This window comes from Paroedura picta, chromosome 11 (assembly GCF_049243985.1).
Source record: "Paroedura picta isolate Pp20150507F chromosome 11, Ppicta_v3.0, whole genome shotgun sequence".
Lineage (NCBI taxonomy): Eukaryota > Metazoa > Chordata > Lepidosauria > Squamata > Gekkonidae > Paroedura > Paroedura picta.
Genome location: NC_135379.1, coordinates 26,431,681 through 26,534,846, shown reverse-complemented (window position 1 = coordinate 26,534,846; position 103,166 = coordinate 26,431,681). Strand labels below are relative to the sequence as shown.

General features: G+C 41.1%; 1 protein-coding gene across 4 annotated transcripts; it reads left to right on the top strand.

Moving 5' to 3' along the window:
* The first annotated feature begins 32,662 nt into the window (after positions 1-32,662).
* Positions 32,663-102,316, top strand: SNX13 (sorting nexin 13). 4 transcript variants are annotated; one of them, XM_077304473.1, is made up of 26 exons: positions 32,665-32,982; positions 56,210-56,306; positions 57,234-57,336; positions 58,770-58,859; positions 61,028-61,149; positions 64,481-64,602; positions 66,143-66,238; positions 66,653-66,741; positions 68,711-68,794; positions 70,142-70,280; positions 72,358-72,446; positions 72,965-73,064; positions 74,328-74,521; positions 76,127-76,231; positions 77,858-77,990; positions 80,218-80,255; positions 82,616-82,685; positions 85,797-85,969; positions 86,921-87,028; positions 88,321-88,431; positions 92,767-92,928; positions 94,966-95,037; positions 96,631-96,776; positions 98,298-98,366; positions 100,156-100,268; positions 101,530-102,316. In XM_077304473.1, the coding sequence occupies exons 2-26, from the start codon at positions 56,224-56,226 to the stop codon at positions 101,775-101,777; spliced, it is 2,859 nt and encodes a 952-aa protein (XP_077160588.1). In that variant the 5' UTR covers positions 32,665-32,982; positions 56,210-56,223; the 3' UTR covers positions 101,778-102,316. The 4 variants fall into 4 exon arrangements, with proteins under 4 accessions (XP_077160589.1, XP_077160588.1, XP_077160585.1 ...); XM_077304470.1 differs by having other exon boundaries at positions 56,210-56,310; XM_077304471.1 differs by having other exon boundaries at positions 32,668-32,982; positions 56,210-56,310; positions 85,830-85,969.
* Positions 102,317-103,166: the final 850 nt, after the last annotated feature.

The window sequence follows — 103,166 nt, the reverse complement described above, 5'->3', positions numbered from 1 at the left end:
AGCCTATGTACTATCCCAGCTTTGATTCACAATGTTCTCTCCATCTTTCATTGTTATTTCAAATACATTTGCTTTGTTCTAAGTTAGTCATCCATATATAATTGGGATGGAACATTGCGGAAACAAATTATTGAAATATGAAAAAGAAAAGGAAAAGTGCCCTGTATTTCTGATACTGTCTCACATTTTGGAAGTATGCTTTTACCCCCATCTTCACTTCAGCAGCTGTCACAAATATAGTTGAATGGAAATGTCAAACTCTGAAAATACGTGATGCAATAAATGTAAGATTTGGTTCACAAAAGAAAACACTCTTCTGATAAACAAGCAAAGATCTTTCAGAGAGGGGAATTTCTGCCCTCCCCCCCGCCCTGTGCTTGAAAGTTAGCTGCCAACTGTCTACATCCTACACATAACTGTCATGAAGAACCTCTAAATCTGTCCTTGTTTATGGCAAGTGTTATGACAAGATTTGACGGTTTCTGAAAGAGCTATAATTGCCACCTAAACATTCAGCATTTTGTCAACTGGAGTCATGTTTAAGGAAAGCATTATTTTCCCCCCTTCCTGAAAGACTTGACAGAACTTTTCTTTGCTCGTTAGCATTTGCAACTTTTTTTTTCTTAGTAGCTTTTTTCCTGTCAGGGACATGGTAAGACTGAACTGAATAATTTAGCCAATAATAATTCAGTGCCAATAACACTTGTACATCTATAAATATAGTGACCATTGCAGGCAGTTCTGATTATCGAGGCCAGAAGAAATGATCTTGATCATTACACACACACATACACACAAAATATACCATGGGAGAAAGTGTGAGAATCCAGAAAATAATCCAGGAATTTCTTGTTTCTCTAGAATCATAGAATCAAAGAGTTGGAAGGGATCTCCAGAGTCATCTAGTCCAACCCCCTAAACAATGCAGGAACTCACAACTACCTGCTCACCTACTCACAATCTGCCCAAGTTCATAAAATCAGCATTTCTGTCAGATGACTATCAAGCCTCTGCTTATAAACTACCAAAGAAGGACCACCACCTCCCAAGGAAGCCTGTTCTACTGAGGAACCACTCTATCAGGAACTTCTTCTGGAGTCTTTTTTATTATTCAGTTCTTTTGAAAGCTGTTTATGGAGTCATCCTGGTTTCTTTAGGTTCCTCCCAGTTTTCCTTCTCAAGGAAATTGTCTGCGATTGTGTCTTCAGTATTTCACTTTGGAGAAACTCCCAACCTTCTTGGCCTTCCATCTCCTTAAGTTTGTCTGACCTTGTAATTCTACCCAAGACAACTTTAAGTTTGTTAAAATTTGCTCTCCTGAAGTCCAGCCTGTATGCGTGACTACAAATGGCTTTCCTCTTCCCCAAGATCATAAGGTCCAAAATCACATGGTTTCTATCTACAATTCTACCTATATAAGTTTAGGAAAGAACAACATTTATTGTATTTTAAGTCAACTGGAGTAGTAACTTTGACCAGTTTAGTAGTTTTTTCTTCCCAGCCCTTTCAAATCACACTAAAAATGCAGAAACTGTTAGAAATAACGCTCTGTGTGATGTCTCCTGGCTTTTGACACTGACAAGAAACTCTCTTTACCTTAGAGTTAGTGATACAGATACTGACCACTCCCCTTTCTCATCTCACTGACCTGTACCTAGAGGGCAATTCCCTGCTTCCTGAGTCTTCTCTCTCCTTCTCCTCCATCCTTCAAGCCTGCAACACGGAGGGCACAGAGATGCATCCAGCTATTTGGATTAGAATAGGAATCTTCTCTTTACTTTTTTATGTGTAGTATCAACTCTACTAATAAATAGTTCTCATATTGGTTAAGTACAACCAAGGAGAACGTGTTTTAGTTTGTTGGTTGTTTTCTGATCACATGCATACAGCTGCACACTGCACTTATCAGCTAAACCAGGCACTCTGCTAACTTTCAGGGTATTAAGACTTTACCACAAAGTCAATCCTATTACTGTCCTTCAGAAACAATGTAGTTTCGCAGCTTTTCCTTTTCTTTTATTTTTGCAGTGGGATCCTAAGCAGAGTGGTTACAGGAGTTTGTTTAGGACTGCACCTGTATTACCGTACAAGCTTTTGTAGGTCAGCGCCCGTTTTGTCAGATGCATGAAGGGGCCACTTAGAGAGAAGAGTGAGAACAAACAGGCAAACAAAGCAAGACTGAGATGGTGCTGTCACTTTGCAATGCAGCTAATAATGGATAAGCATAACAAGCAGTGTAAATAGTACCTAAAGAGAGCCAATTATCTTATAGAGTTAAGTATCTATGATACCAAGATCTACAGTGTTCAGTTTCCAATGGAAGGGGCAGGGAAGTACTTGGGGAGGGGTATTGGGTTTTGATCCGCAGTGTTTTAAGAGCTACTCATAAGCTGCCTTGAGCCAAAAGGAAAAGGAAAGCAACTTCATACTATTATCTGTCATTAAAATCTTTGTATGTCTGTGTTGGAGTATGGCATCCTTAGCGTCTGTTGTAGGATAGTCTGAGAGATTGAAAATGATATTTACTGTTTTTTTGTTAAAGACAATACATTCCAGGTGGGGCCTGGGGATCTCCTGGAATTACTGTTCATCTCCAGACTGTACAGAGTTGTTCCTCTAGAGCAGGGGTAATCAACCTGTGGTCTTCCAGATGTCCATGGACTACAAACACTGGCAGGGCTCATGGGAATTGTAGTCCATGGACATCTGGAGGACCACAGGTTGACTACCCCTGCTCTAGAGAAAATGGCTGCTTTGGAGCATGGATTCTATAGCATTGCAGTCTCCTGAGAGCCCTGTCCACTCCAGGCTGACAACCCTATATGGAACATTGCAATTTTGCTTGGTTTGTATCCATTTATTGCTTTGTTCAGCATATAAAAATGAGAGGAGGCCGTTGTCAGTAGCAATGAGCCCTTGATAATGCTTCTGATGTTGCTTGGTCCCAGGAGACTGTTGTTTGAGGAGAGATGCTTGAGGAGTTGATGTATTGGTCCTTGTAGGTAGGGTAGTATAGATACACGTTCTCTACCATCAAAGCTGTTCATAATGGATTCCATTATTATAAAACATATTATAAGCTACAGTGGAGAGTGAAAGACATCTCCTTTTTGGAGCAATAGTCGGTTGCAAATAGCTGGGGTCTTTTTGACTCAGAAAGTGTTCCTACCAATAGATAAAGCATGTGCAAAACAGGAGGGCCCAGTATCTGTTGTGGAATTTTTCCTGGTATCTTCCAGGTGTTGCAACCGGGAGGTTCCTGAACTATATTTGAAGATTTAACAGACACGACATGGAGACCTGGAAGTTAGAAGACTGTGTTCATTTTTATGGGACTCATTAAGTGATATGTTAAAAATAATGTCGGTGACAGATGCATTATTTAATCCCTTATATAAGTGAATAGTGGTTGTATAGGCTATTTTGCGTCATTTGTATTTCGATTCTTGTGTATAGTTGTAGCAGAATGTTTTCCTATAAGTGAAGAATTATTTAATAAAGTGATATGGAGTTTAATAATAATTTGTTGTTTGTAAAATTAACATTTATTTCTATGCCTATTTCTACAGTGGGCTTTTTTTTTGTCTCTCCCTATGGTAGAAGCAGAAACACTGTCAAGCAGTATGCCCAACTCCCACTCATCCCAGGCAGTCCAGAAAAATTTGGAAATCTGTTATAACAGCTGAGACTCAAAGCATCATAGAGTTGGAAGGGGCCATACAGGCCATCTAGTCCAACCTCTTGCTCGGTTCAGGATCAGCCTAACACATCCCGTGTCTGTCCAGCTGTTGCTTGAACTTGGGTTTGCATCAAACTAGATGCAAACCCAACTCTAGTCTCATCAAGTCTATATGAAGTGGTTAGTAGCAATTGAAAGTGTACGATTGATAGGGAAAGCTGAACTCTTCCACACCTGCGATTCGCAACCCCTTAAAATCATTGCATCCTAGTTATTTATCCCCAAAGGAGTTACTTCCAGTTTGGTATTGCCATCCAAAGAAAGAAGATAGAGACTACAGGGCAACAGCATGGTTGGGGAGGTAAATCCCACATTCCTTGTATGAGTTTCACAGCATATATGATTTCAGTATATCAATATGCCACTTTTATGTCTAATTTGGCTGTGAGAGGTCCAGAAGAATCAGCAGACCAGTATTTCCCTTGTCCAACCCTAGATGGAGATTTTCAAAAAGGACAGCGAAGGCAGGTTCCTTCAATCACAAACCCCTCCCTAGATCCTTGCAGGTTTGGGTACAGAAAATGCTATATGGATCATGAAGAAGTTTGTTTAGCTTGACCCCTCTTCCTCAGGCTCAGATTGTTCAGATCTAAGAATAGTTTTTTAGCCATATTTGAAGTGTTAGGTTGCATGCCTCCCCTTGCAAGGGTTTCTTCATCCATGCCTGTGAGAAAGATATTCTAGGCAGGCCAAGGAGAACTGTGGACTCCAAGCTATGAAGGATTCAAGTGATTTTATTCACAGTTTTTTTAATGATACATAGGACAGATTTCATCTGAGACATACAGATCTCAGTGATGTTTCATTACTGTGTTTGGTCTGTCATGCAATAGGTAACTCCTAGAAACCTGTTTGACCCTATTGATTGGTTTCTTCATTTCCTGGGGTAATTTGTTTTTATAGCTCAAATGTTAATGATGATAGATGAATTTGCCATAAATAGAACTTGTGAGCACTGGTGAAGTAGTTTTTTTCCCTCTTTTCTGGCACCAAGTCCAGGAGAGGAAACTCCTGTCCCATTAAAGCTAGAATGTATGACTGTAAGAAGTTCAGCCTTCTATATTTAGATCAATGAGATTTGATTACTCTGAGGATGTGATCCTGAATTCAGATATTTCAACATCCGCTGGGAGAATCTGCTGTTAGGCTTACATAAGCCTTATGGGATTTTTAAAAGGATATTGGATTGCATATTCCTTTCTGGTATGCCAAGAAACAAAATTAACTAGTCACAAAATTAGGACACTTGTCCTTGTGCTGACTTTGTGCATAGCCACTGGTCCTAAAAGGACTGGGAGAGTGTAAACATGAAGAAGTTGTTGTTTGGAAACTTTTCCATTTGGAAGAGGATAAATTTTATTTTATTTACAGTTTCCTTTCTCACTGAGGAACTATAGACTCCTCATATGTGAAAACTCAGGTACAACACATAAGAGCAGATTCAAAAGCTTGATGTGAAAAGGCCATAGCCATCCATACAGGTGATATTTTAGCTGTGGTTGGGATGATCAAGTGAGAGAGATGAAGGCAGGCAAATTCCAGGGTCCCCATCCATCTAGGGACCCATAGAGTGGAGAAGTCATGTAATTTTCTTTCTTATGGTATTAGGCTTAGATCAAGGGTAGTATGTGGAGATTCCAGAGGGAGATTTTTTCAATGAGCCCCCAGCAGCTCTTAGCAGCATGCCTACTGTGGGGTCTATGCGCCCCAGCAACTAAAGCTTCCCCCAGCACCTCTGCTGCAACTTGCGTCTGAGTGTCTCCTTTCAGAGGCTGATAAATGGGAGGGGGTGAGGGGCTGTCATCCCCTGAACTTTTGCTCCCCTCCCCACTCTCTGGTGCCTCGGGCTGGTCCCTCCTTCCAGACCACAGTGCCTCTTCCAGCTTCCCAGCACTCCCTTGAGGTCTCCTTTGTCTACCCTCTCTGGTCTCCTCCATCTCCCCTCCTTCGACCATCTGATCGTTGCCCATTTTCCAGCTCCCTCAGTCTTCCACTCCCTCCTGCCTTCTCACTGCTTTCCACCCCCTTTCTCTTCTTTGCTCTTTTTTTACCCCCCCCCCCTCTCCTTCCAGGCTCCTTCTTGGCTGCTCCCACCCATGAGCCTTCAAGAGTCCCTCCCAAGCATGCTCAGGGGTGTGGTGGCCATGACCAGCGTAGGAGCCCTTGGGCCCAGACCAGCCTCAGCCTCCACCAGGCCTGGGGAGCTGCCCGGTGGCTGCCTGGCTTGATATCCTTTCTAAGCTCCTTCCTTCCTAGGGATTTCAGCCTCCAGGTTGGACGTGGGTATTCCCTGGACTTGCAGCTTGTGTCTGCACTACAGAGATTGGTTGGTTCCCCTGGAGAAAATGGATGCTTTGGAAGATGGACTCTATGACATTATACCCCACTGAGATCCCTGTCCTACTCATCCATCCCTAAATGTCCAGATGTTTCCCAGCCTGTATCTGGCAACCCTATCCTCCCATCCCTCTCTGATAGCCAGGGAGGACCTGGAAATCCTACTCCCCCCCCCACACACACACACAACTTCATCCTCCCTGGGCACTGCCCCCAAATCTCTAGGGATTTGGAGTGGGCATGTAGAAGTATTGTTCCAAACCACCCCTAAAGCCTTTCTCTTGGGCACTTTGCAGTACAATACTTCTCCTTCCCTGTACAATACTTCTCCTTCCCTGTCAAACTTGGCAGGGACCCCTAACTACCAATGGCCCAAAGAGTCATGCCAGGTCAATCTGGCATGATTTATCTACCCCTTGAAGACTACTGGCTTAATGTACACTGCAAATTGTCTAGGAACATATTTTAAAAGCTTGGCCAGCATGTAGAAGATTCAGCTTATTGAGCAAGGATGTTTACTTTGGGATGAAAAACAAAGCAGAGTGCATTAACAAATCCCACTTGGCAAGTCATTTCCTTTTAAACAACTCAAGCTTGCAATTCACACTCTGCTTCTTGTAACAGAGGATAAGTAATTTAACTATCAACTGAATATAATATCCATTTTTTAAAAGAAATTAATTGCTAAACACAAAGTGGCTTTAATATGAATTGTGTTGATGGATAAGAAGAAAAGACGCAAAAGCTCAGGGAAAAACATGAAAACTTGTGGGGACCGGTGCTTCTACCCATAATCCCCCCCCCCCCAGTTTTACAAAAGACAAAATGAAAAATCTGGAGAACATGGAGGGGTGATCTGCTGTAATATTTCCATACTGAAATGCTTTTTAAGACAAGGTTTTATTTATTTAAAATGTGTAGTGGATGTGAAGGTTTTTAAGCAAGGTAATTTACAGAAGTAGATTATAATTCCTGTGTACTTCTGTCATATACAACATATTTTCAAAGGTATGAATACAGCCCAAATGTGACTAATGTTGTGACAATATATTATTGAAGAGTTTGTCGTTTTCAATGTTAAAATTTTAATATTCACATATCCTGCTAGTCTGGCTGACTATGAGGTTGTTCTCATTTGGATACACTAGCTTTTAATTATTACAAAAGTCATATTGTCACCTGTTCTTTCTTTAGATGGAAAGAAAGAAAGAAAGAAAGAAAGAAAGAAAGAAAGAAAGAAAGAAAGAAAGAAAGAAAGAAAGAAAGAAAGAAAGAAAGAAAGAAAGAAAGAAAGAAAGAAAGAAAGAAAACATCAGTAGATGTCACTGACAAAGATGAAAAGCTTTGACAATGGCTACAAATTAAAAATTGCCATGTGGTTGAGCAGTTAAAACAGCCCAATAAGCTGTTCATATACACACAACCTTTTACTTATTTATTTCATTCATCCAACAGGGACCCAAGGTGGCTTGCATCATTATTCTCCTTTTTTATTCTTACAACAACCCTCTGAGGTAGGTTAGGCTGAGAGAGTGTAACTTGCTCAAGGTCGTTGAGCAAGCTTCATGGCACAAGTGGGGATTTGAACCTCGGTCCCCCAGATACTAGTCTAGCACTCTTAACCACTACACCAAACTGGCTTCTTCACACAGGCCTTCACAGACCCTGGGAAAGGACCCAGACTAGATTTTCCACTCAGGCAAGGCACTTTTCTCAGAAGAATAGAAAGTTCCTGTCTTCCCCAATCCTGCTGCAGCCCGCTGCTCCTAGGGGACAGGAGATCCTCAGAATCAACATGAGGCTGTTGAAGACTGTCAGGAAGTTACAATTGGTGCAGGATGCTACAGTCAGAATATTGACAGGTTTGGGTTATAGCGTTGTTTCACACAATCAGACTGGTTTCACCTACAAAGCTTTCTCATTTTCTCCCAGCCAGGAACCAACATAGGACCACCTTCTCCCATATGAATCTACCTGTTCAATCTGGGCATCCTCAGACATTCTGCATTGATTGCCCTGCCATCTGAGGCTAGAAAGTGTCTGTCCTGACACCAAAACTTTGGAACTCCCTCACAAGAGAGATTCACCTGTTGCCCTCTATTGGTGTCTTTCTCTAGCAGGTGAAGTCTTCTTTGTTTCATCTGGCATAACCCCATTAATTGTGGCCCTCTTTCTGTGATTTTAATTGAATATCTTTACACCGCCCGTGGCGCCACGGGCGCCACGGACTAAATAAAGCCATAAGGGCTGTGTAGGAGGAGTTAGGGCGGGCTCGGTCCGGGATGAGGAAGGGTGCCGATTGGCCCCTTCCTCTTGACGGACCATCGGCCGAGCCAATCGGCAGGCGCTTCGCGCCTGCCGATTGGCTCGGTCGATTCCCACCCCATTCACAAGGAAGCAACTGTGAGCCACGCGAAGCGCGGCTCGCAGTTGCTTCCTCGCCGGCAGCCTGACGCGTCGGAGGCGCGAAGCCTCCGACGCGTCAGCCCGCCGCCCAGGGAAGCGCGAAGCGCGGCTGCCGGGGGCTCCCCAATCCTGGGGAAGCAACTGCTACCTTAAGGAAGCAACTGCGAGCTGCGCGAAGCGCGGATCGCAGTTGCTTCCTTGCCGGCGGCTTGACGCGGCGAGAGGCGCGAAGCGCCTCTCCCCGCGTCAAGCCGCCGCTCAAGCCTTCGCTGTAAAGCCGCCTCCGCCCTCAAGCCTCTGCCGCCGCCGATCAAGACCTCGACTCCGCCGTTAAGCCGCCTCCGCTGCCCCCGCTCAAGCCGCCACCCCCGCCATCAAGCCGCCGCAAAAAATGGCCGCCAGCCAGAAAACCCAGCGCCCGGTAAGACATCTTTTACTCTCCCACTGCCTCCTAGCGCCCATTGTATTTCGGATACAATGGGCTTTTTTACTAGTTTTAACTATATTTTAATTGTTAAGTGTTTTATGTTTGCCACCTTGTGGACTCTAACTGGGTGAAAACCAGCATAACATGTTTTAAATAAGTAAACAGATGAAATGAAATGCCTTGTATGCAGGAACAATTGCTGACATCCTCTGTTTTAAGAACCTACAGTAGCAGGTATTGGTAGAAATCTTTTTTCTGCCGGGGACCTTGAAAAGCAACTGACAGTCTGAAGAAACAATATTAAATTAGATGGGACAAGTGATATTTCTTAATATAAGCCAGTTTCATGTAAGCATAAGGACTGACTTGGTGAAATACTTTCAGTGGAATTTAATCAAAATTGATCCTAGCAGGGTTTTTTTTTAGCTCTCTGAATTATTAACAATAACAATTACAGTGACAGAACATCAGTTTCCATAGATTGTAATGTGTTACAATTGGGAATCCAGATCTGCTTGGTGGTAGATAGGGCCATCAAGTCACAGCCTGCTTATGGTGACCCTGTAGGGGTTTCAAGGCAAGAGATGAACAGAGGTGCCTTGCAATCACCCACCTCTGCGTAGCAGCCCTCAGCTGCCTTGGTGGTCTCTAATCCAAGCAGGGCCAGCCCCGTTCAGCTTCTGAGTTTGGACAACACTGGCTACCCCAGGACATCCGGATCAGGACGAGATTTGCTTAGCAAAATGTTTTCTGACCAGAACCTTCGCAATACATTTTTTGGTATCTTTTCTCATTTTCTATGATGGATTTACTCCCCTTCTCCACAAAAGAGATGGTGATTGAATAAAGAAAAAGCTGAGAAGGGTTGGTTTTGTACCCCACTTTTCACTGCCTAAAGGAGTCTCAAAGCAGCTTACAATAGCTTTCCTTTCCTCTCCCCACCACAAACATCCTGTGAGGTATGTGGGGCTGAGAGAGCTCTGGAAGAACTGCTCTCTTAGAACAGCTCTCACAGAACTGTGACTTGCTCAAGGTTGCCCAGCTGGCTGCATGTGGAGGAGTGGGGAAGTAAACCCAGCTCTCCAGATTAGAGGCCACCACTCAGAATGATTGCCCATTATAGTAGCGCCTGTTTCAATTGGCCTTCGGGAAAAGAAGTGAAGGACTCCCACCAAAAAATCACTTAGGCCAGCATGCTGCTACTCTGCACTTTAAATATTTAGCAAGCTTTCATTTGCATGTGTGTGTGTGTGTGTGTGTATAACATTTTTAAAACTTATGAACACATAATTTGGGAGACAAGCTAGTCATGCAATGCAGCACTGACCTTCCCTAATTTATTTTCATCAGCATTATTAATTGCAGGAGGCCAGATGTCTTAAGGACATGCCAAGGTTAAAACAATTTATACAAAATAATGAACTAGTGTATGAGACAATGATCTGGGCATTGTGGGAGAAAGAGGTTGTGCTGAAAGCCTCTTCCTCTTCTTATGCCTTCTCATCATGGTGACCAGCACTTGGCATCATTACTATCTTGATTATGGTTATTTGTTCTGCACTATTAAGAAGGATAAGGAAATTTGTTACCAAGCTTCTATTGTACTCATTTGGTAAAGAATTGAGAATTACAAGGTTCATCCAGAGTACCAGGAGCATTTAGATGCTCCAAATACAGATCCCAAAATATTTTCAGGCTACATTTGAGGGCCAGAAATTGCTTGCTTTTGCCTGTTCCCAATCATCTATTTTTCATGCTACTTCTGCTGCCAGTGCCATTTCCCCCTTCTAATCTCTCTTCTGGAAATGATTCTAGTCAATCAGGTGTCTCATAGGGATGTGCTGATATTTTATTTTTATTTATTTGGATTTTTATACCATCCTTCCCTACAGCTCAGGGCAGTTTACATAGAACGTTGTACAAAATTACATAGAACATTATAACCATCTATCAGGTAACAATCATAACATGAACAACAACACTGGGGAGGCCAACACTGGGGAGATCAAATTGGAAGGGGCATCTGAGGAGGAGGGACCAACAGGTGTTGGCCTCAAGTGAATGCCTGGTGGAGGAGTTCCCTTTTGCAGGTCCTGCGGAATAGTGGATGGTTCAGGCAGGACTCTGATCTCCTCAGGAGCTCATTCCACCAGGTGGGGGCCAGGACCAAGAAGGCTCTGGTCCTTGTTGTGGGGTCCAACATGCTTCTCTGGGGCCAGGGACCCGTAGCCAGTTGGAGGTGGCAGAGCATAAAGTTCTTTTGAGGGTATAGGCAGGGAGGTGGTCTCTCAAATAAACTGGGCCCAGATAGTGAATGGCCTTCAAGGTGATTACCAAAACTTTAAGCTTAATCCAGAATTCAACTGGGAGCCAGCCAAGTTGTTGGAGTACCGGCCAGATGTGGGTTCTCCATGATGTTTTAGTGAGAATCCTGGCCACAGCATTCTGCACCAGTTGTAGTTTCCAAATCAAGCATAAGGGTAGGCCCATGTAGAGCGAGTTGCAGAAGTTCAGTCTGCAGGCTTTCTCAACCAAGGTTTTGTGAAACCCTGGGGTTTCTTGGCAGCCCTGGAAGGGTTTTACAAATTGGCGGGGGTTAATAATTTGTTAAACATTTATCGAATGATATGGCCATATTTGGATATGTTGACCCAACCAGAATTGCCCATGATGGGCCTGGAGGGTGTGGGATGTGTGTCTTCTTATACATTATCCCCTGGGGAAAACAACAAAAAAAAGTGGAGTTTGCTTGCCTCCATACCCCTTGATTTAGCCCTAAAAAAATTACAGAAACCAAGAGATGTTGCCTTGTAACTGAAATCAGAGTTTCCCCAGGCTATGTGATCACTAACCTGGCTGTATTTCACCCTCAGGGACTGATGGTCAAGAGATGAAACAGTAAATGAGTTAGCATTTATTTTTATTTTTTTATGTATTTAGATTTCTATACTGCCATTCCCAAAGAAAACTAGTGTGTTAGTTAAAGGTTTTTGTAGTCAAATAGCTGAGTTTTAGATAACTACTTGTTTAATTAGTTAATTTAATGTGACTTTTATTTTTAAAGAACACAGGTTACTGATTTCGGACATTCTGATTTCACCATTCCTCCAAGGAGCTCAGGGTTGTGAATATCATTTCCCCCTCCTTCCTGTGAAAGAAGTTAGGCCGAAAGAGACTGACAGGCCCAAAGTCACCCAGTACTTTTCATGGGAGAATAAGGGTTTGCCCAGATGACAGCTGAGCCAGCTGACCTAGAAGTAACCTACAGAGATTGTGCTTCTCCTGCAGCTGTACATTCAAAAACAGAGTGTGCTCCTGGGTCCCCCAGCATGATAATGGAATATCGAGATGACATCTATGTCTGGTCTTCCTTTTATCGTCTTTGGCTTATTTCCAAGTTATACCTTTCTCTGGGGAAAGAAACAACCTAGCCACTTCTCTAAAGGCCCAGGATGTCCACTGCTGCCTGTTATAGTTTTACTGTTAATTGGGTAAATTATGTATTTTTAATATTTTATTATGTAAACCGGCACAAGACCTGCTGGGGAGCGGCAGCATATAAGTAAGTAAGTAAGTAAGTAAGTAAGTAAGTAAGTAAGTAAGTAAGTAAATAAATAAATAAATAAATAAATAAATAAATATTTGTGGGATAGGGAAAGCACATTCACCTGTTCCTCTGAGACAAACAGTGAAGTGTGTGGACATGGGCCGTGGCAAGAATGTAAAAAACAACTGGTAAGGAGATGGGGAACTTTGACCCACTGATGTTTTATTGCAATTTGTTTTTATCACTTTCTAGAACGGCCACACTAAAATGCGGATTCTAATGTTCATATTTCTCCAGCCAGAATACAAAACAAATAACACCTTGGTAATTTCATTCCCTCCAAATCTGATCTAGGTACCACATTCCAGAGTTGCCAACAGTTGTCACCTCTTGTAATTAATACTGAGGACTAGTGGGTATATTGATTAATGCATCAGACAAGGACAGGGGGAGCCCTGCTTCAAATCCTAACTAATTTACTGGGTGACCTTGGACTGGTCACTATACCTCACAGATTGTGATGATAAACTAGAGGGGGAATCATCTCTACCTCCCTAGGCCCTTTAAAGATTTGTTAATCTTTGAGCAAGAATAATAGAACATGTGCTATGGCGATGGATCTCAGAAGTCCCTGGATAAATTGACTGAATTTACAAGAGAAATTTAACATAGACATTTAACATCCCTGGATTTGAAAATGCATTGCATCAGATATGTGGTTTTGGGAAAGAACTGCAAGAGTTCTAAATCCCAGCTTCAGAGTGAAGGGGAAACACTAGTTGAATGACACAGGAATTGTGAAATAAAAATGTAGCTTTTTATAGGCAGCCTTACTGTTTAGTACAAATGTGTCATATCCACTTCCTGTTATGCTGACTGGGTTTGCTTTTTCCTTGAGATCCTTATCCTGTTTGTCCACCCTTTCTATGTTTATGTCCAGTTTCAAGTTATAAGTTACAAGGAGCTTGCTTTGAGTTTGAACACTGCTGAAGGGTAAGATAACCTAGAAGTGATACATAGTAACTTTTATTTCTATACTGGAACTATTCCACCATAAAGGGTCATCAGGTTTAGAAGGGGACAGAATTTCTACAAAAAATTGCAAAGGAGTTTTAAAGCTATAGTTCTTGCAGTAGCAGCTGAACGCATATGTACACTTATTAATGGCAAAGGAGGCCCATTCTGTACCCTGGGTTTCCAGCTCGAGACTGGGAAATATCTGGAGATTTGGGGGTGGAGCCTGAGAAGGGCAGAGTTTGAGGAGGAAAGGGACCTCATCAGGGTAAACTGTCATAAAATCTACCTTCTGAAGTGGCCATTTTCTCCAGGTGAACTGATCTCTGTCACCTGGAGATCAGTTCTAATAGCGAGACATGTCCAGCCACCATTTGGAGGTTGGCAACCCTACTAATATCAAATGTGGCAAATTTAATTAGGAACATGGTATTAATTAGATTTGATCCCCGAGAATCTGGACAGATGGGCTTAATGTTGTTCAGATGCAAATCCATGTATTAGCCTCTGCAGAAGGGTACTGCACATTGTTACCATACATGACCAACAAGACTTAGAATCATAGAATCTTTAAACCGCCCACGGCGCCCCGTGGGTGCCGCGGACTAAATAAAGTGGTAAGGGCTTGTGGGGAGGAATTAGGGCGGGCTCTGTCCGGGATAAAAACTCGGAGGAGCGAATCAGGAGCCATGAAGCAGCTCCTGATTCGCTCCTCCGAGTGTCAATCCTGGACCGAGGTGGGCAGACATCCGGAGGCCACTATGGGCAGCTATGTCTATCCCAACTGAAGTGTACCCGGCTTATAGGACGACCCCCCCCCCACTTGGAGGCATGTCTAAATCATATATATTTTGTTAGGCTAATAGCCAAGAATAGTTGGCTGATGAGGTCTGATCCTTCTTAGGCCAATGATACTAAGTTCTAATTCCCCACTAAATTCCTGTTCAGGACTGTAGTCCAACTCGAGGTTCAGCCCATTCTACAAACAGATGAACAAGACTATTCTGTTACTGCTGCTAGTTCCAGGAAAGGTAACCAAGCTTCTCTTACTAGTACAGAATCCTCACAGCCCGCACAAAACATAGAGGGATCAGGAATTGGAATCATAATCCTTTGTTTTCGACATTCCACCTGGTAGCAATGGAGAAAACTTTAAATCATTTTCAGCTTGGTTCCTGGAATTTCAGGGAAACTTATTTATAACAGGGTACTTTCCTCTTCAAATCAACTGGGGCAAATTCCTTGTACAGAAATGGTCTTGCTTAGCTCCCAACAGCTTGTATTCAGAAATACAATACATCTGAACATGGAGGTTCTCCTTGGCCATCTTAGCTTATAATTACCCTACCTGAATTGTCCCAATTTCTTTTAAAGTCACCTACACTTCTAGTCAGAGCCTCTTGTGGCGCAGAGTGGTAAGGCAGCAGAAATGCTGTCTGAAGCTGTCTGCCCATGAGGCTGGGAGTTCAATCCCAGCAGCCGGCTCAAGATCGACTCAGCCTTCCATCCTTCCGAGGTCGGTAAAATGAGTACCCAGCTTGCTGGGGGGTAAACGGTAATGACTGGGGAAGGCACTGGCAAACCACCCCATATTGAGTCTGCCATGAAAACGCTAGAGGGCGTCACCCCAAGGGTCAGACATGACTTGGTGCTTGCACAGGGGATACCTTTACCTTTACACTTCTAGTCATCAGTGTATCCTACAACATTGTGTTTCACAAATTAATTATGCACTGTAACAAGAAATAGTATATTTTTCTGCTCTAGGTCTAATGCAAACCAAGTGCATTGGATTCTGATATCTGGGAGAGAGGGAGAAAAAAATTCTCTCTCTACTTCAGGGATTCCCAACCAGGGTTCTAGGGAACCCTGGTGTTACATGAGAACTCACCAGGGATTATGTGACCTTTCCCAGAAATTCAGATGGTCATTGACATAACTAATCACTGGAGCCCCCTTCCCCTGTTGCTCTACAGGCCTAGTCTCTTTCTCCACTACAGAAGCGGTTAATGTTAGGTTGACTGATTGGCTGGCTCCCGCGTCTTACTTCTGTCACCACTTCTGGGGTTCCTCGAAGCCTGACAAGTATTTCAGTGATTCCTCCATAGTCAAACGGTTTTAAAAGGCTACTCTACTTTCTCCATGCCATATATAACACCAGAAGTTTTTATCATTCATTGCCCTCTCTCATGGGTTCGTTTCCCCCCCCCTAAACTGGAAAGGTTCAAACTTCAAACTCTTTTAAGTTTTTCCCCACAGGGAGGATGCTCCAATGGCAAGATCATTTTGGCTGTCCTTGTTTGCACCTTTTTCCTGCTCTGAAACAACCTTTATGAGATGCCGGGAACTGTACACAGTATTCCAACAAATATTGTTGTACCGTAGATCTTAGTGTTTTTCATCTAGGTCTACGTGAAATGAAATGGACGGGGCTTTTTTATTGCTCAGACGATCTACCCTGAAATTATTCCTTAGCTTTTGAAACATGTATTAAGCACAGACTCACAGTCTGCTGCTGCTTTCATTTTTAGAAATATGGTGGAATAAGCTGCCACCTAGAGTTGAGAATTAGGTTGATGTTGCAGAGTTCCTCTTACGTATTTCACTGACGAAGTAAGATGCCTTGACAGCACTGGTCATATTGCTTGGCATTAACTTGAAGCACTTCTTAAATAGTACAACATTGACATTGATTTCAAACATGACTCCTTTGAGGACCTGCCACAAGATTGATAAATTGTGTCTCAGCTGCTTGGGAACATTTTATAACTTCCTTTTTTGAATCATCATATTATATATGGACAGAATATATACATGTGCATGTATATAGCCTGAGGGGGTTCATTGATCATTTGATCTCAATGCATGTATACACTGTCACTCAACTATTGATTATTACTTTAATTTATTATAATTTGACAAGGTCTAATTTCATATTGAATGTGGCCTCTTTTAGAATTTAGATCCCTTAAGTAGCTTTAGAGACATTCTCCATGTGACAATTCAAACAGGGAACGCCAAGGCATTATAAAATGAGATTTAAATTTGTTTGCCATAGTCAAATGAAATTCAGTGGTTCTGCAGGCAATAGCACCTTCAACAATCAGCATCTTTCAGTCACTGGAAATTGCACAATCAATGTGTTTCCCTTCCCCTTATTTTTCTTATTTGGTTATAGTTTCTGAATACATATACAAGTTAGACATGACCTGATACTTTTATTTTGCTAAATATTTGCATCACTGGAGCTGTAGCACAGTGTCTGCAGCCCTGGGAATTGCAGATCTGTCGCCACTGGAGGTGGGAAAGAGCCTGTTCCACTCCAATTAAAAACATTGTGATCTATAAAAATCTACACTAGTGCAGAAGAGAACACTTAAATGTGTTTATAGGACATTGTGATGGGCAGGTTAGATCTTACCTCTCTAAGAGCAACTAATGGGAGCTGATAGAATGTTAGCGACAGTTGGAAAATGGCAGTTAAGACAGCAGTTAGAGAGTTGAGAGTGTGCGAAGATGTGGAAGAGTATCTTAAAGCTGACTAGAGAGTCAATGTGTAGCAAAAAATTCCCAAATGCAGAAATAGGAAAACAGTTCAAAAGCTCAATGGTATAGCCACCTTATAGCCTCTACCTATCTTTCTTCAATGTTATGCTCAAACCATAAATAAAAGTTATTTTCTTCTTTGTCTAACTGTGGGCTGGCTGTCGCAGGGAAAGAAACCCACACACCCACAATCGAAGATATCAGTCTATATCACGGATTCCCAACCAGGGTCTGTGGAAGCTCTGAAGTGGTGTGGTATGGAGGGTGTCTGTGTCTGAGCTGACTTCTCAGCTCCTACTCTTTGTTTTGGCCTACATGAGGTGGAGTTTCCATAGCAGTAGTAAAGGTGGGATGAGGGAGCAAAAGGAGGGCTAAGGGTGTGGGTAGGCATGTCACTTCCAGGGCATGGCATGGGCCAGCTGACATCACTTCTGGGGCTCCTCAAAAACTGAAAAATTATTTCATTGGCTCCTCCATGGTCAAAAGGTTGAAAAAGCCTGATCTGTATACATATAATTTGTGGTAAGACTCCATGATGGCATTCTGTGAATGGAACTGTGTTTTAGACCCCAACCTCAATAACTGAGTACACTGTTCGAGTGAGAGGAAATTATTTAAAGAGGAGGGGTGGGCTACCCTATCTATTGATGTCTGTCTGTCTTTCTGTGTGAGTTGAGAGGTTAAATGGGCATTTCTACATTTTAAAAGAGATGAAAAGTGTAGCAATATGTGACAGCCTGGCCAGCTTGTAACCTGAACCAATGTAAGAGAGAGATTGTGGTAAGTGGTAGACACTCTTTGTGAGTGAGAAAGGTGTGTCACAACCATCATCTCCCAGTCAATGGAAAGAGAGCAAGGCCTAGAAGACCATGTTTCTAAATCCCCCCCAAAACTCTGTTTATCTTAAATTAGCTTGAACACTGTAATACTATCAGTGCCATTTCTGGGAGCACTATGAAGTCCCATCTCCTCCCACTGCCATAGCCTGCTTTCCATTACTAAACCTACAAACAAACCTACATACAAGGAGACCTTCCTTGCAACTGCTATGACAGAGCGATGGCAACATCCCATATTGGAATAGCCATTGCAGGGTGCCTGATCTCATATATAGATGTCAGGCATCCTACAAACTACATGCCCCAGTATACCTGGCATCTCGATCCCTTGGACAAATAATATCCTGTCGTTCATATAAAAGATGTCAGTAACCCTGGGGAAATCCCAGGCTCCATGGCAGCTGCCACGATTGATACAGCTGGCTGCATGTGGAGAGGTGGTTAGGAGCAGTGGCAGTCTCCTCCACATGCGGCCAATTGGGTTACTTTGGGCTCAATACAGCCCTTATAGTGCTGTTCTGACAGCAGTCCTGTCAGAAGCTCTCTCAGCCCCACCTACTTCACAGGTACCAATTCTGCACCAGTAGCTTATATTGCAGCAAGCAAGCATGTTGCAAGTCCTCATTGCAATGCATTACAATGAAGGGCTAGGCTAGGGATCCTAGCCATTGGTCTACCTCCCTTCTGCCTCCCCTGTGCCATGGGAGCCTGGGTTGTAGATACAACCTATATGAATCTGGAGCTGGGAAAGCTGGGTTGTGGATGCAACTTTGTAGCTACCTGTGGCCTCTTCCTTCTGCAAACACCCTTGGCCTGCCTGAACGAACCTTTGATTTACTGGACTGTCAGACCTTGTATTCTGTCTATTCCCTTGGCATTCTGTTTTGGATACTAATTCTCCCTGCTTTCCTGTCAGCTCATCTGTGCTTCCTTCCAGCAGAGAGCTGAAACTGGCTGAGACCAACACGCTTATGGAGAAATCATTGCATTTGGCCTTTCCCCCCTCCAGCTGCCATTCTGATTCATTTCTGCACACCCCCTTCCTCATTGCTATCCTCCCTCCCCTTCTATTTCTCCCTTTCCCTCCACCCTGAAACATCTTTTTTTTAAAGGGTGATTGCATCATGCTGTCTCTAACCATAAAATGTGGCAATCAGTCTTCCTTGTTATGTTGCAGCAGTGTTGTAATGCAATAAGCTAAGTTTCTTAAAGAAAAAAAATCACATACAGTAAATTTGGGGAGGAAACAATCAATATGTTTAAGAGAGGACACAGAATGGTGGAATTAAAGGGCACAACAAAGAAAGGTGCAAGCAGGTGCCATTTTGCAAAAAAAAAAAAAACGTTTTGGCAAAGGGGAAGGGAGCAAAACATGATCAAAAGCTGCCTCCTTCTGAATCAGATACAGAAAACGTGTGTCGAATTTCAGCCTGGGAAACAAGGGGAGGAAGGCCCAAATGCAGAAAGCCTTGTGTCGAATCACAGCATCCAATAGAAATCCAAAACAAGGTTAGAGCAAAGTATGTCTCAAATACAGAAACGGTTCCACCTGTGACTTTTTGTAGGCTATCAACTAAAGATGCCCCCAAAATCTGGTGTTTGTAATGAAGAGTTGTTAATGCTGTTATCAACATTAGGAGGTAGCTGAATGCTGTTCACATGTATGGGTTCTAATATCCTGTTTTAGCCTCCAAAATAGTTTTATTAGAAGAAACACAAGATCATAACATGTTAGCCTTGCTGAACATTACCATTTCTAGATAAATTTCAATGATCACACTCAGTCTACAATTTGCAGAGTATTTCTTCATATAACTTTAACAGCCTCATAATAGTCACTGTCTTTTCTCTAAAACCCTGTATTATCAAACTGCATTGCCTTTAAATCCTATCCGGCACTGTGAATTTGAAATAGTCATATGTTTGTGCTCCTTGTTATCTATTTCAAACCCTGCGGACTCTGTGCTACAGTGTGGATTTGACTGATGGCCTATAATATATAAACTAGCAGCTTAGACAATTTGAGTCAAGACCATGTTAGACTAGAGCTCAGCTATCTATGGAAAATGGACTTTAATTAGTCAAAAAAAGTATTTCCCCTACGTAATAAAACCATTCTAATAGTTGTCTTGCTAGCTGATAGTACACTTGTCCTACCATTTCTTTGCTGTGCTTAAGACTCATTCAGGCATTATTCAGGTTCTTCAGCTTAAACGTATGCCGTGTTTAAAAAAAAAAACAGCAGTATAAAAATATTACATTCCCATTCTGGATAAGGCTGTGCTCCATTTCAGTAATATTCTGTCTTTGATAGTGACCCTTTCAATTATCTGCCAAATAGCAGAGGTTGATTTTAATGCCTATGATTATTATAATATTGTATGGATTATGTATGATGTGAATAAAAGTGTTGTCCACTGATTTCTTAAAATCTGCTGCCTGCCCACATTGTATGTTAGCAAATGCAATACAATATTATGACCAGCAGGGGGATTAAAGCTATTGTAATAATTTTCTAGGTTTTAATACTACTCTTCTATGTTAGCCAAAGTAAGTCTGTCTTACTCTTATTGATGCCATTTTTTCAACTTGACCTTTTTGAGGTGGTAGACCACCGTTGTTAGGGCTAATCAACCCACAGCTGGTTTAACAAAAAACATACACTGTACTCATTCTGAAGTTGATTTTTCCCTCTCAATGAAATACAAGGTACAGTAAAAATATTAATTTATTCTGTATAGATTGTATACAATGTGACTGAAAATAAATACAAGCATCACAGGCATTGAACTAGATCAGCCTAAAGCTTCTTGTAAGAGATCAGTTACTCGGCTAGTCAACTGATACCCAGTCCTGAAAGCAGAGAAGGTAGACAAAGTCCACTAAAACAAGCTCATACATTAGCAATACAAACTGCATTTATTGAAAGTGTTTTATACTGTATTCCTTGAGCCTTTTACTTGCAAGACCCAGCCACTACAATGGAAATCACCTTTAAAGATTTAAATAAAGTGCTTAGGACATGATCAGGACTGCAATTCCACCAACATTTATTTGGGAATAGGACCCCAGGAAATCAATACAACATACTCTTTAGTAAATGTGCTGAGACAGCCTGTAAATCTACTCAGCAATACAATTGTAATATGCTCTAGTGGTCCCCAACCTTTTTATCACCAGGGTCAACGCTTAAAAATTTTACTGAGGCCCAGGGGCGGGGTAGACTTTTGCCGAGGGACGTCACCGCCACCTGAGCCCCTGCTCCACTTGCTTTCCCGCTGCCACCCACTAGGGGGTGCTGCCAGCAGCAGCTGCGCAGTGCCACACAGAGGGGGAGCCCCAGCCATGGCGGCCGCGGGAGAGCACCAAAGGTGAGCTGGCGGCAGAGGGAAAGGGCAGCCCCAGAGGCAGCAGTCGGGGAGGAGGACGAGGAGGAGCCGCAGCCCGGTACTGACTGATCCACGGACCGGTACCAGTCCCCGGACTGGAGGTTGTGGACCACTGAGGATTCACTCCCTACTAAGCATGTTTAGGATTGCCAAGGTGAGTTTTACTGGTTTCAGGTTAGGCTAAGATATTTGGATTTGTATTATTCATTCAATGCCTATAAATGAGCTAGGTGCTGTAAATGTCTAGTAAGTACATTCACTCCCTTCCTTCTGCACAAATAGATTTAAAATGAGCTCAGCATCTTCTTAATACCACAACATTAGTAAATCCCCCCTGTAAACTCAAGCATTTTTCTGAAGTATAAATATGCCCTATGAGATCTGCCATCTGTTTCATCCTGGGGGTTCCCATAAACAGCCCTAATGTTCTAGGAAATCCTGCAAATAGCACAGTCTAGCACAGTGGGTGTACTGGGTGACAGATGGAACAGAAGCAAGGACCTGTATCCTTTTCTGAAAGCGTAAGTGGAAAGAAATATTACCATCTCTCTGCCTCTTCTCAGTGAAATAAAGCAGTCTTGGTACTATTCTTAAAGTTACTCTTCATGTTCAAATGTTTATTGGGCTGTTTAACATCTTTCATCCCAAATGTTCCAAGCAGAGGCTATAAACAATGTACATTAAAAACAGCCTGATAGACAGAACATGACAAGCCCCCGGTTGGAAGTGCAACCGATTGATTTCGTATCAGTTCATGGTCAGCCACCCTGCCCCCATTCATCTGACCTGTTTTTCAAGTTTTCCTTTCTGAGATATAATCTCCAGGGCTGATTCTCCATTTGGCTGGGCTGCAACATTTCCAGTAAGGACTAGATGCTGCCCAATTAACTTGCTTAGAGGAGGAGGAGCAGTGGCATAATAATGAAGTCTGATACTACTTTGGCTGGGTAGAATCCAGTCCCCAGGCTGAAGAAGCTGGCCATTCCAGCTTTAACTTATACCATAACCACTCAGTATGGGATAGGGTTTAAGGCACAGGACTAGGGCCAAGTCTGCATCATTGCTCTGGCATGGAAACTTCTAGTTCTTTAAATGGAATAATTATACTAAAAATTAAAAACCAGTGTTGCTGTTGTTGTTTGCAAGATTCTTAGGCAGGGTCTTCTGTTCTCTTCTCTAGGTTATGAGCAGCTTAGTTAACTGCAGCCATGGACTGTCTGCTTGCTTAAGCCCTCTGTGGCTTCAGCGGAGCTCAGCCAGTCACTGCTATTACATCCCTTACTGTGTTCCATTGTCAACAACAAGCATTCAGACATGACTCCTGGATCTTAAGTTAGAAAAAAATATATATTTAGAATATGTTGGATACCACAGGCCAGGAACTTGGGGGTGACCTTGGCCTAGTCTGCATACAATAGATAATGCACTTTCAATGTGCTTTCGCGGCTGGATTTTCCGGTGCAGTACAGGAAAATCTACTTCTAAAGTGCATTGAAAGTGTATTATCTCATGTGTGCAGACTAGGTCCTTGGATGCCTTGCTGACCGTGGAGGCACAGGTCCAAAAGGTAGCCTGCCAGGCATTTTCCCATCTTTGACCGAGAGCGTACTAGTACTCTATCTGTCTTCCGAACACCTGACCATGGTGATCCATGTGACGGTCCACTCCAGGATTTATTTCTGTAACTCACTCTATGCAGGCCTGCCCATACCACTGACCTGAAAATTGCAGCTGGTGCAAAATGTGGCTGCTAGGGTCCTCACACGAACACCTTGGAGGGCCCATATCCATCCGGTGCTGAGGCAGCTGCATTGGTTGCCAGTTGTGGCCCGGATCAGGTTCAAGGTTTGGGTTTTGACCTTTAAGGCCCTACACAATCTGGGACCCACATATCTGAGGGATCACCTGTTGCCCTATGCCCCCCGCAGGGCTTTGTGTTCTGTGGGTACCAACTTACTGGTTGTTCCCGGCCCCAGGCAATTCGGTTTTTCCAGGAAGAAGTTACTGCTCACATCAATTTTATATTAAAATATTCATTGATTTTGAGGATTCTTATGAACTTCTAAAGTATTTGGAGGCTAACCAGTGATCAATGGAAATGGACCCTCCTTGCCCTTACTACTGCTAAATGACTCATAATACAACACTCTGAGAACTCAATCGATCAAGGACCTTAGAACTTTAAACCTATGACAATTGTGCATAGAATTATTTTTAGATATTTGGAAAACATTAATTTAAATGCATATGTAGCTTTGCAACCTCTATTGCAGTTTTGTCTTAGATTTATGTATTTGATTCTTGTTGGATTTTAAGTTATTCCCCTTTGTTCTTTTTTCTGTTTTTTAAGAAATAATAATAATAGAGACATTATTCCTAACAGTAGATAACATATAATTTCGCAAATGAAAGCATCTTACAAGGCTTCATAAAGATTATGATGTCTATCAGATGTTATAAAGGAAGTCTGCAGAAATAATTCTGTGAGTCACTTGATACCTGGGAAGGCTTTGCTCCATAGACACCCACAGGTATAACAACAGATTATGGAAGTTCTTGGTTTAGAACTTGCCTATGGAAAATTAATAGTTCTGCATTCCCTATCAACAACAGCTTCTCATGTCACTCAAAAACTATGAAACAATAGGCTCCTGTTATGTTGTCTTGGTTACAAATTAGGACCCAAAGACAAAATTAAACTGGTCTGGACTACTGGTCTTCTATGCAGGAGAAAAAATCACAGCTTGTTTTTTCATCCATTTTTGAATGGATACACATGGAAAAATATTCAATTCCTGAGTCCCAAACAAACGGAGGAAGGCAGGTGGTGCATGATTTGAAGAAATTTAAGGCTTGTTCCTTTAAAAATGGGCCGGCTCTCCTATTGGTCCAAGCACAGCCCTATCTAGTCACCAGGGAAATCATCATCACTTTCTTGCTTCCAGTATACCATGAAGTCTCAGAGAAGTTAGAGGCACTTTCTTGAAGGGAGATTCTCTTGGGTGATGTATAAGATTCCATGGGTTGGGCTAGTCTGTAGGGACCACTCTGACCTCTCTTCTTTGAGTCTAGCAGGGACTCCCAGCATGGTACTCATGAGTACCATCATGGCACCAACTGACACTTCTGGTACCTGCTAAATATTTTTAGAAATTGCTGGGTTACAACTGTTTCGAAATTAAAGCATGTCAACAAAGTTTGCCTTTCTTTTATGTTTTGGAAATGCATTATGCACTTCTAACATTAGATGTCATTCAAAAATTGTAGCCTGGAACACATGACAACCCCATATGTTCACTGGGTCTGCAACGAGGTACAGTAGACTCAAGTACACTGGGCCTCTTGGGTGAACACTTGGGTTCTGCAAGGAGGAAGTAGCTGAAGGATCTCTTCCCTCCCGTGATTAGCAGCTTTCCAAATGAGTGTTGCAGATCATGGGGATGTATACAAGATCAGGTACTCTGCACCATCACACATTGTAGATACACTCCTAGACTAGACTTCTGCAACTCACTCTACACAGACCTACCCTTAACCTTGATCTGGAAACTTCAACTGATCCAGAATGGCCAGGAACCTCACAGGTATACCATGGATGTCCCACATTTGGCCTGCTCTCCAACACCTTCACTGGCTCTCAGTTGAATTCCGGATCAGACTTAAGGTCTTGGTAATCACCTTCAAGGCCGTACATGGTCTGGGCCCAGTGTACCAGAGAATGCTTCTCTGCCTACATCCTCCAAAGAGCTCTTTGCTCTGCCATTTCCAACTGGCTTGTGATCCCGGACCCCAAAGCAGCACATCGGGTGTCAACTAGACCCAGAGCTTTTTCCATCCTGTCCCCCGCCTGGTGGAATGAGCTCCCTGAAGAAATCAGGGCCTGCCTGAGCTCCCACGATTCTGCAGGGCCTACAAAAAGGAGCTCTTCCACCAGGCATTTGGTTGAGGCTGACCGATTTAACAACATCCACTGGGCCCCCAGACACCCCCTCACAATCAGAACCCAAAATGACTAACCTACAGGACCATAGTTAGAAAGTTATTGTTGTTATAAGGAATGTTACAATACTTGTTGCCATCAGTTATAGAACCCACCATTATTGCTGTTGATGTTATGAATGGAGCCGTATTATCCCTACGTTTTGTGTAACCTCCCTGAGCCTCATGGGAGGGTGGTATAGAAATATAAGAAATAAAAATAAATAATAAAAATAAATAAATGTGCCTTTTCCAGCACAGCTCCAAGTAAGCACTTACAGGATCAGGTTGCATATGTGCTAGCAGGATCAGCACAAACACAGTTATTCTGAACTTCATCATAATAGCTGCATCTTGTATGATGTAGCTACTGGATTTCTGACTACTCCTTAGTAAGGAAACTGATATCACTTCTCATGCACTTGTTCTACTTCTGTTTTTTCCTTCTCACCTTCCTTACCTTTTATATCAGTTAACACTGTACCTCATGCTCACAGAAAGCACCGTGTCTCAGTTACATGAGAACATGAAGCATTCTGAATCTAGTTCTGCCCTAGCTAAGTAGATGGCCATTTCTTTTATCTGTTTGTTTAGAATGGCATGACTACTTTTTGTAATGTATGTGGACAGAACTGATTTTAGGGACATTATGCAAAACAGGGCATGAGAAATCTGCCAATGAACATTGAGAACTGGCTGGTCTTATGGACCAATCTGTGGGCTCCATTAAGGGCCAATCAGGGCTCTTGGTGGGCCAGTTGAGAGTGTATATAAGTTGGGATTTGTGCCCTTGTATCTTGTTGGGTTTGAGTTGGAGTTGATTGCTGTTACTACAATAAAAAGAGTTGTTTCTAAAGAACCTTCTGAGTCTGTACTACCGAACCTGCAGACTTTTTGACATTGTATTGGTTCTGAAATAAAGCTCTTAATATATTAAACAATTGAGGATAATGGTGGAAAACAATTATAGCTGTTATAATACATAATGGATTGTTGGGAATCCAGTATTTTGATTTGCTTATGTGAGGTGAGCACACTTGGTATGAATAAACAATAAGGATTAATTTAAAATCAAAACTTAGCTCAATATGGCAACCTCAAATCTGCTTTTAAGAATAATTATTTTATAATGCCTGCACAGTTCATACACATAGAAATTGTTCTTAAAACAGGGGTGTCTCCATAGCTTTTTATGCAAAACAGGTCCTCCCCCAGCATATACTCAACAGACTAATGACAAATAGTGCATTGTACAGGACTGCCTGTTTGTCAGTTCTCTCTTGAGCGGCTACAATCATAATAGGGATTGTATTCACACTCCTGAAGTCTCCAAGGGCAGTTCTAAGCAGTTACAGCCTTCAAAGTCTGCTGAAGTCAATGTTTGTTTTAACTTGGTGGATGGCACCTTCTGCGAGCTCCAGGCCTTGGGTGGCAGAGAGGAGGCCTTCTGTAGCCTAGTGCCCACTGCAGCCTGATGCATTCCCTGGCAAATTCCAAGCCCTGGATGGCGGAGAGAGGGGCCTTCTGCAACTCCAAAAAAGCCTATCTTTACAGTGAAAATAGTTATCAATAGGTTTCACATGGACTAGCGATCCCTGGTGTGCTATTCTGTTGTGTTTTATCTGTGGCAGCAAACTTGCTAATGAATCAATTAGTTTAGTATCGTTTATTGAATATACCACCAGTCCCCGAGAGTGGCTCTGTGCGGTGTTCAACATATTGCTTATACAGTACATTTTAAATAAATTAGATAGAATTAAAATAATTTAAAATAACTGTAAAACAACTTTAAACAAGTTGTTAATATCCAGTATCAGTGGACATAGCTCCTACCATTTAGGTCAAGCCAGGAAGTGGTCTGGATCTCCCATGACCACTGATGGATAATAGTATGTGGGAAAGTTGGGGTTCATTAGAGTTAAATGTTTCATATTTTATTGGTCCCAACCAAAAGCCTGGCAAGAGAGCTCTTTCTTGTGGGCCCTGCAGAACTATGCCAGCTCCAACAGGACCTGGATATCCTCTGGGAGTTCATTTCACCAGGTAGGGACCAGGACAGAAAATGTTTTGGCCCTGGATGAGGCCAAACATACCTCAATGGTTCCAACTGGGTGATATTACTTCCAGGGAGTGTGGCAGGAAATTGTGGTCAACTGATATCAGTTTTGGTATTTTCAGGTATGCCTCCACAGGCAAAAGGTTGAGAAAGGCTGCTTTAGACCAAGAATGTCCAACAAATTACTTTGAACTCCACTTCTACATTTTATTACCTATCCTTATCCATAGTTCCTCTATATATTTGTGAAACAGCCTGGGGGACGGAACATGTCCGGCTGTCCAAGTTGGAATAGGGCCAATCAGGGTGCAGCCAGCTTTGCTCCTTGTTGGCCCTGCCCCTGCTGCTCCCACCCTCCATCCATGGACTCTAGCCCAAAGCCACCTTAAGCTGCCTGGCCAGAAGGCAGGGGAGGGGGCCCTTTCAAGGCCAGTTCTTAGGAACGGGCTTTGAAGCTAGTAATAATAATAACAACAGGCTCTGGCTCATACAACAGCAACAGAAAAAAAACATTTTTACATTCTTAACTCAGTTCCCATTTTAAAAGTCATTCTTGCTTAACCACCCTTTTGGTCAGGTAGCACAGAGAACTCTTTCTGCAGAACTACCAGTCTCTCTGAATCCCTTTGCTAACCTTTTCCTGTCCTCATAGTACACACTCTCTTCTTATTATTGCAGGCCTGAACTCACATAGCTTCCATGCAAGAACACATATCGGGGGCGGATCAGGTACACCGGGCCAAATGCTCCCCCATGTGGGTGCAGGAAGAGGTCTGGCAACCTGCCATGACTAAAACTCCAGCCTGCAGCCCGGCATGAAACCTCCAGTGCGTAAACGGTCATAATGATGTCTCTTCCTACTTCCCTCCCCCCACATCTGCTCTACATCCATTTGTTCCATCCCCCTGACACTCTCTATTATCATCAGAGAACCCTCAGGAACATTAGCTGCTCCTTTTTATTCCACAACTCTCTTATCACCCAAAGTATCTCAACCCCCACTTTCTCTCTGTGCTCCTGCTTACTTTTTGTTCAGTGCACTACGATTGTTGTCATCTCCATCTGTTATCCCCATGTCTCCTTGTTCATCCTATGTTTTAAGTCTCCCTGTTTATTGTTTTCCCTTTCTTACCTGCCTTCCTGGATTAGTACGTCAGCAGTGGCATGGTGTTGTATGATGCAGCAGTGAGATATTGGTCATGGAAGAGAGATCAAACTTTCTGAGGGACTTTGGACCACTGATTACTATTATCATAAATGCCTTTAATACTTCTTCTCTTGATTACACTGGAATTTTACAGAATTACAGAACTATGACCTGAATTTCACAGCACTTTGACCCTACTGTTTACAACTTATGTCATAATTTTGTGGCTTTGCCTAATGACAACCTATTATGTAACCTACTGGACTGGCTCTAGCCCACAAGAGCTTATTAGAATTAAAGTTTGTTAGTCTTTTAGGTGCCACTAAGTCATATGCTTTTATTTACAAGAAGGCTGCCACCATAAATGAATAAACTATATGTGTGAAATTCTACCATAAGTTATCAGTCACCAAAGGGCATTTCTCTTACCCCCTCCAAGAAATATCCAAAAATACAATCCTGAAGGTGGTAAGAAACACAGATCTACGATGGCTGCATGCCAATCTGAATGTATAAACTCATGCTCAGTTTACTAAGAATGGATACAAATTACAGTGATTGTGCATCCTTAATTGTTTGTAGTGGTCTTACATCTCCCCCCAAACATATAACCACATCAATGTCTTGAAAGAGTTCTTCATATCTTTAGTAACTTTCTCTGGTTTAAAAAGCTATTTTTTAAAACTAATGATGGGAAGCATGTAGCAGAAATAATGCACAGTAGCCATCCTGAAAATTCATTGGGGTGGCCACTGGAAGGCTGAAATGCAAAAATAATAATTTCCTTCAGATCTTCCCCATCCCCCCAAAAGCCAAGAAAGGGAACAAGCAGCAGAATGTAACAGAATAGCAGGATGTAAGGATTTACCAGAAACAGCATATGCTATTTCTGTAACAATGCAGAATACTATACATCCAGAAGGACATTTTGCTAGCCCTTACAGTTTTTTGGGACCCATTTTCCCCATCTGGTGCCCAAGATAGATTAATGGAGTATTCGCTCAGCCATTTTCACATTATAGTGCAATGAGTCATACATTAGTCCTAAGGAGTTATACCCTAAGTCAACTAAAGTAAATGCTTAGGAAGGTGCTACTCTTCTTAGAATTGCACTCTGATTATTACCAAGTACAAAGATAAGAGAATGCTATGAAAAATGGAACCCACATGCCTCCTTTATCCTTTCACTGAACATGCTGCACATATTATTAATCCGACTATGCTGTCTCAATATGTTGTTCAAAGGTTACCACATTGCCACCATTTATTCACACTTCCACAGTCTGACCCAAGTAAGAAACCTATGCAGTCCTATGCAGAGGTCAAAACCATTATGCTAGGGTAAAAGGACTGCATTGTCACTTGGCTGAACAAATCAAGCCTTTAATCAGTTCACCCAGCATTTGTCTCTATCTCTTCTACATACTGACAGTGCCATCCGATGCACAGCTACAGTCTTCTAAGCCCACTGATTTCAGTGGACTTAGATGGAGGTAACTCTGCTTAGGCTGGCACTGTAAAATACTGAAAATAAATTTATAAAAAATCAATACACAATTCTACATTTCAGATTAAAATAGCAGCTCAGCCAGTGTTTCAACGGGTAAGAGTAAAATACAAAACATATTGCATTGTGACCTCTGCTCTGAAAACTGCTGTACCCATTCAGGACCATAATCTATGTTTGACCCCTGAGCATTTTCAAGGAAATCAAGAATGCTGTAAATAAAATACGGTTATATGTATTTGCCATGATTCTCTGCTTGAAGTTTGAACATTGATCCATTTTCAATGGAGAGGAGAAAAAAGATAGAAAATACAACACAATGTGCTATCAAGCTTCTTGAACATTGTGGTTTATTAGCTCAAAAGTGTTTTAATAAATACTTACAAACTTCATAAGGTACTGTTTCAATAGTGCTTTATTTTACAATGAAATCCGTGAAAAGCCACAAATGTACATTAAAGTCAGGCCATCTACACATATTCTTCCTTACTTATATACACAGGTTTATGTCTGCATGCAGAAACGTGCTAAAATGAATGAGATAATACTGAAAGACTATAATGGATACCCAAGCACTACAAAGCCCTTCAACAAGGTTGTAAGGAATCCCCCCCACCCGCTTTAAATAAAAAAAATTACAGATTCTTCCCTTCTATATTGGTTTTCCCCAACCCACATCCTACAGTTCCACTCAAGATATTCAGTTGTCATGCCACCCACACAGGTCCCATCACTCCAACATATTCTGGAGCTGTCATCCCATTCCACATTCCATCACTCCATTTGAAATGCAGTCACTCAACTCTTATTCTTCTATTTAGTGCCAATGTACGATGCCAGTTTCATTCCTATTGTTTTCAGCCTTGATTCCACAAGTAGCAATTGTTATTCCCTATACTTTTTCATTTTTCGCCATGTTTAAGTTCCTTAACTCTTACCTAGAACCCACATTTCAAATAAAGTTCTCTTTTTATCCTTGTCTCCTGTGGTACCTTAAGTTGTTCTGCACAGCTTGCAAGACGGTGATGTTCCACAAGGCCTATGGTTGAGGCAGAAGGGTCCATCATAATTGCTGGCCCCTTAGCCAAGAATCCACTCAGAACACCACTAGAATGATATGTATGTCCCCTCTTCCTATCTTGAAACAGGGATAAAGTATGCATCTAATGTGAATGCTTATGTATTTTAATGTTTTGAATGAACATGTTAATTGTATTTTGACAATTCATTAATTATGATGATATATTTTATGTTGTTTTAACCCTGAGCCTTCAGGGAAGGGTGGTATAAAAACAGAATAAATACAAACCTGGAATGCTCAAATTAGTTTTCCTTGCTTCTCTGAAGCTCTCATCCCATGACTTCTGACCACAATCCCCAGTTCAAGCAGTCTGGGTACTCTGGTCTATAAGATAACTCATCCTATTTCTATCTCTTACCCCCAGGACCTACATCCTGTTTAGAAAAGTCTGTTATGTCATGCTGCCCCATACCACACATACAGTACTATTTCATTTGGTAAATCTTTACTCAGTCACAATCTTTACTCAGTCACTGAATCTGGATTAATATTTGCATTCACACCTATAAACATGTCCTGAAAGGGTGAAAAAGTACACATCCTTTCGCCACTCTGGCTGGATGACACCTATAGTCACTGAACTATCCCATTCACCTCAAGCAATCTTGTTTGTACCCTTAGCCTATTCTGATATCTCTTTCTGCGTTGCTTTTTGATGATTTAACCCTCACATTAAAAGTCTGAAGGCCCAAATAAAATCACCTAATAAAGCCTTTTATGGATTCTAAAACTTCAGCCTGCCAATAGGGGTGAGGCATTTTTAGTAAGGCCCTCCAAGATAAACACTTAAATACTGATTTCTCAGTTTTCTTCCTGAAGGGACATCAAACCAATATGCAATAGAAATAAAATCCAAAGCAAATAATAGAAATAAAATTAATAACAAAGAAATATCTTGGGCCTAGTTGATCAGCTCGTCCAAGGCCACAAAGCATGAGCCGTGGGTTGACAGCCAAGAGGGATATATTGAAAAAGTGACCAGAATGCCCACTGAGAGCAATGGGAACTCTCTGAAGGACCATTAGTTATGAGATCTATGAGTGCCAGCCGCCCATGTGAAACTGTTTTATTTGTATCACTGAAGCTCTTCAGGCCATTGCAATACAGCTCATTCAATTAGCATTTGTGGCCCCCATAAAATGAGCCTTCAAAGAGCTCTTCCTATCGTCTCCAATGGGCACGCTTGTCCTTCCTCTCAAGACATCCAGCATCTGGGTCACGTTGTCTCATGTGCTTTGGCCACACCTCAGCTTTACACCGAGAAACAGGAAGGGAGGACAAGTATTCGGCTCAGACGCTACGACCTGCAGCAAGATTCCTCCCAATCTTTTCTCCCTGCTCCGTTCACCGGCGAGGGCATTTTGGAGAAAAAACCTTGCTAGCCCGGCACCTTCCTCGTGACAGGCCAGCTTTGGGTTTGTTTTCACACGAGGGCGCCTGCAGGCTCCCACCTGTCACTTGCACCGAGCCAGAGAGGGACCTTGCCCGTCCACAGCGGCCCGGCGCTTTGCTGGCCCGCCGCCTCTTCGACCCTCCCCGCCTGCTCTCCCTCTCCCCCTCCCCCTCCGTGACCCCGCGGAGCCCGCACGCCGGGCCCGGGAAAGGAGGGCGTTCCAGCCGTACGAAGGAGGGGCCGAGCGAGCCAGTAAGAGGGGACGGGCGGCCGGAGCGGCCGGCCCCGGCCCGCTTCTCACCGCCCCATTGGGCAGACGCGCCGGGGAGAGCCGCGGCGTCGGCGTCGCACGTAGCCTTCTCAAGATGGCCGCCTCTCCTGAGCGACCTGCGGAGGCGGCTGTTGTGGGATCGGCGCTACGCGGGGAGCGCTGAGGAGTCAGCCAGACAGCCGGCTCCGTGCGCCTGGCGGCGGCGGCGACGACCGATCTTGTGGGCTGCTGCGGCTGTGTACGAGCCCACCATGCGGCGGGGCTAGAGCCGGGGGCTTCCACCGCGAGTAATGATGTTAGCTGAGGTGAGAGGGCGGCGGCAGCGGCGGCGACGGGGAACCGGGGGGGGGGGGGGGCGACCCCTGTCGCCTGGCCGTGCGTGGCCCTAGTGATGACCTGCCTCCCGGCTGGGGACTTCCCTGAGACAGTGGCCAGCGGCACTGGAGGCTCAGCGCCTCTCAGGCCCCGTTGCCAGCTGCCCGGTGGCCTTCCGGTGGGCTCTGTCGGCCTCTGCCTAGCCCCCTTGAGCTGGGCTTTCTCCGTCTGCCCGGTGCTCTCCCTTCTCCGGGCAGGGTTGCCCCCGTCCCTCGGTCGCCAGGCCCTGGGCTTTGGGGGGCGTTTCCCCCGGGGTTCTTGGGCTAACGCCTGTCGGGAGCTTGGGGTGCTGCCCCTGTGAGGCCTTTTAAGCGGAGGCCGCCTTCAGCTTGGCCACTCCTCGGTACCTGAAACTCCTCTTCTGTGGGAGAGAGATGGGTTCGTCCCCGCCCATGCCTTGAACGTCGAGGCAGCGTTGTGGAGCGAGCTGTGAAATGAGCTCCCGGTGCTTCGTTGTGTGCCATTCAGCAGCTTCCTTGTCAGCCTCAGTTTCTCTCATGTGACTCTGGAGCTTGTTTATAAGGGAAGGGCCGGATGATTGGCTGGTGTGTATGTTTTCCCCCGGGTTCTGTGGGGAAAAAAGATGTGGGATACCAGCCTGAATCTTTAGAAGAGGTGTGACTGGGGAAAAAAAAAAGAGCCAGGCATCTGATAGCTTCTCTGCCCGTCTAGAGGAGCTGCATTTCATACTATTTGGGTGCTAACTTTGAGACTGTTACTGCTGTGGCTGTTCCAAGCCAAAGCAGTTCTAAACAACAATGGGCTCAAGCCTGGTGTGGTTCACAGTGAAGGGAGCAGTGGGATTCCAAAAGTGATGATTCTGGGGTCAGCACCGTTTAATTTGTTCATAAATGATTTGGTATTGGGGGGGGGGCAACAATATAGTAGCCAAGTTTGCAGATGATATCAGATTGTTCAGGCTGATGAAGATCAAGGCAGATTGTAAAGAGATACAGGAGAATCTCTAAATTGGGGGAATGGACAGCAGTGTGACAAATGAACTTCAACATGGGTAAAGTAATACCTATTGGAACAAAGGCATTTCCTAATTTTGCATGTAGACTGGTGGGTTCTGAAATGGCTGAGACTGAAAGACAGCTAGAGTTGTTGTGGAAAGCTTGATGAAAATGTCAACCCACTGTGCAGTAGACAGACTCCATACTAGGAGTTACTCAAAACAGGATTGAAAATAAAATGTCCGGTACTTTAATACTCTTGTATAAAGCTGTGGTGTGACCTCATTTGGAATAATGTGTGCAGGTCTGGTCACTGTATCTCAAAAAGGGTATTTATTTACAAGTTTTATAGTCCACCAAGGCAGCTATTAGAGTAAAAACATGTCTTCAAAAAACCATTAAAACCAATCCCCTATTGTTAAATCAGTAACAACCAAACTAAAACATACAAAGAAATAACTCAGTTAAAACACAGGCAGGAAGGAAGGATCACTGAGGGAGTGCCTGCTGGTAGAAAATGGCAACATGACACTCAAGTTCCAGAGTTTTGCTGCCATGACCAAGGAGGCTCTCTCCTGGCTTGCCACTTGCCTAATTTCAGGAAGATGGGGGGGGGGTTCCATAAGTAGGGTCTTGGAAGATTATCATGATGGTTGGGTAGATTTGTAAGGGAGTAGGTGGTCCCTCTGATATGCTGGTCCTAAACGGTATAAGGCTTTAAAGGCCAGCACCAGCACTTTGAATTGTGCCCAGTGACTAACTGATAGCCAATATAGATAAGCCAGTTCCGAAGTTATATGGTCCCCACAACTCCAACCATTTTTCAAGAGCTGCCCAACAGTGTCTACATCTTCTCTGATCAGGGAAGCCTACAGTTGGCTAACCAGCTGAAGTTGATAAAAGGCACTCCTGGGCCACAGCTGCTATCTGCTTATCTAGCAGTAGGCCTGGGTCCATGAGCAACCCAAATTATGGATCTCTTTCTTCAACAGGAGTGTAATCCCATTCAGAAGAGGTGAGACCTTGAATTCTGGTCAGACTTTCTGCTCATCAGTAACCCTCCTGTATTGTAGAGATCAAGCTTTACTAGAGGAGACATGGTAAAGGTTTATGAAATCACTCATGGGGTAGAGAAAATGGATAGAGGCAGGTTTACTCCCTCTCTGATAATACCTGACCTTGCAGGTACCCAGTGAATTGTTGGAAAAGAGGACAGTCAAGGAAATACCTCTTTATCCAATTTAAACTGTGGGATTCACTGCCAGTGGATGTAGTGATCACCACAAGTTTTAAAGGTGTCTAGAAGAAGAAGAGTTGATTCTTATATGCTGCTTTTCTCTACCCAAATGAGTCTTAAAGCAGCTTACAATCACCTTCCCTCTCCTCACAACAGACACCCTGTGAGGTAAGTGAGGCTGAGAGAGTCCTGATATTGGTCAGAACTGTTTTATCACTGCTGTGGCGAGCCCAAGGTCACCCAGCTGCCTGCATATGGAGGAGGAGCGGGGAATCAAACCCAGCTTGCCAGATAAGAAGTCAGCACTCCTAACAGCTGCACAAAGACACTTTCATAGAGAAGAGGTCTGTCACTCACTAGTAGCCATGGTGACTGAAGGGAGCCTCTGTATACATAGTCAGCAGACCTCCAAGTACCAGTGCTGGGAGAGGGGCTTCATCTTTATGCCCTGTTCTTCTGGCAGTTCAGGACAACTGGTTGGCTACTGTGTGAAACAGAATGCTAGGCTAGATCGGTCACTGGTCAGCAGGCTTTCCTTTTAATGTCCTAGGTCATCATTCTTTTTTGTGCAGTGTGCAAATAGGAGGGTCTCAAAAGTCTATGACCAAGACATGGAAAATACAACTTTTCCTCATTGCTATCCTAGCAACTGGCACACTTATGTCAGAGCTCAGCAGTTTAATTTAGCCTTCATGACTAATAGCCAGTGATAAACTCTAAAGGTGCCTGCTCATCTTTTAAATAATCTATGGTCCTTGTGGCATGTCCTCAACTGCACGCTTTAAGTGAAATAGTTAACTGAAATAGTTTGAATATTAAAAATGCAGTTATTTCAAAGTAGCTGTTTCTTTGCTGTTGGTTCTTTGTTGTCTTGAAACCATTTTACTTGTTGGTGCTTAATTTACTACAGGTACTGTTGTACAATATATGGTTACCTTTGTGGTTTGGTGATTGTCTAGTGCCTGAAGCTAATTGACCTGTGATGTGTTGGATGTATGGAATTGCCTTATATTGTGTTTGTTCCAGTTATCCTGTTATTGCCTCTGAGTAGCAGTGGTTTTGGAGGGTCTCAGTTGGAGATCTTTTCCCTGTTCTGCTACTCTAAGGGGGAAAAGACTTTAAACTAGTGATGCTGGGAATTAAACCTGATAGTATGGCAGATTTATGTTTAATTTGAATCAGGAAACTGTGTGGCATGCATAAGATGAGGTCACTTCCTATTAATATGCAACAGAGAACTTTGTGGGGTTTTTTTTGGCAACAACTGGTACGAAAAGTATTCTATGTAGGAAGGGCTATGAGCAATGTATATAATGTTATTGTATTCAGTGTTTTGCTTTCACTTGATAGTGTAAGGGAAGTAAGTATTTATTATTGCAATTTTGGAACTTCATTGATTTATTGATTGGTTGCATTTGTATATAGCCCTCCTGTACGGCTCAGGGAGGTTCACTTAGAACGTAACAGAACAATACATCAAACTCACTGATTGTAATGAATGAAAGGTAACAGTAATAACAAAACTAAACATAGAAATAACACTCAGCGTAATGAACAATCTAACAAGCCCATGGTTGATCCAGTCTGTTGCAAGACTTCAGGGAGGGAGGATTGGGGCCCAGTAGCTGTTATTAGTTTTGGTCGAGCTCAACCAAATGCCTGGTGGAGGAGCTCCCTTTTGCAGGCCCTGCTAAACTGTTTTGGTTCCATTAGGGCTCTGATCTCTTCTGGGACTTTGTTCTACCAGGTGGGGGCCAGGACAGAAAAGGCTCTGCCCTGGTTGAGGTCAGGCGGACTTCCTTGGGGCCAGGGATCGCTAGCTGATTAGAGGTGTCAGACTGTAGAACTCTTTGAGGGGTGTAGGCAAAGAGGCAGTCTTTCAAGTACAGACTGTGGGCCAGACTGTGTATGGCCTTGAAAGTAATTACCAATACCTTGAGCCTGATCCAAAATTTGACTGGATGGGCTCCACGGTATTGCTGTGAGGACCTTGGCCACCACATTCTTGACCCGTTGTAGTTTCCAGATCAAAGTTAAGGGTAGGCCTGCATAGAGTGAGCTGCAGTTGTCTAACCTGGAAGTGACTGTCACGTGGATCACTGTGGCTAGGTGTTCCAGGGCCAAGTAGGGCACTAGTAGTTTGACTTGGTGAAGGTGGTAGAAGGCCAGCTGCACTACTCTTGTGACCTGGGCCTCCATAGTAAGAGAAGCATCCAGGATCATGCCCAGGTTCCTGGCGGAGTGAGCCATTGATAGTTACACTCTGTCCAGGCTGGGCAGATGTGCTTCCTTGCTTGGATCCTTCCTGCCCAGCCACAGGACCTCCGTCTTTGAAGGACTAAGCTTCAGATTACTCTGCTTGAGCCACCTCATTACTGCTTCCAGGCAGCTGGCTAATATTTTGGGGGGAGAATCAGGGAGGCTATCCATCAGGAGGAAGAGCTGGATGTCATCGCATATTGGTGACAACCCAGCCTGAACTTCCATTCCAGTTGTGCAAGAGGGCATGTGAAGATGTTGAATCAGATTGGAGAGAGAACTGATCCTTGTGGGACTCCACATGTGAGTTGGTGGCAGCTTGAAAATCTCTCTCCTTTATCCAGAGAAAGGAGATCAGCCATTGAAGGGCTGTCCCCTGAATTTCAGTGTTGGCAAGGTGATAAGCTAGAAGCTCATGGTCAACTGTGTCGAACACCGCTGAAAGGTCTAGTAGCGCCGCCCCACCCCAGTCCAACTGGTGACAGAGGTCATATGTCAGGGTTACTAGCGCTGTCTCTATCCCTTGGCCAGGTCAGAAACCTGACTGGGATGGGTCTAGGACTGAAGTTTCTTCCAGGAATGCTGGTAATTGGTCTGCAACAGCCCTTTCATGCTGCATGTAGTTATTTATTTATTTATTTACTTGGATTTTCCTCTGAGATGGTTCTTCTTCTGATACTCAAGGCAAACTACAGACTATAAAATGATGCATCCACAGAACATGACAATCAGTGAACAATGCAAGAGGTTGTTTACTTTTTGAGAGAAAGTTGAGGAGAAACAAAATATAATTTTGCAGTATTCAGTAGTTGTAATACTTACCTATGTTTTCAAAATATGTATGCTTCTTCTGAGAGACTAAACCTGGATGTGATAAGGTCAAATATGTACTTTTTGTTCTGATCTGCCAGTTTTGTTTTGTTCAGATAAGTTCATTCCAGAATGAAAGGTGCCAGGCGGTACTTGTGGACAGCTACAGCAAAGGAAATGGAGATGTCTTGTACACTGAGCACAGGGCTGTGTTTATACACAACTAGCAGTTTAAAGAAGCAAATACCTCAAAAGCAACAATGGCATACAGGCTATGCAATAGTCTTTATCAACTTTGCTGTTTTGAATGATTTTTCTGAATAAATGTGATCTAAGTTCCAGAGAACCAATACTAGCTTAATAATTCAAACAGTCTTGTACCACAGTTTTACCATATCATTTATTCATGAATGCATGAATCTGCCTCATATCGAATCAAATTATTGGTCCATCAGGGTCAGCATTGTCTACAATATTGTCCCTATGTGAAGGTAGTGATAAAGTTTTTCACTGTCAACTTGCTCTGTCAGGTTTTTGTACCCAAAAAATCTCAGCAGAATAACTTCTTTATGCTTTTAAAATTAAAGTTCGATTTCTTCCTACTTTTTGTTTTAAAATAAGCTTCCTGCAGCAGGAAGAGAGCTACCGGTTAGTAGCATTGCATCAGTGTGAAAATTTCATCTGAGTAACTTCACCATACACAACTTATAGAATCTCAGCAATGTGGATACTTTCCTAGCAACTTCAGAAAGATTATTCCATAAAATAGGGGAAACCACTGAAAAAGCATTAGATCTAGTACTGATAGACCTAACAAATCTGTAGTTGCTTGCCAGTGCTGCTGCTGTGTGGGTTGATACTGGAAGAGGCAGTCCTATGTGGATCATAGGTCATGAAGGGCTTTAAAGGTGAGAACCATCACATTGAATTGAATTTAGCAATAAACCAGTAGCCAGTGCAGAGTTCTCAAAATTCAGCAAAATGTATGCTGAGTAGCTAGCCACTGTGTGATTTGCACTGGTTGAAGACTCTGAATTGTCTTCAACAGAAGCCCCCTGTATAGTGAGATACAATAGTCTATTCTTGACATTAATGTTGGCATGGATCAGTGTGTCAAGGCTTACTGAGTCCAGGAAGGAAAACAGCCTTCCTTCTAGATGTAATTGACAGACGGCACTTTTTTCTGCCTCAGCCTTTCTCTCTAGTAAAAAAGTTGAGTCTAAAACTGCCTCTAGGCTTTTAACTGTTGTTAACTGCTTTTACTACTGCTGTTCATTTGATATTACTCTGACTTATAATGTACTTACCCTCTTGTTTCCTGTGTTATATGTAAACCACTTTGAGCTGCAAGTGGAGGGTGGTATATAAATATATAATAAATAATTGAAGAAACAACAAACTCACTCCATTGAGGGTTTGCAACAAAAGTCCCAACTTTCCTAAACAGCATTAGCTGCATCTTGTCTGAATTAAGCTTTACCTGTTCTCCCTTAGCTATATCACTCATAAATTGGACAGAATGGACAGAGATGTCTGCTTCTGGAAACTTAGATTGCAAGTATTTGGTAGGGTGTCATGAGCATATTGGTAATGTCCAATTCCAAAGTACAATAAAATGCTAACTTATGAGTTACAGGCAGCATTTACTTTTTAACTTATTAGAAATTGTGCTTTTGTTTTTCTAAAATAATTTGTCAGTGCTGACTTCACAGGTCTCTGCTAATAACAAACATCCTTTTAGCTGTCTGGTTTACAGAAATACCTGTTTTTGTTTTGGATGTTGAAGTAATGGCAAAGATACTTTTATTGTGTTTCCTGTTGTATGATGTTGCTGCTGGTCAAAGAATAAACAACATTATTGATTGTGTGTGTGCTGCTATATTTAGGTGGCTTTTTAAAGAGGGAACTTTTTTATTCTTATGTTCCAGTTATCCATTTTATATATTGTATTAGTAGTTATCTTCTTTGTTACTATTTTATTTTTATTTTGTTTATATATCTCCCTCTAGGGGGTTTACATATTACATAGGAATAATAGAGTATAATTAAATAATTCAAATAAACACAACAGTAACAGTGGCCACAATAATAGTTCAGTAATTTTTCTATAACAATTCTAACACTAACTGTAATAATGTCAACCTGTTGAGTATGGTGTCAATATTGTTGTTGTTAGGTGCGAAGTCATGTCCGACCCATCGCGACCCCATGGATAATGATCCTCCAGGCCTTCCTGTCCTCTACCATTCCCCGGAGTCCATTTAACCTATGGTGCCATAGGTTGGTCAATTCAAGTTCCATTCATTGGGTTTCTGGGGGCCCCAGCAGATGTTGTTGGTTCGGATGACCTCAACCGAAGAGCTCTGTTTTACAGGCCCTGAGGAACTATGATGGCTCAGGCAGGGCCCTGATCTCTTAAGGGAGGTCATTCCACCTGGTGGGGCCCAGGATAGAGAAAGCTCTGGTCCTGGTTGAGGTGTACTGGTTAGGAGAGCCGACTTCTTATCTGGCGAGCTGGGTTTGATTCCCTGCTGTTTCACATGCAGCCAGCTGGGTGAACTTGGGCTCACCATGGCACTAATGAAGCAGTTCTGACTGACCAGTAATATCAGGGCTCTCTCAGCCTCACCTACCTGACAGGGTGTCTGTTATGAAAAGAGAAAGTCAAGGCCATTGTAAACCGCTTCGAGACTCCTTCTGAGAGAGAAAAGTGTCATATAAGAATCACCTCTTTTTCTTCTCCTTTTGGGCCAGGACCACCAGCCAGTTGGAAGTCCTATTGTTATTGTCGTTATTATTATTATATTTATTATCCACCACTCCCGTCAAGCTGGGTTGTGGTGGGTTACAACAATACAATACCATAACAACCCCAATTAAAACCCAATTAATTAAAATCCCCATTATAAAAATTAAAACAAATACACAGCACAACAAGATGATGGTAAATACTAGCCCTCCCAACATGGAAAGGCTTCCGGCCAGGGAGACAGATGGTAGAACAACTATTCACGTCCATGCTGGAACCGGTGTGACACCAGATCTTCCTGGGAGGGGGGGCATCCACTTTTCCTCTAGCTCTGGCCTCAACCATAAACCTGTGGAATACCGAAAGCTCTCCCAGGGCCCACAGCTTCTCTGGGAGTTCATTCTACCAGGTAGGGGCCAGGACCAAAAAGGCCCTAGCCCTTGTTGAGGCCAGGCGTACTTCTCTGGGGCTGGGAATGCCCAACCAGTTGATACCTGCAGAGCTCAAGACAGCAAGGCAGTCCCTCAGGGACACTGGACACAAATCACATATGGTCTTAAAGGTGATAACCAAGACCTTGGGATCTCTGACTTTGAAGGGCTGTGCTTTAGATGACCCTGCTTAAGCCACTTAGTCATTGCTTCTAGACACCTGACTAAGGCTTCTGGGGAAGAATCAGGGTGGCCATCCATCAGGAGGAAGAGCTGTGTGTCATCTGTATATTGATGACATCCCAGCCTTGAACCTATGCACTAGCTGAGAGAGAGGGTGCATGAAGATGTTAAATAAAATTGGAGAACCTCTCTTTGTGGGACTCCCCATGTCAATTGATGGAGGCTTGATTGTTTCTATTGCTACCTTCTATCCGCGACCCTGGAGAAAGGAGATCAGCCACTGGAAGGCCATCCCCTGTATCCTGTTGTTGGCAAGGCGGTGACCTAGAAGCTATTGGTTGACAATGTAAAACACTGCTGTAAGTTCTAATAGCACAAGCAGCGCTGACCCGCCTTGGTCCAGCTGACGATGTAGGTAATCCGACAGGGCGACTATTGCTGTTTCTACCCCATGGCCAGGCTAGAAACCTGACTGGGTTGGGTTTAGGACTGAAGCTTCATCCAGGAATGCCAGTATTTAGTCCGCCCTTTCCACTATTTTCCCCACAAATGCTAGGTGTGAGACAAATCTGAAGTTGGTGGGCTCTCGAAGATCCAGCTATAGCTTTTTCAGCAGCGGGCAAACCACTGCCTCTTTCAGTCCCTCCGGGAATTCTCCCATTGACAGGAGACAGCATTCTGGAAATTATTTTGTGTGTGCGGTATTCTGGGGCGGGAACAAGCAAAATATTTCTGAGGGATTCTGCTTTAAAATGTAGTACAACTGAAGTTAAAACTAAAATTAGCCGTTTAAAAAAAATAATGGGGGGAAAACACTGTCAGTGTGGTATAGTGGTTAAAGTGCTCATGAAATGTACTGGATGATCTTGGGCTAGTCTTTTTCTCTCACCTTGACCTCACAGGGTTTTTGTGAGGATAAGTAGTGGAGATCCTTGAGGAACTATGGATATATTTGTACTAAATAATGTTCTAAAAGCACTCGGAATTCAAATATCTTCAGTCGTGCTTTAAAGATTAAAACAGGAACACCTACAAGAGATTGGAGAGAGCAAGTTCTACGTTGCAGTTCATTCTTTCTAGTCAGTTTTGAAATGAGAGAACCTGCTGATCTAAGATACAGTAGCAACCTGTCAAAATTGCTTGAAAATGTGACCATTATAATTAATATACACTTGTGTTGGTTTTATGAGATGGTGGGATGGTAGATGAAATTGTAGCATGACTCTCGGTGATTCAGTTGCTGCCCTTACCCTCATGCTTTTACTGTTTCAAATCAAGCAAGATGTCACTAATTCAGCAAGTAGGCTGAGTTTGCTGGGTTGACAAAACTAGATCTAACAATTGTATCATGTCAAACATGGAAAATATGATCAAGATAGTTCAAGTAATTGGTATGGATGTGTGTGATAAGTGCCATCAAGTCACTTCCACCTTATGAAGTAGTGACCTCCAAACTTTCCTATCATTAACTGCCTTGCTCAGGTCCTAAAAACTGAGGTCTATGTCTTTCTTGACCGGGTTCATCTCTTGTTGGTTCTTCTTTTCCTGCTGCCTTCAACTTTTCCTAGAATTATTGTGTTTTTCTCTTCTTATAAAGTGATCGAAGTACAGTAGCTTCAGGTTAAGTCATTTTTAGCTACTAGAAAGACTTTAGGTTTGATTTGCTCTACAATTCACTTATTTGTCTTTTTGGTAGTTCATGGTATCTGCAAAGCTCTTCTCTGACGCGCCATTTCAAACGAATCTTTTATCCTGTCAGCTTTCTTCTTTGTCCAACTTTCGCACTCATATTGGTTGACTTTTTATTTATTGGTCGATTTATATACTGACCCTCTCAGATTTATCATCTCAGGATGGTGAACAACATATTATATAACTGAGTAATAAAGACAATAAATTTGTCTTCTTGATTTTCTGTTGTAATCCTGCTTTAGCACTTTCTGCTTTAACCTTCAACAGTAGTAATTTCAGGTCTTTCCTATTTTCTGCCAGTAATGGCATGTGCATATTTCAACTTTGTTAATATTCCTTCCACCAATTTTCACTTCACCTAAACCAGTTTTCCTTATGGTACGTTTGTCATGCAGATTAAACACTTGGAAACTGTTCTGTTTCTTCATATTTTGTCCTTAATGCTAGCCTCTTGTCCAGGGTATAGGTTACATATCAAACCAGTCAGATGTTGTGGTAGTGTTTCATAATAGCACACCTCTTAAAACTTACTTATTAGTCATTAAAACAGCCAATAATGTCAAAACTCATAAGGCATGAATGATCAGTATTGCATAACATTCTATGTTTTGTGTTCTGTGGTCAATTATCCCTTTTGTTGCCTCTTTTAATTACTGTAATGGGATAGGATTCTAGTAACGAGCAACTAGCTGGTGTGTCACTAAGACTAAATGCCAAAATGCTGCCATTCTTTTTTACTTTGTTACCATCTGGAAGTTTGTTTGAACAGAGCTGTAACATTACTTCTTCTGTAATTCCTTGCTTCCACAAAAAGTGTGCTGGAATAGAATTATAACCAAGTGAGGACGGCTTCATACTTCTCCAATTGAATTAAGTATAAAAATGGTTTGTTTACTCTTTCAACCAAAATGAAGGCACAGTACAACACATTGATCATCAGGAAGATCAAGGGCAAACTGCCTCATACAGAATAAATACCCTGAAATGCTGTCTGTTTTCCTCCACAATCAGCAGGCTTCTTAACATAGTCTACTTCCTGATTTTCCTCCTGGCAATCGGATTTGAACTCTTTAGGGTGGAGAGGGTAATTAGAGAAACAGCAGCTTTTAGGAGCTCTGTCTCCAAGCCTAAAGAGGAGTTGTAAATAGCTGAGGTACCTTATTGTGCCAGGTCGAAGGCAGAACTGTTATCTTTTGATGTGGGTTTAATTACACTGGTGAATTTAAATGCAGTCTGCTCACAATACATTATTTTACATTCAGTAGAATTTATGTGTGCAGATTGCATCTTTCTAGTCTAGACAGCTAACTCAGAAGTAGACCAGGTACATGGAGAGTATGAATCTATTACTAGCTCACCACATCTTGTCACATGACAATTAACGTGCTTACAAAGATGATGACAAGAATTATTATTTTTCAAAGCCTGAGCAACTCTTCAATGGTAGCACGTTTCCTTGTATATTGGTCACCTGTACTTTTTTCTCAATTTTTTAAATGTTTGTCCTCTATGGGTTTATATAAACACAAATAATAATAATAATAATAATAATAATAATAATAATAATTGTATTTATACCTCGCCTCCCCCCGAAGGCTCAAAATAATAGAAATGTATCAATAAGTTTTAAGTAGCACTTTCAATAAGTAATGGGTTGTTTGCACAGCATGGTGAAATTATTTTATTGACTGCATTTTATTACATTGATAGAATTAAATTGGTTCAGATCCTATCCAGTAATCACCCTTGTGATTCCATTTAGACTGTTTATGCACTGGAGGTTTCATGCCAGGCTGCAGGCTGGAGTTTTAGTCGTGGCAGGTTGCCCCACCTCTTCCTGTACCCACACAGGGGAGCATTTGGCCCGGTGTGCCTCATCCACCCCCGATTTGTGCTCCTGCATGGGAGACAGGGCAGTGAAGTTCCCAGTGTGTAAATGGTCTTGGTTGAACAATGAAAAATTCTGGACCTGCTTGATTTTTATCCCTTTTATTCTGCTATACCGTTTTTAGAGCTTCCCAAAATTTCCATTGTCTCATAAAAATTGAAATGAAGTCCTCAGGGAAGCATAACAAACTGTGTGTTCATCTGACCCTCCCAGGCCTTCATATGTCTGTCTCTAAATCAGTACAGCAATTGTTCTACAAATTACTGACAGTATCATTGCCTGTAGATAGTTACTATGGAATCCCTGGTTAGATTTTCATTATGCTTTCTCATCATTTGAAACCCCTTAAGCCAGGGGTTTATATGGCTTGGAATTGAACCCAAGGAAGCTCATTTAAAAAGCTGGTCCATGCAGAGCAAACTGCTCCATGTATATTAGCTGTTTAAAGAGGCTGCTTGCTTTAAAAAAGCCCCCTTAAAAAGCTGATTCGAATGGAGCAAAGTTCTCTGCATGAATCAGCTGTTTAAAGGGGCTGGGTGTCTAACACCCCCCCTCCTATAAACTGTTGAGCCCTGTGTTCCATAAGTACTTACACATATATCTTGTCTGTGCAATTTTTGTTAATGAATTCTTCCAGTGTCCATTTAATTGTGTGTGTGAGGCGAGCTTGATTTTGTATGCATTTGTACTTGTTCTCGTACACTGCACGAACTGGAAGCCTACCATACAAATACAGTTCCATAAGATTCTAAACAGAATCTGTGGGATAGCAAAAGCTGACTTGTTAGATTAAGTACAGTTGTTTCCAACCAAGTAGTTTTGTGCAGATGGTTTGCTAGAGATCATATTCCGTTACTTGTACAGTTTCTTTCTGAAGGGTTGTTTACCAAGGCATGCTTGCACATGGTTTCAGGATAGTGAGATAGTGCTGTGTTCAAGGTCAGCAGTCTGTTGCCATTACTGTTTCTAATATTTTTCCTTGACTGATTGTGGCCATTATTAAACTCACAACTATCCTTTTTCCAGGAATAATAAGTGAAAACCTTTCTTCTCCGGAATAGCACATAATTATCTACTCCTGCCCTCTAGTTAAGCCTCTTCTCCTGACTGTCCCTTTCCCCAAAGGCAAACTTTAAACTTGGTTTCTGAATTGGTATTGTGAAGAACAATACTTGGCTTTGAATAATTATATTACTTTTAAACAGAAGGGCATTTCGATGGCACTATCTCTTGCCCTTAGGCCTGATATCTGGTAACTAGAGTGGCTCTATTTGTATGTGTTCTTAGCAAAAGTTCTTTCAATGTTAGTTCTCTACTTTTGTGGTGTTTGCCTGTGATGACATCACTGCTTCTACAACAATGTGCTATTAAGGTAGAGCAAGGTTGCTGTCACACAGTAAACATAATAAATGTACACTGGGACAAGCATTTAGCAGGCACGTGTAATTTGGGGTATTAGAATGCTTGATAAAACTGCTGTTCACTCTATATGAAGTTATGAAACTTCTTAGCTTGTTGCCATCAAATGTCTTTATTTTTAAGTTGAAGAAAAGGAGTTTGAAATTTCAACTGCTTTAATTTAGCATTTGGGGCATAAGCGGAATTAGATCATCACTGGAAAGCAGCCACATGGAAATTGTATAGGGCTTTATAATCTTGAGCTCACCTTTATCTTGGCATCTTGTCAGGTTTTCTTGCAAAGTAAACTTAGCTTAAGTACACTTAAGAATTGCTCTTGTGTTACAGCAGCAGTGCAGTTGCATCTGAAAACTCTTCTGCTAGAATGTCTGGAAAGAGATCACTGTGTGGAAAGACTGTGTTAGTGGCACAGAAACTCAAGGAAATCTGAGGCTGTGAATAAATGGTTCCACATCCGAAGTGGGCAATTGCTCCCGGGCCTTGGCGCAGCGAGCGCCGCACCGCAGGGGGAAGGAAGGCACGGGCACTGGTGCGCTGGCGGGCGCAGGCGAAGCAGCTCCGCCTCCCTCCTGCAGTGCAGTGCTCGCTGTGCTGGGGCCCGGGAGTGCTGTGCCATGGGGGGGAGTTGCGGGCGCTGGCACGGCCTGGTACTGAGGGCTTCACGGCCTGGTACCGGTTCATGGCCCGGGGGTTGGGGAAGACTGTCTTCCTCCTCTCTTTGTACTGCCTTCCCCTGTAGTTGGTTAGCTAGGAGGAAGACTAAACAATCCTGAACCACTGGACCTTCAGAGGGAGACTTCCTGAAGTATCTCTGTCCCTTACTCTTCCTGCCTCTCTGAGGGTTGCCTAACCCTTAGGTTTATTGGCAGGAGCTATTGCCAATTGGGTGTGACTGGGTTAAGCTGAACTCCAACCTTGCCCCCTACTTCCTTTAAATCAGTGGGTCCCAAACTTTTTTGGGCTGCCACCCCCTTGGCTCTTAGGCCACATCCCTAGTGCCCCACACACGCATATGAGCACAATGCCTCTTTTTGGGGGTGTTTGGTCTGCTACAAATTCAGTTTGTATTTTACAAATAAAACATAACCTAGTAAGTAAACCAATTTATTTAGCTGTTTTAGCAATTTACAAGGATAAATCTGTAACCACATTGTCTTCATAGTTTTAATGGGATGGATGGACTTGGTGCAGGGATACCAGCTTCTCAACATCATGCTAGAAGGCACTAAGAAGAAGTCTTAGATTCCCCATGCTCGGTAATTTTCGGTCTATTTCATTGCTTGGAATGAAGCTTGGGAGACTGTACTGAAATCCTGCTCTACTAAATATGATGTTGGGAAGGCAATAAAGTACATCTGGACTTTGTTCCACAGTGCTGGGTAGTGGTCAGAAAAAAAAATTTGTAACCAAAAATCTTGATTTGAGTTTTTGAACTTTGGCCTTATGCTTCTACAAATCTAAACTGCACAAAATAAAATATTACATAACGTATAGTGCAAATTAGAGGATCTCTGCATCCCACGTGGAGGTTGGCATCTCTAATTCTGAACCAGGAACTTGAAAAGCTTTAGAGTTTATAAAGGAATATGCAGTGCAGCACAGGATGGTCTATATAAGCTTTCTTGTTTTAAAAAATAGAAAGGTGTTGTGGGACAGAGTTGTTTTCCTGTCCTCTCTATGCACCTTTACCTGAAGGCAGAAAAGTGCGGGGGGGGGGGAATTGTACCTTATGGATCCCAGAGGGATAACTGACCTTGAATGGCCATTCCTTGGGCCTGATCCATGAGAAATGATTGACTAGCGATTACATTAAAACTATTTAATACAACCCTCAATCCCCCCCAGAGGAAAGAAAAAGGGGGAAAGCTCATTATAGCTACGTTTCTCTCCTACCCTCCCGCCCCCATGACGTATTCATGAGAAACCTTTCCTGGCATCTGGCAGCAAGACATTGGCCTCTCCTCCCAAACCTGCTCAGCCTTGCTAGGAAGTAGCTCAGCCTGCTTAACACTTTCAGAACTGCAGGCAAAAGAGAAAATCTTGTTCCTCTCCACAGGACCCACCAGCCAGACTTCAGCAAGGCTGCCCTCAGTGGCGCCCTCCAATGCAGCTCAACAGGGCTGCTCATGAGTAATTCTGCATGGGGGATCCTAGGCTGTTCAGCCCTCTTAGAAAATAGCAGGGGGTGGGGAGAGAAAGAGATAAAGGGAAACTCCTGCAGGCTCTCTGGCCCTCCTTCCTGCCCTCCTCCAAAGCTATCACCACCACCACAAGAAGTCTACTTACAAGACAATGAAGTCAGGTGTGGCACAGAAGCCTGGGGGTATAGGAAGAAGCTAGCAGCTGAGCTGAACAAAGGAAGACAGCTTGTGATCTCCAAGGCAAGTCTGTGAGGTGCTAAGGAACCAAATCAGGTGGCAGAGTATGGGAAGCAGTGGGTAGGAAGCAGAAACGCAAGCATAGAATGGCCTTTTCCTTACTGCAGCTATTGCTGCTCTCCTTTCATACAAAAATTCTTCACTGCCCCCCTATTGCCCCAAAGTTTCTCACTGCCCCTTCACACCCTAAAATTCCTCAACATACCTCTGGATCCTTCCACCAGCCCTGGGAGGTGGTACTGCCCACTATGGGAAACCTTATTTTAAAGGGCTGCCCCTGCCTTCCAGCTGGTATTGATGCATTAAGGCCGTTTCTGTTTCGCCCATGCCCGGTGGGTTGGACATGCCCTCATTTGATCCTGGTGAGTGGGGTGTGCTGCTGAACTCTGGGGCAGAGCCTGGCTTCAGCAGCTTACCATTTGAAAGATGAATTGACCTACTGTGTTAACAAATGGGTGGGGCCAAATTCTACTGTATGCAGGCCATTGATAGGCCTGCTTCTCTTTACCTCTGATAAATACGGGGAAGCTGAGGCCACCCCTTCATGCAGTGATATGATGCTAATATCTCTGTATTACAAGAAGACTTAGCTCGCTATGTGTTTTAGTGCTGAAAATTGTGTTCTAAATGGTCATTTTACCTTTTAGAATGATATGACGGTCATATATAGGTAGTAATACTCCTTTTAATTTTTTTTGGGGGTGGGTTGTTTTGTTTTTTGCTTGGACTCTTTTTTCCTATTTGGGAAGCTTAACAGATTAGGATTTAAAGAGATTAAAATGATAGTTGCTTCATCACTCGATCTTGCTGTGGGAGTGTTCCTACCGACTCATTTGTGTTCTGCTTTTCTCTTGCATAGGATTCCCTCCTCCAGTTCTAGGCTTTTGCTAAACTAGCTAAACCACTCCTGGATTTCAAACTTACAAACTTGCACTTCAAATCACTGTTTCAAATTGTGACTGGGAGTTGAGACGCATCATAGAAAATTGTGGGGGTAATATAGATCGTGATCTAAGAGAGGTCATGTACCAATATTATCAACTGTAGTAGGGCTTTTAAAAGTCTACTTGATATGGGATAGTATATGCAGTATAGGACAGGTTTTCAACAGAAGTAATTAAGGAGTGGAATTAGAGGCCAAGGGAGGTTGGATCTGTATCTTGTATAGAGTGAATCACAAGAAGATAATTGCCTCTAATAGTTGTGTTCACTCTCTTGAGTGTAGTAGGGGAGAATTGGTTGATCAATTGATCCAATAAATTCCTGCTGTTGTGAGAGGATGCTGAATTTAGATTTTTGCCTTTTTATTTCTCCTGTGGTATGCCCTCATGCTGTTCTCCTCCTCCTCCTCCTCCTCCTCCTCATCATCATCATCTTATAGCCCACCACTCCCACAAGGCTTGAGATCACTTACCACCCCCTCCTAGTAGCATTTCCAAGATTCAATGTCTTTCTCTCAAAAGTGACGTTTCACATGTTTTGCCATATTTCTGAATCAGGGAGATTTTGCCTCAGTGGTTGTGTCCCCAACACCTTCCCTCACATCATCTTGGTCTGCCTGGCTCTGCAGCCAATGCATCCCTATCCAGGACTATATAACCAAATTGGGACTGGCTTGTAGGAGTGAACGACAAATTCTTAAAGCTCTGCTTAACGAGAAGAATCATGCTGTATTGGCTAAAATTGCAAATGTATTTTGTTCAGTGTTAAAATTCAGTCTTTTGCATTTGCAAAAATGCTAGCCTGCACATTGGGTTTCTGTATATGTATATGTATATGTGTGTATGTATGTATATATATATATATATGTGTGTGTGTGTGTGTGTGTGTGTGTGTGTGTGTGTGTATAATCACATCTGAGTTGTGGCTATCATTATCTGTATGAATTTTATGCCATTAAAGGCAATCCATATCTGTATCTATCCAGTAGCGTTTCAAGGGGCAATTTGGAGCTGAAGTAGGAGGAGGGAGGGAGGAGAGTTCCTCTCCACTAAGAAAAATCTCTTCTGTCTACAGAGATTTTGTGTGTGATTCAACCAATAGACTCAGTTTTCTCTCGTTCTTACAATACATGAACTCATGGGTTCTCAATAAAATTAATGAGGAATTGGCTTAGAACAAAGGAAGCACTTGTTCACCCAAAGAGTAATTAACACATGGAATTCCCTACTGTGGGAAGTGGGGGCAGCAGCAAGAGGGAATTGGATAAACATGTGGAGCAGCATCAAGAAAGGATTGGATAAACATATGGAGTAGAGATCCATATGTGGCTATTAACCACAAGGTATAGGTGGAACACTATGTTTAGGCAGTGATACTCTGTATTTCTGGTATTTAGAGGTCTTCTGGAATTCAAACCCCACAGATGAACCTTCTGATAGCACCTGGGTTTGAGCCACTCTTTGGCACAGAGTGTTGGACTGGATGGGCCATTGGCCTGATCCAACATGACTTTCTTGTGTTCATATGTGGATAAGCTTCTCTAAAGGATAATTTGTCCCCACTACTACTGCTAACTGCCTGTAACTCCCAGCTGAAATGGAGCACTGTTGTTGGCGGAATTTGCAATTTATGCATCAGGATCTCCAAACCCTGACTCTAGAGACCGCTAGACAGCTGAGCACAGGCTCACCCAGACCAGACAGCCAATAATCAGGGTGAGTCTTTAACATGATGGCAGGCACAGGGGAGGAAGAAAAGAGAAAAGACCTCTCACCCAGCCAGGAAGCACCAAAACCCCAAGGGTTTTTATGTGGTACTGTGATGATGATAGTTCTTGACCCCTATGACTTTCATAACAAGAGGAGCATAATTTTAATACGGGAGTAGAAGGAGGCCATCCTTGTTAGCCTGTAGTCATCAGAGTTTTTAAAAATCATAACGGTTAAAGATTGATGGTGACTGTGAATGAAAAATTATTTTTTTAAAAAATGAAGATTGGTTTAAGTTTTTTTTAAGGAGATATTACAGAAATGCCAGTCCATCAGTGTGTAGTCAATTCAGCAGTTAGGGAACAGAGCCCAGCCAATTTAGGCTCATTTAAGTCCCAGTGTTTGCATTGGTAGATTATAAATGGGTTTAAATCAAATGTATTGATTGCATTGGGATTTAGAAGTATTTGTCAAGATTATGTCCTTAGTTTTTAATGTGATGTTGTAGCTGATGAGGAATGAAAGAATGTTGAAGTAGATGTATTTATCTTGACCCTCTCTTCATTGTTCACCTGTCACTATTGTTATTGAGACATTATTCTGGGAAGAGAATTCTGGTCTGCAGAAACTGAATCTCAGGGTGGGGGTGAGGGTGGAGGCTTAAATCTTCCATTTATAATCCTAGTGATAAGTATGAGCAACCAGTCTAAAAAAGTGGAATTTCCCAGTGAAACCAACTTCTAGTATCTTTCCTGGATGAAAGCTGTTCCAGATTCAGACCAGTCTATTCCATTCTTCCTATCACTTTCCCCTAATTACTTTCCACATCAAACACAGCACATTCCACCTAAACAGTGTGGCTTCCCCACAGTATGCCCTGCATACTTCAGTATGTCTCCAGTTTGGTTCATTTGTACTTCGACTCTACCACTATCCTTCCATTTCAAGAATTAAAGGTTGAAATCTTCTTCCATTTTAAATTGTAAGTTGGAGGAAAGCTTCATGTAAGACTTCATTGGATCTCAGTACCTCTATTGAAATCAGTGGGATTTACTATTGGTGTAACTGTGGCTGAATCAAGCTGAGTTCAAGATGCTTTCAGTATAATGCTACTTCTAGAGACCCAGCCTGGTGTAGTGGTTAGGGGTGCGGACTTCTAATCTGGTGAGCTGGGTTTGATTCTGCACTCCCCCACATGCAACCAGCTCGGGGCCCTTGGGCTCACCACTGATAAAGCTGCTCTGACCAAGCAGTAATATCAGGGCTCTCTTAGCCTCACCCACCTCACAGGGTGTCTGTTGTGGAGAGAGGAAAGGGAAGGCGACTGTAAGCCGTTTTGAGCCTCCTTCGGGTAGAGAAAAGCGGCATATAAGAACCAACTCTTCTTCGTCTTCTTCATCTTATACTCCAAATAGAAATAATCTGAATATCTAAACGCATAGCAAGCTACACATGATCAGTCCTTATCTCTTGACTTAAATTTAGACTGGAATTGGAAGGATAACAATATAGATTCCTAGTCTTATGTTCTCTGGGATGATCCAACACTAGGCCTGTGTGTGGATGTGCATATAATCTTTGACTTTCTTATTGATTATACAAATTAAAATGTGCTTTTAGACTACATTTAGATAAAATATATATCTCTTGAAGTCTCAAATTCAGTTCATTTCAGTTCATATACCCCCCACCATTTTATCTTTCTAACCAGCTGAGTTCATGCTTGGTTGTAGTATGGAAGAGATTCTTCAAGTCTAGTACTGGGTATCTTTTGGTTTCCTTTTCACTTGTATATCTTCTTTCGTTCTTTGCTTCATAGAAGAAGATATTCGGGACACCAAACAAAAAACTTTCATTTTTGTTCCTTGTGCTATTGGATAAGACCTGGGATAGCAGGGCTAAAGGATGTTTTATGCTGTGCTCGTACCCCATCATTCATGCAAGATTTGAACTGCCATAAATGTCCTGGCACATAAGACTGTAGGCATGCTTTGATAGCACTGTACTAGTTCTGACACTGCTTGGATATCCCTACTCAATAACACACAATAACACCCCCCCCCCCCCAAAAAAAAAGAAAAGCCTGCACATTGAATACTAGCTTGCCAGGAGAACTTTTTGTTTTCCTTACCCCTAAATTTACTGAGTTATACAAAGAAACCTTGGGGGAGCAGGGGGAGAGGCTGACAGTTTAATTTTTTTCAGAACAAAGGCATCTGAAGAACACTACTCACTTCCCCGGGAGTAAGCCCTATTGAACAACATAAGGCATCTGAATAGCCCTGTTTAGAATTGCTTTTCTTATTCAGCAGCAATAGCTGCACTGGCTGTTGCTTCTCTTCAGTTTCCCAGGTACACTGTTCAGTAGTGGAATCTTTAATTTCCCTTCCTGGTGACTTGGTGTGAAAGACGTAGGAATCCTATATAATTTCATGGGGTGCTTTTGAAATTTACTTGAAAATAATTTCCTCTTAACAGTCCTCGTGTGTATTCTGGCAGCCACTTTTACTTCCTTGCTAGCATAATTAAGCTTCTTTGACTTTTCCATCTGCTTGACATGAAATTGTAGTTATAACACTTGCTCTGGTGTTCTCTACAATAGTCTCCTCACTTAGCTGTGAGTGATCTGTCTCACTCGAGCACCAACTGCTCTAGGACCAGACACTGAGGCACTGGGAACAATGCTTGATAGTGTTTCTCTTTCTGTTCCGGAACCAGAGATTTGCTATCTTTGATCACTAAATAGGCAACGGTTTTGCTGAATGTTGGATGAGAATGGATATTGTCTACATAGGTTTGTGCAGGGGCTTCACCTGTGGTGTTTCCTGAAGGAGGAATTGGATCTTATTAGAGGTAGCATTTTTATTGGAACCTGGCAAAGTGGTGCTACAATCAGACAAGGTCACTCAGGGTAGAAATAAGCAGAGTTTCTGACTAACTTAAAACTTTGTAGACTCAAAAGCATGGATCAGCATGGCCAGGTCGGCTAAGAAGGCTGAGAGTTGGCAAGCCATTTTTGATAGTAAACCAAACAAGTTGTCAAACAGCAAGGTTGGATCCATGAGCACTCTGACGTGTTCCTGAAAAGACCAAAGGGATGATGCCATGAGGGTCGTAATGTTTAAAGGGCATACAACTGCAGTTGTTTGATCAATTAGGAAGAGTTAGATCCAGATTATCCTGGAGTGTTTGAAGATGGTATTTTTTAAATATAGCTTAGAAACGCTGGCCAAACAATTTTATGGGGTGATTTCAGCAAGTAACAAACTGTTGTCTAGGTGATAAAAGCTTTTCTGTCCCTTCCAGTTACTTTATTGTAAAATTTACTTTTTGTACCATATAGTCAGGGACAAAGAAATTTTGGACTTACTGTGGTTCCTTCTATTTCAGCAGTGCTAGCTGCCTCGGGCTTTTTGTACCATATAGTCAGGGACAAAGAAATTTTGGACTTACTGTGGTTCCTTCTATTTCAGCAGTGCTAGCTGCCTCGGGCTAAGGCGGCCAAATCGCCCTGAAGTGCTCACCCCTAATTAGAACCTAACTCTGTGCTCACCCCTAATTAGAACCTAAGTCTTTTTGACATTGCAAGTGGGAAGTGCCTAACTTTGATTGGCTCTTGGATGTGGATTTTCATTTTCATTTGCTCTTTTTTCCCTTCGGTAATTTATTTATTAACCTGGTGAATGCTTTTGTAGAACGCTGATACATGGAAGTAATTTCTATTTCCATTAGTGAGACTTCAAAACCATTTTTAAAAACTTTATTTATACTATATGCCCTTTTACCTGGTGGGAACCCCGAGGAAGCCTACATCATTCTCCTGTCCATTATATCATCACAAAATCCTGTGAGATAGGTTAGACTGAAAGTATATGACTGGCCTAAGGTCATCCAACAAGTTTCCATGGCAGAGTGAGGACTCCTAGTCCACCACTCCAATCACAATGCAATGTTGGTTCTCATAAGCTTGATTAGGGGTTGTATTTCAGAAGAAGTATAGAAACTGGGGCTATCAACCTCCTAGTGGGACCAGAATGACATTTCATCTCTAAACTATAGATATCAGTTCCCCTAGAAGAATCGATGTTTTGTGGGGTGAGACCCCTGTCCTCTTCACATTCAGTCTACAAATCTCCAGGAGTTTCCCAACTTGGATCTGGCAACTCTACCTCCCCCATGCTCAGCCAGCGACCAGGGGCCCTGGCAACCCTAATGGAAACCAACATTTGCCTATTCCGTTGTCGCCTATTCAAGTCACTCAAAACAGGAACCAAGACTGGAAGCTCTTTCAAACTTTCCTATCCCGCACCTGTTTTTTTTAAATTATTTTCTTTTAAGGGGCTTTACAGTATGACCAGATGGCTAAAATAAGCCAGAATAGTCTTTTACATGGCCAAGATTTAATTTCTAATGGTACCTGTGCATTTCATAGTTCTTTATGTAATAATCCCTTTTTATTAGACATGAAATCTATAGATTACTAAATTTATTTATTTTGTTTCAGACCAGTCTTTCCATATGGGGATGGGGAAGCCTTGTCATCGTGCTTTTTTTAATAAAGTTTGGGCCGTTCATTATATTTTACATCTTCTGCTTTTTTGGTGGGTAAGTATATCATGTTTTAGTCATTATTATTTTGAATTATGTGAAGAGGCTATCCAAATTAAAACTAACACTGATATGCTATAGTTATATCTGGTAGGGTAAATTTACCAGAATGTCATAAATCTATTTGTCTCAAAGACTGAAGATGTACTGAACAATACATATTATTTAAATAAATTCCCAAAATTCTGGTGTATGTAAGGACATAACACTATTTAAGGAACTTTACCAAAACTGCTAGATGATACTCATCTGTACTACTTGTTCTCTTCTTGAAATTATCAAGCATATTTGAGAAATTGCTTCAGTGTACCTGGATCTTGCTGATAAAACCTTAGACATTGTACACAACTACTTAGCTGAACCATATATGTGCTTAGATCTAATTTTGGAATTCAATTTGAAGACAAGTTGTTTCTAAATACTAAGATAGTTTGGAACCTGAAACTTGATCTGAGACCATGGTTGAAATCCTATGCACATTTATGTAGAAATAATCCTTACTGAATGTAATGGGCCTTAGTTTTGAATAGATATATCTAGGATTGCCCTGAAAATCATTTTTAAGAACATTAATATTTTGGCCTTGTAATTGTTTCTGTCTCATAAGCAAGTATCACATTATGAATGCTGCAATTCCATGTCCTCACCCACATATTATTTTAATTTCCTATGGATAATATGGTGGATTAACTGTTGATGTTTATTCTGTTCACAATGATAAAGTGAAGCTAATTTAAAGACATTAAGAAGTTGCTTTCACAGAAATATGCTTGTTCAGTTTTTGTATGTATGTATGTATGTATGGACTGGGCCCTGGGAAAGGGTCAAAAATGACAAAAAAACCCTGAGTAAATTATTTTGACTAGAATGCTGATAAATGATGAAATCTAAAACTTGAAATTTACTTTAATTCTTCTTAGGGGATTTGTAGTAACATTTTTTTTTGGAAAAACCAGTTCAGAGAAGTACCTTGACCAGTGTGAACACTCCTTCCTTCCCCCAACATCATTTGGCATTACTAAAGTAAGCAACAAGAGCAAAATGTACTGGAATTATTTTCATTCTTTCATAGTTCCTAAGGTGAAATTTGTGGTGTTTCTGCTCTTTCACGATGCCTCTTCCAGGTCTGAATAGGTTTATTTCTCTGATAATGAAAATTAGATGATAAAATAAAAATTTGACATTGTGTATTGTCAGAAAATGATTTATGGAATTAGTTAAAATACATACAATGAGGGTAGTAACTTTTTTCCGTACATATTTTTTTTCATTTGTATTACCTATGTCTATATTCTCCAAGTTAGTTACTGATCCTTTTTACTTCAAATTCTGTTATAACTGTTGTAGAAAATACCTGCTTTTCCTGTCGCCTCATCTTTTTCTATACAGTGACTTTGAGGTACTTCAACTGCTAGGAAAGGTTATGCTCCAAAAAGGGTACTGGCACAAGAAGTGACCAGGATGCTGGGGCAAGGCGTGACTGTGAAGTCATAACCGGGTAGAATCCCAAATATAGCATCACCTAGTGTCCTGGAAACTCTATGATATTAATGGGGAGGGCTGCCCATCCAATGTAGAGCAAATGGCATGCTTAGGCTACAAGTACTTAAAAAATGGTTAAATCATTTTTAGTTAAAACTAAAGCTACTAATAAAGATAGGAGGTTGGGAAAACCTCCCTTTAGTACTTGGATAATACACACACCAAACAGTAGAATATTTTGCCTAGCATGCAGGACCATTTCTCTGTCCGAGTAATCAATGCCTGTCCCTGATGCTTTGGTAGAGCCAGGGAATGTGACAGATATGGCTGTATCCATCATTGACTGCTGGACTAGCTGTGTCCAGAGTGAAGAAGAACTGCTTTTGTACCCCACTTTTTACTACTTGAAGGAGTCTCAATGCGGCTTATGATTGCCTACCCCCTTTTCTCTGAGGCTTTGGGAAAGGTTCAGTTTTTCCCCAGTAAATAAGGCCAAATACACACCAGTATAAATTAACTGCAGATGGTTGTTACATTTTCTAGAAGCATGTTGTGTAAGGGCCGAACCAACCATGATGTTTGGGAATTTCTTGAATGGAGTTCCTAGCAGTTTTCCCCCTTTAAATAAGAGTAGTTAATTTTTAATGCTCATTCTTTATATATACTAACATATTTTTTGTTAAATATTGCCATGTTCCAAGGAAGTGCATGGGTAGTGCCGTGAGCTCAGTGAAAACAATATTTTCCTCCTCCTAAGAGCAGCCCTCATGTGCCACATTTGTAAGGGGCTTTTTTTTTAAGGGTGGGGTTAAACCTGAGGAGGATGTGGCCTAAGGGGCTGCTGTTAAGAGAGGAAGAAAGTTGGCACACTGGAGACTGTTAGGGGAATTGCTTTCTTATTGTAAAAATAGACATTTATCATGATTTTATTTCTCTGTGGAAAGTATACTAAAACTGTCCAATCTTTCTCAAAGTGCATAGATGAAATGAAACAAGAAAGCAAGTCTATTAAAATTGATAGAAGGCTGACTGGTGCCTATATAATTGATGAACCTCTGCAGCAAGTAAGCCTTTAAAATATTTTTGTAATAATGATATACACAATATTTTGTTACCTCCATGTTAAAGCATTGTTAAATCTGTTGTGTGGGAGAGCAATATAGCTATTATAAAGGTATTATAAAGTAGAACAAACTTATAGCATACAGATTCATTCTTATGAAGCTTTATTTCTCTTGACACTTAAGTGCTGAATGGTCCTGAGCTTTGCCTGTGTAGTCTCTTTCTGGGAATAACTGTTAAGCTGGTGTAGCTGAGTACACCCCTGCCCTGCTGTTTCCCTTCTCCATGTAAGGATTGCATTTATTTACATTTTGTTTTCTTCCTAGCCACTTATATGAAATTAATGATGCAAAAAGCCCTCTTGTCTTTGTTAGGAATGGTTTGGGTCTTTCCAAACCTTTCAGAAAAATCTTTTGGAAAACTTTGGTCTATCCCCCCAAGCTAGGAGAGCTCTTCTACCTTTGCCAGTCTGCAACTCTGACTTCTACCTTTTACTCACACCTTCTGGAAGAAAGGGCAAGGAACCAGATCAGCAGCTGAGAGGGCAATTAATGAGAATTTTTCATAGCTCCATACCCTGTTCCCAAATCACTACCTAGTCTTGACCTATCTGCATTTTCAGCACATAGACTGTTTATGCACTGGGAACTTCACTGCACCACCCCCCTGTCTGGAGCACTGAACAGGGGTAGATGAGGTGCACCAGGCCAAATGCTCCTCCATGTGGGTGCAGAAAGAGGTGGGGCAACCTGCCACAACTAAAACTTCAGCCTGCAGCCCAGCATGAAACCTCCAGTGCATAAATGGTCATAATGAACCACGGTTTGGGGAAATGACATCAGTGAATACACTATGTTTATAAATTCATTAGATTCTGCATAACCATCATAGGTTGCTAGCTAGGCATTCTTCCATCTTTGCCAGGCTCGGCTACTAGCGCCCTATCTGTCCTATGAACACCTGCCCACAGTGATCCATGCAATGGTCACCTCCAGAATAGGTTTCTGTAACTCAGTCTACACTGACCTGCCTCTGGGCTTACTCCTGAAACTGCAACTGGTGCAAAATGCAGCTGCTAGGGTCTTCACAGGTACACAATGGAAGGCCCATATCCAGCCAGTGCTGAGACAGCTGCATTGGCTGCCAGTTGTTCTCCGGATTAGGTTTTGACCTTTAAGGCCGTACGCGATCTGGGCCCAGTGTATCTGAGGGACTGTCTCTCGCCTTATGCCCCCCCGCAGGGCTTTATGCTCTGCGGGTTCCAATTTATTGGTCAATCCCAGCCCCAGAGAGGTCCACCTGGCCTCAACGAGGGCCAGGGCCTTTTCGGTCCTGGCCCCGACCTTGTGGAATGAGCTCCTGGAAGAGCTGCGGGCCCTGCGGGTGCTTTTGGAATTCTGCAGGGTCTGTAAAATGGAGCTCTTCTGCCAGGTCTATGGTTGAGGCTGGGCAGCAAGGAAGATCAGGGCCTCCCCCTCCTAGTATGGCGGTAGCAAGGTCCATCAGCACCCTCTACATCTCCCCCTCTAGATGTGGAAAATTTGGGTTTTAGGTTCAGGAGGAGTGTTTTTGCCGCGGTTTCTGGTCTTGGGTTTTTCTATTATTGTGTAGTTTTAATGGGATATGGGGGATTTTAGCCAAATTTTGTAACCCGCCTCGAGCCTCTGGGGGGAGGCGGGTAATAAATAAAATAATAATAATAGTAATAATAATAATAGCTTTCAGGGTGAGCAATACAGTTCCCTAGCTGAAGCACTCATCTAAACACTATGGTGTAGATCAGATATACAATGCAGTAAGTTCCAGGTAAGTTATGGCTCTCCCCAAGAACTTTTAAAACCCTGTCTAAACTAAACATGTACATGTATCCATATGCCTTGTCCACTGTGGAAGATGGAAGGCTGAGCTTATGCATTTCTTTCATCAGCAAGAAGACTGCTAGAAGTACACTTATGAAAATCACTTTTAGAATAGTTATCAGTATCTCTCCTGAAGTTTTCCCAGTTTATGAACATTTGGGGATATTTTCATAGCATTTAATACCTTCCTTAATTGATACTATAATCCTTTTAAATAGTGGCAGAAGGTGCTTTTTTGGACGCGCTTATTAAAAACCTCTAGAATGAGTTGTTTTCATAGGGGATTAATTTTTTATTTGTTGTTATTTTAGGTTATTCAGTTTTCTCTGAGAGACTATGTACAGTATTGGTATTACACACTAAGTGATGATGATTCCTTTCTTGTTGAAATCAGGAAGACTCTTCAAAATGCACTAATTAAATTTTCTACTAGGTAAGATTGAACTATGTCAAACTGATTCATAAGGTTTTCCTTAAACTTTTCCCAGTGGATTATTGTTTTCATAATTGTATGTTGAAAACGACAGATTACGTAACAAAATAATAGACAAGTGCCTGATGACAGAATCCATGTATGCTGAATTATTATCACCTATATCAATGGCAATTGACTTTTTGACAGAGGGGAAATTTGTATCGGTAAGATTCAATCAGTAATATTTCATAAATTCAATCTGTTGAAGCTTCAGTAATAAAAAGATCAAAAGGAAAGAGAAGCTTTCATAATATCTTATTAGGTTGTTTCAGTTCCACCATTAAGAGAAACTGTGTGTTTTTCAATTTGTAGTAGGGTTGCGCAAAAGAAACCCTGGGTGAAACCATCTCTTGTGGAAACATGCTACAAGTGATATGCGCTTCCTGCTGTGAAACGCACCGCTCCATTTTCAGGAAGTTGGGCTTTTCACTTCTGCTTCATTGATTCTAGAGAATGAAGTTAGTGTTCCTTTTCATCAGAAGAAGAAACACACCATCTGTTAAGTTTAGGCAAAAACGTAACAGTATCTTGGATTTGTTATTGGGGAATTGTTACTTCTTTGAACAGTAAAATACGACTGTCTTTGTAACTGAAATTTGTTCTGTTCTTTGCTGATTTGTTTCAAAGGACTATATATACAGCATAGTAAAGTATCCATGTACCTAATGAAAACAAAATCTAAAAACATCAGAAATATCAAATAATAGATTTTCCAGTTTCTTAGAGCTCTTCATCAGGCTGGATGTTAAGTGGAAATGAAAAAAGAAAAAGGGGAAGTAGAAAGAGAGAAAAAGATGCTTCAGGGCTTGTTGGAAGACTCCCAAAGTCTGTACTTTGCAACTTTGTTACAATAGAGATCAGGAGGTGTTGAATGCCTAATAAGATTGCATTGTGCTGCTGAATGCAAATGAAGTATCTTGTAGTTTTCTGGAATCTCTCTCCTTGAAAATATAAAAATCACCAGTTCATCAGAGTTTTTGGCAGCTCTGTCTGGACACACAAATTCCTATGTAAGGCTGAGAGCAGCAGAAAAATCATATTTGCACAGCTGGCAAACACAATATTTGTGTATTTGGGGAAACAAGGGGGGCATCTCAATTTCCTCTAGCCCTACTCCTATCAACCCTTATATCTTTACCTTTCCCCACTTTCTTTATACCGTATCCCTCTACAACAATGGGAATCCAGAGTAGTTTACATCATTCTCTCCTCCATTTTATTATTGTAACAGCCCTGAAAGGTAATTTAGGCGGAAGTCATCTAGTCTGAAGCTCTAACCACTACATCACATTGGCTTTTTTGGGTGGCTTCTGTTGTATAGTAGGAAGCAGCCAGTTCTGGGTACGCCCTGAAAGGCACATAGTAACAAGTCTCCTAGGATTTCTACCAGGCCTGGCCCTGATGAGTCTTCCCTTAAAGGCTAAGAGTCCTGAAAAGGACCCTACCCCAATTTTTACTGACAGAAACAAAGGCTTGAAGGCTGGCCAGTGCTATTGTGGTTTTCTAGCAAACCCATATTGACCACATAAAAGTCTTTTGTTTCTTAAAGATAGAATCACAGAGTTTGAAGGTGCCATATAGGCCATCTAGTCCAACCCCCTGCTCAATGCAGGATCAGCCTAAAGCAGTGTTTCCAACCAGGGTCTGGGTGTCTTATCCTCTGTTGCCCTCCTCTAAGTGACAACCTTTCAAATTCTTAAAGACAGCAATCATGTCCCCTCTCAACCACCAGGCTGAACATTCCCAAGTCCCTCAGCCTTTCCTCATAGGGCTTGGTCCAGAAGGCTCGAGATCATTCTCATCACCATCTTCTGAACCCGCTCAATTTTGTCCATGTCCTTTGAAGTGAGGCCTCCAGAACTGCATACAGTACTCCAGGTGGGGTCTGACCAATGTATACAGTGGGACTATGACATCTTGTGATTGTGATGTGATGCCAAGCCTGTATTTTTCTTCTTTACTGCCATATCACATTGTCTGCTCATATTTAGCTTACATTCCACAAGTACCCCAAGATCACGTCCGTGCACACTGCTACCCAGAAGTGAATCTCCCATCCAGTATGCATGCTTCTTTTTTTTGGTGACCCAAATGTAGAACTCTGCACTTCTCCCTATTGAATTGCATATTGTTCTTGTTTGCCCACTTTTCCAGCGTGTTCAGATCTAATTGAACTTTATCTTCTGGAATGTTCGCTACTCTTCCCAATTTGGTGTCATCTGAAAATTTAATGAGGAGTCCCCCTACCCCTTTTCCAATCCAAATCACTGATTAAAATGTTAAAAAGTACCAGACCCAGTACTGAGCCCTGTGGCAATCCGCTGCTCACCTTCTTCCACTCTGATAAAATCCCATTGACAACCATTCCTTGGGTGCCGTTTTCTAGCCCCATCTACCTAACCAGTCAAAAATCCTGTCCTCCATTTTACCCATTAGAACATCATGGGGAACCTTGTCAAAAGCTTTACTGAAATCCAGGTAAACAATATCCATGGATCTAATAAGCCCAGCACTCAGTCAAAGAAGGAAACAACAAACTGTCCTTCAGATGTTTGCAGATCGCCGCCTTTAAAGTCTGCTCCGTTATCTTCTCTGCACTTTCAAAGGGCAAGACTCTGTTTTTGCATTTAAAAAAAAATCCCAGAATCCCAGTTCTAAGCTATTATTTGCACATCGCTCTATTTAGTTCACCTATGTCTATAACATCATTTTGGTCGCCATTTTAGAAAATTGTAAACTTTAGATATTTGGCCTCCTCAAACATGGCCTGAAATGCTTTCTCCTACCTTTCCCTCCCTCCCCCCCTTGTACTTAACTAACATCTGTTCTAATGAAGAGTTGCGGGGGTTGTGAAATTTTGCTTGTACTATTGTGAGACATTTGGAGTGCTCTTAATAAAGTGCTACTACTATTTTAGTGGGTATATGAGTGACATGAGAAGATGTCTATAACTGTTAATGACATACAGTTCTTTTGTGATTATGTTACACATTCACTAACAATTTATCGATTGCCAAATCCTTTCTAAGTCATTATGCCACCATTTTTTTGTTCTTTTTCAAAGAGGTTGAGCAAAGAGTTGTGAAAGTTTGCCCCCTAGTGTTTTGATTTCTGTACATGCTGCTTTTAAATATTGTCAGTGAAAGTTTCTGCCACTTAATCTGTTGGTGTCCGCAAACTGCAGTCATTTGATTCTTTGTTTTAAATAATTTTTATCCTATGTCAGTTCACTGCAAATAATATAGACTGTAAAGAGAATGTGGTCATTTTGTTACTTTTATTTTAAAAGGTCAAAAGAAATAGATTGGCTGCCTTATTTTGCTACTCGACTTGTAGATGATTTTGGCACCCATCTCAGAATATTCAGAAAAGCTCAACAAAGGATAACAGAAAAAGATGAAAAAATGAAAGGTAACTCAGTACACGACAGCTTAAATAATTTGTCTTCTGCGATTTTTTTCCAGATCAGATATCTGTGTTGTACATGTGTTAGCAGTTTACTGTTGTTTTGATAGTGTCATCTTTTTTGACATTATATTGTTACCTAAATGTAGTAAAAAGCATATTTAAAGTCACTAGGGGCAAAGCCTGTTACATCCAGGAATACAGCTAGGGCTAGCCCATTGAGGAGCTGGCTGGGAAACCGCTGATGTGTCTGTGCAGGGCTGGTAAGTTGCTGTGTTCCTGGCCAGTGCAGCAGTAGCATCCCTCAGCCCATGGGGTGGAGGGCGGTCGGTCGGGAGGGCTCTGATGGCCTCAGCCCTGCGGGGGACCAGCAGCCCATGGGGAAGACCCCACCTGGCCCACGCAGCCACTCCAAGCGAGTGGCTTAGAAGCAGACTTGGGCCATGTGGAGCCAGATCGCCAGGTGGTGTGGAGGCTTCAGGGTGTGGCATTGGTGGGGCCTTCCTTTCCCCCCCGCAGGCGTCACTGAAGCTGCAGCCGACTATCGCCCCAGGCCCTCCCTCTCTCCTTCCCAGTTTCTACTTGCTGGCTGGCTTATGGTCAGTAGAGTGGGCTGCCGCTTCTTCCTGGTTGAAGTTGGAGGGGGATGCAGCCAGGGGCGGGACAGCCTTCTTGAGTGGCTGTTCATTGAATAGGTGACCAATCAGGTAGGCCTGATTGTCGTTTGTAGAACTCCTCCCACAAGTTTGGTCATGTTTTATATATATTACAGGTGCTGGCTGCAATGCCTGAAACAACAGCACAACCACTAGTTCATATTATTATGCAGTATTACATACATTCATATTATTATAATAGTTGGGGAATGCCTTGTATGACTTTTCATCCAGACAGAAATGACTAGCTAGAAAAAAATTACTTCTTTTTGCCAGATAAGCGATCTTTTTCTCTCTCAGATATCTGGCATTCCTTTAAGAATGCAGTCATAGGGATGGAGAAATAATGTCTTAATGGGTTGGATTAGGTGGGATAGTTTTACCTGCTCTTGAGAATTTGAAAAAATTAAAAATAAAAGAGCCTTTCAAATAAAGATTGATAGAGCCATTACCCTGTACTATCCAAGATAGTCTCATTTTCAAGAAATGCAGCAGCAGTAATTGTATGCTGCTCTACCATTTCCACCAACCACAGGGAGTTTCATTACTGTCTTAGTTTCTTGGCTTTGATGGGAGTACACACTTCTGTATATACTTTTCAGTTTGCACAATCTCTGCATACAAAGGTAAAAATATGGATACATTTATTAATAGCAACATTTTCAGCTCAAATGTAAGTCAGATAGAATCAAGTTGTTTTATTTCACAAATTATCTGTACGTTATGATGGATTTCTTATGGTAGCAGCATAACTGGCTAAAAAAAGATACAAATAAATGTAGAAGTGTAATTGAGGTATGGCTGTTGTAATTTAATAGGGATGACAGACATGGATGCTTCAGTGTATGTTTCAGATGAACTCAACATTCCCAATTTGTGTTTATATGCAGCAGAGGATCTTGTAGATACATTTTTTGAAGTTGAGGTTGAAATGGAGAAGGAAGTCTGTCGTGATCTAGTCTGCACATCTCCCAAAGATGAAGAAGGTTATTTCTTTCTTTAGAATTGTTGTGAGAAATTGTACCACAATCAGCTATCTGAAATAAACTGAAATTTCAAGATGGATCAGTGATGTTCAATGAGTATTTGTATTTTGATGTGTTTGGAATTCAGTTCTGTGTATTAATGAGTGGAAAAACTATATTAGTTTAAAACTGGCTGGATGTATTATAAGTTAGGACTGTAACTTTTGGAATGTGGAATATGTTTACATTGCCAATTTAATCTGGCAGGCCAGGAGCGGCAGCCTAGAAATTGAATAAATAAATAAATATTATTGTGTTTTTTATTTTTAAAAACCTCCTGTAATGTATGCATGTTTCTGTTGACTTTTAAAAGATAAGAGAGGAATAAGTTTTCTGTATTGTATTTTATTATGCAATATTGTCTTTTGCCTTTAGGGTTCCTAAGGGATCTATGTGAAGTTTTACTGTATTTATTGCTACCTCCTGGAGACTTCCAGAACAAGATCATGAGATATTTTGTCAGGGTAAATTTAGTTTCCTTCTCCTTTCTTAGGAGTGGCCTAAGAGATGCATCATGTATATATAAGCAGCAGCTACATCCGGGTCTATTAGCTGTGGAAAGATCCCCCCCCCCTTTTTTGATCTTTGTCAACAATGCTGTTTTAAGGGATTATTTGGTTAAATGTTAAATGATTACTGTAGAACTCCTAAATGAGCTCAGTCTCTCAGGACCTATGTCCATAGATCTATTGTTTCCCTCTTTGTACCTTTACACATGCACTGGTACCTTCGCATCAGTAGACCTTAGGCTGATGCAAGAGGCTGGGAATGGCAAGGATCTAGAATCTCCCGTTCTTCCTAATAGCCATTGTTACTTACATATAGCTGCATGGAGGAGAGCCAAGAGGGCTGTATTGACCCTTTGGAAGTGTTGCACCAGCAAGAGGCTGGATTATCCCCATTATGTAAAAAAAACAAACAAACATATATTGTGCCTTCTATTGAGGGTCCTAAATGAAGATGGCAGTATTTCTTCAGTATTAAATAGTTTGATTAGTTTTGGATACCAACTAGAAGGAAATACCATTTTGTTGGCCCCAGAAGGATACATGAATATGGCCTGCATTGTGACTGCCTTTCAAAGGTACTCATCTCCATTTTCCATACATTGTCTGCCCCCAGCTGAGCTTCTTGGCTCCACCTCAACTGTAATTATCACTTCTAATTGGGCTAACTGTGAACTCTCTACACAGAAACTACTCAGCTGTTATGTTATGAGCTGTGTTTTGACAGGTTTCTGCATAAGCAACCTGAGACTTGAGAGCTGACATCCTAAACAGATCTACTCAGAATCCTATTGAAGTCTATTCAGTGGGGCTTACTCCCAGGAAAGGGTTCTTAGGATGATACTGTGATTGCAGTAGCTCTATACTAAATCTTCTTTCTGTAACCTAGGTCACCGCAAATGAATTTCAGTTATTTAGCTAATTAATGTTTTAATTATAATATTAAATTGCATTGTCACAACTTTTGTTCTTCTTACACTAGAGCTTTTGTGCAAGAAAAAGACAGCCGTAACCACTTGTACTAAATCAGACTTATTGTATCCCTGCTTGCATGCCAGTTTGCACAAGTTCTTATGCAACCAATTTTGGGGGCACTGTGATTTATTGTGCTAGGATTTGCACAGACTCTTTGACAAGCAGAGCTGCACTAAGTCTATTTATGTTATGTTTCTGCTTGCACGTTGCTGATTCCAAACCATAATTTGATAGTGAGATAACAATCAAAGAGGTACAGTTGTTAGAAATATCCTACACCCATGTTTGCTTTGTAGTGAAATCCTAGCTGAAGACCAGTGTTTAACTACATCTCAGTCTTAAACATATTGATTTCATTTTATGTATTTACTTTCCACCTTTCTCTGACTAAAGGTTCTGCATTGTGCAGGGGGTTGGACAAGATGACCCTGGAGTCCCATCCAACTCTATGTTTCTATGAAAGGCAGCTTACAAATTCTAGCACTTACTTTCAGTAGAATAGTAAATTCTAGCTAATAACCCAAAACATATAGGCAGAAAAAAACCTAAGTATCCTAAAATACACAACAGCTCCATTTAAACCAAAATGGCCTTGTCCTGGCTACAGGAGGCAGAGGTGTAGTGGGGAGCAGCAAGGAAGACACTGTCTGAGGAACTAGACTAGAATAGATTTGGTCCATTTAATTGTTGCTTAGGTAAAATCGTAGATGAGCTTTTATGCCCTCTTGAAAATCCAAAGTAGTGTAGTGGGTTTATTAATATAAGTCGACGAAGGCTGAAAATCAATAATCACTAGAATATTTCATGTTTTATGTGAGAGTTTTTGCTTATTTTTATCTGCTTTCTTTGGCATACTATAGTTTTAACTAGAAATGTTGATAAAATTAATACTTAAAGAAGGATGTGACAACAGGAAGGCATAGCTGTAACTTTATTGTCCATTATTTTTCAGGAAATCATTGCTCGAGGAATTATTCTTCCATTAATAAATCAGCTCAGTGATCCTGATTATATTAATCAGTATGTCATATGGATGGTAAGTTCAGTATATTCACTGTGCTCTCTGTACACAGTCTACCTTAAATTTCTCATTATATTTTAATTTCTTCAAATGTATCAGAAAACTATTAAGGGATGGATTTCATCATATACGAAGTGGAGTTCCATTAGATGAACAAGTATTTTCTACCTCTCACTTCCTACTGCTGATTGCCGCTTAAAGAAGGGAAGGGAACTATTCCTATTGGCAGCAGAGTAATGGCTTTAAACTACATGCTGAAGAGTACTAGCTAGCTATCAGGAAAAGAATGTTTACATTTAGAGTAGTTCAGCTGTGTAATTGGCTGCCTAAGGAGCCCCTTAATAGTGGTCTTCAAGCAGCAGCTGGACTTATCATGGGTACTTTAGGCTGGTCCTGAATTGAGCAGGAGGTTTGACTAGATGGCATATGTGGCCCCTTCTAAAATCATACTCCTGGAGTCAGTGAGCCTCAGGAACGCTGTGATAAAGCAAAATAGGGATCTTCTGTGGGTATTTCTAAAAATTAATTCCCACCCTTCCATGGATGGAAACACCTTCCAGAAGCAGAAAAGGAAGTTAATATTCAAAATTATGTAATAAATGTTTACATTATCTACATATTTTAATAAATATTCGCATACATTGTTAATCACATAAATTATTAATAAAGAAATAGTTTGATTTTTTTAACATTCCAATGCTGTGGTCTTTTTCAGGCAAAAGTTTTCTAGCTATACAGTACTTAGACTAGAAAGCGTTTCACAGAAATGAGAAAACTTATCCCATGAATCCAAACAGAACCTAGCAATGAATTATTAACACTGTATGTGTAATAATGAGAAGAGTGTTTACTGGACCACTTGTTCCATGAGACTGTAAATGTTTTGTGAAAGTGCAATAGCTGAGCTGATGGTGCCCCATCGTAGGAGTGCTTGTCTTAGAGTGCAAGGGGAGATTAGTCTGCATTTTATTCAGAATTCAAGTTGGTTGGTTGTATCTTGTTAATAACTTTAATATAATTGTATATACTTATCCTTAAACTAAAGACACAAAAATGCATGTAGAAATATGGTGATAAACCGAAGTAGTATGAAGCCAGAACCCATGGAAACACACCTCACAGAAAAATCTCAGTAGAGGCATGAACCATCAAAAATTCCATTCCCTTATCAGGGAATGTGAATGCTGATAACAAGGAGGGCTGCATTATAAAATCTGCTTTTGGAAGGATGCAATCTTAAGGTTAAAAGCACCAATTTTGGAAATGGGAGAGAAAAAATGATTTAAAGGGGGAAAATAATGATTATTTGTGCATTTAATTTTTGTTTAATTAAATATTGTGACTACTTCTATGTGTTTTTAGATCCGTGATTCCGTTTGCAGCTATGAGGCCTTTATGAACATTATTAAACTAAGTGACAATGTAGGAGAGCTGGAAGCAGTAAGGGATAAAGCAATGGAAGAATTGCAGTATCTTCGATCTTTAGATACAGCTGGGGATGGTTCGTATTTTAAATGCTTTACATTTACAGCTTATAACCATCATCATAATGTATAATGTTTAAACAAAACATAAAAACTAGCTGATGTATGTTAAAATGATTGTTTCTTTTGAATTAGCTGCAAGCTTCAGGTTGTTTCTTTGTGAAAAATGAGAGATACAAGCCATCAGTATTTTCATGTTGTTCTAATGCAGATGGTGAATTACACAAAACCACCCAGCAAGTTTAGGGTTGAACAAGAATTCCAACGAAAATGACTAATTCATGCCAGCACTACCAACTGAGCTATATAGGTCATAGTGGCTTGTAGTTTATGGACAAGGGTAGAATGAGGGTTCAGAACATTGCTTCAAATCTGAAAGTTCTGCTTATGTAAAACTAGTGTGTGTCCATTCCCTCTCATTCACACTTAGGTCTTCTGTAGTGTAGCTTAGATCTCTAGCTTCTTCATGTCTACGATGTCTTTTGTTCTTCCCTTATGTTTTAGTGTTTATCTAGAACATTCATATGTAAGGTGACCAGATTGTCCCACTTTTGGAGTGACATCTGGGGGTACCTGGCAAATTATACGTTGAAATTAAAAAATATATATATTACAATACTCTTTTTGTGTTCTGTGCGTTCTATGAAACTTTTTGTTGTTCCATGTAGACCAAATTTTTAATCAAGAACCCCCCCGCCATCGTCAGTGGTGTCCCGCTTTACCAATGTTAAAATATGGTCTCCTTATTCAAATACCACTGTTCTACACACCTGTGTGGTGGTCTTATAGACACCCCTTTCCCCCATGATGGGGCACTACTTTAAACAGTCACGTGGAAACCAAATCAGACTAAATAAGAGAGGGTATTAACTACTGAATCACCATACTGCTTTGAAATTGAATGCTTTCTTAAAACGTTCCTCTTTTGCAAGGCATAGCGCTCACTGTCTAAGGGAGATAATGACGAAACAAAACATTATTGAATAGGTAGCACAGAATGCCGGCATACCATGTGGAAATCAATCCTGTCATTCGTATTCTACCTAAGTAATTCCAATTCTACCACACATGTCATTCCTATTCTACCTAAGTTACCTTTATAAGGATGGTGGAGGGTGTGCATATCCAAATGTCCTGGAATATCCAAATGTCCTGGAAAATCTTGCACTTTTAAAAACTGGAAAGTATTCAAGTACATGTTTAGCTTCTTTGATACAATTTACCTTAAAAGTTGATCTGAAAAGATGGTGTTAGAGACCTATTTTAGATCTTAATTATTGACCAGATGTTGCTCTTGAAGTTATGTAGATTTCACCTACATTTCTTATTATTTTAGAAATGCAAATATTGTATGTAATATTATATATACTTTGTTCTTACAATAAGAGTTCTGAATTATGCATTAACTTGATATTTGCTTGTTGGGTCTATTTTTTCTTTTATTGTGGTAGTCAAGTTAAGGAACAAGGCATACTCCAGATCTGGCTTATGGTATTTATGTTCAGTTCCTTGTGCTTGCACTTTCATACCCAGCTTTGCATTCAGGGGAGGCAAGAAACAAAAAGCAGACTTTATTGGCTACATGAATTCAGCATCTTAGTAACCCAGGCACAGCTTCCAGTAATACCTGCAATAATGATGGTAGGATTTCAGTAACTGACTTCTAGTCCAACCGTTTAAAGGTAGCTAAAGTGACATTGTCAGAATACAGTTCATTTAAAAGCAAAAAATAAAAATAAAAAAGCTAATTCCTCAAGTCAACTTTTTCTAAAATCTTTGTAATGCTATTGTTCTTTCCAGTAGGAATATTCCTTTTTTGTTTTCTGAAAATTCAGTGTAAGCCCAGACTGTCTGGGTATACTATACCATTAGTTGACAAAACCAGCATTCAAGTCTCTGGAAAAACACTACCTTTTGTGTACTTCATTGTTCCCAACAGGAATAACGATATTTTGATGTCTTTTCCATCCTTACGTCAAATGCATGTCTTAAAGTATCAACTTTAAATAGTGCTTACTTTGTCACAATATTGCAATACTCCAGTTAATGCTGCCTGTACTTTTGAGTTTTATTTATTCATGTGTTTATTTTCAGATATCAATAATATTAAAAATCAAATCAATAGCTTATTGTTTGTGAAGAAAGTATGTGATTCAAGAATAGTGAGATTGCAGACTGGAAAAGTAAGTGTATTTTCTCTGTGATAAGGTTTTACAGTGATGCATATTTAGTTGGGCCAATCTCTATCAATGGGTAATAATGAAAAATATTGTATCAGTATTCAAGTGTTCACTGTTCTCATGCACTTGACCCAACTTGTTGAGCTCTTTATATACGTATGTGCATGACTAATAGATATTCCTAATATGATTCTAAATTGACAAATTTATATATCTTTTGTTGGATCTTTCTAACAATAAAACTACTTTTTATTATATGTCTGTTAAATGACGAAGTCAGGCCTGAGCCTAGATCATTCCCAATTCAGTGTATTCCATTGAGAATTCCAGTCTCAAAGACTGAAATGTTAAAGCTTTCACAGTCCTGGCCATGTTTACTAATCTGAAAGCCTTGTCAATGAGCCAAGGTGACAAGAGCAGGTTGTTGGGAAGATTGCATACATGGTGATTCTTAAATGGTATTGTTTTGTTATATCTGTTTTAACTAAGGAGCCTATTAATGGGCTGTGGTCTTTATCCAGGAAATAGATACTGTGAAACTGGCTGTAAAATGTGGAAAACTTTGCACAGTCCCTCTGGACAACATTCTAGTACACAATATTGCACTACAATTTTTTATGGGTAAGAAAACATCATTTTTTTTCTTTTTAAAAAGCCTGATTGATTTTGTGAAATGTATTCATAAGATGCTATATGGGAGAGTAAATGGTGAATACTCTTAAGCCAGCCAGAGAACCTTGAGTGATAGGAAATTCAGATGGAATTCTGCAGTTGGGAGGGTCAGTTAGGAATGACAGTTGAGAATGGAATGAGAACAGTGAAGGAGGGTTAAGCATAGTGAGAGCATCAAGGAGGATCCTGAATTAGGGAAACAGGATAAGTAGCTGTTCCCTGAAATAAATCACTTCTAAAGGGATGGATGGATGTGAGCACTATCAAGTAACCTTGAGCTTCTTGGAAGAGCAGTATAAATGTGCAATAAAATAAATTGGTCAATAAGGAAACTTGGAATTGGGTATGAATGCTTCTGCCTTCACAGACTGAAGTATTTTTAAGGTGAAGAAACTTATGCTTGTTGTTTAAGCAGTGACTACTAAGCAATTTCTCTACAAAGTTTTAAAGACTTTTCTGTACAACAAAACAGCTCTTTGAGGGGTGTAGACAGTGAGGCAGTCTCTCAGGTACACTGGACCCAGACTGTGTATGGCCTTTAAGGAGATTACCAAAACCTTAAGTCTGATCTGGAATTAAACTGGTAGCCAGTGCAGTTGTGGGAGAGTGAGCTCCCCTGGCCACGAGGACCCTGGCTGCTGCATTTTGGACCAGTTGTAGTTTCCGGATCAAGGTTAAGGGTAAGCCTGCATAGAGTGAGTTGCAGAAGTCCAGTGTAGAGGTGGTTGTCACATGGTCACTATGGCTAGGTGTTTCAGGGCCAAGTAGGGCGCTAGCAGTTTGGCTTGGTGTACAATGCCAGCTGTCTACTCTTGCAGCTTGTGCCTCCATAAAGAGGGAGGCATTGAGGAGTGGAGTTGTTACTCCACTCAAAGACTGCAATTCTAAATTTACTTATTTAGGAGGTACTTCTGAGTAGGTGCACTTTTGTGCTGATATTAATCTGGGTTTCTGTTTTCCTAGTTACTGTTCAGGGCTGTTTCTATTAGGAATGCAATATTACGTATTATGTACTAGGTTACAAATCTGATACTTTCAAAGCTTGTGGCATTTATATAATTTTATTTGTATGGTTTTGGTCCAAAATTCAGATGAACATCATAGTTTTGCTATTTTCATTTTTTCCCAAAAAACTTATCACCTTCAGTCCATCAAAATAAATTATTTTACTGAATATTTTAATCCTCATAGATTATGGATTTTTTTTGGTAGATTACATGCAGCAGGTGGGAGGCCAAGCGCATCTCTTCTTCTGGATGACCGTAGAAGGATACAGGGTTACAGCACAGCAGCAGCTTGCTGTGCTATCGAGCCCTAAGAAAGACGGAAGGCATCAGACAACTCAAACCAAAGACCTGTTAAGAACAGCTGCAGTTGGAGTCTATGACCAGTATTTGTCAGAGAAGGTAGGAACTGCCACTAAAGGAAAGCTGAGCAGACTGTAATTGCATTTGGGAATGTGCTCGTGGAAGTGACTTATAAAAGAAAAACATTGCATCACAAGCTTCAAATAAAGTTGTAAACACTGAAACCTCAGCATCGAAGGCAAATTGGCAAGTTGAGGGTCTAAGGGCTGCTGACAGAGGGGGATGGGTGGGAGAGGACAAAATGCTGTGGGCCCAAATCAGCTGCAGGGCCTCTGAAGCCAGCCTCATTCTGCATACAGCCGAACAACTTTCCATTTATTTTTTATTGCAGTTATGGCTTCAGCCATTAGAGGCACTGGGAAGTCTGTGCACAGTTAAAGACACTCTAGTATTGGCTAGACTACTGTTTCTCCAAGATTGATGCAGAGTTGCTTAACATAATGCTAAACCCATGAGATAATCCAGCAGTTGAGCAAGACAAACAACCCTGACCGATGGCTGCTACACTAAGACCGTTTCCACATTGGAGGCTTTGTGTTGGACTGCAGGCTGGAGTTTGAGTCGGGCTGGTTGCCCCGCCTCTTCTTGCTCCCACACGGGGGAGCATTTGGCCTCGTGCACCTTATCCGCCCTGGATTTGTGCTCCAGTATGGGAGCCAGGGCAGTGAAATTACCAGTGCAGAAATGGTCTAACTGTCAGCCTACATGATCATTTTCTAGAAGTGTCTAGTTTTCCTCACCTTTCCTTGCCCCAGTTCAGCCAGATTTTGTGAAACAGTAGTTAGGTGTTATAAGACAAAGCAACCTTTCACTCATTTTTCCTTAATTTCTCTCCCTCTTTTCCATACTTTTCACATTCATTTTTATTTCTCTCCACCTAATTTTTCTATGTCCCTTCCCCCTTTATTTTCACTTCTTGATTTCAAGACCTTCTCATCCCTATTGTGCTTGGGGACAGAATGTATCTAAGAATAGTATAGTAGCAAACCTTTGTCAATGTTATGAACAGAAGGGATGAAAGAGTTGAATAACTCCCTCTTCCACCCATTTGTTTTAGTGGTTATTTATATGGAACAGAAGATACAGTTCCCAGGCACTGGGTTGTTAATCCTTATTAATATTATTAATAACAACTTTATTTTTATAGTCCATCCTTCCCTGTTGGCTCAGTGTGGATTATAAATGGAATTCATAGAATTAACATTGATAAACAGTTTTTACTGTTTACATTAAATTATATTGAATTGTGTTCATAAACCGCCTTGTTGAGCTGTTGATGTTTTTTTCTTTTCTGCTTTGTAAGTAGAGAGGCCTGTTTCATTGGTGTTAATTGCCTGGTGTTAATTGCTTGGCTGAAGATCTAGTATTGTGTGGATGATCTAGTAGTTCTTTGAAAAGGCTGCTTTGTTGTGTGACAAATTATGCAATTTTTAAAATTTCAATAGGTTAATAACACCATACTCAGTCTTAATCCCCAATGGGGGATCTGTTGTAGATCTGTTGCATATTTGTTATTTTGTATGGCCTATTTCTGGCTTTATTTTCTCTAATAATAACCGTAGCTGTGTTTTAATTTTTTCCCCAAATGAATGGCATTAAAATAAGGTCACACAGTACACAAGTTTATTTAGCTCTCTGTGACAGGCATCGCCAAGAGTTAATATTGATGAGGCCTTAGTAGCGAAGCTGGCAGAAAAACTGAATCATGAGGACCCAACCCCAGAAATCTTTGATGAGGTTCAGAGAAAGGTATGGCACATTTCTGCTCTGTTTCGTGTAGATCAGTGAAAATTGTTGGTTTAGGACCAATTTTGCCAATTAGTGTAAAGCCAAGCATTCCCCTGGGAACAATATGCTGTAGTTTCCTCTATGCCACTGTAGTTTGCTTTCTGTGATATGGTGCAAACTGAAAATTAGCAGTTACCAACATCCCTTTCTACATTTGAATAATCTACAGATTGTTGTGTTGCATTTGTAAAATGGCAATTAACTGTGATCATCTTAAGCAAGGTTTCAAACTAGCTTCTGGGTTCCAATATATATTGGAACAAATCTTGTTTAGTTGCCATCTTGAAAGTGTAAGAGGCAAAGATGTGCATGTTGTTGATTCACCAAAGTATGAGGTATTGGGATACTGAATCACAGAATAAGGAAAGTGTAGGTGAAAGCTGCACTCAAGCAGTTGGGAGAAACAAATCAGGAGTAGGTGGGATCAATAGAGCTATTTCAAGACAAAGAAAAAGAGTCATCAAAATCTTAGCAAGAATGTGACAACAAATATGGAAAAAACAATGGGCCATAAACTAGAAATGCTCAATCTGCATTCCATCCAACTGCTGAAAGTTAAAGCAGAAAGTGCCAAACAAGGATTACTGTGGAACATCAGCAAGACAAAAGTAATAACTATTGAGGAATGATACAATCTTAAGGCTGAAGATGAAGAAATTGGAATTGTTCCAGATTTTCTATTCCATGGCTTTATCACCAAGCAAAAACTCTAACTAAGAAAGCAGACAATTGAGACTGGGAAGCGCAGCCATGAAGGAGCTAGAAAAAATTCTTAAGGGTAAGGGTAAGGAAGATCAAGATAATTCATACCGTAGTATTCTCCATTACTATGTTTGGGTTCTAAATCAAATCAAACCTGAACGCTCCCTAGAAGCTAAAAGGACTAAATTGAGGCTATCATACTTGGGAGAAAATACTCACTATAAAAGACAATAATGCAAGGAAAAGAGGAAGACTCAACATGAGATCAGTTGACTCAATAAGGGAAGCCACTGCCCTCAGTTTGCAAGGCCTGAGCAAGCCTGTTAATGGCATTTTGGAGGTCAATTCATAGAGTTGCCATTGGGAACAATGGTACTTAAAACACACACATCCACAGCTGTTCTACAATTATATTCTTAATAGAATAAATTTTAAGAAGTCATAAGCATATTTAAACTCTACGTTGATAGTTGAATTTAGTATGCAAAATCTGTTCTCTCTGATTTAAAAGCCATAGACTTCATGTGCCTACAAACCTGCCTAATACACACAACTTCATAAACTTTCTGTAATGTATTGATTGTGATAGCCCTTTCATGAGGGTAGAGTTTGTTTGTGTATCCTTGATGCATGTTTATGTGTTAAAGAATTCAGCAAATTTTCACATCCATGCTGAGAACCAGTTTTATCCTTAAGGACTGATCTTAAATAGGTCTGCTCAACAGAAAGTCCCATGTTAATACTTGGTGATCTTTAAGACTGCAGCCTTCATGTCAGTCATGCAACTTTTAATGAGACAAGCCACTAAACATGATAAATGCAATATACTGTTTCACTAAAATGTAATTATATAGCTTGGATAATCCTTCACTTTAATTCCATAAGGTGTATGACCTGATGCTACGAGATGAGAGATTCTACCCTTCATTCAAACAGCATGTACTGTATGTGCGAATGCTTGCTGAACTAGATATGCTGAAAGATCCTAGCTTCAGAGGTTCAGATGATGGTGAAGGAGGTAAGTTGATAGCTTTAAGTTTGAAGCCGTTTAAATATATTGCATTACCAGATCACATAGGCTCAGAATTTGAGACAATTTTGATTCCTACAGCCAGCAGAGCCTAACACTACTGATGGACCTAGAGAGATTTAGAGCCAAACAGATTAATAGAATTCAGTCACGATATTCACTACCAGATGACCTCTTGAGATATGGGGGAACTGGACACAATCTCCGTGACTGGATTTAAGATATGAATCCTTCAATCAATAGCTTTATAATTTCTCAGTCAAAGGTAATCCTGTGCTTTAAATCCTTTTAAAAAGATCATTGAAGTACACCTTATTTGGCTAACTTTACTTCCATGCCACTATGGATGGCTTTTACCTATATATGGCTATGACTACAGGGCTGCGATATGGCTGATTTTCATGTACCCCAAGATCTCAGTTTATATGTAGGAACCTGGAAGTTGAGGATTATATTAAAAACAATGGGAACAACTTGTGCAGGCTACAGTTACCAACAATACAAGACAATTCTGGGTCCTAGTTTCAGGAGCCTTTCATGAGAAATCTTCTTTAACAAACTTCATCCCCTCCCTTACTTGGTATGAATATTTCTTAAACCTATTCCATGAGGACAGAGTAAGCTCCTGTAGCCTCCCCGAGATCAACCTGTCAGATATCCCAGACTGGGCCCCAGTGATGCCTGATGAAGTCAGGGCTTGTATTGATCAAGTAAAGCCTAGAAAAGTACCAGGACCTGATGCGATCCCTCCTGAGCTGCTTAAAACCTTCCCAGACTGGTGGGCTCCTCTCTTGGCTGCTCTCTTTACTGTAATTAACAAAACAGGCTTAATGCCTGATTCATGGACAAATGCAATCTTTGTTCCAGTATTTAAAAAGGGTTACCGCTCGCTCCCAACCAATTATAGACCCATCAGCCTTCTCTCTATTGTTGGGAAGTTATATGCCAAACTCCTGTCAAACAAACTTACCTTGTGGTTGACTAAGGAAAAGATTCTAGGCTCTGAGCAGGTTGGATTCTGTCAAGGAAAATCCTCCCTTGATCATTGCACCATCCTTGTCCACCTTGTCAACAAATATAGTAAGAAAGAGGGTCCAAAGCTCTTTGCAGCTTTTCTGGACCTTAAGGGGGTCTTTGATTCTATCCCTAGAGATCTTCACTGGGATAAGCTGTTAAAGTTAGATAAAAGGCTCCTATATCTTATAAGGAAACTCTATTCTTCTACCTGTTGCCAAGTCAAACTCACCCCCCTTGCGAGTCTTACTCCTAAAATACCAATCAACAAGGGGGTAAAACAAGGATGCCCACAATTACCAAAGGATAACTCAAACACAAATTGTTGACAGAGAGGGCAGGCAGAGATAAGTATCAGAGCAAGGGAATTTCCTCATTTTACAATTTTTTTAATTGGTGGGTTTTCACATGTTCCTTTACATTCTGCAGTCAATCTACATTTGGATCTTTGATGGAAACCTAATTGAATTTTATTCTGTACATTATAAGCTTATATAAGCATACTAACCACTGGATTATAATCTTACAAATTTGAGACTCTCAAGGGGCCTAATTTTCCTCTTGACCACTATTTCCTCTTTCTTTCTTGAAAAGGGTTACTCAGTGAGTTTCCATGGCAGAGCAGGAATTTGAATGTGGGTCTCCAAAATCCCTAATCTGAAACTGGCTTTTTTGGGGATAGCTGCTGTTGAATAGTATCAAGTAGCCATCATAGAGGAGTCTCATGCAGGTAGAGTGGTCGCATGTCACCCAGTGGATGCTGGCCTGCCTCTGCCCTGTTTTTGATTTGGTCTCAGAGGTGAAAATTGCCCTGGAAAGGGGCTTGCTTCCAAATACCTGTCTTTTACTGACAGAAACCAAGGCTTAAAGACTGGTGATATTGTTGAAGATTTCAGATTTTTCTGCAAACCCAGGGCTTTTCTCAGATTGGTAGAAGTCTTGTTTACACAAATATCCAGTCTTGGTCCATCATGAGAACAGAAATTGGGAGAATACTGGCAGATAAGCCAAGGCTTCCAGGCTTATTATGAGCAAGAGAGTTATATATACAGTAGCAAATTTATTAAGAGCAGCTTGCATCTGGATTTGAATCTTAATTTATATCTCATCAAGTAAATTTGAATGCCATGTTTATTTACTTGATACACTGTAGTTCTTTTGAATTTTGGCTTAAAAATAAAGACTTGTATTTTTATTGCAGAATCATTTAATGGGTCTCCTACAGGAAGCATTAATTTGGTAAGTGTACCTTGGAAAATTGTATTTTAGCTATAGATCGATCTGTGGCTCTTTTGTGTTTGTTAGAAACATAACCTAAAACAACAAATGGCACATTCTTGGTTATTTTGACAATGAATTCAGTTTACTTAGATTCATAAATAATTTTCTGTATGGTTATGATCCATATGCAATTGTTCATTCACATCAAATATAGGGACTGCTTGATACTGTACATCTCCAGCTTTAGAATGTGCTCAGACTTTCTAAAATCAGATTTTAGACGTTTAACCATTGGTCTTCTGGAGAGTAAAAGAATAAGTGGCATTGGGGTAATATGTACATGTTTGAGGATCTGTTTTCTCATGTTTGAAATGCTTGAAAAGATATACATGACAGACTATTTATTCTTGTAAAATGTTATAAGATTTTATAAGTTGTGCCATTATTGGAGTTTTTTAAAACTCAATTGCTGTGTCACCATAGAAACCACATGTCCTTGCCACATCTTTACCGCATAATTTCTGTGGTACTGTATTATGGAAAATAATTTATTGGCTGCAAGCTGAAAACAGTTTTGTTCAGGACTGCTTTTGACTGATTTAGTTTTTTTATTTTTTGGCAGCCCTAATTGGAGTGTTTTATGTATGTGTTTTTTATCATTGTTGTTTTATTCATATTGTTTTATTACATTCTAAAAATCATTTTATTTATCTTGAAAGCACAGGGGAGAAAAGTGGCTAATAAATGCTTTAAACAAATGAATAAGAAAGTAGCTTAATTTTTTTTAAAAAACTACCCAGTTTAATAGCTGTATGTAATTTATTTTTATCCTATCCTCCAAGTTTGAGATGCATGTTTCACCCATCCTCATTCTGTCTTCACCACAGCCCCATGAGATGTTAGGCTAAGAGAGAATGTCTAGAATCTTCATAGCAGATTGAGGATTTGAACCCTGACCTCTCATATCTTAACTTGACACACTGATCTCTAAGTTACCACGCTTGCACCGAAGGAGATCTTAGATGGTCAGGCTGGGTGTTAAGGACACTCTATCATTCTTGAGGCTATATTAGTGATGCTGCATGTTGGCTCTGAAGCCAACTTAGTTATTGAAATTGGAAATGAAAAAATTAGCACATCAGTGAGACAGATATGCTAAACATTTTAACTATTATGGGTTTGTTTATGCTAAGGTTTAATTTTTATTGATATTTTTATATGACTCTCCTTTTCATTTTCAAGTTTTCTCACTCTGCATAGTTGGCCCTGAGCTTAGATGATTTTATGTATGTATTGTATTTATATACCGCCCTCCCCAAAGGCTCAGGGTGGTTTACATGAAACATGAACGATAAAGGTAACTCCATTTGTAATAATAACATGGTGATAACAATAACAACATTATAGAATGGCAGAATACAGCGAATAGCATTGAATTCAACTCATAATGAGGCCCAGTGGGTTGGGCGAATTTGTAGTGGTTGTTGTAGGAGGGAGGCTTGAGGGCAAATGGAAAGTGGTGGTTCAAGTTGACCTCAACCAAATGCCTGACGGAGGAGCCTCCTTTTGCAGACCCTGCAGAACTATTCAAGTTATGCCAGGGCCCTGATCTCTTCTCGGAGCTCATTCCACCAGGTAGGGGCCAGGATGGGGAAAACTCTGGCCCTGGTTGAGGTCAGGCAGGCTTCCTTGGGACCAAGGACCACCAGGAGGTTGGAGATAGGCTCTTTGAGGGGTGTAGGCAGAGGTGAACCTTCAGGTATACTTGGACCCAGACAGCAGACAATGAAGGTCGTCCATAAGGCGACTAGCGCTGCCTCTGCCCCATGGCCATGCCAGAAACCAGACTGCAATGAGTCTAATACTGAAGCTTCTTCCATGTATGCTGAAAGTTGGTCTATGACAGCTTTTTCAAGCATTTCCCCCAGAAATGCAAGGACAGGGCAGTAGTTGGATGGGTGTCATGGGTCCAGAGAAGGTTTTAAAGGATTAGACACATTTGTTAAAGTATTTTACTGACTGTGGGTTCAATAGCTAAATGGAACCTCCTTGTTTAGAGGCATTATTTTTTTGAATACTGTACTGTATATGAGAGTTATAATGTAAACCACTATGAACCGAAAAGGAGGGCAGTATATAAACAAACAAACATAGGGTTGATCGTCACTTTGTGTCTTGCTGGCTGGTTATGAAGCTTTCGGCAATCAAATTCTGGATAGAATGGGCTTGATAAACCAGTTCTTTTATCTTATTTATTTATTGGATTTATTACCTGCCGCTCTTAATATATGTCCTGCAGCGGGTTACAATAACCTGAATAATCTTGCTAATATACAATACATATTTAAATGATAAAAATTTTGACTATTTTCTTCCAGTCATTAGATGATCTTTCAAATGTGTCTTCTGAGGAGTTCGTACAGCTACGTGCATGTATTTCAGATACTGGTGAGTCACTACTAGCTGACGCATTCCATTCTATTATTTGGGCATTATCACTATACTTACATAGATATTGTGCTTCAGTAGCATTTTGCTGTTAAAGAATTATGGATCACTTAAATCCTTTTTCACTCACACCCTTTTTCTTATTCTATGACCTTTCATTCTTCGTGATCTCTGCTTTCTTAGCACAGTTATTAGAATTAACTTCAGGAACAAAGAGAAGTTGAGTATTAAGCAAAGTGTTAGCTACAGTCTAGCAGACTTTTCTGACCGAAAAAAAGGTTGACCCAATTACCATACCATAAATTACTTTTGAAATTTCCCTTTATTGGGGAGCACTACTGATTAAGTAAAGCCCCTTGGGCTTGCAGAAGTTGTTCCACAGTTCCTTTCATAATTTTGAATCTTTTTTGAGTTACTGAAATGCCTTTGAACTCTACACCATTTAAGATTAGAATTTATTCTTCTGATTATAACATGCTCATGTGTAATAGTATCACCACTGAATTTCATTAACTTGCATACATTCTATTTTGTTTGTTCATATCTGACATTCATCTGGCATTTCCACCAAGCAAACATTTTCATTGTACTGTGACCTGATTTATTTTCTAGTAACAAATTAAGCAGCCACTCTTCAAATTTAGCTTATAAGGAAAGGTGTCCTTATTGAAAATATAAACAATAATGGCAGGTTTTTTTTATTTGTGACTATGAAAGATATGTAGAGTTAAGTCATCACTGACCGATCAGACTAGAATATACATCAGTACACGATGGTAAAACTAAAGTTGTCTAAAATTATTTTTCATTCAGGAATCTTTGTGTTCCATCAGCAGTAATAATGACTGATGTTTGATTTCCACACGATAGGAGTAGCTAGCCTTTGTGATCCTGAGGGCTTGTATTCTAGGCAGCCATCTAGGCTCCAAAAGGCATCTTTCATTGTCTTGCTGGGCAAAAAGCCCCATAGTCAGTGGACCACTGTATAAGAAATAGGTGGCCATTTTCATGTATTGTGAGTAGCTAAAACCTACTCCATCCTTTAACATAAAACATAGGGAACAGGTACAATATAGTAAACTTGGTAACCATCAGATAAATAACAATAGTGATGGTAACAGCGGTAAACAGAGAGAACAATAATTAATAACATCAGAGTGCTAAAAGTCTGATGGTTAGTCTGTACAGAGTGTTTGGATTCATAGTAGGGAGGCTTGGGGACCCAGTGGATGTTGTTGGCTTCGGTTGGCCTCAACCAAATGCCTGGCAGAAGAGATCTCTTTTGCAGAATTGTTCTGGTTCTGTCAGAGCCCTGCTCTCCTCTGGGAGCTTATTCCACGAGGTGGGGGTGAGGACGGAGAAAGCCCTGGCCCTGGTTAAGGTCAAGTGAGCTTCCTTGGGACCAGGGATCACCAGCCAGTTGGTGGTGGCAGAGTGTAAAGCTCTTTAAGGCAGAGAGGCTGTCCCTCAGGTACACTGGGTCCAGACTACGTATGGCCTAGAAGGTTAAATATCTTCAAGGGAGTCTGAAGTCTGAACTGGAATTCGACTAGTAACCAGTGCAGTTGTTGGAGAATGGGCCGAATGTGGGACCTATATGGTGTTGCTGTGAGGACCTTAGCCGCTGCATTCTGGGCCAGCTGTAGTTTCTAGATAAAGTTTAAGGATAGGCTTGCATAGAGCAAGTTACAGAAGTCCAGTCTAGAGGTGACCGTCATGTGGATCACTGTGGCCAGGTGTTCCAGGACCAAGTAGGGCTCTAGTAGTTTGGCTTAGCATAGGTGGTACAATGACAGCTGCACTACTCTTTTGACCAGTGCCTCTGTAGAGAAGAAGGTATCGAGGATCACACCCAGGTTCCTAGTGGAGTGAGCCACTGAGAGCTGCGCACCATCCAGGTTGGGCTTGTGTGCCTCCCCACTTGGACCCTTCCTGCCCAGCCATAGAACTGGGCAGTCCTATGGCTGGTTAGTTCTTTGAAGAGTTGAGCTTCAGATGACTCTGCTTGAGCCACCTCCTCACTGCTTCCAGGCAGCTGGCTAAGGCTTCTGGGTGGAAATCAGAGTGACCATCCATCAGGAAGAAGAGCTGAGCACCATCTGGATATTGATGACATCCCAGCCGAAACTGCTGTACCAGTTGAAAAAGAGGGTACCAGAAGATGTTAAATAAGATCTGAGAGAGGACTACTCCTTGTGGGACTCCACATCTAAGCTGGTGGTGGCTTGATCATCTTTCTCTTATTGCTGCACTCTGTCCACGATCCCAGAGAAAGAAGATCATCCATTTGAGGGCTGTCTCCCATATCCCAGCATCGGCGAGGCAGTGAGCTCATGGTCAACTGTGTCAAACACTGCTGAGAGGTCTAGTGGCACAAGCAGTGCTGACCTGCCTCAATCCAACTGGCAATGGAGGTCATCTGTCAGGGAAACTAGTGCTGTTTCTACCCCATGGCCAGGCCAGAAACCTGACTGGAATGAGTCTAGGACTGAAGCTTCTTCCAGGAATGATATTTGGTCCGCAACAGCCCTTTCAGTCATTTTCCTCAGAAACGCTACGTGTGAGACGGGGCATTAGTTGTTGGGCTCTCACGAGTTCAGGGGTGGTTTTTCAGCAGTCGGTGTACCACAGCCTCTAACTAGAGATGCTGGAGTTACAACCTAGCACAATCTCCATACAAACAGATGCTCTACCACTGAGTCACAATCTCCACCCCTACCCCTGGGTCTGATAATGCTGAGATTTCCAGCTTACCAAGCAGTGATACATGTTTCTACGTGTACATTCAAATGTAGTAAACAAGGATGACAGCTTTTGAAAACAATTTTCTGTCACCTCACCTTGTCCCAAAGATGTATTCTTTGTTGTTTGAATGGGGAGTGTGCTAGGTTTCAGGCCTAGAGAAAATATCTGCTGCATCATCTACCAAGGATTTCTCACAAACAGTACAGCAGTTCATTTTGTCCCTCAGTCTTCCTATCCATTTTGTCTCCAATTTTGTCGTTTCCCAACATCTTTTCATTTTCATGTCTCTTCTGCCCTTTCGTCTTTCTCCTCGTTTCTGTATCTCCTCCCCCCCCATTTCCATTTTTCTTTGTTTCAAATGGCTAGTCTTTGCTGACTATGACCCATATGCCATGGCAGGAGTATGTAATGATCATGGCAAGACGTATGCGCTGTACGCTATCACTGTTCGTCGTCGAACTCCAAACGGTGAAGAAGTGTGGAAAACATACCGTCGCTACAGTGATTTCCATGACTTCCACATGAGGATTACTGAACAGGTAATGGATCACAGCCAAAAGGGGTATGCAACTTACTGGCTCTTTCCTTAATTTAATTGCCAAAAATAAACTAGATCTGAATTTGCCATGAGTCAACTCATTATAAAATCAGATCTTTTCTCATCTTTTTGTGGTTGATGAGAAAGATAATGAGGTCTTCCCAGACAACCTTCCTGCCAGCCACATTCCTGGTGGGGAAAATGCAGGGTGTTCTCCAGGCTTCTTGAGGTTCCCACACACATATGTTTAGCAGCTTTGTGAGCTGGCTGCATGTGGGGGAGCGCGGAATCAAACCTGGCTCACCAGTTTAGAAGTCCGCACTCTTAACCACTGCACCAAGATGGTAGTTCACATTTGATGTAAATTCTATGTGGCGAGGATTGGGCCCCTTAGACACCAACAGGTCTCGTGATTGTGAAATTAGATTTCTTTAATGGGTAGCATTGGGGCAGCAATGTACACACTTCTTGCTTGAACTGAAGAAGGGCCCTCAGTTCTGGCTTTATATTACATTTGAAGTCCCAACCCCCATTCCCCACAAGGTATAGCTTTGCCCTGAGCTGCAGATGGTTGGCAAGGTGGTGCCCTCTCAGCCATGGAAGGGGGCTGGTCATTTCCTGGGGCTGATCACTTCAGTAGATAGCAGGCATGGTCCAGGTGCCGGGCTGTCTGAGACAATGAGATCTACCAAGGGTGTGAAAAGGGAGGGGCCCGGCCATGGGGTGAGGTAACTGACCAGGAGATGTGAGCCATGTGTAAGAATCCCAGGACTGAATGGCTGCCGGCTTACTCTAAGAGGTTTGAACAATGCAACAAACATTGCAACATGGTACCCATTGTAGAGGCGAGGAATGAAATAAAACAGAATAGCATTAAACATGGCAAATGCCACAGGCTTTTGACATAGTATATTTAAACAGTCACTCTGCTATGCCTTGTATTTTTTCCTAGTTTGAAAACCTAGCAAGTATATTAAAGCTTCCTGGTAAAAAAACATTCAATAACATGGACAGAGAATTTTTAGAAAAAAGAAAGAAAGATTTAAACACATACTTGCAGGTATGTTCTCTGATTCACATTTTCTGTGCATGTATTCTTTGGGGCTTTTATTTTACCTCTTGAAATTATAACAAATTATTCAGTTGTGGGTATAAACTGGCTAGTTCTATCAACATATAGCACAGGCATAACTAGGTGATTTGAACGTACTCAGCCAAATACTTATTAATAGCTGTTGTATTAGTAAGTGCAGAGCCTCTTGTGGTGCAGAGTGGTAAGGCAGCAGAGATGCAGTCTGAAAGCTCTGCCCATGAGGCTGGGAGTTCAATCCCAGCAGCCGGCTCAAGGTCGACTCAGCCTTCCTTCTGAGGTCGGTAAAATGAGTACTCAGCTTGCTGGGGGGTAAAAGGTAATGACTGGGGAAGGCACTGGCAAACCACCCCGTATTGAGTCTGCCATGAAAACGCTAGAGGGCATCACCCCAAGGGTCAGACATGACCCGGTGCTTGCACAGGGGATACCTTTACCTTTACCTATTGGTAAGTGCATTTCTGCTATCACTGTTCCAGATAGTTTGATTTTCAAGTCTCATGAGAACTGTGGGACAGAAAAATGTTGTGCATTCACATGACCTGGTTTGACCAAGCTCCAAGAAGCTTCCCAATCCAGATTATATTATCTGTGATCCCCCCTCCCAATCTTTATAGGTAGAAGGAAAAATCATTCTGCTGATTAGTCTTAATGTCAATAAAGCTTTCTGTTGTTGAGCTCCCCATAGTGAAATATGCACTACTTCCACTTTGTTTTCAATAAACGCCATAGACTGTTATCTGCAGTATATGTAAATGGTTGTTTTCGAATAGATTAGGGTAGAGGGCACTGGAACCAACAGGGCAGCAGCCCCAAATGGCTTGGAAACCAGTTAGCTAAGCCTTACGACTGAGTGGAAGGAATCACTTATCAGTCAGGGTATCTATCTCCCTGTCTCTGAGTTAAGAACTCACAGTGAGTTTACTGCTGCCTTCCAAACCAGGTAATTACAATTCTCAGCAACTTTGCACTATATTACCATGGCTATAGATGTAAACATTGTTTTCCTCAAAGCATATTATATATATCATGCTGATATCCTTCAAAATTAATGTAAATCTACAAGTATTTGCACTTCAGAAAGATTAAACAACTTGCATGGTATCGGCATGAAAAAGAAAATTGCCTTTGCTGCTGAAGCAGAAGCGAAACAAATAGATGTATTGTTTGGCTTGTGCTGTATTGTACAATTTTGTGATTCATTCCTGAACAGTGACCTTCCTAATTCTTAGGTAAAATTACTTGCGTCTTTTATTTCTTAGCTTTTGCTAACTCCTGAAACGATGAAAGCTTCCCCAGGTTTAGCACACTGTGTATATGACTTCTTGGAAAATAAGGCCTACAGTAAAGGAAAGGGAGATTTTGCTCGGAAGGTAAGATTGATGTTTGTTGTACTGTATGGGATGTAGTGATGCTACAGTGTTGTGCACAATAAGTTGATGTAGTTCATTTCTACCTGTTATATATGTAAGCCTTTGTTAAGCTTTTGTACAGTTATTAATATTGCAACAGGCATCATTGGTATAAATACATAAATATAAATAAGATTTTTTTTTAACAGAAAGGTTAGTTTACTGGTTGCCAACAGAGTACTCATGCCAGAGCTGGTATACTGGCATGTTTCACTGGAGATGCCAGTTAACCAGGCTTTTACAGTATTGGCACTTATTAACAAGGAAGCCAGACTTCCAGAATGAGTTCTTTATATTATAGATTATAATCTGCTATCTATTTTAAAAATCTGAGTTATTGAAGAATGTTAATACTCCTTCCCTTTTGTCTACCCTCAAATCCTTTGTCCATTTCAAGTGCTACTTGCTTCATAATTGCCACCTTCCCGCGCAAAAGAAAGAATGCATGTTTCCCTTTAAGACTGCTTTTTCAGAAGGCTGTTTCACATCAAAGAATCTATGGCACTAAGCACCAAATTTAAAAATGCAGCACTTTGTCCGAGCTGATCATTTACTGGTTTTGCTTGAAATTGATACCTTTGCAGATGATGGTTTATTCATTTTGAGAATTCTCTTGTATGGGTTAAGTACAGATTGCTGTAATACATTTTTAAATTTTTAATTAGCTAGTTAAAATGCATGTGTGCTGATAGTTATTCAAGCTTCCATAACTGCTTGGAAACTGAACTGACTTCTTTCTAAGGTATTAATTAAGTATTCAGAGCCACAAGATTGTCTTTATTGTTCCACAGTATGTGTTCCCCCCACTAATCTACATGTTACTCTACAGTGTGTGGTTTGCTTTAGGCACTCCCCGACATGCAGCCAGCTGGGTGACCTTGGGCTTGCCAAGGCGTTGATAAAGCTGTTCTGAGTAGGCATGTGCGATTCGGCCGCTTTGGCAGCCGTTCCCTCCGGGCACAGCCAGCACCGCGCCATGGGGGGGGGCGGTGCCGGCAGCGGTGTGACAGTGGGCGCAACCACGCAGGCACAGAATTCCGTGCCTGCGTGGTTGCGCCCACTGTCACACCGCTGCTGGCACCGCCCTCCCCCCCTCGCGGCGCTGGCTGCGCCCGGAGGGAACGGCCACCAAAGCGGCCGAATCACACAAGCCTAGTTCTGACCAAGCAGTGATATCAGGCCTCTCTCAGCCTCACCCACCTCACAGGGTGTCTGTTGTGGGGAGAGGAAAGGGAAGGTGACTGTAAGCCGCTTTGAGACTCCTTCGGGTAGAGAAAAGCGGCATATAAGAACCAACTATTCCTCTTTTTCTTTTTCTCCTTCTACAAGGTAATCTGTTCCCCAAAATTCCTCGCTGTAAGGCCATGAGACCATACCTTTTTCTCAAAAACTAATGGTCAAAATGTATTACGAGAACACAGGGAGAGCCCTGCTAGACCACTCCAGTAGTGCATTCTAGTCTTGTATCCTATGATTTCTAACTAATTGCTTTGGAGGCCACCAAACAAAGCATAGAGGCCTAGGGCCTTGTGTTGCTTTCTGTTGGATGGCTGCCTCCATTGGAGAGAAACTATCCATTGATGAATCCCCATGAATCCATCTCATCCCCTTCAGAAGCCCTCTGTCATTGTGACTGTGTCTTCTGGCAATGAATCACATAATTTAATTGTTAACTGTAGTTTCTATGATTAATTGCATTTCTGTTTCCTCCACACAAACTGGGCTTTAAAACCTTGATTTGATCCCAGTTCATGCAGAAGGAACCAATACTAATCTACCCAAGCACCTACATTTGAACATATGAGCTTCAAGCAGGGCTTCCTATGCTAGGAATATATCAGTCATGCTCTATGTGCAAGGAAAGGAGGGATGAGAGTGCATAAGAACATTCTGCATTTCTGCCTATCCTGGACAGAGGTTTGTTGTGACTTCTGGATGTGACCTGTGATTTCTCACTTGCAAACACTTAGGCAAGATTACTGTGCAATAATAAAATATAGGAACATTCATGGAAGCTCTAGGTTTTCACTTCCTCTCCTTGTGCTTAAATAGAAAATTAGTGACTTCCAATTGTTCATGTCTCCCTTGTTTTTATTCTTGTCCCCTAGAACAGGGTAATCAGCTGTGGTCCTCCAGATGTTCATGGACTACAATCTCCATGAGCCCCTGCCAGCATTTGCTGGCAGTGGCCCATGGGAATTGTAGTCCATGAACATCTGGAGGACCACAGGTTGACTACCCCTGCCCTAGAAGTTCACTGTGAACTGTTTTTATTGTTTGGATTATCTTAAATTGCCCTTTGGTGGGGCTGTGGGCACTTTCTTCTGTGATGATGGAAGTCCTGAATTCCAAGGAGTTTAAAAGTAGCGATGGTGGGCAGTAGTGCTCATTAAGAACTTGCAAGTTTGGAAGGGGAGCTGCTCTCCAGTTCAGCATAGTGGATAATATCATTTTAGAGAAATACTTAATCTCAGATAAATAATCTCAGATAAACCTAGGTCAAAGGCAGGGAGTTCAAGAGAAGCAGGGAGGTTTTGTACATGTAAGATTGTAAGAAAATAAATTCAGAATACCTGCATAGATGGATATAATAAGTATATTAACTAGGGTTAGGGAAGAACTGTACATTGCCCTGATCTGGCTGACCCAGTTTTGTCAGATCTTGGAAGCTGAGCAAGGACAGCCCCTGGTTAGTATTTCAATAGGGGGTCACCAAGTCCAGGGTAGTGATGTAGAAGCAAGCAATGGCAAACCACCTCTGAACAACCTCATGGGCCATAAATCAGCTATGACTTCATGGCGACCCCTCCCCCCAACAACTGTACATTACAATTAACTTGTCCCGTGCTGAAAATATCAGCCTCATCTCAGATCCCCCATCCCTTTTTACATTGTTAAGTAGAAATTACCTATATTCTTCTGTCACGGTGTTGTATCATATTGGCTGTCGTGGTGAAGGATGTATATAATCATGTGAAATCAGGGCATGGATAAATTCTGTTATATATGCACAGGTTACAGGAGGGAAGAACTCAGGCCTGGAATGTCTGCTGAAGACAGCAGCCCTCTGTTTATTGTATCAGGAAGTTCTGCCCAATTCTTATTTACTACACAATATTGTCGCCCTTCAAAATAACATGTTCACAGGATAATGTTTACTCAGTTAGACTCAATAGTTAATACATGCATTATTGGACCAAGAAACACTTGGCCTATTTTTCCCTTTGTTTAATTAATTTATGAATTGAGAACCAGCACAGTGTGGTGGTTAAAGAATGGTGGACTCTAATCCAGAGAGCTGGGTTTGATTTCCTATTCCTCAGCATGCTGTCAGCTGGGTGACCTTGGACTGGTCACAGTTCTCTTAGAGCTGTTCTTACATATCAGTTTTCTTAGAGCTCTCTCAGTCCCACCGACCTCACAGGATGTCTGTTGTGGGAGAGGAAGACAAAGTTGTTTGTAAGCGACTTTGGGACTCCTTGGGAAGTGAAAACTGGGATATAAAAAGCAGCGCTTCTAATTTTCTTCTTTTCGCTGAGTACCTGTTAATAATTTCCCTTTGGTTAGCAAAAAAATAATAGAAACGGAGGGTCAAAAAATAATTGCAGTGGGAACAAATCAACTGGGACTTAACTTTCCCAATCCAGATTTTATTATCTAGGGTAATATAAACTCTTCAAGGCTTGAGGTAGACAAATTTCCCCATCTTTCCCCCTAACTTACTCTTAACATTCTCCTGGAGCAGTGTTAATTATTAGCAGGCTAAGTTGTGGTACCGGATTTCTGCTGCTGCCATTAATTTATGGGGTTTTGAGGGGAGGTTTTTGCATACCTACCAAGTCCTATAAATAAGTTGAAAACCATAAATCTTGGGGTAGTCTGGCACCATGCACCTTACCATTTGATGTAATAATGATTTATTCATTAGAAATCTAAATGCACAGATGCATACTATCATAAGAAAAATGAAAATCCTTGCCCTTAGACCCTTCAGTCTAAATTTAAATTGGGATTGAGGGAAAGAGACAGTAAGTGAGGGGTGTTGGGGAAGTATTGTGCAGAAGATGCCGTTCTTCATGTAGTGGTTATGATTCCCCTGCTCTCACTGCTCGTAGCCAAGTTCGTCTATTACAGTGAGCTTTTATAGATGCTTGAAAATACTACCAAAAATATGTAGTAATGGTTTTGTATTACTGTTCCCCAAAACAGTGTGACTTTTCTAGTGCACATTACAGGGTGACTGTAGTCGTAATCCTCATAGACTTATGCAATCGTGGTAAATGTTTTCCTCTTCAGATGGACACATTTGTAAACCCACTGCGTAATTCTATGAGAAATGTTTCAAATGCTGTCAAGTCCCTCCCTGACAGCTTGACAGAGGGGATGACTAAAATGTCAGACAACATGGGCAAAATATCAGAAAGATTGGGACAAGACATAAAGCAATCATTTTTCAAGGTAAGATTGCATTGAAGTAATAAATAGCAGACTGTTCCATTTGGGGCTGCCTCATTTTGACCAAGCAAGGATATGGGAAACACAGAATTGCATAAGACTTGTATCAGTAGTGTTGGCTTGTTTTTTAATGGAAGTTTGAAAGGCAAAAAACTTCCACAGTTGTTCTGAAAATTGGAAATTCTTTCCCAGTTTTATTTTGAAATTCAAGGCAGAACTGTCTGCTTTAAGATAGCGAAATCTGTTATATGCTGCATTTCTTCTGTCATAGGCACTGAGCTCTCTGCTTCCTCTTTAACCTGGAGAAGTCTGGTGTTTTATACAGCACCTGACTTTACACAGCAGATGATGGAACAGGAAACTTCCTGCACTCAGATATTTTCAGAAAGAACGGAAATGAACAGTTATTTATTGCATCTGGTCTAAGGCAGCTTCTGTTTTGCTGTGGTGATTGTTCATTTCTTTATTTCAGATCCTTTTTTCATCAGAGAGGTTCTGATGTATGAGGAGTATCATTGTGTAAAATGTCATGCCGTAGGAAAGATCTGGGGGGCTTTTTTGTATGCAAGTATAAGCAGCTTCCTTTTTATCACGAGGAACCATTATTTCTCTGAAACTGTGTTGAATAGGCTTGGAGTATCATTTTCTCTATGGGTGGCAATCTGTTTTGTGTCCTTTCCTTTTTGTCCTGTCATAAGCATGCTGCATATGTTGTTGTGCCATGTTACAGGGGTTGATTTTTTCAAACACATGTAAATTCCATCCGAAATAAGGAGACATTTAGGGCCTGTTTCCTGCCAGTCTTAAAAATGTGTGCTTGCATCTTCAGGCTTCTTATCCCTTCCTGCAAACTTCTCCAAACAGTACACATGGCCTTTATGTCAACACTTGTTCCAAATCATTCTGACAATGACTAAATTACTGAAAAATGGGGCTTATGGCTACCCGGTTGTTTCCTTTCTTGTTTCCACTTACTGGCTGCAATCAAGAGCTTTGCCATTTTCTAGTGCACACTTACTGTTCTACCTTAACAGGGAATGCTCAGTGTACTTTGTATTTGGGGCACCCTTGCTTGCGTCAAGCTCCTGAATGTATTAGTGCTCCACATTTGCACTAGAGACACTGGATGGGGGCAAATGTCTGAAGCAATTTCCCTCCATTTTGCTAGTGACATTGCTTTTTCATTAGTTCCCCTTCCCCTCTGAATATGGTACATCTAACCCATTTAGCTTTGTCATTGCTAACTCAGCTTCTGCTCTGTCATACATCAATGCATCTTTCTATTTAAAAAGAATATTTCAAGTGTATAAAGTTTGAAAAATGAATGACGTAAGGTGCATGGCAATCACAAGCCAAGGGTAATGGGTATCTTCTATTTCTTCTTCCTTTCCCTCCCTAGTTCTCATCTTGTTTGTACTGCATGAATCAGCATTTGTGTTACTTTATGCTAAGTAATACATGTCTAACAACAGATCTAATAGAATCGGTAGTGAATATTCCTAACCTATGAGTTAAACTGGATTAAAATGTATATTGTACGTGTATTTTAACTTGTTTTATATTGTTTGAATGATGTGTTTTTGTTTGGCTTCACTGGTTTTTAAGATGTATTTTTATTAAGTATTTTTTTAATCAGCTGCCTTGGTGATCCTGCTGAGGACAGAAAAGCTCATGTATAAATTCCTTAAATAACAATAATAATAATATGAAACCAGAAAAGTACTAGATTGATTTATCAGTATAAAAGTATATTTGCATGTATAAAATCTGCTTTGGTCTGTTTAGAAATAGCACACAGAGTTTGTATGTGCGTGTAGTTCTCATAGGATTTTTTCGCTGTAACTTAATACTGGTCATTGTCAAGAAATTGGCATTAGATTAGCAGTAGATTTGCACTGCATCTTAACTTGTTACGTTTATGTGCTAGTTTTAAAATTATCTGCAGTGTTGAATTCTCTACAGTTCTTTGGCTTTAAAGGGTGTGTGTGTGTGTCATTTGCTACTGCAGCTGTTTTTCAAGTATTTCTCTTTGGGATTTAGGAGTCTCCTTTAATGCAGAAGACATATGTTGATCCGGAACATAGCCGTGTTGGAGCACAACTTGAGGACGTTGTGAGTTTGTTGTCTTCTCGTTTTGAGCTGAAGTCATTATTGAGTGAATTGCACCTTACTAAATGAATTAGATGCTCTTTGTGTGTAGTTTTACTTAGAGAACTACTGCAAGTTGTGGTTAAATTACATTCCATAGCTGAAATCCTAAAATCTACTATAGGAGGACCTAAGGATTTGGTCATGCCCACACTGATGTAACTGTTTCCCTGTTGCCAGTATACCATGACCCAAGCTGTTTCTGAAATTCATTTGGTATTTGGAATGGATGGCTCCTATTTTAGAAATGCCTCAAATCACTTGGGCTTGTATAACTAATTACGCAATTCTTTGGATCCCAGTCTATATATGTTTATAAAAACTGAAAGCCTACATGATTTTATATGCTAACAGCATGTAAATGATTTGACTAATGCTGTGTTCTCAGTTTAAATGTAACAGTTTTCATAAATATATCTTTTAAGAATAAATGCTGTGCTAGTCATGATACAATTAAATGTAAGGCATTGCAGGAAAACATGACCATAATACAGAAGCTGAAAAAGTTGAATCCCTGATGTTCGTCAAAGCTGTGCAGTTTTCCAGTGTTCTGGTTGAAACATTGATGAAATATGTGAGAATCAGTTGAGAAAAAAATCTTTTATCTTTAATAAGGACAGTCTGTAAGATTACTACGGATTATATACAGATTTGTCATGGTTACAAATCCGCACCTGTTCTACACTTCACTTTTTTAAACTTCCTACATCAAAGCATTCCAGTTTATACTCCTGTATACCAACTATGGCTTTGTACATGACATCTTTCATGTTATGCATTTTTAATTATCCTGAGGTTTGCCTATCTACATATTCATTTTTGATGTATGCAGAATTTCTGTGGCAAGGATTGATGGATTTTGTGGCGTTTGCATTGCGGTATCCCTCAATTCAAGATACTTTGCAGTTGTGTTCTTAGAACTGCCCTTTGCCCTTTTTGCTTAGCAAAACATACTGAAACATGATAAAAATTGCAAACTCAGTTTATGAAAAAACATGGGGATAATCTAAAGTTTAAAATAAAAATTCCAATAGGTGAGCTATTCAAAGTTAGTTTTTTATTATATTCCTGTGATTTTATTTTGCATGCTCTAGACATAATGGGGGTGTTATTCAATTTTAAGTTTTATAATATAAGAACACCTAAAAGCAGGAACTTGAAGTAAAGTGCTATATGTTGCTTTTGCATACTTTTTGCAAGTGCTGATGGCCTACACAGCAATTTATGCAATGTTAGACTATGTCTCGGGAGGGAGAGAGTTTTTAATAGGTAAACACATAGTAGCTAAGAGACTATTTTCTGTGCTGAGCAGCAAAGCCAAAACATGTTCATGAAGAAGTAATATTTGTTTGTTTGAGCTGAAGTTTTCCATTATGCTTGTACTTTTGAAAAAAACAAGTTGTTTGGAGCTATTTTATGACTCATTACAAAAAATGTGGTCAAGGTTAATGTGTCCATTTCAAGATTTTTTCTTCAGTGATAAGCATTACTAAAAGCCTCTCAAGAGGGTTACCAGTTCTGTTAAAAATGTGGGTTTTTTCCTCCTTAATTTACTAGGTGGATGACACAATCCCCCTTAGAATAATGCTGCTACTTATGGATGAAGTCTTTGATCTGAAGGAGAGGAATCAGTGGTTACGAAGAAATATTAAAAACTTGCTTCAGCAGCTTATTAGAGCAATGCATGGAGACACGCTAAATAAGTACTGCCTTTATTGTCCAAATTCTTAAACATGTTAATATTATGTGCATACAGAAACTGTTCTTTTAAAGAAAACTTTATTTAAAAGGCTATTTAATTACAATTAGTATTATGTCACATTTAGAGAGTGAGCCATGTTAGTCTGTCATCCTTAATATGTTCCTCTTAATATTTGTGAAACATCCTGGGGGCTTGAATGAGTCCGGGGTGTCCAAGTTGGAATAGGGCCAATCAGGGTGTGGCCAGCAAAGCTGGCTGCATCCTAATTGGCCCTGCCACCACAGCTCCTGCCCTCCTTCCCTGGATGCTAGCCACTTTGCTCTCAGACACCTAAGAGAGAAACACAGAGAGCCCTACCAAACTGTGAATGACACCTGATTACCTGCTATGGCTCCTGCTACAAGGGAGAGAGAGACAGATACAAACTGCAAACGAGCCTTGATTCCTTGCTAGACCGAGCCCTGATTACCTCCTGTGGCTCTTGCTGCAAGAGAGAGAGATCTGCACCTGCCGGTGTCCCCTGGGTCCTAGCGCCCATTTCTTTCCTGGTTGCAATGGGCTTTCTTGCTAGTAGCAAAAATAGAAGTTCAGTGGATAACTTAAAAGACTAGATTTATTCTAGCATGAGTTTTTGTGAGTTAGTGCTCACTTCATGTATCATCTGGAGAAGTGAACTCTGGTTCATGAAAGCTATTGCTGAAATAAATAAATAGAAATTATAGTGTTATTACACTGGTGGGTCAAGGACATATTCCAGCTGCATGGAAAGGCCAGCCTATCAGTGTCTGAGTCTTTCCTCAACAGAGATGACTGCTTCTTCCCAATGTTATTAAAACTATGCAGGGGAATTGTAGCTGTTCCTATGCAGTTTTCTCCTTGATGTAATGTCATCCAGTTCCTATTACTCCTGAGTCTCTGGGCTCTTTTTTCCTTTATCCCAATAGTTTATGGACTGGCTGAGATCCATTGTGGGAACATAGCACACCCCCCCACACCCCAATCTCAGGGTCAGTGTTATGTATTGAAATAAGAGTAGATTTGCATTGGTGAGATATGTGGTATCTGTATTTCACTGTGAAGTTTAGCAGCTGGACTTGTGCTAATCAGCACCTCTCAGGTATCTGGCATGTTGTGCGGCAATATTGTGAGTTCAAAATTGCTTCAGCCAGTACCAAAGGTTCATTGCAGGAGTTTTCTTTGGAAAGTAATGCATTGAATATTGTTACTTTTGTACTGAAATGTATTAAAGGTTCTCTGCCAAAGCTAAATGTGTTCTAGCCATTTTCACACAAAGGTTCCGAAACATTCAGCGGCTGCAGGCCCGTTAACTCTCTCTTCCAGATTTTGTATTGTGCCAGAAGTATCGGTCCCCCTCCTCTTTCAGCTATCATTGTTCAAGGAGGGTTGGGTTAGAAACAGTGGCCTGATTTCTTTGACACATTTGTTTTCTATTGAAGACTCTTAAGCGTTATCTTTGGTTTAAAATCATGAAAGCGAAAATTTATGCCCATCTTCATTTCAGAAAAATAGTTGATCATGTTGATTGGATGACCTCTCCTGAACAAGTTGCAGATGCAGTGAAACGGTTCAGGTATGTTCATTTTGTACATGCTGTGTTCAAAGCAAGAGATATTTCATGCCCAAATGGATATATATAACCATGCTACATGAATGGACAGCTTGTGTATTTTACATTAGAACTAGTAAATCACCCTGGGCTTTAAAAAGATAGCTTTCTAGAAAGCCAGTATTTGTTTTTAAAAAATGCTGGTCTGTAATTCTGTCCACTTGCTCAGTCTTCTTAACCTATGTGTGAATTAATTCCACTCAGTTATTTCAGCTCACAGGTGGCTTATTCTACCATTGCCTGTTCTTAGACATTTTCTGTTACTGCACCCATTCATTAGAATGAGCTTCCAAAGTCAGTGTGAAAAGTTCTATCAGTCTTTTGGAATGCTTGCAGAGCTATCCAGTTTCACAAGAATTTTTCCTGAACTTTCACAGGACTTTCCCTTTTGATGATTGATCCAATGTTATGGCCTGTTTGTTTTAAAGTTTGTTGGTTTTAATATGAATTTGCATTTATCATATACAGCATAGAACTACTTAAAAATTAGTATTAAACATTCTTACTACCAGTGTGTTTGTTTTGTAGTAATATAGCATTGCAAATATATTATTCATCATACTCAACTTGGTGGCATAGCCTTTTTGGGCACTGTATATTGTGCAAAACTCATCTCAAGCACAAAGCTATGCATGTATCTCAAAGGTTTGGTAATGGATTTACCTGTATTTTACAGTAGCATACTTGTATGGCATTGTCCAGTTGTAGAGCAATCCACAATCTGGAAACTGCACTTAGCTACCACACACATGAAACTGCCTTATATTGAATCATGCCCTCAATCCACAATAGTCAGCATTGTCTACTCAGACTGGCACTGGCTTTCCAGGGTCTCAGGCCAAGGTCTTCCACATCACCTTCTTCCAGATCTTTTAACTGGAGATACCTGGGATTGAACCGGAGGCCTTCTGCTTTCCAAGCAGAGGCTCTACCTCTGAGCCAGAGCCCTTGCCTCTTTCCGCCAAGCTTGACATATTCTGCATAGGAAGGGGGGGAAATTATACCAAGGAACTATATTGTCCTGTTTTTTTGCTGAAGCTGCAACTGAAGGTATCGATTGTGTTGTTCATGGTTGTCTGTAGATTGGGACTGGAACTCATTCTGTCATCCTAATACATTCCTTTGACTTTTCTGTGTTTTGCCCAGTGAACCTGTTCTCTCACAGTCAGGAAAGTGAATACTAAACGGATAGAATGGCATAGCAGTGAGAGACTAATGCAATCCCCATTTCACCATGAGGTTTAGTAGGTGACCTTAGGCTATATGCCTTCTTTCAGCCTAATGTGATGGCTGTTAAAGTGGGAGAGGGCTCTTTGGAGAAAATAAATACAATAATTACTGAGGTGGGGAGAGAATCTTAAGGCCAGCTACTGTTTTCCTTAGTTGTACAGTTTTCCTACATAGAAGGTTGTGTTCTTCTTCTCTATATGGATGGCTTAAGGTTCTAGTAACTCTGTAGCTTTTCTCACATTTAACGATTATGCAAACTCTTGCAGATGCCCCAGTCTGATATTGTTCCTTTGCCTTTCTTTTGTTCTGACCGCTTTAGTTTCAGGAGCAGCCATTCTCATGCAGTGAGAGTCCAAAAATAAGCACCAATTGATCTTTTTAAACATCTCTTCATATACTGAGTGTTTAACACCCACCTCTAATGTTGGTGTCCTAAAAATGTTCTTGATGTGTTCTTGAGGATTGTTTTTTTTTTAACCAATCTAACATGATTTTCCTATTAATCCATAAACTTTGCTTACAGAGATGCCTTTTGGCCCAATGGTATTTTAGCTGAGGCTGTTCCACGCAGAGACAAAGCCATCAGAATGCGAACAAGAATAGCTGGGAAAACAAAACTACTAGGAATAATGCCAGGTGGGTGAAATATTGAATTCAAATTGTTATTGTTATCCCAAATGCTCTGAGAAGAATGGGGAAATTGGTTTTTTGAAAAGATAATTAGCAAGGATCTTTTGCTTAGTGTACAAGATAATTAAGCTGTTCAGGAATCCAAGGCAGAGCACAAATACCTTTAAAAATAAGAATATAGTTTTATTTAAGGAATAATACACAGAAAAACACTAAGCACAATCGCACTGCACATGTGGCAGGAGAAAATTAGATAGGAAATTGTTAAGTTTGGGCAAGAGGACAGCAAGGATCATCCAATTACCCATTTAGGCTTGGAGCATGTATTATGAAAAAGTTGGGTATGTCAAGGGAGGGAGGCAGGGCAACACGAATGAGTTGGCATCCGAGTGGGACATCACCAGAAGGGAGTGCGAGCACACTGGGAGCCCAAAGGAAAGGTTTATATAGCCTTTCCTTAGCCAGATACATGGCAAAAAGTCACATAGGCTTTTGAACAAAAGGGGTATAGGTGCCCTTTTGATGTGATGACCAAAAGGTTGATTGATCCAAGATGTCCAGCATCAAAGAAAATGATCTGGGAAACTTTGGACCTAGTTTGATATTGTAATATTTAGGTGAATACAATAAGGCAACAAAACTCTTGGCATGCTGGCATTATGTTGGATGGGTAGGAAGGGGATTCAGAGCTAAGAAAGCACTTGAGATCTGCCGTTTCCCATGGTTGCACGACACTGAATAATTGGGTGGGGAGGATCAGGAAAGAGGATGCTCTTTTGAAGATTTCAGGCAGTGTGGACGTGTTTCCCATGGATGCAGGGATGATGAGTTCATAAGAGGGGTCAGCTAGTTATGCCAGGCTTCACTGATGCTCTCTGTTGGGAAGGTTGGCCTGACTTTGCTCTTTGTCTCGGCCAGAGCAAATGTCCAGAGTCCAGAGTCTTGATTGAAGAAGCACACAAGTGCTAGTCTCATCTCACAAGGCAGTCTGTTGTCGGAGGTACCTGTACAGGGGTCTGGTACCATAGGTAACCTTATGACTTGAGTCAAAGTAGGAAATGTTTTCAGTAATACAGTGCTTTTTTACCTGCAACTGAGCAATATATTCAGATGTCAGATGTCATTGTATTTCTCTAAAGAATTTTTCTTCAATTCATTAGTGTGAATTCTCATTGTTTTTGTGATACTTCTTTGAACGTCTTAAGAAACTGCAATGCAGTTTGTTGTTGTTACAGAACTTAATTGTATGTCTTTGTGATTTGTCTAGATGAGTTGAAGCATATCCTTGGGGCTGAGACAACAAGGAAAGGCATTCTCCGTGTCTTTGAAATGTTTCAGCATACCCAGCTGAACAAGAGGATGGTGTATGTCTTTCTGGAGGGCTTTTTGGAAACTTTATTTCCAATGTATAAATTCCGTGAGCTCTTCAACAAACTGCATTCCCATTCAAAGCAGATGCAGCGATACAAGCATAGACCACAATCTACACAAGCGCCTTCTTTACAAAAAAGGTGACACTCCAAACTATTACGTTGGTGTTCACTTGCCCGGGTTCTGGGCAAATTCTCTGGGGCTTAAAACTCTCATGCTGTTATTTCTGCACCAGTCTTTTAGTGTCACATATTAGATTATTAATACATCCATACAAATGTGGTTCTTCTCATCCTTCATCTATAACCTAACCACTATGCCATGAACTGGGTTCATGTGTCTTAAATGATTTGGTGCGTTGTCATGCAACATTGAGAAGCATACTGGCCTGGTCTGTGAGAACATCTGTTCCTTCCACTCCTGACAGAATTGATGATTGCCAGCAGTGAAAAAGTGCTAGACTGTCCACTGGGAGATAAGTAAAGCACAAACTATGGTGATAGCAATGGAAGACTCGGCTGCTTCGCTTGCAACTGGGAGATTGTGCAATGTGAGAATCAGGGGTGATTTGATTTGCATCATGACTGTTGCTGTAAGTCTTGGTCAGCAGCTCTGGACAAGTGGACCTAGCAGGAAGTCTTTTGGAGCAGCTGTTTCTGAAAAATATTGTTATCCCCCCCCCCCCCCCAAAAAAACCTACACTTGCTAAATAAAAACTGTGAAATTATGACACAAAATCCCTTATTAACAATCCCCACCTTGGGTTCAGAAAATAAACTAAACAGGCATTCTTGGTTGGGTTTATTATTCAGTGGGGAAGGGCAGAAGTATAGGGAAAATAAACAGTGATATGGATTAGCATCTCTATATGCAATTTGAATATAATTTTAAAAGAAAAGACTCATAATAGTGACCTGCTAAAGGGAGGAGTGGGTGTCTAGAAAAAAGGGGGCTCTTTTAAAAGAGGGGAGAAGCAAATTATAACATAATCCCACTGAGAACCTTTTTCAAAGGACTCTACTGTATGCCATTTAAAGTCACCCTAAGATACCTTTAAGCATGTACAACTCATGTGGAAAACTACTAAAATAACTTGGTTTCTTACTGACAAGAAAGTCTTCAGGACTTCATTAAACAGTCATATGCAAACAATTGCAGATTCCTGAATGCACCATTGTGTATATATGAAAATAAGAGACACAACTACAATATTTTTTTAAATAACGATCTTTTTTATTTTTTTGCATAATGTAAAATTTTAATAAATAAACCTCTTCTACACAAAAAGCCCCCTGTCTACTATCCTCTTTACTTCCAAACATAATGTCTAATTGATTGAGAATGAAGTAATAATTGACTACACTTGCTTAGCCTTAATTCATCTTGGACGTAGCACCTCCTTTTCTGACTTTTCCTGAGCACGTTTGACCACCAAGGAATTATTACTAGATATAAACCTCCAAATATAGTGGAAAGTGCAAACATTGTAAGATAAGAAGTATTTAATACTCTCATAATAAGCATATTTCTTAA

Excerpts from the sequence above, each read along its gene's own strand:
- SNX13 (XM_077304470.1), top strand. Across the intron at positions 72,447-72,964 it reads TGAGATTGCAGACTGGAAAA|GAAATAGATACTGTGAAACT; the intron begins GTAAGTGTATTT and ends GTCTTTATCCAG. Across the intron at positions 88,432-92,766 it reads AGGGAGATTTTGCTCGGAAG|ATGGACACATTTGTAAACCC; the intron begins GTAAGATTGATG and ends TTTCCTCTTCAG.